This window comes from Rhinoraja longicauda, chromosome 44 (genome assembly GCF_053455715.1).
Source record: "Rhinoraja longicauda isolate Sanriku21f chromosome 44, sRhiLon1.1, whole genome shotgun sequence".
In the NCBI taxonomy this organism is placed as follows: domain Eukaryota; kingdom Metazoa; phylum Chordata; class Chondrichthyes; order Rajiformes; family Arhynchobatidae; genus Rhinoraja; species Rhinoraja longicauda.
This window is the reverse complement of record NC_135996.1, coordinates 5,740,899-5,870,310: the sequence shown is the minus strand read 5'-3', so window position 1 is coordinate 5,870,310 and position 129,412 is coordinate 5,740,899. Positions and strand designations below refer to the sequence as shown.

General features: G+C 49.8%; 2 protein-coding genes and 2 non-coding genes across 9 annotated transcripts; 3 read left to right on the top strand and 1 right to left on the bottom strand.

Annotated features, from left to right (window-relative positions):
• The first annotated feature begins 8,294 nt into the window (after positions 1–8,294).
• Positions 8,295–18,047, top strand: LOC144612269 (small ribosomal subunit protein eS27). 2 transcript variants are annotated; one of them, XM_078431828.1, is made up of 4 exons: positions 8,295–8,387; positions 14,239–14,347; positions 15,173–15,283; positions 17,750–18,047. In XM_078431828.1, exons 1-4 carry the CDS (start codon positions 8,310–8,312, stop codon positions 17,776–17,778), a joined length of 327 nt encoding a protein of 108 aa, XP_078287954.1. In that variant the 5' UTR covers positions 8,295–8,309; the 3' UTR covers positions 17,779–18,047. The 2 variants fall into 2 exon arrangements, with proteins under 2 accessions (XP_078287954.1, XP_078287955.1); XM_078431829.1 differs by lacking the exon at positions 8,295–8,387 and adding an exon at positions 8,628–8,762.
• Positions 18,048–26,372: 8,325 nt separating this feature from the next.
• On the bottom strand, positions 26,373–87,408 carry LOC144612389 (uncharacterized). Of its 5 annotated transcripts, none has more exons than XM_078431986.1 (9): positions 87,110–87,408; positions 68,031–68,164; positions 61,598–61,715; positions 60,105–60,175; positions 54,838–54,913; positions 46,083–46,145; positions 45,449–45,518; positions 42,861–42,939; positions 39,437–39,574 (listed from the first exon to the last, which is right to left on the bottom strand). In XM_078431986.1, exons 1-9 carry the CDS (start codon positions 87,242–87,244, stop codon positions 39,571–39,573), a joined length of 750 nt encoding a protein of 249 aa, XP_078288112.1. In that variant the 5' UTR covers positions 87,245–87,408; the 3' UTR covers positions 39,437–39,570. The 5 variants fall into 5 exon arrangements, with proteins under 5 accessions (XP_078288114.1, XP_078288109.1, XP_078288110.1 ...); XM_078431987.1 differs by lacking the exon at positions 54,838–54,913 and adding an exon at positions 48,954–49,029; XM_078431988.1 differs by lacking the exons at positions 39,437–39,574; positions 42,861–42,939; positions 54,838–54,913 and adding exons at positions 26,373–29,057; positions 48,954–49,029.
• On the top strand, positions 67,332–67,403 carry trnac-aca (transfer RNA cysteine (anticodon ACA)). Its single transcript has one exon. It is a non-coding gene; the product is annotated as a tRNA-Cys (tRNA).
• Positions 68,808–68,879, top strand: trnac-aca (transfer RNA cysteine (anticodon ACA)). Its single transcript has one exon. It is a non-coding gene; the product is annotated as a tRNA-Cys (tRNA).
• Positions 87,409–129,412: the final 42,004 nt, after the last annotated feature.

Genomic DNA, 129,412 nt, shown 5'->3' with positions numbered 1-129,412 from the left:
TCTTTCTATACTCCCCCTCCCTCTCTCTTCCCTCTTTCTCCTCTACCCCTTTCCCCTCCCTCTCCTCCCCCCTTCATTCCCCCCTCCCTCTCTCTCTCTTCTTCCCCCTCCCTCTCTCTTCCCTACCCTCCTATCCCCTCTTCCCTCTCCTCCCCCTGTTTCGCCTCTCCCATTCCCCCTTCTCTCCCTTCACCCCTCTTCTTTCCCCCTCCCCTCCTTTCTCCTCTCATCTCTTCTTCCCCCTCCCTCTCTCTCTTCCCCCTCCCCTCTCTCTCCCCCCCTCCCTCTCTCTTCCCCCTCCCACTCTCTCCCCCCTCCCTCTCTCTCCCCCTCCCTCTCTCCCCCCTCCCTCTCTCTCCCCCCTCCCTCTCTCTTCCCCCTCCCACTCTCTCCCCCTCCCTCTCTCTCCCCCTCCCTCTCTCTCCCCCCTCCCTCTCTCCCCCCTCCCTCTCTCCCCCCTCCCTCTCTCTCCCCCCTCCCTCTCCCCCCCCCTCCCTCTCTCTCCCCCCCTCTCTCTTCCCCCTCCCTCTCTCTTCCCCCTCCCTCTCTCTTTCCCCCTCCCTCTTTCCCCCCTCCCTCTCTCTCTCCCCTTCTCTCCCCTTCTTTCTCCTCTCACCCCTTCTTTCTCCTCTCCCCCTCTCTCCCCCTCTCCTCTCCCCCTCCCCCCTTCTCCTCTCTCTTCCCCCCTCCCTTCCCCTCTCAGTAGCAAGCAGCCCACAAACAAAATCATTTTCGAATTCATTTAATTTTCCATTTCCATTCTGGACAAGGATAATTCGGGGCAGGACCTTCCTGTTTGTGGAAAGAATTTTCTTTGTATGTATAAAAAGTTTCTGCCTAAGTTTTGGACCGTGCCCAACTTTCTTAAAGGGAAAGTGTGCAGGGAATTGTCCCCTTGTTGGGAAACTGGTCATTCAAAGATTCAAGATCAAGATTCAAGATAGCTTTATTTGTCATCCAATATTGGACGAAATTCAGTCACCCACAGTCCAACAATAAAAGCATTAAATAGGCATTAAAATTACACAACCCCAAAAAACCCCCAAAACACAGTCCAACAATAAAAGCATTAAATAGGCATTCAAATTACACAACCCCAAAACCCCAAAAAAACACAGTCCAACAATAAAAGCATTAAATAGGCATTCAAATTACCCAACCCCAAAAACACCCAAATTACCCAACCCAAAGGTTCCCAATCCAACTGCTTCAAGAGCGTGGTTGTGTTATTTGATGAAGAAACTCTGGGTAAAAGTTTATTTTTGAAAAATTGATAAAGCACCTTATCACAATTTGAGCAGAAAGCATTTTATCGGGACAAAGCTCCATCCTAGACCGCAAGGAATTGCAGAGAGAGTTGTGGGCGCAGCCCAAACCGATCACACAAACCATCCTAGATAGACACAAAAAGCTGGCGTGTTTGTCTTCCTTTTAAACCAGCATCTGCAGTTCCTTCTAGGGTTGCCAACTGTCCCGTAGTTTGAGCTAAATTGGCTTGTCCCGTATGGGACCGCTCTCTAAAGTAAAGTCTAAAATACAAGGAAGGGTGGAGGGATAGAAACATAGAAAGTAGGTGCAGGAGTAGGCCATTCGGCCCTTCGAGCCTGTACGCACCGCCATTCAATATGATCATGGCTGATCATCCAACTCAGTATCCCGTACCTGCCTTCTCTCCATACCCCCTGATCCCTTTAGCCACATGGGCCACATCTAACTCCCTCTTAAATATAGCCAATGAACTGGCCTCAACTACCTTCTGTGGCAGAGAATTCCACAGATTCACCACTCTCTGTGTGAAAAAAAACGTTCTCATCTCGGTCCTAAAAGACTTCCCCCTTATCCTTAAACTGTGACCCCTTGTTCTGGACTTCCCAAACATCGGGAACAATCTTCCTGCATCTAGCCTGTCCAACCCCTTAAGAATTTTGTAAGTTTCTATAAGATCCCCCCTCAGTCTTCTAAATTCTAGCAAGTACAAGCCGAGTCTATCCAGTTGCATCTCCCCTTTTCCTAATCGGCCACCATTCAGATAATAGTCTGCTTTCCTGTTCTTGCCACCAAAGTGGATAACCTCACATTTATCCACATTATACTGCATCTGCCATGCATTTGTCCACTCACCTAACCTATCCAAGTCATCTTGCAGCCTCCTAGCATCCTCCTCACAGCTAACACTGCCCCCCAGCTTCGTGTCATCCGCAAACTTGGAGATGTTGCATTCAATTCCCTCGTCCAAATCATTAATATATATTGTAAATAGCTGGGGTCCCAGCACTGAGTCTTGCGGTACCCCACTAGTCACTGCCTGCCATTCTGAAAAGGATCCGTTTATTCCTACTCTTTGGAGCATAGAAACATAAAAAACAGGTGCAGGAGAGGGCCATTCGAGCCAGCACCGCCATTCAATATGATCATGGCTGATCATCCACAATCAGCACCCCATTCCTGCTTTCTTCCTATATTCCTTGATTCTGTTCGCCCGAAGAGCTACATCCAACTCTCTCTTGAATAAGCGGGCAGTGCGGGGCTGGGGAACGATGAGTTTGGAGACTGTGGAGGGGAGATGGCCGGTGGTGGTGAGATCAGAAACAGTCTGGGAGATGGTGGCCTGGTCTTCGACTGTGGGGTCAATAGACAATAGACAATAGGTGCAGGAGGAGGCCATTCGGCCCTTCGAGCCAGCACCGCCATTCAATGTGATCATGGCTGATCATTCTCAATCAGTACCCCGTTCCTGCCTTCTCCCCATACCCCCTGACTCCGCTATCCTTAAGAGCTCTATCTAGCTCTCTCTTGAATGCATTCAGAGAATTGGCCTCCACTGCCTTCTGAGGCAGAGAATTCCACAGATTCACAACTCTCTGACTGAAAAAGTTTTTCCTCATCTCAGTTCTAAATGGCCGACCCCTGATTCTTAAACTGTGGCCTAGTCAAAGGGTAGGCATGAGGAGGTGTCCGAGAGCTGGCGCCTGGCCTAAGCACCTGGTCCCTTGCCTCAGTTCCTCGTTTCTACAAAATCATATCATCATATCATATATATACAGCCGGAAACAGGCCTTTTCGGCCCACCAAGTCCGTGCCGCCCAGCGATCCCTGTACATTAACACTATCCTACACCCACTAGGGACAATTTTTACATTTACCCAGCCAATTAACCTACATACCTGTACATCTTTGGAGTGTGGGAGGAAACCGAAGACCACAACCTCTCTGCTCTTGTTTGAAAATCCCAACATAAAACAAACACAAGCCACAGATTTGATTCTTAAAATATATTGTATTGTTTTATTAATATCACATGCACCAGGATACAGTGAAAAGCTTCTGTTTGTACGCAATCTAGTCAAATCAAGCCATACACATGTATAACAGGTAGAGCAAAAGAAAAATAGCACAGCACAGAGTATAATGTTACAGCGTTATAGTGTTACATTTATAGATAAAAGAAAATAAAACACAATAAAACTAATATATAATATTTAAAATAATTAATTATGATTAAAATGTTTATAATAAAAATAAAACATTTATAATTAAACAAAAATATAAAAATGAAATAATAATTATAACTGAAATTAAACAATTAAAACATTTATAATTAAAAGAAAATCAAACCACAATACAACTAATGTATATTTAAAATAATTAATTATGATGAAAACGTTTATAATAAAAATAAGACAATGAAAACATATAATTAACAGAACATAAAAACATGAAATATAATTAAAATAAAACAATTAAAACATTTATAATTAACAGAAAATAAAACACAATAAAACTAATATATATTTAAAATAATTAATTATGATTAAATGTTTATACTTAAAATAAGACAATTAAAACATTTATAATTAACAGAAAATAAAAAAATGAAATATAATAATTATAATTGAAATAAACAATTAAAACATTTATAATTAACAGAAAATAAAACACAATAAAACGAATATATATTTAAAATAATTAATTATGATTAAATGTTTATACTTAAAATAAGACAATTAAAACATTTATAATTAACAGAAAATTAAAAAATTAAATATAATAATTATAATTGAAATAAACAATTAAAACATTTATCATTAAAAGAAAATAAAACAATAAAACTAATAAATAATATTTAAAATAATTGATTATGATTAAAATGCTTATCATAAAAATAAAACAATTAGAACATTTTTATTAAAATAAAATAAAACACAATAAAACTAATATATATTTAAAATAATGAATTATAATTTAAATGTTTATAATAAAAATATGACAATTAAAACATTTATAATTAACAGAAAATAAAAAATGAAATATAATAATAATTGAAATAAACAATTAAAACATTTATCATTAAAAGAAAATAAAACAATAAAACTAATATATAATTTAAAAATAATTAATTATGATTAAAATGTTTATCATAAAAAACAATTAGAACATTTTTTATTAAAAGAAAGTAAAACACAATAAAACTAATATATATTTAAAATAATTATGATTAAAATGTTTATAATTAAAATAAGACAATTAAAACATTTATAATTAACAGAAAATAAAACACAATAAAACTAATATATAATATTTAAAATAATGAATTATGATTAAAATGTTTATAATTACATTTAAAAAGTTAAAACATTTATAAGAAAATAAGGACAGCAGGAGAAGGGAAAGACATTGTGGCCTTCCATCACAGTGAGGAGAGAGAGGACTGGAGGAGACTCACTGCGATGGATGTTTCTTTGATGGATGTTTCTTTTTTTGTGTGTTTTTGGGGTTGGGTAATTTGAATGCCTATTTAATGCTTTTATTGTTGGACTGTGTTTTTGGGGGTTTTGGGGTTGTGTAATTTGAATGCATATTTAATGCTTTTATTGTTGGGCTGTGTTTTGGGGGTTTTTGGGGTTGTGTAATTTGAATGCCTATTTAATGCTTTTATTGTTGGACTGTGTTTTGGGGTTTTTTTGGGGTTGTGTAATTTTAATGCTTATTTAATGCTTTTATTGTTGGACTGTGGGTGACTGAATTTCGTCCAATATTGGATGACAAATAAAGCTATCTTGAATCTTGAATCTTGAATCTTAAAAGAAAATATTTTTAATGATATTTCTGAAATAAAATAATTGAAATGTTTCTAATTGAAATGTCTCTAATTGGAAATTAAATAATTAAAGCTTTTAATAATCATTGTTAATGATAAAGTATTTGATGGTAATTATCAAAGATACTAGAGGAGCAAGATGGACCACTCGACCCCAAAAACCGTAGTGCTTCACGGCACCATTTTAGTAGGCAGAAACTCGCAGAAACATTTAAAAAGAAAAATAACAAAAATCTGTGAGTTGATAGATGAGATATATTCTGCATTTTAATGGTATCATCACACATACTGTTCCCCCACAACACTGATTACACTACGAGAGGCAGAGAAACGGTGGGTTTTGCCTACTAAAATGGCAGACCTTGCCTACTAAAATGGCAGGTATTGCCTACTAAAAAGGGTCCTTTGCTTACTACACCAGTACAGGCGATTTCAAAGGGGAGGTACAGCAGGCAGTGAAGAAAGCCAATGGAATGTTGGCCTTCATAACAAGAGGAGTTGAGTATAGGAGCAAAGAGGTCATGGTTTAAGGTAGACTGATGGGACTGAAGGCTGATAAATCCCCAGGGCCTGATGGTCTGCATCCCAGGGTACTTAAGGAGGTGGCTCTAGAAATAGTGGAAGCATTGGAGATCATTTTTCAATGTTCTATAGATTCAGGATCAGTTCCTGTGGATTGGAGGATAGCAAATGTTATCCCACTTTTTAAGGAAGGAGGGAGAGAGAAAACAGGTAATTATAGACCAGTTAGTCTGACATCAGTGGTGGGGAAGATGCTGGAGTCAATTATAAAAGACGAAATTGCTGAGCATTTGGATAGCAGTAACAGGATCATTCGAGTCAGCATGGATTTACGAAGGGGAAATCATGCTTGACAAATCTACTGGAATTTTTTGAGGATGTAACTAGGAAAATTGACAGGGGAGAGTCAGTGGATGTGGTGTACCTCGACTTTCAGAAAGCCTTCGACAAGGTCCCACATAGGAGATTAGTGGGCAAAATTAGAGCACATGGTATTGGGGGTAGGGTACTGACTTGGATAGAAAATTGGTTGACAGACAGAAAGCAAAGAGTGGGGATAAATGGGTCCCTTTCGGAATGGCAGGCAGTGACCAGTGGGGTACCGCAAGGTTCGGTGCTGGGACCCCAGCTATTTACGATATACATTAATGACTTAGATGAAGGGATTAAAAGTACCATTAGCAAATTTGCAGATGATACTAAGCTGGGGGGTAGTGTGAATTGTGAGGAAGATGCAATAAGGCTGCAGGGTGACTTGGACAGGTTGTGTGAGTGGGCGGATACATGGCAGATGCAGTTTAATGTAGATAAGTGTGAGGTTATTCACTTTGGAAGTAAGAATAGAAAGGCAGATTATTATCTGAATGGTGTCAAGTTAGGAAGAGGGGATGTTCAACGAGATCTGGGTGTCCTAGTGCATCAGTCACTGAAAGGAAGCATGCAGGTACAGCAGGCAGTGAAGCCAATGGAATGTTGGCCTTCATGACAAGAGGAGTTGAGTATAGGAGCAAAGAGGTCCTTCTACAGTTGTACCGGGCCCTGGTGAGACCGCACCTGGAGTACTGTGTGCAGTTTTGGTCTCCAAATTTGAGGAAGGATATTCTTGCTATTGAGGGCGTGCAGCGTAGGTTCACTAGGTTAATTCTCGGAATGGCGGGAGTGTCGTATGTTGAAAGGCTGGAGCAATTAGGCTTGTATACACTGGAATTTAGAAGAATGAGGGGGGATCTTATTGAAACATATAAGATAATTAGGGGATTGGACACATTAGAGGAAGGAAACATGTTCCCAATGTTGGGGGAGTCCAGAACAAGGGGCCACAGTTTAAGAATAAGGGGTAGGCCATTTAGAACGGAGATGAGGAAGAACTTTTTCAGTCAGAGAGTGGTGAAGGTGTGGAATTCTCTGCCACAGAAGGCAGTGGAGGCCAGTTCGTTGGATGCTTTCAAGAGAGAGCTGGATAGAGCTCTTAAGGATAGCGGAGTGAGGGGGTATGGGGAGAAGGCAGGAACGGGGTACTGATTGAGAGTGATCAGCCATGATCGCATTGAATGGCGGTGCTGGCTCGAAGGGCTGAATGGCCTACTCCTGCACCTATTGTCTATTGTCCTTCTGCAGTTGTACAGGGCCCTAGTGAGACCGCACCTGGAGTACTGTGTGCAGTTTTGGTCTCCAAATCTGAGGAAGGATATTCTTGCTATTGAGGGCGTGCAGCGTAGGTTCACTAGGTTAATTCCCGGAATGGCGGGACTGTCGTATGTTGAAAGACTGGAGCGGCTAGGCTTGTATACACTGGAATTTAGTAGGATGAGAGGGGATCTTATCGAAACATATAAGATTATTAAGGGGTTGGACACGTTAGAGGCAGGAAACATGTTCCCAATGTTGGGGGAGTCCAGAACCAAGGGCTACAGTTTAAGAATAAGGGGTCGGACATTTAGAACGGAGATGTCTAAATGTCCGACATCTAGACATTTTAAATGAGGAAAACCTTTTTCAGTCAGAGAGTTGCGAATCTGTGGAATTCACTGTCTCAGAAGGCAGTGGAGGCCAATTCTCTGAATGCTTTCAAGAGAGAGCTAGATAGAGCTCTTAAGGATGGCGGAGTCAGGGGGTATGGGGAGAGGGCAGAACGGGGTGCTGATTGAGAATGATCAGCCAGGATCACATTATGTATAAGAAAATAACTGCAGATGCTGGTACAAATCGAAGGTATTTATTCACAAAATGCTGGAGTAACTCAGCAGGTCAAGCAGCATCTCAGGAGAGAAGGAATGGATGACGTTTCGGGTCGAGACCCTTCTGATCACATTGAATGGCGGTGCTGGCTCGAAGGGCCGAATGGCCTCCTCCTGCACCTATGGCCAAACGTCCATCTTGTATGTTTGTTCTTAGTGTCTGAACTGATGTACAGCACTTTGGTCAACGTGGTGGGTTGTTTTTAAATGTGCTGTACAAATAAAATTGACTTGACTTGTTCCCCTGGTGTCTTTGGTAATTACTGATGGGAGGGGCAAGACTGACCTTTCCAAGATGGCGGCGCTGGCAGACGCCACGCAGTAACGTATTCTTCCTCTGGTGTCTTTGCTCATTATTGATTGGAGGGGCAAGACTGACCTTCACAAGATGGCGGCGCTGGCAGACGCCAAGCAGTGACGTATTGTTCCTCAGGCGTCTTTGGTAATTATTGATGGGAGGGGCAAGACTGACCTTCCCAAGATGGCGGCGCTGGCAGACGCCACGCAGTGACGTATTGTTCCTCTCGAAGGTATTTATTCACAAAATGCTGGGGTAACTCAGCGGGTCAGGCAGCATCTCCGGGAGAGAAGGAATGGGTGACGTTTCGGGTCGAGACCCTTCTACAGACTGGTGTCTTTGGTAATTATTGATGGGAGGGGCAAAACTGACCTTCCCAAGATGGCGGAGCTGGCAGACGCCACGCAGTGTCGTATTCCTCTGGCGTCTTTGGTAATTATTGATGGGAGGGGCAAGACTGACCTTCCCAAGATGGCGGAGCTGGCAGACGCCACGCAGTGACGTAGGCGCGCTTCCGGTCCCTGCGCCCCGGGAAACCCCGTTATAGTCAGATCCCTGGCTGGGCTTCTTCCTTTTACCACGGCGGCGAGTCGAAGCCAACATGCCTGTGAGTGGCGCCGGCAGAGGGGAAGCGGGAGGGGGCCGGGAGACGGCCTGAAAGCGGCCGGAGAGGGTCGCGGTGACGGGGGAGTCGGTCGGTCGATCGAGAGAGGGAAGGAGGGAGGGGGACGAGGTGGAAAAACCGTCGACGAAATCCGCGGCGAGGCGAGGCGAGGGCAAGATGGCGGCGCCTTCTTCTTGCTCCTCTCCGCCGCGACTGACGGCGCCCGTGTGGGGGGGGGAGGGGAGGGGAGGGGATGGGATACCCCCGGGGTTACCAGGGGCAACGGCGCGAGGGGGGACAAAGGGGAGCGCACCCCCTTGTCCCGGATCGCGCGCGTTCAGTCTGCAGGCGGCCCTGGCTGCACATGGCGGAGAGTGAAGAAGGGGGAGGTTCCCAGAGGCGGATGGCGGCGACATGGGGATATCGCATCGCACTTTTGCAAAGAGATGGGGAGGGGGGAAGGGGGGAAGGGGGCTACGAAAGCAGAATTTAAAAGACAAGGTTCCCAAAGAGACGGATGGGGATTTTGCATTGCATTTTTGCAAAGAGGAGAGGAGGGGGGGGGGGGGGGGCTACAAAAACAGAGTTTAAAAGGGACTGAGGACGGGGTGGTATTGCAAAGGTGAGAATGTGCATTGCACTTTTGCAAAGAGGGAAGGGGGCTGCAAAAGCAGAATTTAAAAGGGACTGAGGAGGGGGTGGTATTGCAAAGAATGGAGGGGGCTGCAAAAGTAGAATTTAAAAGGGACTGAGGGGGTGGTATTGCAAAGGTGGGAATGTGCGTTGTACTTTTGCAAAGAGGGGGAGGTGGCTGCAAAAGCAGTATTTAAAAGGGACTGAGGAGGGGGTGGTATTGCAAAAAGGAGGGGGGCTACAAAAGCAGAATTGAAAAGGGACTGAGGAGGGGGTGGTATTGCGAAGAGGGGAGGGGGCTGCAAAAGCAGAATTTAAAAGGCAAGGTTCCCAGAGAGACGGATGGGGATTTTGCATTGCACTTTTGCAAAGAAGGGAGGGGGCTGCAAAAGCAGAATTTAAAAGGAACTAAGGAGGGGGTGGTATTGCACTTTTGCAAATAGGGGAGGGGGCTGCAAAAGCAGATTTTAAAAGGCAAGGTTCCCAGGGAGACAAATGGCGGCGAGATGGGGGATATTGCATTACACTTTTGCAAATAGTTGGGGAGGGGGAAGGGGGCTACAAAAGCAGAATTTAAAAGGCAAGGTTCCCAGAGAGACAGATGGGGATTTTGCATTGCACTTTTGCAAAGATGAAGAGGGAGGTGAGGGGGGGGGGGGGGGGCTTCAAAAGCAGAATTTAAAAGGGACTGTGGAGGGGGTGGTATTGCACTTTTGCGGGGAGGGGCTGTGAAAGCAGAATTTAAAAGGGACTGAGGAGGGGATGGTATAGCAAAGGTGGGAATGTGCATTGCACTTTTGCGGGGAGGGGCTGTGAAAGCAGAATTTAAAAGGGACTGAGGAGGGGGTGGTATTGCAAAGGTGGGAATGTGCATTGCACTTTTGCGGGGAGGGTTGGTATTGCAAAGGAGGGGGTGGTATTGCAAAGGTGGGAATGTGCATTGCACTGCTGATGCTGGTTTAAACCGAAGATAGACACAAAATGCTGGAGTAACTCAGAGGGGACAGGCAGCAACTCTGGAGAGAAGGGAATGGGTGATGTTTTGGGTCGAGACCCGAAGATGTGTCTTGACCCAAAATGTCACCCATTCTTTCTTTCCAGAGATGCCGCCTGTCCCCCTCTGAGTTACTCCAGAATTTTGTGTCTTATCTTCAGGAAAAGGTGGGAATGTGCATTGTACTTTGCAAAGGGGCTGCAAAAGCAGATTTAAAGGGGAGCAACCTGGGATGGTGGGGGTGGGAATGTTGCAAAGAGATTTGAAACGGAGCTTCACAGAGAGACAGATGGGATAGGAATGGTGAGAATGTGCATGTGAGAAGGGGGCTGCAAAGCATGTTACTAATTCGGCATTAAAAGTGAGAGCCGTAATTCCCAAATTAAATCCGAATAAAGGTGACAAGGGGGTTATCTTGGACTGGAAATTTGCACCTATAAAATTGCCAAAATTTGCAAATATAATTGAAAGGGGAGGTTACCCGGGGAAGGGGTTGTTTACAGTTTAGTTTATTGCCATGCGAACCGAGGTAGAGTGAAAAGCTTTTGTTGCGTGCTATCGAGTCAGCAGAAAGACGATAAATACACGATGACAATTGAGCCGTTTACAGTGAAACAGATTCATGATAAGGGAATGACGTTTAGTGCAAGGTAAAGCCGGCAAAGTCCGATCAAGGATAGTCCGGGGGTTACCAAAGAGGTGGATAGTTCAGCACTGCTGAATTGTGAAATGTGCATTGTTTTTTTGCAAAGCAGATTTAAAGGGGAGGTATACACAGTGAGGGGGGGGTGGCCTATATCAGTAAAATGCTTTATCATTCCCTGATAGTTACGTTTCCAGCACCTGTTTGGATTATTTGCCTCGTGACAACTTGGCCTGTAGCCATAATAAACACAGTGAGAAGTTGAACTTTGTGTGGCTTGCTGCAGCTGTTCAGACTTGATTTCCCCTCTACTTGCTGTTAAAGATTTATTTCAGAATTCCCCAGGATGATTTCTACTTGGACCCTGAAGTTGCAGTTTTAATTTTAGCAATTCGCTGTCGACTTTAAACAGTGGAGCTTTTAACACTTTGGCTGCCGCCCTGGATCGAGTGGACGTGGAAAGGATGTTTCTACCAGTGGGAGAATCTTAATACCAGAGGTCATAGCCTTAGAATAAAAGGACATTCCTTTAGGAAGGAGATGAGGAGGGGGATTTCTTTAGTCCGAGGGTGGTGAATCTGGAATTCTTTGCCACTGGAGGCTGTCAATGGATGTTTTTAAGGCAGATAGAGATAGATTCATGATTAGTACGGACATCAGGGGTTATGGGGAGAAGGCAGGAGAATGGGGTTGAGAAGGATTGAATGGCGGAGTAGACTTGATGGGCCGAATGGCCTAATTCTACTCCTAGAATTTAACGGACCGCTTATTTTAATCTTATCAGCCTGATGCGAGTTTCACAAACATCTAGCTGCAACAATGCTAAAGAAGGCCTGTTGGCTGTTGCCATCTTTAAAATGAGGTCCGAAACCATGGCATAAAAAGGAACTGCAGATGCTGGTTTATACCAAAGATGGACACAAATTGCTGGAGTATGTCAGCGGGTCAGGCGGCATTTTGTGTCTGTCCTAGACCATTGTTCTGTCTGTTCTATGCCGTGGGATCTTCAAGGCCAGATGATTAGAGGTACTTCAAGAGGAAGGGATGACAGAGTGGCGCAGTGGTAGTGTTGCTGCCCTGCAGCGCCAGAGACCCGGGTTCGTTCCTGACTACGGATGATGTCCATACGGAGTTTGCACCTTCTCCCCGTGACCGTGTGCGTTTTCTCCGGGCGCTCTGATTTCCTCCCACAATCCAAAGACGTACAGGTTCTTCGGACTGAGAAGGGTCTCGACCCGATACGTCACCCATTTCTTCTCTCCAGAGATGCTGCCTTCATTCCAGGTTTTTGTGTCTGTCTTTGGTTTAAACCAACATCTGCAGTTCCTTCTTACAGGTTTGTAGGTTAAATGTCCAGTAAATATTGTAAAATGTCCCTCGTGTGTAGAATAGTGCTAGTGCATGGGGTGATCGGTGGTCAGCACTGGCTCAGTGGGCTGAAGGGCCTGTTTCTGCGCTGTATCTCTAAAGTAAATGGAAGTAATTAAAGATCGGGGATTTGATGACCATGGAGACAAACAGGAAAAGGATAGAGACAAAATGCTGGAGTCGCTCAGCTGCTGCAAATAATAGATGACTACTTCAGACCCGAAACGTCACCTATCCGTGTCCTCCAGAGATGCTGCCTGACCCGCTGAGTTACTCCAGCACTTTGTGTATAAACCAGCACCTGCAGTTCCTTCTGACACATTTTAACAGAAGAGATGAGACCTTGGGACAGATCAGCCGTGACCATATTGATGGGCCGAGTGGCCTCCTATTTTAATAGGCTTAATTTCCACAATTTCAAAGAGCAGGGTGCCCCAGCCAACATTTTAATGACAAACACAGCGGGAATGGAAAGCTGATGTTTCAGGCCAGTGCCCTTCTTCATTCACCCAAGAAATGTCTCGGCCCAAAGAGTCCGTCCGTGCCCTCCAGACGCTGCCTGACCCGGTCAGTTCCTCCAGCACTTTGTGTCTTGCGGAGGATTGCAGCGTCTGCAGTTCCCCGTGTCTCCAGCATTTTATTGCTCTTGTTGATATCAGCTTTAGTGATAAGCCGACCTTGCTTTCCGTGAGCAGGGTGTGATATGCCGAGGTGTGACCTGTGGAAGGAGGCTTTCAGAATGCAAGGTCGTTGACGCAGTGCTCGGCTTAGCTGGAACAAGAACCTTATAGAAACGTATAAAATTATGCTTGAGGCCTGTTTATGCTTGAGGCCTGCTTGCAAAGGAGGCAAAACATAATCTAGCATAATAAAATATTATTGGAAAGACTGGGCTTGTGTTCACTGGAATTTAGACGGATGAGAGGGGATCGTATGGAAACGTACAAAATTATTAAAGGACGGGACAAGCTAGATGCAGGAAAATTGTTCCCAATGTTGGGGGAAGTCCGGAACCAGGGGCCACACACAGTCTAAGAATAAAGGGGAGGCCATTTAAAACTGAGGTGAGAAAAAAACGTTTTCACCCAGAGAGTTGTGAATCTGTGGAATTTTCTGCCACAGAGGGCAGTGGAGGCCGATTCACTGGATGGATTTAAAAGAGAGTTAGTTAGAGCTCTCGGGGCTAGTGGAATCAAGGGGTATGGGGAGAAGGCAGGCACAGGTTACTGATTGAGAATGATCAGCCATGATCACAATGGATGGCGGTGCTGGCTCGAAGGGCCGAATGGCCTCCTGCACTTATTTTCTATGTTTTTAAGAAATCAGGAGGAGGGTTTCAATTTTGTTTAGAGACGCAGCATGGAAACAGACCCTTTGGCCCACCGAGTCCACACTGGCCATCGATCGCCCGTTCATGTTAGTTTAGTTGAGAGATACAGCGCGGAAATGGCCCCTTCGGCCCACCGAGTCCGCAATCGAGCGATCCCCGCACACCAGCACTATCCTACACACGAGCGACAATTTTGCATTGACACCAAGCCAATTAGCCTGCAAATCTGCACGTCTTTGCAGTGTGGGAAGAACGTGAAGATCTTGGAGAAAACCCACGCAGGTCACGGGGAGAACGTGCAATCTGTCCAGACAGCACCCGTGGTCGGGATTGAACCCGGGTGTCGCGCTGTAATGCAGTAGCTCTCTACCACTGCGCCACCGTGCCGCACTTGTTCATTGCCAAGTCCCTCTCTGCTGCCTCGCGAGCCTCTGGCCTTGCATGGGTACCGAAGCCCTTCAACTGGTGTGCAGAGGGCGCCTGAGGCTCACGCTGTTCTTTGTGTCCGCAGCTGGCAAAAGATTTGTTGCACCCGTCCCCCGAGGAGGAGAAGCGGAAACACAAGAAGAAGCGTTTGGTGCAGAGCCCAAACTCCTACTTCATGGATGTTAAGTGTCCTGGTGCGTATCTTACCTGAGTCTGGGCACTGGGCACAGAGTGCCGGGAAAATCATGTCTCCACGTTGAATTGTGATTGCCGGCCTCTATGTTTCTGTGCCTGTGCTTGTCTGTGCCTGTGCGTGTGTTTGTCTCTGTGCACGTGTGTGTCTCTCGGGTCTGAGACATGTTGGTCAGCATGAGCAAGCTGTGCTGAAGGGCCTGTTTCCACGCTGTGACTGAGAGGAGGCTTCCATGTGTTTCCCTCGCTCTGCCCCTGACCCCCTGTGTTGCTCTCCCTCACTCTGCCCCTGACCCCCTGTGTTGCTCTCCCTCGCTCTGCCCCTGACCCCCTGTGTTGCTCTCTCACTCTGCCCCTCACCCCTTGTGTTGCTCTCCCTCCCTGCCCCCCTGTGTTGCTCTCCCTCACTCTGCCCCTGACCCCCTGTGTTGCTCTCCCTCTCTCTGCCCCTGACCCCGTGTTGCTCTCTCACTCTGCCCCTGACCCCTTGTGTTGCTCTCCCTCCCTCCCTCTGCCCCTGACCCCCTGTGTTGCTCTCCCTCCCTCTCTCACTCTGCCCCTGACCCCCTGTGTTGCTCTCCCTCGCCCTGCCCCTGACCCCCTGTGTTGCTCTCCCTCCCTCCCTCTCTCACTCTGCCCCTGACCCCCTGTGTTGCTCTCCCTCCCTCGCTCTGCCCCTGACCCCCTGTGTTGCTCTCCCTCCCTCCCTCTCTCACTCTGCCCCTGACCCCTTGTGTTGCTCTCCCTCCCTCCCTCTGCCCCTGACCCCCTGTGTTGCCCTCCCTCTCTCACTCTGCCCCTGACCCCCTGTGTTGCTGTCCCTCCAGGCTGCTACAAGATCACCACTGTTTTCAGCCATGCACAGACGGTCGTACTGTGTGTCGGATGCTCCACTGTTCTCTGTCAGCCCACAGGAGGAAAGGCGAGGCTAACAGAAGGTGAGTGGACACCTCACCGCCCCACACTGTAGGAGGGAACAGCAGGTGCCGCCTTACACCGGAGATAGACACAAAATACCGGAGTAACTCGGCGGGAGAGGCGGCATCTCTGGAGAGAAGGGACGGGTGACGTTTCGGGTTTCGACTCGTTCCTTCTCCCCAGAGACGCTGCCTGTCCCGCTGAGTTACTCCAGCATTTTGTGTCTATCCCCCACCTCACCCTGGTCACTGGCTTGCTGAGAATTGTCTTGTGCTCTGCTACGCAGCACAGTTCTGCACAAGCAAGGAAGTTCAGGTGCGGGCTTGCAAAAAACCCCAAAGCTGGAGTAACTCAGCGGGTCAGGCAGCATCTCTGGAGAACATGGATGGGTGACAATGGGACTGGGTCGGGTTCAGGCCAGCTTCCTCCCACACCCCAAAGACGTACAGGTTTTATCGGCTAATTGGTTTTGGTAAAATTGTAAATTGTCCCCAGTGTGTGTAGGATAGCTTTAACGCAGAGATGCTGCCTGACCCAGTTTCGTCACACTTCCAGAAGACGTGCGGGTTTGTAGGTTAATTGGCTTCTGCAAATTGTCCCTAGTGTGCAACATAGAACTGGTGTCCTGGTGATGCAGAACCAGGGGCCACACACACACACACACACACACACACACACACACACACACACACACACACAGTCTAAGAATAAAGGGGAGGCCATTTACAACTGAGGTGAGAAGAAACTTTTTCGCCCAGAGAGTTGTGAATTTGTGGAATTCTCTGCCACAGAGGGCAGTGGAGGCCAATTCACGGGATGGATTTAAAAGAGAGGTAGGTAGAGCTCTATGGGCTAGTGGAATCAAGGCGTATGGGGAGAAGGCAGGCACGGGTTACTGATTGTGGACGATCACAATGAATGGTGGTGCTAGCTCAAAGGGCCAAATGGCCTCCACCTATTTTCTGTTTCTATGATCCTTGGTTGAGGGCAGACTCACAGGTAAATGGCCTGTTTCAACATTATCTTTGAACTATAAACGGGACCGTACCGTTTGACGATGGCACTGTTGAGATGGGGAGGGTGGAAAAGTTCACATTGATTATCTTGTTACAATGGCACCTGCCAAGGGGTGGGATATATTAGGCAGCAAGTGAAGAGTCAGTTCTTGAAGTTGACGTGTTGGATGCAGGAGAAATGGGCAGGAGTAACGACCTGAGCGACTTTGACAAATCGTTATGGCCAGACGACTGGGTCAGAGCATCTCTGAAACGGCAAGGCTTGTGGGGTGCTCCCGGTCAGCAGTGGCGAGTACCGACCGACCGACCGACAGTGGTCCGAGGAGGGACAAACCCACAAACCGGCGACAGGCAGGGTGTTGGACGCCCAAGGCTCATCGATGCGCGACGGCAACGTAGGCGATCCCTTCTGGTCCGAACCGACAAGGTCTGTGGCACAAGTCACGGAAAATGTTAATGGTGGTCATGGGAGGAATGTGTCACAATACACAGTGCATCGCACCCTGCTGCGTATGGGGCTGCACACGGAGGACCAACAGCATATTAGGCAGGTGGTCGTAATGTTTTGGCTTATCGGTGTATGTGATGGCTGGTTGATGTTGTTCAGCACATCTGCATTACTAATGGACAGGCTAGTGGACTGACTGACTGCCCCAGTTCTCTCTCAATCTCACTTTAGACTTTTGGGTGAAGTTTTCTTTCTCCCTCAATTCTCCTCGCCCCAATATTCTCTTCCCCCATTTTGTGATTTGTTGCTTTTGTTCAATGTGACGCATCCTTCAAACGGAAACCTTCCTTGATTCCTGGCCATCTCCACCTCCTCTTCCACCAGGAAAATGACACACTTAAGTGCTGGAGTCACTCAATGGAGGTTTGGGTCAGCGCCCTTCTATTAAGTTCATATGTTATAGGAGCAGAATTAGGCCATTCGGCCCGTCGCGTCTACTCCGCCATTAGATGGCGGTTGATCTATCTTTCCCTCTCAACCCCATTCTCCTGCCTTCTCCCCCCTGACACCCATCCCCTTCAAGAACCTATCAACCTCCACTGTAAAAATGTCAAATGACTGCCTCCACAGCCGTCTGTGGCAATGAATTCCACAGATTCACCACCCTCTGGCTAAAGAAATTCCTCCCTGCCTCCTTCCTAAAGGAACGTCCTTTAAATCCGAGGCTATGGCCTCTGGTCCGAGACTTTCCCATTAGTGGAAATATCTGCTCTATCCAAGTTGAAACTATTTGGTATGTTTCAATGAAGCCCCCCCCCCCCCCATCCTTCTAAACTCCAACGAGCACAGGCCCAGTGCCGTCAAACGCTCATATCGTATGTGTGTAGGATAGTGTGGGGGTGATCGCTGTTCGGCACAGACTCGGTGGACCGAAGGGCTTGCTAATGATGTCTCCCCCTTTCCTCTCCCTCTCCACCCCCCTTCCCTCTCCCTCTCCACCCCCCCCCCCCCCCCCTCTACAGGATGTTCCTTCCGGAGAAAGCAACACTGAGCAGGCAGTGGTTGTGTGAGGACGAGCTGGCTGGCGTGTCTCTGAGACTGGCAGCTGTGTTTCCCGGGCAGTGCTGATTCACTGTTTCCCGTGGCACCCGGACGCCAGTCTGGGAATGTCCGTGCTGGAGGGGAGCGGGGCGGGGCGGGGCGGTGCCACTTCCCTGTGGCCTCCACCCATCGGCTTCACTGTAGACTGCTGATCCTTTTGCTGGTGTTGAGTTCTTTGTTTGGATTGTCAAATAAAATGCGGTGATGTATTGACTTTTACCTGTGGCTATTTACTCTTTTTGATTTCGTCGATATCTGAAGCCAGAGGTTTAGAAGTGGTAGACACAAAATGCTGGAGTAACTCAGCGGGTCAGGCAGCATCTGGGGGGAGAAGGAATAGGTGACGTTTTGGGACGAGACCCTTCTTCAGACTGATGATGGGGACAAAGATCGAATGTAGTTGGAGATGGTATGATAAGTGGGAGAACTGGGAAGGGGAGGGGATAGAGAGGGAAAGCAAGGGCTTTCCGAAGTTAGAGGAGTCAATGTTCATACCGCTGGGGTGTAAGCTGTCCAAGCAAAATATGAGGTGCTGTTCCTCCAATTTGCGCTGGGCCTCACTCTTGACAATGGAGGAGGCCCAGGACAGAAAGGTCAGATTGGGAATGGGAGGGGGAGTTGAAGTGCTGAGCCACCGGGAGATCAGGTTGGTTAAGGCGGACTGAGCGGAGGTGTTCATTGAAACGATCGCCGAGCCTGCGCTTGGTCCCACCGATGTAGAGAAGTTGACACCTGGAACAGCGGATACAGTAGATGAGGTTGGAGGAGGTGCAGGTGAACCTCTGCCTCGCCTGGAAAGACTGTTTGGGTCCTTGGATGGAGTTGAGGGGGGAGGTAAAGGGACAGGTGTTGCATCTCGTGCGGTTGCAGGGGAAAGTGCCCGGGGATGGGGTGGGAAGGGACGAGTGGACCAGGGAGTTACGGAGGGAATGGTCTCTGCGGAACGCAGAGAGGGGAGGGGATGGGAAGATATGGCCAGTGGTGGGGTCCCGTTGTAGGTGACGGAAATGTTGGTGGATGATATGTTGGATCCGCTGGCTGGTGGGGTGGAAGGTGAGAACGAGGGGGATTCTGTCCTTGTTGCGAGTGGGGGGAGGGGGAGCAAGAGCGGAGCTGCGGGATGTAGAAGAGACCCTAGTGAGAGCCTCATCTATAATGGAGGAGGGGAAGCCCCGTTTTCTGAAGAACGAGGACATCTCGGAAACCTACAAGCCTGTACATCCGTGTGGGAGGAAACTGAAGATCTCGGAGAAAACCCACGCTGTCATTGGGAGAACGTACAGACAGCACCCGTGGTCGGGATCGAACCCAGTTCCCTGGCGCTGTGAGGCAGTATCTGCCGTTGGGCTGCCGTCCCGACAAAAAGCTAAACAAACTGGCTAGTATTTGACTTTTTCTATGGTGGAAGGTAGAGAAAAGGTTTGGAATATCCATCCGATCCAGTGACGTTTTTTGGGATCCTGTGGTATCTCTTAAGCACTGTGCACCATCCCTTTAATGCAATTTAAAACCAGTGCTTCCTGGCACAGACACTGTGTACTGTAGACCAATTTACTGCCTTTGGGCCTGATTGAGTCACACTGGATGGAAACAGGCCCTTCGGCCCAACTTGCCCTCGCCTTAAAAATATCACTGTCTTGGCCTCTGTGGCAAAGAGTACCACAGATTCGCCTCCCTCAGACTAAAGAAATTCCTCCTCGTCTCCTTCCTAAAGGAACGTCCTTTAATTCTGAGGCTGTGCCCTCTAGTCCCAGACTCTCCCACTAGTGGAACAGGCCTGTGGGGGTTTTCCGCGTTTTAAAAAAAACATTTCCCGCGTTTTTTGCATGATTTCCGCGTCTTTCACTTTGCCAAAATAGACAATAGACAATAGGTGCAGGAGTAGGCCATTCGGCCCTTCGAGCCAGCACCGCCATTCAATGTGATCATGGCTGATCATTCTCAATCAGTACCCCGTTCCTGCCTTCTCCCCATACCCCCTGACTCCGCTATCCTTAAGAGCTCTATCTAGCTCTCTCTTGAATGTATTCAGAGAATTGGCCCCCACTGCCCTCTGAGGCAGAGAATTCCACAGATTCACAACTCTCTGACTAAAAAAGTCTTTCCTCATCTCTGTTCTAAATGGCCGACCCCTTATTCTTAAACTGTGGCCTCTTGTTCTGGACTCCCCCAACATTGGGAACATGTTTCCTGCCTCTAACGTGTCCAACCCCTTAATAATCTTATAAGTTTCGATAAGATCCCCTCTCATCCTTCTAAATTCCAGTGTATACAAGCCTAGTCGCTCCAGTCTTTCAACATATGACAGTCCCGCCATTCTGGGAATTAACCTAGTAAACCTACGCTGCACGCCCTCGATAGCAAATTGTGTTTGCCGACGGAGAAATTGGATCGGCAAAAAAGAAGGAACTGCAGATGCTGGAAAAAAAAGTTTCCGCGAGAAATAGCCGGATATCTGGACAAAATTACTAGCCCATTTGAAATCCCCCTCCCCAGGCCCTGGAAGACTCCCCGAAAATGTGGCACCCAGGCTGGGCAAGGCAGCCAATCTCGACCTCATCGGGACTTCCACGGCCGATCGGCGGGTTGAATTTGCAACCTGCGGCTGGGGCTCTGGAACCCCAGCCCAGCTGGAGCCGGCACATCTATCCCCATCGCCGAGCGACTTTCTTGGCTGGTTGGATAAACCAGCAAAGCTCTGGAACCAAGAGTGCCAGAAAATCAGTGGTGGAACTGTAATGAGTCAATATTAAGTTCAAGTGCAAGATTGGCTTAATGACTTAGACGAAGGGAGTACTGTGTGCCGTTTTGGTCTCCAAATTTGAGGAAGGATATTCTTGCTATGGAGGGCGTGCAGCGTAGGTTCACTAGGTTAATTCCTGGAATGGCGGGACTGTCGTATGTTGAAAGGCTGGAGCGATTGGGCTTGTATACACCAGAATTTAGAAGGATGAGGGGGGATCTTATTGAAACATATAAGATAATTAGGGGATTGGACACATTAGAGGCAGGAAACATGTTCCCAATGTTGGGGGAGTCCAGAACAAGGGGCCACAGTTTAAGAATAAGGGGTAGGCCATTTAGAACGGAGATGAGGAAGAACTTTTTCAGTCAGAGAGTGGTGAAGGTGTGGAATTCTCTGCCTCAGAAGGCAGTGGAGGCCAGTTCGTTGGATGCTTTCAAGAGAGAGCTGGATGGAGCTCTTAAGGATAGCGGAGTGAGGGGGTATGGGGAGAAGGCAGGAACGGGGTACTGATTGAGAGTGATCAGCCATGATCGCATTGAATGGCGGTGCTGGCTCGAAGGGCTGAATGGCCTACTCCTGCACCTATTGTCTATTGTCTAAATTAATTAAAATAATAATGTTATTAGTATACAGTGACATACATTATTTTGTCATGTCTGTTTTTTTACTTTGAAATGCACTAAAATGGGCTTGAAAAACGGGTAATTTTGTGTGTAAATTTTCAAAAATGTTCCTATTTTTTCAAGTCAAGTCAAGTTTACTTGTCACATACATATGGCAGGTACAGGTTACTGAGCTGGATGATCAGCCATGATCATATTGAATGGCGGTGCGTACAGGCTCGAAGGGCCGAATGGCCTACTCCTGCACCTATTTTCTATGTTTCTATTTTCTATATACAAGATGTGCAGTGAAATGAAAGTGGCAAGGCCTGCGGATTGTGCTAAACTACAAAACACAATAGGAAACAACAACTTTTAACACCAAAAAATAAATGAATACAGTAAATTAAATGAGTCCCTGGTGCTATGAGAGTTAACAGTCCCGATGGCCTGTGGGAAGATACTCCGTCTCATCCTCTCAGTTTTCACAGCGGAGGCGTTTGCTTGACCGTAGCAGCTGGAACCTCCTGATGTATAGGTCCTGCTGGGGGGCGAGTGTAGTTCCCATAGTGCGTTCAGCCACAGCTACTCTCCACAGGGCCTTCCTTGTTTTTTTGACCTCACTCACAAACATCCTCTCCACATAGAAACATAGAAAATAGGTGCAGGAGTAGGCCATTCGGCCCTTCGAGCCTGTACGCACCGCCATTCAATATGATCACGGCTGATCATCCAACTCAGTATCCCTTACCTGCCTTCTCTCCATACCCCCTGATCCCTTTAGCCACAAGGGCCACATCTAACTCCCTCTTAAATATAGCCAATGAACTGGCCTCAACTACCTTCTGTGGCAGAGAATTCCACAGATTCACCACTCTCTGTGTGAAGAAAAACGTTCTCATCTCGGTCCTAAAAGACTTCCCCCTTATCCTTAAACTGTGTGGCCCCTTGTTCTGGACTTCCCCAACATCGGGAACAATCTTCCTGCATCTAGCCTGTCCAACCCCTTAAGAATTTTGTAAGTTTCTATAAGATCCCCCCTCAATCTTCTAAATTCCAGCGAGTACAAGCCGAGTCTATCCAGTCTTACTTCATCCACTCCACTCTATCCAGGCCTTTCACTGGAATCTGCAGCTCGCAAAACAACTGAAGCTTAAAATCTGACGTGACTTTTGGTAAAGTGGCATTTGCAATTCCGTTTCTAGCCCGGTGGTCGAATCAGCTCCCTTCAGGCTTGTGGCTGCGCCAATTTATGATTCATGTTCACAGTCAATAAGTCTCTCTCCTTCCCGCTGGTAATTGTTCGTGATTGTCACGCGCATCGTGACTCATGGAAAATTACTTTGTTGTCCAGCCATTTATTTCACAAAATGCCGGAGTAACTCAGCAGATCGGGCAGCATCTCAGGAGAGAAGGAATGGGTGACGTTTCGGGTCGAGACCCTTCAGACAGAGAGAGAACTGGGAAGGGGGAGGGGGGGGGGGGGAGGAAGAGAGGGACAGAGGAACTATCTAAAGTTGGAGAAGTCAATGTTCATACCGCTGGGCTGCAAGCTGCCCAAGCGAAATATGAGGTGCTGTTCCTCCAATTTCCAGTGGGCCTCACCATGGCACTGGAGGAGGCCCATGACAGAAAGGTCAGACTGGGAGTGGGAGGGGGAGTTGAAGTGCTCAGCCACCGGGAGATCAGGTTGGTTAAGGCGGACTGAGCGAAGGTGTTGAGCAAAACGATCGCCGAGCCTGCGCTTGGTTTCGCCGATGTAGAGAAGTTGACATCTAGAGTAGTGGATACAATAAATATTGTCCAGGCAGATCGAATAGGCAACAGATAGACAAGGTGGTAGAGTTTCTGCCTCACCGCGGGGGCCAGAGACCTGGGTTTAATCCCGACCACGGGTGCTGTCTGCACGGAGTTTGTACGTTCTCCCCGTGACCTGCGTGGGCTTTCTCCAGGAGCTCCAGTTTCCCCGCTGCACTCCAAAGACGTGCAAGTTGTAGGTTAATTGGCTTTGGTAAAATTGTTCCTAGTGTGTGTAGGATAGTGCTGTTGTGCGGGGATCGCTGGTCGGTGCGGACTATCGGTGGGCCTGTTTCCACACAGTACCCCTTTAACTAATAAACTAAACTGAAGAAGGGTCTCGACCCGAAACTCCACCTAACGCCAGAACCAGGGGCCACACACAGTTTAAGAATAAGGCGTTGGCCATTTAGAACGGAGATGAGGAAAAACTTTTTCAGTCAGAGACTTGTAAATCTGTGGAATTCTCGTCCTCAGAGAAGGCAGTGGAGGCCAATTCTCTGAATGCATTCAAGAGAGAGAGCTAGATAGAGCTCTTAAGGATAGCGGAGTCAGGGGGTATGGGGAGAGGGCAGGAACGGGGTACTGATTGAGAATGTTCAGCCGTGATCACATTGAATGGCGGTGCGTACAGGCTCGAAGGGCCGAATGGCCTCCTCCTGCACCTATTGTCTATTCCTTTTTCTCCACAGATGCTGGCAGACCCGCTGAGTTACTCCAGCATTTTGTATTTACCTTCAATCTGCAGTTCCTTCCTGCACAATAAAACTACATGCATTTGCTCTGTGCATCAAAATATCAGGCAGTGGGTCGCAATACTGCAATGTGCCACTTGGGGGCAGGTTATCTTCAATGGAGCGCAAGGTTAGATTAAGAGCCATTGGGAATGTAAAACCAGGAATACATTCTCCCACTTATCCGAAAACTTCTCGCCCGCCTGCCGCTGCTTATCAGATATCTATCCAAGTATCGGTCTTAAAAATACAGGTCCGCTGTGTTAATGTACGGGGATCACTGGGCGGCACGGACTTGGAGGGCCGAAAAGGCCTGTTTCCGGCTGTATAACATATAACATATAACATATAACAACTACAGCATGGAAACAGGCCTGTCCGGCCCTACCAGTCCACGCCGACCATTCTCCCTGACCTAGTCTCATCTACCTGCACTCAGACCATAACCCTCCAATCCCCTCCCATCCATATACCTATCCAATTTACTCTTAAATAATAAAATCGAGCCTGCCTCCACCACTTCCACCGGAAGCCCATTCCACGCAGCCACCACCCTCTGAGTAAAGAAGTTCCCCCTCATGTTACCCCTAAACTTTTGTCCCTCAATTCTTGAAGCTATGTCCCCTTGTTGGAATCTTCCCCACTCTCAAAGGGAAAAGCCTACCCACGTCAACTCTGTCCGTCCCTCTTAAAATGTTTAAAACCTCTATCAAGTCCCCCCTCAACCTTCTACGCTCCAAAGAATAAAGACCCAACCTGTTCAACCTCTCTCTGTAGCTTAAGTGCTGAAACCCAGGCAACATTCTAGTAAATCTCCTCTGTACCCTCTCCATTTTGTCGACATCCTTCCTATAATTTGGCGACCAGAACTGCACACCATACTCCAGATTCGGCCTCACCAATGCCCTGTACAATTTTAACATTACATCCCAACTTCTATATTCGATGCTCTGATTTATAAAGGCAAGCATACCAAACGCCTTCTTCACCACCCTATCCACATGAGATTCCACCTTCAGGGAACAATGCACAGTTATTCCCAGATCCCTCTGTTCCACTGCATTCCTCAATTCCCTACCATTTACCCTGTACGTCCTATTTTGATTTGTCCTACCAAAATGCAGCACCTCACACTTATCAGCATTAAACTCCATCTGCCATCTTTCAGCCCACCCTTCCAAAAGGCCCAAGTCTCTCTGTAGACTTTGACACTCTACTTCATTATTAACTACACCACCTATCTTAGTATCATCTGCATATTTACTAATCCAATTTGCCACACCATCATCCAGATCATTAATGTAAATGACAAACAACAGTGGACCCAACACAGATCCTTGGGGTACTCCACTAGACACTGGCCTCCAACCTGACATACAATTGTCAACCATTACCCTCTGGTATCTCCCATTCAGCCATTGTTGAATCCATCCTGCAACCTCACTATTAATACCCAACGATTTAACCTGACTATAAAATAAACGAAGTCACAGAACGATAGTGTGGAAACAGGCCCTTTGGCCCAACTCGCCCACATGTCCCAGCTACACTAGTCCCACCTGCCCGCGTTTGGTCCATATCCCTCCAAACCTGTCCTATCCATGTACCTGTCTATCTGTTTCTTTAACGTTGGTATTTATTCACAAAGTGCTGGAGTAACTCAGCAGGTCGGGCAGCATCTCGGGAGAGAAGGAATGGGTGACGTTTCGGGTCGAGACCCTTCTTCAGACGTTGGGATAGTCCCAGCCTCAACTACCTCCTCCGGCAGCTCGTTCCATTCACCCACCACTCTCTGTGTGGAAAAAGTTACCCCTCGGATTCCTATTAAATCTTTTCCCCTTCACCTTAAACTCATGTCCTCTGGCCCTCGATTCCCCTACTCTGGGCAAGAGACTCTGTGCATCTACCTGATCTATTCCTCTCCTGATTTTATAGAAACATAGAAAATAGGTGCAGGAGTAGGCCATTCGGCCCTTCGAGCCTGCATCGCCATTCAATATGATCATGGCTGATCATCCAACTCAGTCAGTATCCCGTACCTGCCTTCTCTCCATACCCCCTGATCCCTTTAGCCACAAGGGCCACATCTAACTCCCTCTTAAATATAGCCAATGAACTGGCCTCAACTACCTTCTGTGGCAGTGAATTCCACAGATTCCCCACTCTCTGTGTTAAAAAAAACGTTCTCATCTCGGTCCTAAAAAACTTCCCCCTTATCCTTAAACTGTGACCCCTTGTTCTGGACTTCCCCAACATCGGGAACAATCTTCCTGCATCTAGTCTGTCCAACCCCTTAAGAATTTTGTAAGTTTCTATAAGATCCCCCCTCAATCTTCTAAATTCCAGCGAGTACAAGCTGATTTTATATTGAGAAAGATAACTCGTGATTTTACACACCTCTGTAAGATCATCCCTCATCCTCCTGCGCTCCAGGGAATAGAGACCCAGCCTGCTCAACCTCTCCCTGTAGCTCACTCTAGTCCTTGTAAATCTCTGAACCCTTTCAAGCTTGACAATATCTCTCCCACAGTACGGTGCCCAGATCTGAACACAGTATTCTAAAGGCGGCCTCACCAACGTCTTGTACAACGTCAACATGACCTCCCAACTTCTGTACTCAATACTCTTGACGATAAAAGCCCCATTGAAGGTCAGAGTGAAGAGATGAGAGGTATCAAATGATTTGCTTTATTAAATGCATATTAGTACAGGTTCCATAGATGGATCTTTTATTGCAAAATGAGGAAAAAAACCCGGATACAAAATCTTTCTCTCAAAAAGCCACTTAACCCAGTTGATGCATGTTCCATGGCCCGATCTCACACACACACACACACACATTTTAAATCTTAATTCCTCTTGTTGCAGTCTAATTAACAGTTCAAATAAATATCCCGTCGTATATCTAAGACTATTATAAAAAGATTACAATAGCTTCTGCAGAAACACCCTGACCAGATTGGATTTTATCTTTCATTTGCATAGTTACTCTAGAGAGTGTGTCGGAGGGAACTGCAGGTGCAGGTTAACACCGGAGACACAAAAGTGCTGGAGTAACTCGGTGGAACGGGCGACGTTTTGAGTCGAGACTCAAAGACCCGCGGGTTATTAAGGATAGCGGAGTCAGGGGGTATGGGGAGAAGGCAGGAACGGGGTACTGATTGAGAATGATCGGCCATGATCACATTGAATGGCAGTGCTGGCTCGAAGGGCCGAATGGCCTCCTCCTGCACCTATTGTCTATTGACTGTGTCTTCCCTGGTTCTCGCCCGTCCCTTCTCTCCAGAGATGCTGACCGTCCCACTCCAGCATTTTGAGTCTGTCTTCCATTATGTTCCACTGGGGCTCCTAGACCACGTGCTGCAGAAATATGCGTCTTTCTTTTGAACTTGACTTTATTAATCAAGGACCAGTCTCACCCCGGCCACTCCCTCTTCTCCCCTCTCCCATCGGGGCAAGAGGTACAGAAGTGTGAAAACGCACACCTCCAGATTCAGCGGCAGTTTCTTCCCGGCTGTTATCAGGCAACTGAACCGTCCTACCAGTCCTGAACGACTACCAACCTCATTGGAGACCCTCGGACAATCTATGATCGGGCTTTATCTTGCACTAAAGGTTACTCACTTCATCACTGAGTTACTCCAGCATTTTGGCTTCCCAGAGGAATCGAGGACTAGAGAGCAGGTTTAAGGTGAGGGGGGAAAGATTTAATGGATATCTGATGGGTAACCTTTTCACACAAAGGGTGGCGGGTGTATGGAACGAGCTGCCGGAGGAGGTAGTTGAGGCCCGGACTATTGCAACGTTTAAGAAACAACCAGGCAGGTACATGGATGGGACAGGTTTAGAGAGGCAGGGGCTAAACACAGGCAGGTGGGACTCGTGTAGCTGGGACATGTCGGCCGGCGTGGGCACGTTGGGCTGAAGGGCCTGTTGGATCACTCCATGACTGCAGTACAGGATGAATTTAAGAGAGAGTTAGATAGAGCTCTAGGGGCTGGTGGAATTAAGGGATATGGGGAGAAGGCAGGCACGGGTTACAGATTGTGGATGATCAGCCATGATTACAATGAATGCCGGTGCTGGCTCGAAGGGCCGAATGGCTTCCTCCTGCACCTATTTTCTAGGTCCACCACCGATTTTCTGGCAAATGGCAGGGTACAAAATTCCAAGGAGGGTGGACAGGGGGACACTTTTCACTGTAACACCAGTGGCTAAAATAAGAAATTGAGGGGTTTCTTGACAATCCAAGGAAGAAATGCTTCATCCAATTTTACTGCGGGCGACTTTTTTTTAGTAGAGTTTATCCATCACATCCGCTGAGATACAGAGAAAAGCAGGCAGTCGGGAACCGGGGAAAACCCACGCGGTCGCGGGGAGAACGTGCAAACTCCACACAGACAGCGCCCGTAGTCGGGATCGAACCCGGGTCTCCGGCAGGCAGCCCCGTGAGGCAGCAGCAGCTCTACCCGCTGCGCATCTTTGGAGAGCGGGAGGAAACCGGAGTAAATGGGGTTTGCACGTTCTCTCTCTCTGTGGTGACTGCCTGGGTTCAGAGGAAAGAGATACAGCGAGGAAACAGGCCCTTCGGCCCACCGAGTCCGTGCCGACCAGCGATCCCCCCGTACGCTCGCTCTACGCCCTATTCACTCGGGGGCAGTTTATAGAAGCCAATTAACTGCGCGTCTTTGGAGTGTGTGGGGGGAAACAGGAGCACCCGGAGAAAACCCACGCAGGTCACGGGGAGAGCGTACAAACTCCGCACAGACAGCGCCCAGGGTCGGGATGTTAACCCGGGTTGAGCGATACAGCACGGAAACAGGCCCTTCGGCCCGCCGGGTCCGTGCCGGTTAGCGTTCCCCGCACGCTAGCATTATCCTACACGCACATGGGGACAATTTGCAGTTACACCAAGCCAATTAACCTACAAACCTGCACGTCTTTGGAGTGTGTGGGAGGAAACCGGAGCGCCCGGAGAAAACCCGTGTAGGTCACGGGGAGAACTTGCAAACTCCGTACAGACGGCGCTCGTGGTCGGGATCGAAGCCCGGGGGAATCTCAGGCGCGGTGAACGAGGGCGGGGGAAGCGAGACAATGGGTCCTGCTGCGATGTCCCGCCTGCCTTTCATCGTAAGCGGAGGGGAGGGGGGGGTCCTTTGGCACTGGGAGGGTCTTGCAGAGCACAGGGAGGGGAGGGAGGTTGTGGGGGGGAGGCAAGCTGAAGCGGGGGGAATCTCACGTGGTATAACCAACCCACCCCCCCACCATCACAGGTTGTGTAGTTCCTCCAGTGTCTGGTCCAGCATGCGATGCATGTCCACGTTCTCCTCCTTGTTGCGGGACAGTTTATCTGTGGGGAGGAGAGACCAGCGTTAGGGGGGGATGGAGGGAGAGAGGGAGAGGTTTCGTTGTGAGATACCGGGCGGAAACAGGCCCTTCGGCCCACCGGGTCCGCGCCGACCAGCGATCCCCGCGCACTGACACCATCCCACACACACACACACAAGGGACAATTTTTACATTTACCGAGCCAATTCACCCACAAACCCGCTCGTCTTTGGAGTGTGGGAGGAAGCCCACGCAGGTCACGGGGAGAACGTACAAACTCCGTGCAGACGGCGCCCGCGGTCGGGATGGAACCCGGGTCTCCGGCGGTGCATTCGCTGTAAGGCGGCAACTCTACCGCCGCGCGAACCCTGTCGTGAGTTCCATCGCATCGTGTAACCCCCCGACACCCGTACGAACCAAAGCAACAGCATTGCGAGCCTGGCCCGTGAATGGTCTGTTGCTGACAACTAGTTAATAGCGCTTTTCTTGCATACAAGGGAGAGCATAAACGGCAGAGAGAGACACAAAAGGCTGGAGTAACTCAGCGGGTCAGGCAGCATCTCTGGAGAGAAGGAATGGGTGACGTTTCGGGTCGAGACCCTTCTTCAGACTGATGTCAGGGGAGGGGGCAGGACAAAGATAGGATGTAGTCGGAGACAGGAAGACTGGTGGGAGAACTGGGAAGGGGGAGGGGAAGAGAGGGACAGAGGAACTATCTGAAGTTAGAGAAGTCAATGTTCATACCGCTGGGGTGTAAGCTGCCCAAGCGAAATATGAGGTGCTGTTCCTCCAATTTGCGCTGGGCCTCACTCTGACAATGGAGGAGGCCCATGACAGAAAGGTCAGTGTGGGAGTGGGAGTTGAAATGCTGAGCCACCGGGAGATCAGGTAGGTTAAGGCGGACTGAGCGGAGGTGTTGAGCGAAACGATCGCCGAGCCTGCGCTTGGTTTCGCCGATGTAGAGAAGTTGGCACCTGGAACAGCGGAGACAGTAGATGAGGTTGGAGGAGGTGCAGGTGAACCTCTGCCTCACCTGGAAAGACTGTTTGGGTCCTTGGATGGAGTTGAGGGGGGAGGTAAAGGGACAGGTGTTGCATCTCGTGCGGTTGCAGGGGAAAGTGCCCGGGGATGGGGTGGTTTGAGTAGGAAGGGACGAGTGGACCAGGGAGTTACGGAGGGAACGGTCTCTGCGGAACGCAGAAAGGGGAGGGGATGGGAAGATGTGGGGTCGACTTAGACTGACTCCCCCTCCCCAATCTTTGCCCATCCCCAATCCTATCCACTCTTCAGAATTTAGAAGGATGAGAGGAGATCTTATTGGAACGTATAAGATTATTAAGGGGTTGGACACGTTAGAGGCAGGAAACATGTTCCCAATGTTGGGGGGAGTCCAGAACAAGGGGCCACACAGTTTAACAATAAGGGGTCGGCCATTTAGAACGGAGATGAGGAAAAACCTTTTCCAGTCAGAGAGTTGTGAGTCTGTGGAATTCTCTGCCTCAGAAGGCAGTGGAGGCCAATTCTCTGAATGCATTCAAGAGAGAGCTGGATAGAGCTCTTAAGGATAGTGGAGTCAGGGGGTATGGGGAGAAGGCAGGAACGGGGTACTGATTGAGAATGATCAGCCATGATCACATTGAATGGCGGTGCGTACAGGCTCGAAGGGCCGAATGGCCTCCTCCTGCACATATTGTCTATATAATTCAGAATTTTACATCAAAATTCATAATATGACTCCCCCAACATTGGGAACATGTTTCCTGCCTCTAACGTGTCCAACCCCTTAATAACCTTATACGTTTCGATAAGATCCCCTCTCATCCTTCTAAATTCCAGTGTATACAAGCCTAGTCGCTCCAGTCTTTCAGCCGCCTTACAGCGAATGCAGCGCCGGAGACCCAGGTTCGATCCCGACTACGGGCGCCGTCTGTACGGAGTTTGTACGTTCTCCCCGTGACCTGCGTGGGTTTTCTCCGAGATCTTCGGTTTCCTCCCACACTCCAAAGACGTGCGGGTCTGTAGGTTAATTGGCTTGGTAAATGTAAATATTGTCCCTAGAGCGCGTGTAGGATGGTGTTAGTGTGCGGGGATCGCTGGTCGGCGCGGACCAGAAGGGCCTGTTTCCGGGCTGCAAACCTCCCGACATTTGATTTTTGACAAATTCATAATTTTGATGCCCGAAATTCAGAATTTTACATCAAAATTCATAATATGGCGACTTTCCAGCCAAAAGAAAAGTATGCACGCCAAATGCGCGTACACGTTGCGCTACATTTATGGGTGAAAAACAAGTATTATTTCCAACAGTCTGTAGTTCGTGGACTACATGTACAATGTCAGGCCTATCGTGAGTATATTCTGCTATTTATAGAAAGGTTATTGAACACAGATACTTCTTGCAACACAAGGAAAAAATTGTTTAGTTTTGTTTTCTATTTTGCTTTTCCCTTACACATCCCAATTTTAGTTTTAGTTTTAGTTTAGTTTAGAGATACAGCGCGGAAACAGGCCCTTCGGCCCACCGGGTCCGCGCCGACCAGCGATCCCCGCACACTAACACTATCCTACACACACACACACACACACACACACACTAGGGACAATTTTTTACATTTACCAAGCCAATTAACCTACATACCCGCACGTCTTTGGACCGTGGGAGGAAACCGAAGATCTCAGAGGAAACTTGTATTCACTGGAGTTTAGAAGGATGAGAGGGGATCTTATAGAAACGTATAGAATTATAAAAGGACTGGACAAGCTAGATGCAGGAAAAATGCTCCCAATGTTGGGCGAGTCCAGAAACAGGGGCCACACACACACAGTCTTAGAATAAAGGGGAGACCATTCAAAACTGAGGTGATTGGTTTCCCAATACTCTTGAATAAAAGAATGATGGTCATAAAATGTATGACTAAGTTATGAAGAGTTGATATATGCGACTCGACTAAACATACGGACGTACTTGTTGAATTAAACTCACACATTAATTGATAATCAGCCCAAAAAGGTGGTCGATCGGCTCTTCTGCTCTTTTACATTTTAACCCCGTCTTAATTAATTAATTTAGTTATACAATCTTGCACTTGAATTTAAAATGGACTCGTTACAGTCTCATTGACTCGTTTCAGTCGGAGAGTTGTGAATCTGTGGAATTCAGTCAGAGAGTTGTGAATGAGGGCGTGCAGCGTAGGTTCACCAGGTTAATTCCCGGAATGGCGGGACTGTCGTATGTTGAAAGGCTGGAGCGATTGGGCTTGTATACACTGGAATATAGAATGAGGGGGGATCTTATTGAAACATATAAGATAATTAGGGGATTGGACACATTAGAGGCAGGAAACATGTTCCCAATGTTGGGGGAGTCCAGAACAAGGGGCCACAGTTTAAGAATAAGGGGTAGGCCATTTAGAACGGAGATGAGGAAGAACTTTTTCAGTCAGAGAGTGGTGAAGGTGTGGAATTCTCTGCCTCAGAAGGCAGTGGAGGCCAGTTCGTTGGATGCTTTCAAGAGAGAGCTGGATAGAGCTCTTAAGGATAGCGGAGTGAGGGGGTATGGGGAGAAGACGCTGGCAGCACGGTAGCGCAGCGGTAGAGTTGCTGCTTTACAGCGAATGCAGCGCCGGAGACTCAGGTTCGATCCTGACTACGGGTGCTGCACTGTAAGGAGTTTGTACGTTCTCCCTGTGACCTGCGTGGGTTTTCTCCGAGATCTTCGGTTTCCTCCCACACTCCAAAGACGCACAGGTATGTAGGTTAATTGACAGGGTAAATGTAAAAAATTGTCCCTAGTGGGTGTAGGATAGTGTTAATGTACGGGGATCGCTGGGCGGCGCGGACTTGGTGGGCCGAAAAGGCCTGTTTCCGCGCTGTATATATATGATATATGATCACATTGAATGGCGGTGCTGGCTCGAAGGGCCGAATGGCCTCCTCCAGCACTTATTGTCTATTACAGTTGCATCACTGATTTTCTGGCACTCTTGGTTCCAGAGCGTTGCTGGTTTATCCAGCCGGCCAAGGAACTCGCTCGCCGATTGGGGTAGACGTGCTGGCTCCAGCTGGGCTGGAGTTCCAGAGCCCCGGCAAATTCAACCCACCCCTCGGCTGTGGAAGTCCCGATGAGGTCGAGATTGGCTGCCTTGCCCAGCATGGGTGCCACATTTTCGGGGAGACTTCCAGGGCGTGCGGAGGGGGGATTTCACACGGAACCCCCTTAGCGACCTCTAGCAGCCAAATTGACATCACCGACTGTTTTGCGGAAAAACGTGAGGCAAAATCGGAATGGCGGAAATGAAATAAGTGGAAACTTTCCGCCAAATTCGGAAGGGTTGCGCGCTGTATCTCGAAACTATAGAGATAGTTTGCAGTGGTGTGCTCTGATGTTCTCTGAAGGGCTTCACAGACGGGCTAGCATCGAGACCGGCATCTCGGACCGAGCAGGGAGAGAGGGAGGCATGGCTGCTGTGGTTTAGTGTCTTTTTTTTCTTCTAAACCAGCGTCTGCAGTTCCTTGTATTTTTGGTTTAGAGATCAGGCCCTTCGGCCCACCGAGTCCGTGCCGACCAGCGATTCCCACACAGTGGGTGTTTATGTCAAATTTTAATGTAGTTGTGTGTCTTGTTGCTTTTTTGGTATATAACTGTATATCATATCATATCATATATATACAGCCGGAAACAGGCCTTTTTTCGGCCCTCCAAGTCCGTGCCGCCCAGCGATCCCCGCACATTAACACTATCCTACACCCACTAGGGACAATTTTTACATTTACCCAGCCAATTAACCTACATACCATGGCAAACCAAATTCCTCGTATGTTGCAAAACATACTTGGCTAATAAATTACAACACACACACGCACAATGGGGACAATTTTACACACACACACACCAAGCCAATTAACCTACAAGCCTGTACTTCTTGTGCTTGCATTCACTGGAGTTTAGAAGGATGAGAGGGGATCTTATAGAGACGTACAAAATTATAAAAGGACTGGACACGCTAGATGCAGGAAAAATGTTCCCAATGTTGGGGGAGTCCAGAACCAGGGGCCACACAGTCCAAGAATAAAGGGGAGGCCATTTTAAACTGAGGTGAGAAAAAAGTTTTTCACCCAGAGAGTTGTGAATTTGCGGAATTCTCTGCCACAGAGGGCAGTGGAGGCCGATTCACTGGATGAATTTAAAAGAGAGTTAGTCAGAGCTCTAGGGGCTAGCGGAATCAAGGGATGTGGGGAGAAGGCAGGCACGGGTTACTGATTGTGGATGATCAGCCATGATCACAATGAATGGCGGTGCGTACAGGCTCGAAGGGCCGAATGGCCTCCTCCTGCACCTATTTTCTATGTTTCTATGTCTTTGGAGCGTGGGAGGAAACCGAAGAACTCGGGAGGAAAACCCACGCAGGTCACGGGGAGAACGTGCAAACTTCGTACAGACGGCGCCCGTAGTCGGGATGGAACCCGGGTCTCTGGCGGGTCTGTGAGGCGGGAACTCTACCCATTGTCTGGTTTTCACACCTGACACTTCCTTGTCTCTGTGTGTGCCTGTCCCGACTCTCAGTCTGAGGGAAGGATCTCGACCCGAAACGTCGCCCATTCCTTCCCTCCAGAGATGCTGCCTGACCCGCTGAGTTACTCCATCATTTTTATGTCTTATCTCTTGCATCTGCAGTTCCTTCCTACACCCATCCTGGAACCTATTCCCTTGCAAAAGGGAAGATTCGGTGGTCACGGTGGCGCGGCGGTAGAGTTGCTGCCTTACAGCGAACGCAGCGCCGGAGACCCGGGTTCCATCCCGACTACGGGCGCCGTCTGTACGGAGTTTGTACGTTCTCCCCGTGACCTGCGTGGGTTTTCTCCGAGATCTTCGGTTTCCTCCCACACTCCAAAGACGTGCGGGTTTGTAGGTTTATTGGCTGGGTAAATGTAAACATTGTCCCTAGTGGGTGTGGGATGGTGTTAGTGTGCGGGGATCGCTGGTCGGCGCGGACCCGGTGGGCCGAAGGGGCCTGTTTCCGCGCTGTATCTCTAAACTACAAAACTAAACCAAGGAGATTTACTTCAGACTTTAGAGATACAGTTTGGAAACAGGCCCTTCGAGTCCGCGTCGACCAGCAATCACCCCGGACACTAGCACTATCCTACACACCAGTTTACGGGGTATTGCGGTCGGCCTGGGCCAAAGAGCCTGCTTCTGCGCAGTTTGACTCTATGAGAGGGGGAAACTGGGCCTGTACTCGCTGGAGTTGAGAAGAATGTTGGCCTTCATAACAAGAGGAGTTGAGTATAGGAGCAAAGAGGTCCTTCTGCAGTTGTACAGGGCCCTAGTGAGACCGCACCTGGAGTACTGTGTGCAGTTTTGGTCTCCAAATTTGAGGAAGGATATTCTTGCTATTGAGGGCGTGCAGCGTAGGTTCACCAGGTTAATTCCCGGAATGGCTGGACTGTCATATGTTGAAAGACTGGAGCGACTAGGCTTGTATACACTGGAATTTAGAAGGACGAGAGGGGATCTTATCGAAACGTATAGGATTATTAAGGGGTTGGACACGTTAGAGGCAGGAAACATGTTCCCAATGTTGGGGGAGTCCAGAACCAGGGGCCACAGTTTAAGAATAAGGGGTCGGCCATTTAGAACTGAGATGAGGAAAAACTTTTTCAGTCAGAGAGTTGTGAATCTGTGGAATTCTCTGCCTCAGAGGGCAGTGGAGGCCAATTCTCTGAATGCATTCAAGAGAGAGCTGGATAGAGCTCTTAAGGATAGCGGAGTCAGGGGGTATGGGGAGAAGGCAGGAACGGGGTACTGATTGAGAATGATCAGCCATGATCACATTGAATGGTGGTGCTGGCTCGAAGGGCCGAATGGCCTCCTCCTGCACCTATTGTCTATTGACTCTATGAGAGGGGGAAACTGGGCCTGTACTCGCTGGAGTTGAGAAGAATGAGGGGGGACCTCATCGAAACGTACGGAACAGTGAGCGGCCTGGATAGAGTGGATGTGGAGAGGATGTTTCCACTAGTGGGAGAGTCCAGGACCAGAGGGCACAGCCTCAGAATTAAAGGACGTTCTTTTAGGAAGGAGATGAGGTGGAATTTCTTTAGTCAGAGGGTGGGATTCTTTGGCACAGACGGCTGTGGAGGCCACAAGTCAGTGGATATGTTTAAGGCAGAGATAGATAGATTAGTGATTAGTGCGGGGTGTCAGGGGTTATGGGGAGAATGCGGGAGAATGAGGTTGGGAGGGAGAGATAGATTAGCCATGATTGAATGGCGGAGTGGACTTGATGGGCCGAATGGCCTAATTCTGCTCTTTATCACACATGACCTTTAGCCGGGACCAGACTTGATCTCAGTGCGTTGAAAGTTGCTGGAAGATGGTGCTGGAACTTAATGCCACTGCGTCATGCCCCTAGACGAGGATCAACTTATGATCACTCCCCTCTTATACTTGTCTGAGATATAGAGGTTGCCAACTATCTCGCTCCCAAATAAGGGACAAAGGGTGACGTCACCGCCCCGCGCCCCACGTGACCTCACCCAGCCAGCGGCCACGTGCTCCCGCTCCACCAATGGCGGCCGCCCGGGCCGCGAAAGAGCGGGTTGCTAGGCAACCTCCGGTCCTACACTGTCCGGGCCTACACTGTCCGGGCCTGCACCGTCTGGGCCTACCATGTCCGGGCCTACAGTATCCGGGCCTACACTGTCCGGGCCTACAGTGTCCGGGCCTACAATGCGCCCCGGGCCTACAATGCGCCCTGGGCCTAATTCGGGACAAGGGAGGTCCCGTACAGGACAAACCAATTTAGCCCAAAATACGGGATGTCCCGGCTAATATGGGACAGTTGGCAACCCTTGTGAGATCGTACTCTTGTGTACCATAAGTAGGCCAGATAGCACGCAAAACATGACACTGTATCTCAGGACATGCGACGATATTAAAATTGAACTGATGATATAAGGAGCTGGGTTAACTCAGCGGGTCAGGCAGCATCTCGGGAGAGAAGTAATGGGTGACGTTTCGGGTCGAAACCCTTCTTCAGGGTCTCGACCCGAAACGCCGCCCATTCCTTCTCTCCAGAGACACTGCCTGTCTCGCTGAGTTACTCCAGCGGTTTGTGTCCACCTTCGATTTAAGCCAGCACCTGCAGTTCTTTCCTGCACCCAGTGTTGGAGGTTGATCGATGGTTAGTTAGCACAGACTCTGTGAGCCGAGGGGCCTATTTCCGTGCTGTACCGGGAGACAAAGTGATATTTCTCCTGATACCAGGGGCGGTCACGGTGGCGCAGCGGTAGAGTTGCCGCCTCACAGCGAATGCAGCGCCGGAGACCCGGGTTCCATCCCGACTACGGGCGCCGCCTGCACGGAGTTTGTACGTTCTCCCCGTGACCTGCGTGGGTTTTCTACGAGATCTTCGCTCTCCTCCCACACTCCAAAGACGTGCGGGTTTGTCGGTTAATTAACTCGGTAAATGTAAAAATTGTCCCTGGCGTGTGTAGGATTGTGTTAGTGTGCGGGGATCGCTGGGCGGCGCGGACCCGGTGGGCCGAAGGGCCTGTTTCCGCGCTGTATCTCTAAACTAAACTAACATCATTGCAAACTAAGGACACCGTGTACACTGGATCTGGTGATCAGAGCAGTGGTAAGGGTGTGTTTCTGGTAGTGAACAAGGAACTCAAGCTCAGTTTAGGTTTCAAGATGCAGCATGGAAACAGGCCCTTCGGCCCACCGAGCATGTGCTGATCAATGATGGCCACCCTGGGGACAATTTACAGAAGCCAATTAACCTACAAACGGCACTTGTCGGGAGGCACGGTGGCGCAGCGGTAGAGTTGCTGCCTTGCAGCGCCGGAGACCCGGGTTCCATCCCGACTACGGGTGCTGCCTGTACGGAGTTTGTACGTTCTCCCCGCGACCTGCGTGGGTATTCCCCCTCGAGATCTTCGGTTTCCTCCCACACTCCAAAGACGTGCAGGTTTGTAGGTTAATTGGCTTGGTGTAAATGTAAAAATTGCCCCTAGTGTGTGTAGGATGTGGGGGGATCGCTGGTCGGCGCGGACCCGGTGGGCCGAAGGGCCTGTTTCCGCGCTGTGTCTCTAAACTAAACTACAAACCTGCACGTCTTTGGAGTGTGGGAGGAAACCTGAGCGCCCGGAGAAAACCCACGCAGGTCACAGGGAGAACATGCAAACACCCGTAGTCAGGATTGAACCTGGGTCTCTGCCGCTGTGCTTACAGTTGAGAGATACAGCGCGGAAACATGCCCTTCGGCCCACTGAGTCCACACCGACCAGCGATCCCCGCACACTAACGCTATCCTACACAATTATACCAAGTGTACAAACCCAAGCCAATTACCCTACAAACCTTCATGCCTTTGGAGTGTGGGAGGAAACTGCAGCACCCGGAAGAACCACAAGGTGGCAGAATAGCACAGCGGTAGAGTTGCTGCCACACAGCGCCGGAGACCTGGGTTCGATCCTGACTCCGGGCGCTGTCTGTACGGAGTTTGTACGTTCTCCCCGTGACCTGCGTGAGTTTGCTCCGGGTGCCCCGGTTTCTGAAGAAGGGTCTCGACCCGAAACGTCACCCATTCCTTCCCTCCCGAGATGCTGTCTGACCCGCTGAGTTACTCCGGCATTTTTGCGTCTATCTTCGCTAAACTAAACTAATTGGCTTCTGTGAATTGCTCGTAAAGCGAATTCTCTGCCTCAGAAGGCAGTGGAGGCCTATTCTCTGGATGCTTTCAAGAGAGAGCTAGATAGAGCTCTTAAGGATGGCGGAGTCAGGGGGTACGGGGAGAGGGCAGGAACGGAGCACTGATTGTGAATGATCAGCCGTGATCACGTTGAATGGCGGTGCTGGCTCGAAGGGCCGAATGGCCTACTCCTGCACCTATTGTCTATCGTGAATCGGACATAGAACTAGAGTAGGGGCGATCGATGGTCGGCGTGGACCATGCTGTATTTGAGCTCTAAACCCAGGCGATCACAGAGAGAACGTCGCAACCTCTCACACACACACACAGACAGGCAGACAGTGCCCGAGGTCGGGGTCGAACCTGGGAACCTGGGTGAGGCAGCGGCTCTACCCGCTGCGCTGACGGCAGTTCCCGCACGCTGCTAGTTAACCCTTTGCATGAGAGATTCGAACACAGGAGTCTTGCAGAGGCAGCCAGGGCAGAAATGCTTTATTTTGAGCAAAGGAGAGAGAGGGAGGGGGGGGCGTCAAGACAGCGGGTTTCAAGATGCAGAAATAAAAACGCTCACGACAGGCTGGGAAATAAAGAGCGAACAAATAGTTCGGACAACGAGGGCCGGGGCGAGGTTGTCAAGCGGTGGAGGTGGGGGTGAGTGGGGCCGTGAGACGGGGGGGGGGGGGGGGGGGGGGGTGGGAGGGGAGGGCGAGCACGAAGGCGGGGCCGGGCGTGAGCAAGTGCGTCAGTCCCAGTGTGGAATCCAGAGATACGCAAGTCAACCGGCCGCAGACGACAGCCGACGGAGCGGAGGGCTCTCGCTGACGTGTGGCGTCGCAGTTATCTGTGCAAGGAACAGGCAGGGAGGGAGGGAAGAAAGAAAGAGGGGTGGAAAGAGAGAGAGAGAGAGAGAGAGAGAGAGAGAGAGCAGCGTGAGAGAGGATGTAAGAGCACGCGGGCTGGCCGGTGGCGCCAGGTTCGATCCCGCCCCCCGGCTCTGCTGTAGAATTGTGAGTCTTTTTTTATTTTTAAGAGATACAGCGCGGAAACAGGCCCTTCGGCCCTTGCCAACCAGCGACCCCCGCACACTAACACTACCCTGCAGGCGCACTCATTGGGACAATTTTATTACATTTGCACCAAGCCCATTAACCTATAAACCGTCTTTCTGGAGCGCGGGAGGAAACTGAAGATCTCAGGGAAAACCCACGGGGAGAACGTGCAAACTCCGTACAGACAGCGCCCGTGGTCGGGATGGAACCCGGGTCTCCGGCGCCGTGAGGCAGCAGCTCTACCGCTGCGCCACCGTGCCGCCCGAGTCTTTAAAAGATATTTGGGTTTGGAAGGCATTCGGGCCAAGTGCAGGTAAACGGGACTAGCACGGGCCCAGGGCACCAACGTGGAGATGGCGGGCCAAACGGCCTGTTTCCCTGCTCGAATAGTGGGATGTGGAGAGGATGTTACGGGTGCTGTCTGTGCGGAGTTTGCACGTTCACACCCGTGACCTGCGTGGGTTTCACCCCCCAACTTTCCTCCCACGCTCCAAAGACGTGCAGGTTTGTGGGTTAATTGGCTTGGTATAAATGTAAATTGTCACTAGTGTGTGTGGGATAGTGTTAGTGTGTGGGGATCGCTGGTCGTCACGGACCCGGTGGGCCGAAGGGCCTGTTTCCGCGCTGTATCTCTAAACTAAACTAGACACGTCCCCACCAGTACTGTACCCCAGTGTTACACACACACCCGTCCCCACCGGTACTGTACCCCAGTGTTACACACACACCGGTCCCCACCTGTACTGTACCCCAGTGTTACACACACACCCGTCCCCACCGGTGCTGTACCCCAGTGTTACACACACACCCGTCCCCACCGGTACTGTACCCCAGTGTTACACACACACCAGTCCCCACCGGTACTGTACCCCAGTGTTACACACACACCCGTCCCCACCGGTACTGTACCCCAGTGTTACACACACACCCTTCCCCACCGGTACTGTACCCCAGTGTTACGCAGGACTCATCAGAAACAGCACAGCACATGCTTGAACAAGGGAGGGGCAGTGTGTTAGAGGGGGGAGAGTTCGGGTCAAGCACTGAGCTCACGGGACCGGGCCCTCACCATCACAAGATGGACGGTGCAGAGGAAGGACACGGAGGTCATAAGTGATAGCAGCAGAATGAGGCCACTCGGCCCATCGAGTCCACTCCGCCATTCAATCACAGCTGATCTATGTCTCCCTCCAAACCCCATTCTCCTGCCTTCTCCCCATAACCCGTACTGATCAAGAATCTATCTACCTCTGCCTTAAATATATCCACTGACTTGTTCACAAAATGCTGGAGTAACTCAGCGGGTCAGGCAACATCTCAGGAGAGAAGGAATGGGTGACGTTTCGGGTCGAGACCCTTCTTCAGACTGGGTCTCGACCCGAAACGTCGCCCATTTCTTCTCTCCTGAGATGCTGCCTGACCTGCTGAGTTACTCCAACATTTTGTGAATAAATACCTTCGATTTGTACCAGCATCTGCAGTTATTTTCTTATATACCCACTGACTTGTGGCCTCCACAGCCGTCTGTGGCAAAGAATCCCACAGATTCACCACCCTCTGACCAAAGAAATTCCTCCTCATCTCCTTCCTAAAGGAACGTCCTTTAATTCTGAGGCTGTGCCCTCTGGTCCTAGACTCTCCCACTAGTGGAAACATCCTCTCCACATTCACTCTATCCAAGCCGCTCGCTATTCTGTACGTTTCAATGAGGTGTGTTTCCCCCCAACCCATCGTTCCTCCAAACTCCAGCGAGTACAGGCCCAGTGCCATCAAACCCTCATCGTAGGTTAACCCACTCGTTCCTGCAATCGTTTCTCGTAAACCTCCTCTGGGGCCTCTCGTCCTTCCTCGGAAATGATTATTAAAGACCCCCCCCCCCCCATCTCCATCATGGTGTGCTCACCCTTCTACCATCTGGTCAAAGGTACTGCAGCAGACGGAGCAGAACAGCAAGGTTCTGCAATAGCTTCTTCCCCCGAGCCATCAGACTCTTGAATTCACAATAATCCGCCTCATTATTTTTACGTGCGAGTCGCTTATTTTTTTTTTTAGTCAGGGTCCACCCTAAGTTTGAGTTTACGCTCGGTTCAGGACTCATTCCTGGCTTTGTTAGTACCAAAGATAACAGAGCAGAGCAAGATAGACCACTCGCCCCTAAAAACCGTAGTGCGTCACGGCGCCATTTTAGTAGGCAGAAACTTGCAGAAACATTTCAAAAGAAAAATAACCCAAATCTGTGAATTGATAGATGAGATATATTCTGCATTTTCATGGTATCATCACGCGTACTGTTCCCCCAAAACACTGATTACACTGCGAGAGGCAGAGCGAACGGCGGGGTTTGCCTACTAAAATGGCGGGTCTGCCTACTAAGAGGGCGGGTTTTGCCTACCAAAATGGCGGAGTTTGCCTACTAAGAGAGCGGGTTTTGCCTACTAAGAGGGCAGGTCTTGCCAACTAGGAGGGCGGGTTTTGCCTACTAAAATGGCAGGGTTTGCCTACTTCGAGGACGGGTTTTGCCTACTAAAATGGTGGGGTTTGCCTATTAAAATGGCGGGTTTTGCCTACTAAAATGGCAGGGCTTGCCTACTAAAATGGTGGGTTTTGCCTACTAAGAGGGCGGGTTTTGCCTACTATATTGGCGGGATTTGCCTACTAAGAATGCAGGTTTTGCATACTAAAATGGCGGGTTTTGCCTACTAAGAGGGCGGGTTTTGCCCACTAAGAGGGCGGGTTTTGCCTACTAAAATGGCAGGGTTTGCCCACTAAAATGGTGGAGGTTACCCTCCTTTGCGTACCACACTTCAGTCTAGGCGATTTCGAAGGAGTGGTCCATCTTGCTCCTCTAGGATCTTTGGTTAGTACAATGCAATAGTAATGCAGTAAACTATAATGCAATTATAAACTATCAGCATCAATTATTTTTAGCACCAAGGAATTCAACACCAAGGAATTCACCAAGTCTTTGGTTTTTGGTAACAAGGTTAAGGTTAGGGTTAGGGTACCGGGGACTTTGCAAGGTTAGGGTGAGGGGCTCTGGGCCGAGCGTGCGGGATGCAGGGCGCCACGGATATTTACATGGACGTCATGTCGTTCAGGGCATGGTCCAACTCCTCGCTAATGGCCTTGTACTTCAGTTTCTGAGCGTACAGTTCGTCTGGCCACAGGAACCCGCGGCAACCAGAGAACAGTGGCGAGGAGGCAGAGAGAGAGAGAGAGAGAGAGAGAGGCAGGGAGAAGATGCAGGTGACACAGGTACAGGGGAGAGAGAGGAGGGGAGGGAGGGAGGGGAGGGAGAGAGAAGGTGTGAGGGAGGGAGGGAGGGGAAAGAGGGGGGAGGGAGGGAGGGGAGGGAAGGAGGGAGAGAGGCAGGGGAAAGATGCAGGTGACAGGTTCGGGGGAGATAGAGAGAAGGAAGGAGGGAGGGTGGAGGGAGAGGGAGGGGAGGGAGGGGGGGAGAGAGGGGAAGGAGAGAGGGGAGGGATGGAGGGGAGGGATGGAGGGGAGGGAAGGAGGGAGAGAGGGAAGGAGGGAGAGAGGCAGGGGAAGATGCAGTTGACACAGGTATGGGGGAGAGAGAGGAGGGAGGGAGGGAAGGAGAGAGGGAGGGAAGGAGGGAGGGAGGGAGGGAAGGAGGGAGAGAGGGAGGGAAGGAGGGAGAGAGGGGAAGGATGGAGGGGAGGGAAGGAGGTAAGGAGGGAGAGAGGCAGGGGAAGATGCAGTTGACACAGGTATTGGGGAGAGAGAGGAGGGAGGGAGGGAAGGAGAGAGGGAGGGAAGGAGGGAGGGAAGGAGGGAGAGAGGGAGGGAAGGAGGGAGAGAGGGAGGGAAGGAGGGAGAGAGGGGAAGGATGGAGGGGAGGGAAGGAGGTAAGGAGGGAGAGAGGCAGGGGAAGATGCAGTTGACACAGGTATGGGGGAGAGAGAGAGGAGGGAGGGGCGGAGGGAGGGAGGGAAGGAGGGAGGGAGGGAGGGAAGGAGGGAGAGAGGGAGGGAAGGAGAGAGGGAGGGAAGGAGGGAGGGAGGGGAAGGATGGAGGGGAGGGAAGGAGGTAAGGAGGGAGAGAGGCAGGGGAAGATGCAGTTGACACAGGTATGGGGGAGAGAGAGAGGAGGGAGGGAGGGAAGGAGAGAGGGAGGGAAGGAGGGAGGGAGGGAGGGAAGGAGGGAGAGAGGGAGGGAAGGAGGGAGAGAGGGAGGGAAGGAGGGAGAGAGGCAGGGGAAGATGCAGTTGACACAGGTATGGGGGAGAGAGAGAGGAGGGAGGGAGGGAAGGAGAGAGGGAAACAGGGAGAGAGGGAAGGAAGGGGAGAGACGGAGGGAGGGTGGAGGGAGGGGGGAAGGGGGAGGGAGGGAGGGAGAGAGGGAGGGGAGGGAGGGGATGAATGGAGGAGAGAAAAAAGGGAGGACAGTAAACCAGGAAAAAGAAAATGTGAAATGTTACAACAGGGAAGTAAAATGGAGATTTAAACACGGTAACAATTGAGCGGAGGGAGAGAGCAGAGAAGAACAGTTCAGTTCAGTTGCAAACAGAGTAAGTTATGTCTGTGTAGCAAAGATGGAAACACTGTGAATAAGACGTGCACCCTGTAACTCAGCACAGAACGCCACTGGAGATCCTTCTTCCCTGTGGCTATCAAACAGTACAACTCCTCCCCCTTCTGTCGTGGGATAGACTGAAACTGACTCCCCCCCATCCACCCCTCCCTCCCCAATCTTTGCACCCCCCCGATTCCTTTCCACTCGTCATTTTAATTCCACGTTTCACGTGTATTTTGCGTTTTTATGACCGTCGGCAGTCCACCTTCCCTCCTGGGATTAATAACGTTCGATCATATCGTATCGTATGATTGTAAACAGTCGAATGAAATTATTTTTCTGGTTATAGAAACATATATAAAAATAATAGGAGGACTGGACAAGCTAGATGCAGGAAAAAGATGCTAGATAGAGCTCTTAAGGATAGCGGAGTCAGCGGGTACGGGGAGAAGGCAGGAACGGGGTACTGATTGAGAATGATCAGCCATGATCACATTGAATGGCGGTGCTGGCACGAAGGGCCGAATGGCCTCCTCCTGCACCTATTGTCTATAAAAATGTTCCAGGTGTTGGGGGAGTCCAGAACCAGGGGCCACACAGTCTTAGAATAAAGGGGAGGCCGTTTAAAACTGAGGTGAGAAATAGACTTTTTCGCCCAGAGAGTTGTGAATTTGTGGAATTCTCTGCCACAGAGGGCAGTGGAGGCCGATTCACTGGATGAATTTAAAAGAGAGTTAGGTAGAGCTCTAGGGGTTGGTGGAATCAAGGGGTATGTGGAGAAGGAAGGCACGGGTTACTGATTGTGGATGGTCAGCCATGATCGCAATGAATGGCGGTGTTGGCTGGAAGGGCCAAATGGCCTCCTCCTGCACCTATGTTTCTATATTAGGCTTCCAAGATGGCCCCCGACCCCAGGTGACTATTTGCTTGCCAGCCACAGAAGTGAGTGCAAGGCGTGGCAGGGCTGCTTGCCGCGCCACCATCTTGTGGTGGGCACAAATATCGCGTGGCGGGCGCCACCTAAATGCAGGCGCCTTCGTCCCCGCCTCACTTTCATCCCCAGACCCGCCGCTTGAGGTCGAACCGCGGGGCGCCGAGGACGGGAACACGGCCCAACGGACGCACGTACCTTCCAGATCGTCGATGGTCTTCTCCAGCTTGGCGACGGTGCGCTCCGCAAACTCCGCGCGGGTCTCCGCCTGGGGTGGGGAGGAAAAAGGGCGGCAACGTCAAGCGTTTGGGCGCCAGTAGGGTTGCCAACCGTCCCGTATTAGCCGGGACATCCCGTATTTTGGACTAAATTGGTTTGTCCTGTACGGGACCGCCCTTGTCCCCTATTATGGCCGGGAGGGCCTTGTAGGCCCAGACAGTGTAGGCCAGGACGCTGTAGGCCCGGGGGCTGCTGTAGGCCCGGATTCTGTAGGCCTGGGGGCCGCAGCAGGCCCGGACAGTGAAGGCCTGGACACTGTTGGCCCAGACAGTATAGGCCCGGAGGCCGCCTGACGGAGTTGCATAGCAACCCGCCTCCCGGTTCGGGCGGCCACCATTGGTGGAGCGGAACCACTTGGCCGTTGGCTGGGTGAGGTCACATGGGGCGCGGGGAGGTGAAGTCACCTTTTGTCCCTTATTTGGGAGTGAGAAAGTTGGCAACCCTAGCTGAAGGGCCTGTTTCCACGCTGCATCTCTAAATGACTCGGGGCTCGGGCAACACGATGAGACGAGTCCCGAGGAAACGTAATGGCCGCACTCCAAAGTATACTCACCTCCTTCAGTTTATCAGTCAGCAGTTTGATTTCTTCTTCATACTTGTCTTCCTTTTGAGAGTACTACAGAATCAGAAGAGGGGAGAGGGAAGAGAGAGAGGGAGAGAGAGATGATCAATTTGCCCGAGACACTGATTTATATCAAGATACCCATCAATACCCACGAGTCAAAATCATAGCAAGAGGATTTGAGTTTAGGAGCAAGGAGGTCCTACTGCAGTTGTACAGGGCCCCGGTGAGACCGCACCTGGAGTACTGTGTGCAGTTTTGGTCTCCTAGTTTGAGGAAGGATGTCCTTGCTATTGAGGGAGTGCAGCCTAGGTTCACCAGGTTAATTCCCGGGATGGCGGGACTGACGAATGATGAAACAATGGGACGGCAGGGCTTGTATTCCCTGGAGATTAGAAGGATGAGAGGGGATCTTAGAGAAACATATCAAATTCTTAAGGGAATGGACAGGGCGGATGCAGGAAAAATGTTCCCCAATGTTGGGGGGAGCCCAGAACCAAGGGGTCACACAGTTTAAGAATAAGGGGGGTGGGCCATTTAGCACTGAGATGAGGAAAAACTTTTTCCACCCAGAGAGTTGCGAATCTGTGGAATTCTCTGCCACAGAGGGCAGTGGAGGCCAATTCACTGGATGTGTTCAAGAGAGAGTCAGATTTAGCTCTTGGGGCTAACGGAATCAAGGGGTGTGGGGAGAAAGCAGGAACGGGGTTCTGATTTTGAGACGATCAGCCGTGATCGCATTGAATGGCGGGTGCTGGCTCGAAGGGCCGAGTGGCCTACTCCTGCACCGATTCTCGGATCGAGGAGGTGGGTTACCACAGAGCCCACTTGCATTGATAACCCAGGCCCCAGACCTGTTTCTCTCTGCCACAGGCACCCTCCCTACCCCCTTACAAGCAAGTATGGAACAAATTGTTTATAACATGTGCGAGCACCACGGACATGGGGCGATGCTCGATGCAGAGTTTTGAGTTTAGTTTATCGTCACGTGTACCGAGGTACAGTGAAAAGCTTTTTTGTTGCGTGCTAACCAGTCAGCGGAAAGACAGCACACGATTACAATCGAGCCGTCCACAGCGTACAGACACATGATGAGGGAATAACGTTTAGTGCAAGATAAAGCTAGTAAAATCTAATTATAGTCCACGGGCAAGGTCCAATGAGGTAGGTTGTCATTCAGGACTGCTCTCTGGTTGTGTTGGGACGGTTCAGTTGCCTGCTATTGAGTGTAGGTTTACAAGGTTAATTCCCGGAATGGCGGGACTATCATATGTCGAAAGACTGGAGCGACCAGGCTTGTATACACTGGAATTTAGAAGGATGAGAGGAGATCTTATCGAAACGTATAAGATTATTAAGGGGTTGGACACGTTAGAGGCAGGAAACATGTTCCCAATGTTGGGGGAGTCCAGAACAAGGGGCCACACACAGTTTAAGAATATAGGGGTAGGCCATTTAGAACGGAGATGAGGAAAAACTTTTTCAGTCAGAGAGTTGTGGATCTGTGGAATTCTCTGCCTCAGAAGGCAGCGGAGGCCAATTCTCTGAATGCATTCAAGAGAGAGCTAGATAGAGCTCTTAAGGATAGCGGAGTCAGGGGGTATGGGGGAAGGCAGGAACGGGGTACTGATTGAGAATGATCAGCCGTGATCACATTGAATGGCGGTGCGTACAGGCTCGAAGGGCCGAATGGCCTCCTCCTGCACCTATTGTCTATAACAGCTGGGAAGAAACTGTCCCTGAATCTGGAATCTGAATGTTTAATTTAGTTTATTGTCACGTGTACCGAGGTACATTGGAAAGCTTTTGCTGCTTGCTGTCTAGCCAGTGTTCACTTGCACCTCCCCCAACCTCATCTACAGTCCCAGCTGTTCCAGGTGTGGACTTCGATGTGCCGCCTGGACCTACCTGATCTCCCGGTTGCCAAACACTTTAACTCCCCCCCCCCCTCCCCACCCCATTCCCACACTGACCTTTCTGTCCTGGGCTTCCTCCCCTTGTCAGAGTGGGGCCCAGCGCAAATTTGAGGAACAGCTTACAATAGACAATCGGTGCAGGAGGAGGCCATTCGGTCCTTCGAGCCTGTACGCACCGCCATTCAATGTGATCACGGCTGATCATTCTCAATCAGTACCCCGTTCCTGCCTTCTCCCCATACCCCCTGACTCCGCTATCCTTAAGAGCTCAGAAATGTTGCTGGGATCAGCGATTGCAGCTGGAGATGGTACAGAGGAGAGGGTACAGAGGAGATTTACTAGAATGTCGCCTGGGTTTCAGCACTTAAGCTACAGAGAGAGGTTGAACAGGTTGGGTCTTTATTCTTTGGAGCGTAGAAGGTTGAGGGGGGACTTGATAGAGGTTTTTAAAATTTTGAGAGGGACGGACAGAGTTGACGTGGGTAGGCTTTTCCCTTTGAGAGTGGGGAATATTCCAACAAGGGGACATAACTTCAGAATTAAGGGACAAAAGTTTAGGGGTAACATGAGGGGTAACTTCTTTACTCAGAGGGTGGTGGCTGTATGGAATGAGCTTCCAGTGGAAGTGGTGGAGGCAGGCTCGATTTTATTATTTAAGAGTAATTTGGTTAGGTATATGGATGGGAGGGGATTGGAGGGTTATGGTCTGAGAGCAGGTAGATGAGACTAGGTCAGAGAAAGTGGTCGGCGTGGACTGGTAGGGCCGAACGGGCCTGTTTCCGTGCTGTAATTGTTATATGGTTATATGGTTATATTATATGCAGCGTGCGGAGCGATTGTGATTTGTGGTCGTACATCTGCTTCGAAGGTAGACAAAACACGGCAGCCACTGAGAGAAGGAGCGGGGAGGGAGGGAAAAAAAAACAGGGCCAAAGGGCAAGCCTACCTTCTCGGCCTGGGCCTCCAGTGACTTGAGATTATTGGTCACGTTTTTAAGCTCCTCTTCCAGCTCAGCACACTTGCTGTTGGTGCATTGGGGAAGGTGGGGCAGGGCGGGCGGGGAAGGGGTGGGCATGGTGAAGGAGGCCATTAGAGAAACCGGATCATGGGGGCGAGGAGGCAGGGAGAGAGGGAGAGAGAGAGAGACGGAGAGAGAGGGAGACGGAGAGAGAGGGAGAGAGAGACGGAGAGAGAGAGAGACAGAGACAGACGGAAAGAGAGGGAGACAGAGAGAGGGAGACAGAGACAGAGAGAGAGGGAGACGGAGAGGGAGGGAGAGAGAGACGGAGAGAGAGATGGAGAGAGAGACGGGGAGAGAGACAGCGAGAGAGACGGACAGGGAGACAGAGAGAGAGAGAGAGGGAGACGGAGAGGGAGGGAGACAGAGAGGGAGAGAGAGAGAGAGAGACAGAGACGGAGAGAGAGGGAGACGGAGAGAGAGGGAGACGGAGAGAGAGGGAGACAGAGAGAGAGGGAGAGACAGAGGGAGACAGAGAGAGAAAGTTAGAGAGGGAGAGAGAGAGAGAGAGAGAGAGAGACAGAGGGAGACAGAGAGAGGGACAGAGAGAGAGAGGGACAGAGAGAGAGGGAAAGCAGAGAGAAGCAATCAATAAAGAATTTGCGATACTCAAAAACTAAAGCTTTACACACAGGGGAAACAGAAAGCAAATAGCAAAATTAAAACGTGATCTCAAGCAAACCATTCTCAAAATTTTGGTTTGGTTTTTAAGTTGAATGTTATTGACTTAGAATTATTAAATCACATTTAAGGTAGACCGGTTGCTAAACCCTTTAATTCTCCTTCCCACTCCCACACTGACCTTTCTGTCCTGGGCCTCCTCCATTGTCAGAGTGAGGCCCAGCGCAAATTGGAGGAACAGCACCTCATATTTCGCTTGGGCAGCTTACACCCCAGCGGTACGAACATTGACTTCTCTTAACTTCAAGTAACCCTTGCTTTCCCTCTCTCTCCATCCCTCCCCCACCCAAGTCACACCAGCTTCTCGTTCTCACCCAACAAACAACTAACAATGTCCGGTTTCCTTTATCATCGTTACTTTTTTGCTATCTTTATCTCTCTACATCACCGACTTTATCTCTCGTTTCCCTTTCCCGCGACTCTCAGTCTGAAGAAGGGTCTCGACCCGAAACGTCACCCGTTCCTTCTCTCCAGAGATGCTGCCTGTCCCCGCTGAGTTACTCCGGCATTTTGTGTCTATCTTCCCTTCCCCACCCCCCTCCCTCCCTGAGGGTGGAAATCTCAAAGCACTTCAAGGTGAGAGGGGCAAAGTTTAAAGGAGATATGTGATGCAAGTTCCTACTAATGTAGCGACACAAGGAACTGCAGATGCTGGAATCGTGGGAGATAAAGACAAAGTGCTGGAGGAGACCCGGGTTCGATCCTGACTATGGGAGCTTGTCTGTACGGAGTTTGTACGTTCTCCTTGTGACTGCGTGGGCTTTCTCCTGATGCTCCGGCTTCCTCCACACTCCAAAGACGTTCAGGTTTGTAGGTTAATTGGCTTCTGTAAATTGTCTCTAGCGTGTAGGATAGAACTAGGGTTGCCAACCGTCCCGTTTTAGCCGGGACATCCCGTATTTTGGGCTTAATTGGTTTATACCGTATTAGGCCCGGGGGAGGCGCTGTAGGCCCGGACAGTGTAGGCCCGGACAGTGTAGGCCCGGACAGTGTAGGCCCGGACAGTGTAGGCCCGGACAGTGTAGGCCCGGACAGTGTAGGTCCAAACAGTGTAGGTCCAAACAGTGTAGGCCCGGACAGTGTAGGCCCGGAGGCCCGGGCGTCGCCTAATGGAGGCTGCCTAGCAACCCGTCTCCCGGCCGCCATTGGTGGAGCGGGAGCACGTGGCCGCTGGCTGGGTGAGGTCAGGTGGGGAGCGGGGCGGTGATGTCACCTTGTCCCTTATCTGGGAGTGAGATAGATGGCACCCCCTAGATAGAACTGGTGTACGGGGTGATCCCTGGTCGGCGCGGACTCAGTGAGACCGAAGGGCCTGTTTCCACGCCGTATCTTGAAACTAAACTAAAAACTAAACTCAGCGGTCAGGCGGCATCTGCGGAGGGAATGAACAGGCGACGTTTTGGGTCGGGACCCATCTTCGGAGTGATCGGGGTCAATCGGTCTGAAGAAGGGTCCCGACCAGAAACGTCGCCTTGATGCAGCTTGACCCGCTGAGTTCCTCCAGCACTACGTTTTTTACCACAGCAGTTTATTTCCCTCTCATATATAGAGTCATAGATTGATACAGTGTGGAAACAGGCCCTTCGGCCAAACTCGCCCACACCGGCCAACAATGTCCCAGCTACCCTAGTCCCACTTGCCTGCGCTTGGTCCATAACCCTCCAAACCTGTCCTATCCATGTACCTGTCCAACTGTTTCTTAAACGATGGGATAGTCCCAGCCTCAACTACCTCCTCTGGCAGCTCGTTCCGTACACCCACCACCCTCTGTGTGAAAAAGTTACTCCTCGGATTCCTATTAAATCTTTTCCCCTTCACCTTAAACCTATGTCCTCTGGTCCTCGATTCCCCTACTTTGGGTAAAAGACTCTGTGCATCTACCCGATCTATTCCTCTTATCAATGTTCCTTAGATTCTTTTTTTGCCACTAGAGGGAGGAGAATCATAGAGTGAGTGATACTTTGGCCCAACTTGCCCACACCGACCGACATGTCCCAGCTACACTAGTCCCACCTGCCTGCGCTTGGTCCATATCCCTCCAAACCTGTCCTATCCATGTACCTGTCTTAACTGTTTCTTAAACATTGGGACAGTTCCTGCCTCAACTACCTCCTCTGGCAGCTTGATCTTTCTCCCCCTCCACCGTAAACCTATGTCCTCTGATCCTCGATTCACCTATTCTGGGCAAGAGACTCTGTGCATCGGCCCGATCCATTCCTCCCATGATTTTATACGCAGGCAGACAGACAGGACAGGCGGAATGGGGGGGGACTGGAACGAGTGCAGACAGACAGGCAGACAGACCAGGATGCAGACCACAGTGAGAGGACATGGCATTGACTGGAAATAATGTTTTCGGCCAAAGACATGTTGATATGGAAGTAGGTTGCCAACTGTCCCGTATTAGCCGGGACATCCCGTATTTTGGGCTAAATTGGTTTGTCCTGTACGGGACCACCCTTGTCCCGTATTAGGCCCGGGCGCCGCCTAACGGAGGTTGCATAGCAACCCGCCTCCCGGCCCGGGCGGCCACCATTGGTGGAGCGGGGGCACGTGATCGCTGGCTGGGTGAGATCACGTGGGGCAGTGACGTCACCTTTTGTCCCTTATTTGAGGGTGAGAAAGTTGGCAACCCTATATGGAAGATTAGATTGGATAAGTGGGTGGTTGAAAGGAACTTTAGGCATTGGGGTAGATACATGCAATTAGAAATGGTAACGGATGAAGTGTGAAATCTGACGTGGATGAATGAATAAATGGCTCATTGCTGCGTTGAAACCTTTACAGCATAAACCAAGATACCAAAACACCGCCACTCCCACAGAACTCTAGGTTAATAGAAACTGCAAATGAAACAATATTAAATTAACCAGGAACGTGCAATCCGATGTCGGGAGGTTATGAAAATAATTATTTGATACCCAAAGCATTGCATGCAACAACATTTGTAGGAAGGAATTGCAGACGCTGGCTTATACCGAAGATTGACGTAAAATGCTGGAGTAACTCGACAGGCCAGGCAGCATCTCCGGTGAGAAGGAATGGGGGTCGTTTCGGGTTGGGACCCTTCTTCAGACTGAGAGGCGCCTCAGTCTGAGGAAGGGTCTCGACCCGAAACGATCGCCTATTTTTTTTCTCACTTCATAAGCGATGGGAGCAGAATCAGTCCATTCGGCCCATCAGGCCTACCCCACCATTGGATCATGACTGGTCTATCTCCAGCTCTGAACCCCATTCTCCTGCCTTCTCCCCACAACCCCTGACACCCGTCCAGTTCAAGAATCTATATATGGGTATTTCCGTAAATACAGCGTTCAGTAGTGAAACTGCCAGGTTATTTTCCTGTCTTTTATGTAATATTCCCATTGTTTCATATCCTGTATTTTATGTAGTGTAGATCATGGTGTACAATGAAAGTAATGAGATGAAGCAAAAAGAAATAAATCTGTTTTTTACAAAGAAAAATATCAGATTGGGTAGAGTTGCTGCCTCACAGCGCCAGAGACCCGGGTTCCATCCCGACTACGGGCGCTGTCTGTACGGAGTTTGTACGTTCTCCCCGTGACCTGCGTGGGTTTTCTCCGAAATCTTGGGTTTCCTCCCACACTCCAAAGACGTGCAGGTATGTAGGTTAATTGGCTTGGTAAATGTAAAAATTGTCCCTAGTGGGTGTAGGATAGTGTTAGTGTGCGGGGATCGCTGGTCGGCGCGAACCCGGTGGGCCGAAAGGGCCAGTTGCCCCCTCCCCGTTTAGTAACGGCGTGAATGCTATTTGTAGCGCCGGAGTTTAGAAGGATGAGAGGGGATCTTACAGAGACGTATAAAATTATAAAAGGGCTGGACAAGCTAGATGCAGGAAAAACGTTCCCAATGTTGGGCGAGTCCAGAACCAGGGGCCACACACACAGTCTTAAGAATAAAGGGGAGGCCATTTAAAACTGAGGTGAGAAAAAAACATTTTCGCCCAGAGTTGTGAATTTGTGGAATTCTCTGCCACAGAGGGCAGTGGAGGCCGATTCACTGGATGAATTTAAAAGAGAGTTAGATAGAGCTCTAGGGGCTAGAGGAATCAGGGGATATGGGGAGAAGGCAGGCACGGGTTACTGATTGTGGATGATCAGGCGTGATCCCAATGAATGGCGGTGGGTACAGGTTCGAAGGGCCAAATGGCCTCCTCCTGCACCTATTTTCTATGTTTCTATAACGGGGTTTTTTTGCACTCGCGATTAAAAAAAAATCCAAACAACACGATTATTATGAGCCTGCTGTGAACTATGTGCCTCTTGGTGGGTTAGATGTGGACATTTTGTAAGGGGACTCAGAAATCAGTAGGTGTCCCACACGTCTTATAAATAAATTTTTTCCCCTCAAATTTTGAAAGTATTAAGTTTTGGTCAAATCTTGGTCGATTTTCAACACAAATTAGCTCAAAAGAATCATAGGCAGGCCCATTTTCTATCCTGTGGTGTTTCATTATGATTTCATAACTTTCAAATTTGGCGTAAACACCCATATCTATCTCTGCCGTAAAAATATCCACTGACTTGGCCTCCACGGCCGTCTGTGGCAATGAATTCCACAGATTCACCACCCTCTGAAATTCCTCCTCATTTTCCGAAAGGGAAAGGCCTTTAATTCCGAGGCAAAAACGCACACCTCCAGATTCGGGGGCAGTTTCTTCCCGGCTGTTATCAGGCAACTGAACCATCCTACCACAACCAGAGAGCGGTGCTGAACTGCTATCTACCTCATTGGTGACCCTCCGACTATTCTTGATCGGACTTGGCTGGCTTTACCTTGCACTGAACGTTATTCCCTTATCGTGTGCCTATGCGTTGTAAATGGATCGATTGCAATCATGTGTTGTCGTTCCGCTGACTGGTTAGCACGCGACAAGAGCTTTTCGCCTTACCTCGCTCGGCACACGTGCCAATGAAGCTAAACCGAAATGAAGCCGTGACCTCTGGAGATGCTGCCTGACCCGCTGAGTTCTGTGTCCGCCATTTTGTGTCTATGTACATGCACACAAAATGGCGGCTCTCCCATTATCTTTGCTCTGCCACGCCCCCCCCCCCCCACCCCCACCCGTAACAAGCAAATGAGGACACAAGAGCAGAAGAGAGACCAGTACCTTTTCCTCTAACGCCAGCATGGCTTTCAAAGACTGATCCCTGCTTCTAAGTTCCTCCTCCATTTTCCGCAAAGTGCTGTTAGTGTCCACCGGGTACGTGCAAGAGTGGGGGGGGGAAGTCATGCGTCAAACGGGATGATTTGATAATGAACGGCATGCAGAGAAACCAGAGAAAAAAGGGCACAGAAACAAAAGGGGAGAACACAAGTCGTGGTGAGGTTTTGCTGCTCCTGAATTCCCCCCTGCAACAATGAGAATGAGCGAGAGCAGTTAAAATGGTCACGGTTTATGGCAAGGTGTCTCTTTCCCTCGGTGGCACGGCGGTAGTCGTGGCCTCACAGCGAATGCAGCGCCAGAGACCCGGGTTCCATCCCGACTACGGGCGCCGTCTGCACGGAGTTTGCACGCTCTCCCCGTGACCTGCGCGGATTTCCTCCGAGATCTTCGGTTTCCTCCCACACTCCAAAGACGCGCAGGTTTGTAGGTTAATTGGCTTGGTAAATGTAAAAAATTGTCCCTTGTGGGTGTAGGATAGTGTTAGTGTGCGGGGATCTTATCGAAACGTATAAGATTATTAAGGGGTTGGACACGTTGGAGGCAGGAAACATGTTCCCAATGTTGGGGGAGTCCAGAACAAGGGGCCACAGTTTAAGAATAAGGGGTCGGCCATTTAGAACCGAGATGAGGAAAAACATTTTCGGTCAGAGAGTTGTGAATCTGTGGAATGTTGGGGGAGTCCAGAACAAGGAGCCACAGTTTAAGAATAAGGGGTCGGCCACTTAGAACTGAGATGAGGAAAAACATTTTCAGTCAGAGAGTTGTGAATCTGTGGAATTCTCTGCCTCAGAAGGCAGTGGAGGGCAATTCTCTGAATGCATTCAAGAGACAGCTGATAGAGCTCTTAAGGATAGCGGAGTCAGGGGTATGGGGAGAAGGCAGGAACGGGGTACTGATTGGGAATGATCAGCCGTGATCACATTGAATGGCGGTGCTGGCTCGAAGGGCCAAATGGCCTCCTCCTGCACCTATTGTCTTTCGCTGGTCGGCGCGGACCCGGTGGGCCGAAAGGGCCTGTTTCCGCGCTGTATCTCTAAACTAAAGTAAAACTGAAACTAAACGTGGCCATTGGTCGGGAGAGACAGCATGCTGGCGCAGCAGGTAGAGCAGCTGTCTGGCAGTGCAGGAGGCCCGGGATTTGATCCCGACCTCAGGTGGTGTGTGTGTGTGCGTGTGCCGGTGTCTATGTGTGTATGTCTGTGCGTGTGTGTGCCTCAGCGTGTGTGTTAGTATCTGTGTCCCTGTGTGTCTGAAGGTAGACACATAAGGCTGGAGTAACTCAGCGGTAACTCAAGAGTAACTCAGAGTAAGGCAGCATCTCTGGGGAGAAGGAATGGGTGACATTTCGGGTCGAGACCCTTCTTCAGACAAGAGATGTAGACGGTGATGTGGAGAGATAAAGAACAATGAATGAAAGATATGCAAATAAGTAACGATGATAAAGGAAACAGGCCATTGTTAGCTGTTTGTAGGGTGAAAACGAGAAGCTGGTGCGACTTGGGTGGGGGAGGGATACAGAGAGAGGGAATGCCAGGGCTACCTGAAGTGAGAGAAATCAATATTCATACCGCTGGGCTGTAAACGGCCCAAGCGAAATATGAGCTGGTGTTCCTCCAATCTGTGTTTAGCCTCACTCTGACAACGGAGGGGACCGAGGACGGAAAGGTCTGTGTGGGAATGGGAAGGAGAATTAACAGTGTCCAGCAACCGGGAGATCAGGTTGGTTCACGCGGGCTGAGGGAAGGTGTTCCGCGAAACGATCGCCCAGTCTGCGTTTGGTCTCGCCGATGTATAAGAGTCCACATTTTGAACAACGGATAGAGTAGATGAGGTTGGAGGCGGTGCAAGTGAACCTCTGCCGAACCATCTGTGTCTGTCTGTATGTGTGTGTGTGTCTGTCTGTGTGTGTGTGCGTGTGTCTGTGTGTGTGTGTGCGTGTCTGTGTGCGTGTGTCTGTGTGTGTGTGTGCGTATGCGTGTGTGCGCGTGTCTGTGTGCGCGTGTCTGTGTGCGTGTCTGTGTGTGCGTCTGTCTGCGTGCGTCTGTGTGCGTGTGTCTGTCTGTGTGCGTGTCTGTCTGTGTGTGTGCATGCGTCTGTGTGCGTATGCGTGTCTGTATGCGTGTGTGTGCGTGTCTGTGTGTGTGCGTGTTTGCCTGTGTGCGCGTGTGCCTATGTGTGTGCGTGTGTGTGTGTGCGTGTCTGTGTGCGTGTGCATGTGCGGAGTTTGCACGTTCTCCCCGTGACCCTGCGGGTTTCCTCCGGTTTCCTCTCAAATGCATACAAGTTTGTTGGTTAATCGTCCCAAAGACGTGCCCGTGTGGGTTTTGCAGGTTAATCGGCCCCTCTGCAGATTGCTCCCTCGTGTGTAAGGGAGTGGATGGGAAAGTGGGATAACATTAGAATTGGCGCGAAAGGGTGAACGATCCACACCGTGTCATCTGGGCTACAGCACCAACAACAAAAAATACAAAAAAAATGCTGGAGTAACTCAGCGGGTCAGGGAGCATCTCTCGAGGATGATTCGAGCTGGAACCCTTCTTCAGACACGTCAAAACAAAATCATGATCACCTCAGGAAAGAGACACCTTCACCACCTCAAGCTTCGAAAATGCAGTTGGTTTCCAAAACTAATAGACAATAGACAACCCCTGGAAGCAAGGACTTTCCCTCAGAGTGAACAGCAGAGGTTAGATTAGTTTAGTTTAGAGATACATGGCGGCAACAGGCCCTTCGGCCCACCGTGTCCGTGTCGACCAGCGGTCCCCGCACGCTATCCTGCACACACTAGGGGCAGTTCACAATGATACCAAGCCAATTTACCCAACCAACCTGTGCGCCTTTGGAGGGCGGGAGGAAACTGGAGATCTCTGCGACCGCGTGGGCTTTCTCCGGGAGCCACGGTTTCCTCCCGCACTCCAAAGATGTACAGGTTTGTAGGTTTCACAAAATGCTGGAGTAACTCAGCGGGTCAGGCGGCATCTCAGGAGAGAAGGAATGGGTGACGTTTCTTCAGACTGACCCGAAACGTCACCCATCCCTTCTCTCCAGAGATGCCGCCTGACCCGCTGAGTTACTCCAGCATTTTGTGATACCTTCATTCTGTATCAGCATCTGCAGTTATTTTCCTACACAGGTTTGTAGGTTAATTGGCTGGGACTGATAATAATTTAAATTATTACAGTGCTTTGTGTACATTTTCTGACTAAATTATCTTAATTTTATTGAAGCAACACAACAGGGGCAGCAGAGTGGCGCAGCGGTAGAGTTGCTGCCTCACAGCGCCAGAGACCCTGGTTCAGTATTGGCTACAGATGCCGTCTGTACGGAGTTTGTACGTTCTCCCCGTGACCTGCGTGGGTTTTCTCCGAGATCTTCGGTTTCCTCCCACTCTCCAAAGACGTGCAGGTTTGTGGGTTAATTGGCTTGGTATCAATGTAAAATTGTCCCTATGTAGGGTCTTGTTAATGTGCGGGGATTGCTGGTCGGCGCGGACTCAAAAGACCCACGCGGGTTTTCTCCGGGAGCTCCGGTTTCCTTGCAAAGACATACAGGTTTGTTGGTGAAGAATTGGGTAAGAGTTGCAAATTGTCCCTAGTGTGTAGGATAGTGCTTCCAAATGCTGTCCCAACTTTAGTTTAGTTTAGAGACAGGATCGGTCGCTGGTCGGCCTGGACTCGGTGGATCGAAGGGCCTGTTTCCGCATTCTCCCTCTAAACTACCTCTAATCTAGAGGAGCATTTGGAAGCTGCTGTGTCTTTGCAACATGCTCATAGTAAAGACCGGGCAAGCCAGACTGCACGTGCAGAAAAAATAAAACTAATTGAACCAAAACAACGCCAGACTGCGAGAAGCAATCCAGGAGTTGGCGCAGGAAGCATGTGGGTGGCAGCGAGTTCGTGCCAGACTAACCCCTGGCACCGTTTCAGGCTCAGTCACGTACACAAGGCACCGTGGGCACCGATAAACCACATGCCAGCAACTGAACGAGAGGAAATCCAAATTTGGGCGGTCACGGTGGCGCAGCGGTAGAGTTGCCGCCTTACAGTGAATGCAGCGCCGGAGACCCGGGTTCCATCCCGACTACAGCTGCTTGTCCGTACGGAGTTTGTACGTTCCCCCCGTGACCTGGTGGGTTTTCTCCGAGATCTTCCGTTTCCTCCCACACTTCAAAGACGTACAGGTTTGTAGGCTTATTGGCTTGGTAAATGTAAAATTGTCCCTAGTGTGTGTCGGGCAGTGTTAATATGCGGGGATCGCTGGTCGGAGCGGACTCGGTGGGCCGATGGGCCTGTTTCCGTGCTGTGTATCTAGACTAAACTGAACTAAAATGCTGGAGTAACTCCGTGGGACAGGCAGCATCTCTGGAGAGACGGGATGGGTGACATTTCGGGTCGAGCCCCAAGTTCAGACTTTCCTTGATTTTGGTACATCTTTCTTGATCTCCTTTGTCCTATTTTCACAGCTTACACTTCCTTATCTATGTATCTCCCTCTCCCCTGACAGATGATGGTACAAATCGAAGGTATTTATTCACAAAATGCTGGAGTAACTCAGCAGGTCAGGCAGAGAAGGAATAGGCGACGTTTTGGGTCGAGACCCTTCTTCAGACTGATGTCAGGGGGGCGGGACAAAGGAAGGACATAGGTGGAGACAGGAAGACAGTGGGAGATCTGGGAAGAGAGGGACAGAGGAACTATCTAAAGTTGTCTAAAGAAGAAGGGTCTCGACCCGAAGCGTCACCCGATCCTTCTCTCCAGAGACGCTGCCTGTCCCGTTAAGTTGCTCCAGCATTTTGTTCCGTTTACTTTAGAGATACAGCACGGAAACAGGCCCATCGGCACATTGAGTCCGCGCCCACCAGCGATCCCCGCACATTAACACCGCGAGACACACCAGGGACAATTTTACATTTACCAAGCCAATTAGCCTACAAACCTGTACGTCTTTGGAGTGTGGAAGGAAACCGAAGATCTCGGTGAAAACCCACGCAGGTAACGGGGAGAACGTACAAACACCGTACAGACAGCGCCCGTGGTTGGGATCGAAACTGGCTTCTAGCGCTAAGTTGAATGCATGGCCGTGGGAACGTAAATGATACTGCAGGAAACCAACTGGATTGTCGGGAGCTTGCCCCCCCGAGACCCATTTCCCAAGCGACATGCCCATGCTCACCAGCAGGCAGAACTGGGCGGCTGGAAGCAAATACTTACGCCTCCGTCACCTCCGCCCGCTCCTCGGTCCGCTCGAGGTCGCCCTCGATGATCACCAGCTTGCGTGCCACCTGCAAGAGAGGACAGTAGACAGGTCAAGGCCTACTCGCCGCCATCTTGTCCCGAGCTCTGCCCGGTACTTTGCACGAATGTTGGCTTTTCCCCTGCGCCGCATGGAATGAAACACGGTGGAGACTTCGGGCGCGTGAGTGCGGTCAAAAAAAGAAGAGGAAAAGAGCCGGGCGCTGCGAAGGACGCGAAACTGGGATAATTGGAGCGAACAGGTGATCGCGGGTCGTCATAGGCTCGGCGGGCCGAAGGGCCTGTTTCCGCGCTGTACCTCCAAGCGAAACTATCTCTGAACTAGTAGGAAGGAACTGCAGATGCTGGATGACACCGAAGATAGGCCGAAGGGCCCATACAGGCTTCGGCTTGTAGAGCAGAGGTAAATAAAACTGGAATTTGTTTGAAAAATTACCAGTTTCAAGCCTCTTTTAGTGCATTTCAAAGTAAAAACGGACATTACAAAATAATGTGAATATGTCACTATACTAATAACATTTTTATTATTTTTATTAATTTAGTTATATAATCTTGCACTTGAATGTAATATTACTAATAACATTTTAATTATTTTTATTAATTTAGTTATATAATCTTGCACTTGAATGTAATATTTACTCATTACAGTCCCACCACTGATTTTCTGGCACTCTTGGTTCCAGAGCTTTGCTGGTTTATCCAGCCGGCCAAGGAAGTCGCTCGGCGATGGGGATAGATGTGCTGGCTCCAGCTGGGCTGGAGTTCCAGAGCCCCGGCCACAGGTCGCAAATTCAACCCGCGGATCGGCCGTGGAAGTCCCGATGAGGTCGAGATTGGCTGCCTTGCCCAGCCTAGGTGCCACATTTTCGGGGGGACTTCCGGGATGGGGGGGGGGATTTCTAGCGGAAACCCCTAGCGACCTCTAGCGGAACCCTAGTGTTCATTACAAGTCTACATAGTTTATTTTCCGATCCGATTTCTCCGTTGGTAAACGCGATTTTGGCAAAGTGAAAAACGCGGAAATCATGGAAAAAGCGCGGAAAATGGGTTTTTAAAAAAAAAACGCGGAGATCTGAGGAAACTTTCCCAGAGTATGGGAACCAAGAACCAGAGGACAGAGGCCTGGAGGAGAGAGGGGAAAGATTGGTTGCCCGGAAGGGAGACATCTTTGCTCAACAGCCACATCGTGCCATTGTTACCCCAACCTATGCGACCCTCTCACCGCCCTCCACGGAGTTTCCCTGCGTAGGGAAAAAAAATTGCAGATACTGGTTTAAATCGAAGATAGACACAAAATGCTGGAGTAACTCAGCGGGCCAGGCAGCATCTCGGGAGAGAAGGAATGGGTGATGAAACGTTACCCATCCCTTCTCTCCCGAGATGCTGCCTGGCCCGGTGAGTTACTCCAGCATCTTGTGTCTACCTACGGAGTTCCCCGCCCCCCCACTCACCTCCTCATACTTGCGATCTGCCTCCTCCGCGATGTGTTTGGCTTCCTTGAGTTGGATCTCCTGCAGTTCCATCTTCTCCTCATCCTTCAGCGCCCGGTTCTCAATCACCTTCATCCCTCTGGGAAGAAGAAAAGCACAAAACTCCCAGTCAGGTGGATTCACATTATGGGGCCAATAACACGGTCAAGGTGCTGTTGCTTCGTGGGGGGCGCGGCGGTAGAGTTGCCGCCTTACAGCGAATGCAGCGCCCGGAGACCGGGGTTCCATCCAGACTACGAATGCAGTCTGCCGGAGTTTGTACGTTCTCCCCGTGACCTGCGTGGGTTTTGCTCCGAGATCTTCGGTTTCCTCCCACACTCCAAAGAAGTACGGGTATGTAGGTTAATTGGCTTGGTAAATGTAAAAATTGTCCCTAGTGGGTATAGGATAGCGTGCAGGTGCAGCAGGCAGTGAAGAAAGCGAATGGTATGTCAGCATTCATAGCAAGAGGATTTGAGTATAGGAGCAGGGAGGTTCTGCTGCAGTTGTACAGGGCATTGGTGAGACCGCACCTGGAGCATTGTGTACAGTTTTGGTCTCCTAATCTGAGGAAAGACATTCTAGCCTTAGAGGGAGTACAGAGAAAGTTCACCAGATTGATCCCTGGGATGGCAGGACTTTCATATGAAGAAAGACTAGATAGACTAGGCTTATACTCGCTGGAATTTAGAAGACTGAGGGGGGATCTTATAGAAACATATAAAATTCTTAAGGGGTTGGAGAAGCTAGATGCGGGAAGATTGTTCCCGATGTTGGGGAAGTCCAGAACTTGGGGTCACAGCTTAAGAATAAGGGGAAGTCTTTTAGGACCGAGATGAGAAAACATTTCTTCACACAGAGAGTGGTGAGTCTGTGGAATTCTCTGCCACAGAAGGTAGTTGAGGCCAGTTCATTGGGGTATGGAGAGAAGGCAGGTACAGGTTACTGAGCTGGATGATCAGCCATGATCATATTGAATGGCGGTGCAGGCTCGAAGGGCCGAATGGCCTACTCCTGCACCTATTTTCTATGTTTCTATGTCTAACTCTAAGCTGTGGGCTACTCCTCCGGTTTTAACTGCCAGGACACATACACATCCGATCCACCTCTAGAGGTCAGAATGACGTGTGAGGGAAAGGAACTGCAGATGCTGCTTTACACCGAAGATAAGACACAAAATACTGGAGTAACTCAGCGGGACAGGCAGCATCTCTGGAGAGAAGGAATGGATGACGTTTCGGGTCGAGACCATTCCTTCTCTCCTGAGATGCTGCTGCCTGTCCCGCTGAGTTACTCCAGCATTTTGCGTCTATCTGCGAAGTCAAAATGATAGTCCATATCAGGAACGAGCTGCCAGAGGAAGCGATAGAAGCAGATATAATTACGACTTTCAAAAGACATTTAGACAGATTTCATTTAGAAACATAGAAACATAGAAAATAGGTGCAGGAGTAGGCCATTCGGCCCTTCGAGCCTGTACGCACCGCCATTCAATATGATCATGGCTGATCATCCAGCTCAGTAGCCTGTACCTGCCTTCTCTCCAAACCCCCTGATCCCTTTAGCAAAAAGGGCCACATCTAACTCCCTCTTAAATATAGCCAATGAACTGGCCTCAACTACCTTCTGTGGCAGAGAATTCCACAGACCCACCACTCTCTGTGTGAAGAAATGTTTTCTCATCTCGGTCCTAAAAGACTTTCCCCTTATCCTTAAGCAGTGACCCCTGGTTCTGGACTCCCCCAACATCGGGAACAATCTTCCCGCATCTAGCCTCTCCAACCCCTTAAGAATTTTATATGTTTCTATAGGATCCCCCCTCAGTCTTCTAAATTCCAGATTTAGTTTAGTTTAGAGATACAGCACGGAAACTGGCCCTTTCGGCCCACCGGGTCCGTGCCGACCAGCGATCCCCGCAAACTAACACTATCCTGCACCCACTAGGGACAATTTTTACATTTACCAAGCCAATTAACCTACATACCTGCATGTCTTTGGAGTGTGGGAGGAAACCGAAAATCTCGGAGAAAACCCACGCAGGTCACGGGGAGAACGTACAAACTCCGTACAGACGGCTCCCGTAGTCAGGATGGAACCCGGGTCTCCGGCGCTGCATTCGCTGTAAGGCAGCAACTCTACCGCTGCGCCACCGTGTCGCCCATAAATACGAATGGGAGGGGTTCAGAGGGCATTGGGCCAAACTACAACAACATTTAATAGACATTTGGACAGGTACATGGATAGGAGGGTTCAGGGGGATATGGGCCAAACGTGGGACTAGTGTGGATGGGACATCTTGGTCGGCATGGGCAAGCTGGGCTGAAGGGCCTGTTTCCTTGCTGTATGCCTACGAGTATGAGTGCTGATGGGAAATTGTAACGGCAATACGGTGGCGCAGCGGTAGAGTTGCTGCCTTACAGCGAATGCAGCGCCGGAGACCCAGGCTCCATCCCGACTACGGGCGCCGTCTGTACGGAGTTTGTACATTCTCCCAGTGACCTGCTTGGGTTTTCTCCGAGATCTTCGGTTTCCTCCCGCACTCCAAAGACGTGCAGGTTTGTAGGTTTGTAAGTTAATTGGCTTCTGTAAATTGTCCCTAGTGTGTGTGTGTGTGTGTGTAGGACAATGTTAGTACGCGGGGATCGCTGGTCGGCGCGGACACGGTGGGCCTGTTTCCACGCTGTGATGGGCGGGGTGATTTCCTCACTTCTGGTGCCGGTCCATCGTGGACCTAGTGGGTTTAGGATAGTGTTAGTGTGCGGGGATCGCTGGTCGGCGCGGACCCGGTGGGTCAAAAGGGCCTGTTTCTGCGCTGTATCTCTAAACTAAACATGAGAATGGAAAGATTTACACGAGAAAAGATACAAAATGCTGGAGTAACTGGGCAGAATCCCTGGAGAACATGGATAGGTGACTGTTTTGGTCAGGACTCCAGACACATCACAGAGGATCTGACATGGACAACACACATTGCCGCACTGGTGAGTAAGGCAAGGCAATGCCTTTACCACCTCAGACAGCTGAGGAAATTTAAGAGTCTCTCTGAGGATCCTTCAGTGCTTCTACTCTGGGGCTGTAGAGAGCATCTTGTCCGGGAACATCACAATCTGGTTTGGGAACAGCTCTGCCCAGGACAGGAAGGCTCTGCAGAGAGTAGTGGGTTTGGCAGAACGCACCATGGGAACGACACTCGTCCCCCTGCAGGACCTATACATCAGGAGGTGCAGATCCAGAGCCAGCAACATTATGGGGGACTCCTACCACCCCAGCAACGGACTGTTCCAGCTGCTACGGTCAGGCAAACGCCTCCGCTGTCACGCTGTGAAAACGGAGAGGGTGAGACGGAGTTTCTTCCCACAGACCATCAGGACTGTTAACTCTCATATCACCAGGGACTCATTTAATTTACTGTATTAATTTATTTTTTGTGTTAATTTTTTTTCTTCTATTGTGTTTTGTAGTTTAGCACAATCCGCAGGCGTTGCCACTTCCATTTCACTGCACATCTTGTATATGTACGTGACAAATAAACTTGACTTGACTGTTCTTTACACCAGACGAGGGTCACTCTCCCCTTTCTCTCTGAAGGAGATTAACATTGAGAACAGTGTACAACTACTTTGTTCAACTATGATTCGGATTAGCCCAACCTCCCCTCGATATTCGATGTACCAATGAAGTGTGGGTTTGAAAGGTAGAATAGCGGAACACAAGAAAATAGGAGCAGGAGTAGGCCAACCGGCCCCTCGAGCCCGCTCTGCCATTCAATACGATCATGGCTGATCCTACCCCAACCCCCTTCCCACTATCGCCCTTCTTCCCACCCAAAAGAACCGTGTGATCTCCTGGGAGAGGCGAAAAACCGGATAAAAACCCAGGCCAATTTGGGGAAAAAATCCGGGAAATTCCTCTCCGACCCCAAGCTAGGCGATCGAAACTTGTCCAGCAGATTACCCAGGTCTTACTATACTAACAATAGCTCATGTCCACTTCCCTGCCCGCTCCCCGTAACCCCTAATTCCCTTGTTTATTAAAAAACAATCTATTTCCGTTTTTAATTTATTTAACGTTCCTGCTTCCACAGCTCCCTGAGGCAGCGAATTCCACAGACTAACCACCCTCTGAGTGAAGAAGTTTCTCCTCATCTCAGTTTTAAAAGAGCCCCCTCTTATTCTAAGACTATGCCCCCTAGTTCTGGTCTCCCCGATCATCGGAAACATCTTTAGCGCATCCACCCGATCAAGGCCCCTCACGATCTTATACGTTTCAATAAGATCGCCTCTCATTCTTCTAAACTCCAATGAGAAAAGTCCCAACCTACTTAACCTTTCCTCATATGTCAACCCCCTCATCCCTGGAATTAACCGTATAAACCTTCTCTGCACTGCCTCCAGAGCAAGTACATCCTTTCTTAAATATGGACACCAAAACTGCACACAGTATTGTGGCAGATGCTGGTTTAACAAGACAAAGTGTTGGAGTAACTCAGGTAGCAGCCCTAGGGAACATGGATCGGTGACGATTCGGGTCAGGCAGATATAATATAATATATATATGGAAGATTATTTGGCGCATAGGACTAGAATAGATAAGCAGTGCATCTAGAGATGAGGCAAGTGGGTTGGCGCATTGGCCTCAGTGTGATCTCTCATCTGGTCGAGTGTCAACACGATGAATAGGCTGGCGAGAACACGGAAGACAATGCTGCCTCTGTTCGGTCCTCGTTACGAGTGGTACGGACTGATAACAATGGACTGTAGATGGCCTTAACCCAAAAGGGCTCAAGACACGTGAAACAGTCTGTAAAAAACATTTTAGCAAAGCTAGAACAATCGTGGAACAGCACAGCACGGAGTCAGGCCCTTCAGCCCACAATGTCTTTGCTCAACCATACAAACCACCCCACAGATGCTGGTTAGCACGCAAAAAGACACAAGGTGCTGGATTAACCACTGGAGTCTGAAGAAAGGTCTCGACACGAAAGACATTCTTGCCATACAGGGAGTACAGAGAAGGTTCACCAGATTGATTCCTGGGATGGCAGGACTTTCATATGAAGAAAGACTGGATAGACTCGGCTTGTACTCGCTGGGATTTAGAAGACTGAGGGGGGATCTTATAGAAACTTACAAAATTCTTAAGGGGTTGGACAGGCTAGATGCAGGAAGATTGTTCCCGATGTTGGGGAAGTCCAGAACAAGCGGTCACAGTTTAAGGATTTTTCACACAGAGTGGTGAATCTGTGGAATTCTCTGCCACAGAAGGTAGTTGAGGCCAGTTCATTGGCTATATTTAAGAGGGAGTTAGATGTGGCCCTTGTGGCTAAAGGGATCAGGGGGTATGGAGAGAAGGCAGGTACGGGATACTGAGTTGGATGATCAGCCATGATCATATTGAATGGCGGTGCAGGTTTGAAGGGCCGAATGGCCTACTCCTGCACCTATTTTCTATGTTTCTATGTTTCTATGAAACGTCACCCATTCCTTCTATCCAGAGAAGCTGCCTGTCCCGTTGAGTTACTCCAGCATTTTGTGTCGATCTATGTTTTAAACCAGTTCTTTACGAACAGAATCTCCCTTTGAAGCGTTGTTTATTGTAGCAGACACATGCGCAGTTTTCCAACTTCAGTATGGTCATTGTCATAGAGTGATACAGTGTGGAAACAGGCCCTTCGGCCTAACTTGCCCACACCTGCCAACATGTCCCAGCTACAGTAGGGGATATAGCTCAGTGGTAGAGCATTTGACTACAGATCAAGAGGTCCCTGGTTCAAATCCAGGTGCCCCCCTTGCCAGCTCTCTTAAGGTGAGAGGGAAAGATTTAATAGGAGCCCGAGGGACAGCTTTGGGCGGCACGGTAGAGTTGCTGCCTTACAGCGAATGCAGCGCCGGAGACCCGGGTTCGATCCTGACTGCGGGTGCTGTCCGTACGGAGCTTGCACGTTCTTCCCGTGGCCTGCGTGGGTTTTCTCCGAGATCATCGGTTTCCTCCCACACTCCAAAGACGTGCAGGTTTGTAGGTTAATTGGCTTCTGTAAATTGTCCCTAGTGTGTGTGTGTGTGTGTGTGTGTAGGACAATGTTAGTGCGCGGGGATCGCTGGTCGGCACGGACACGGTGGGCCTGTTTCCGCGCTGTGTCTCTGACTTCGCCGCTCCGGTGTGATGGGCGGGGTGATTTCCTCACTTCTGGTGCCGGTCCATCATGGACCTAGTGGGTGTAGGATAGTGTTAGTGTGTGGGGACCGCTGGTCGGCGCGGACCCGGTGGGCCAAAGTGCCCGTTTCCTCGCTGTATCACTACACTAGTCCCCACCTGCCCGTGCTTGGTCCATATCCCTCCAAACCTGTCCTATCTATGGAATAATACATGGTCTGACAACAATGTTTTCTTCAATGGACTCCTCTGTCAGCCTCACCTCTCGCTTTCATCCGCTGCCTTCTCGGCCTCCTCCAGTTTCTGCAGTGCCGTGGCGAGACGCTCCTGGGCCCGGTCCAACTCCTCTTCAACGAGCTGGATGCGGCGGTTCAAGGAGGCCACCTCCGCCTCAGCCTGGGCAAGGGGAGAAGAAAGAACAACAGCCTTAACTACTGGACTCTGAAGAAGGGTCTCGACCCGAAACGTCACCCATTCCTTCTATCCAGAGATGCTGCCTGTCCCGCTGAGTTACCCCAGCATTTTGCGTCAATCTATGTTTTAAACCAGTTTGCTTATGTACAGAATCTCTCTTTGAAGTGATATTTATTTTTTAGATTTAGATTTTTTTAGATTTAGAGATACAGCGCGGAAACAGGCCCTTCGGCCCACCGAGTCCGCGCCGCCCAGCGATCCCTGCACACTAACACTATCCTACACACACTAGGGACAATTTTTACATTTACCCAGTCAATTAACCTACATACCTGCACGTCTTTGGAGTGCGGGAGGAAACCGAAGATCTCGGAGAAAACCCACTCACGGAGAACGTACAAACTCCGTACAGATGGCGCCTGTAGTCGGGATCGAACCCGGGTCTCCGGCGCTGCATTCGCTGTAAGGCAGCAACTCTACCGCTGCGCCACCGTGCCGCCCATTGTAGCAGACACATGCGCGGTTTTCCTTCTTCAGTATGGTCGTAGTCATAGAGTGATACAGTGTGGAAACAGGCCCTTCGGCCTAACTTTCCCACACCGGCCAACATGTCCCAGCTAAGGTAGGGGATATAGCTCAGCGGTCGAGCATTTGACTACAGATCAAGAGGTCACTGGTTCAAATCCAGTTGCCCCCCCTGCCAGCTCTCTTAAGATGAGAGGTGAGCGACAGGGTCGGCGATGGGCCGGCACCAGACGTGAGGACATCACCCCGCCCATCACACCGGGGCGGCGAAGTCAGAGACACAGCGCGGAAACAGGCCCACCGTGTCCTCGCCGACCAGCGATCCCCGCGCACCAACATTGTCCTACACACACACACACTAGGGACAATTTACAGAAGCCAATTAACCTACAAACCTGCACGTCTTTGGGAGTGTGGGAGGAAACCAGAGTGCCCGGAGAAAACCCACACAGTCATGGGGAGAACGTACAAACCCCCCACACACACACATAGGCGGCATCCGTGGTCAGGATTGGACGCAGGTCTCTGGCGCTGTGAGGCAGCAACTGTCCCGCTGCACCACCGCGCTGGTAGAGCTGCTGCCTCACAGTGCCTCGGGCTTTGGGCCCAACTTGCCCACACTGACCAACATGCCCCATCTACACTAGTCACACTTGCCTGCCTTGGGCCCCATATCCATCTATAAACCATTCCTATCCATGTACCTGCCTGAATGTTTCTTTAACATTGAGATAGGACCTGCCTCAATGACTTCCTCTGGCAGCTTGTTCCATCGACCTACCACTGTCTGTATAAAACGTTGCCCCTCAGGGTCCTACTAAGTCTCTCACCTGAAACCTTTGGCCTCTGGTTCTCGATTTACTCTTGAATAAAAAACTGCATTTAAGGGTATTCAAGCTTTAAAGGAGTATGGGCAAAACGCGGGCAGGTGGGAGCTGTGTAGATGGGGCATTCTGGTTGGCACGGGCAAGTCGGGCCAAAGGGGAAGAAAACTGCAGATGCTGGTTAAAATCGAAGGCTGGAGTAACTCAGCGGGTCAGGCAGCATCTCGGGAGAGAAGGAATGGGTGACGTTTTCGGGTCGAGACCCTTCTTCAGACTGATGTCAGGGAAGGGGGCGGGACAAAGATAGGATGTAGACGGAGACAGGAAGACTAGTGGGAGAACCACTCCCGCTAGTCTTCCAGTGGGACTGTCATATGTTGAAAGACTGGAGCGACTAGGCTTGTATACACTGGAATTTAGAAGGATGAGAGGGGAACTTATCGAAACGTCTAAGATTATTAAGGGGTTGGACACGTTAAAGGCAGGAAACATGTTCCTAATGTTGGGGGAGTCCAGAACCAGGGGCCACAGTTTAAGAATAAGGGGTCGGCCATTTAGAACGGAGATGAGGAAAACCTTTTTCAGTCAGAGAGTTGTGAATCTGTGGAATTCTCTGCCTCAGAAGGCAGTGGAGGCCAATTCTCTGAATGCATTCAAGAGAGAGCTAGATAGAGCTCTTAAGGATAGCGGAGTCAGGGGGTATGGGGAGTAGGTAGGAACGGGGTACTGATTGAGAATGATCAGCCATGATCACATTGAATGGCGGTGCGTACAGGCTCGAAGGGCCGAATGGCCTCCTCCTGCACCTATTGTCTATTGTCTAACTGGGAAGGGGAAGGGATAGAGAGGGAAAGCAGGGACTATCTGAAGTGAGAGGTTAATGTTCGTACCGCTGGGGTGGGGTGTGAGCTACCCAAGCGAAATATGAGGTGCTGTTCCTCCAATTTGCGCTGGGCCTCACTCTGACAATGGAGGAGGCTCAGAAAGGGGCCGCTGTATGACTCTGTCAGTCAGATCGGCATTGGAACTGCAGTGGAATTATCAGGAGCAAGCGGGTCCCAAATTTGGTGATCGACACCCCGAGATCAAAAATGTAAAAATACAAGTCTCCTTGCCCTCCACCGCAATCTAACACGTACACATGGTTCGTACTGACCACGCCCTGCCACTGAAGTCACCAAGTCGACATCGTAGCGTATCACTCCACTGCCGGGTGGGGGAGGGGGGGGGGAAAGAAACACAGCAACTTTCACACTTAGTGGCGCTTCTAACCTCCGTTTCCTCATTCTGCAGCAGATCCAGTCTCACTTCCTCCCTGCATCTGCCCCCTCTTGAACAATGGCCACTGCTAGTCATAGACTGAGTCAGCGTGGAAACCGAGGATACTAGAGGAACAAGATAGACCACTCGACCCTAAAAACCGTGGTACACCACGGCATCATTTTAGTGGGCAGAAACTTGCAGAAACATTTAAAAAGAAAAATAACAAAAACCTGTGAATTGATAGATGAGATATATTAGACAATAGGTGCAGGAGGAGGCCATTTGGCCCTTCGAGCCAGCACCGCCATTCAATGTGATCGTGGCTGATCATTCTCAATCAGTACCCCGTTCCTGCCTTCTCCCCATACCCCCTGACTCCGCTATCCTTAAGAGCTCTATCTAGCTCTCTCTTGAATGCATTCAGAGAATTGGCCTCCACTGCCTTCTGAGGCAGAGAATTCCACAGATTCACAACTCTCTGACTGAAAAAGTTTTTCCTCATCTGAGTTCTAAATGGCCGACCCCTTATTCTTAAACTGTGTGTGGCCCCTGGTTCTGGACTTCCCCAACATTGGGAACATGTTTCCTGCCTCTAACGAGTCCAACCCCTTAATAATCTTATACGTTTCGATAAGATCTCTTCTCATCCTTCTGCATTCTGCATTTTAATGGTATCATCAAACATACTGTTCCCCCAAAACACTGATTACACTACGAGAGGCAGAGCGAACGGCGGATTTTGTCTACTAAAATGGCGGACGTTACGCTCCTACACTTCAGTACAGACGATTTCAACGGAGTGGTCCATCTTGCTCCTCTAGTATCTTTGGTGGAAACAGGCCCAACTTGCCCGCACCGGCCAACATGTCCTGGCTGCACTAGTCCCCACCTGCCTGCGCTTGGTCCATATCCCTCCAAACCTGTCCTTTCCGTATAATAATACATGGTCTTAGATAACAAAGTTTTCTTCTCATTGCAAGTACCAATGGCCTGTTTGGGCAATATGTTGAACTGGGTCTTTCTTTTGTTGTGAAGACACAAAGGGGGAAAGGGAAACAAGAGACATACACCGATCAGCCAAAACATTATGACCACTGACAGGCTCGCCCCGAAAGGTCACCCATTCCTTCTCTCCGGAGATGCTGCCTGACCCGCTGAGTTACTCCGGCACTTTGTGTCTATCTCTGACTTCGTTTTGCAGCTATTTATATTGCAGGCCAAGTTGTGTTTCTGTTCAAAATAGAAAATGCTGCTTCCCACAAAACCGAGATCCTCAATGTACATCCTTCAACTGACGTCACACACAAACAGAATGGATTATGCAAGTGTTCTTCCAGCGTTGGCTGCAGGCACATTCACCACCACAATCTTACAATCTCACAAGCTACCCGTAATCCCTGGGATGGCGGGGACTGTCACAGGAGGAAAGATTGGAAAGACTGGGCTTGTATTCACTGGAGTTTAGAAAGATGAGAGGGGATCTTATAGAGACGTATAAAATTATGAAAGGACTGGACAAGCTAGATGCAGAAAAAATGTTCCCAATTTTGGGCGAGTCCAGAACCAGGGGCCACACACAGTCTTAGAATAAAAGGGAGGCCATTTAAAACTGAGGTGAGAAGAAACTTTTTCACCCAGAGAGTTGTGAATCTGTGGAATTCTCTGCCACAGAAGGCAGTGGAAGCCAATTCGCTGGATGAATTTAAAAGCGAATTAGATAGAGCTCTTGGGGCTGGTGGAATCAAGGGATATGGGGAGAAGGCAGGCACGGGTTACTGATTGTGGATGATCAGCCATGATCACAATGAATGGCGGTGCTGCCTCGAAGGGCCAAATGCCTCCTCCTGCACCTATTTTCTATGTTTCTCTGTTTAATCTTGCATTTCCTTTACAGCAAAGACAAGCCATTCACTTAACTTTATCAGGTGACCTTTCAGGTAGGGGCCTTTCTTCAGACTGATTACAGGGTTTGGAGCAAAGGAAGCTAGTTGAGTTGAGGATATAGATCACAAAATGCTGGAGTAACTCAGCGGGACAGGCAGCATCTCTGGAGAGAAGGAATGGGTGACGTTTCGGGTCGAGACTCTTCTGCAGACTGATGTCTGGCCAGTGGGCTGTACAGAGATAAAACGTAGCCAGAGACAGTAAGACTGGTAGGAGGTAGACACAAAATTCTGGAGTAACTCAGCACGTCAGGCAGCATCTCGGGAGAGAAGGAATGGGTGGCGTTTAGGTCGAGACCCTTCTTCAGTCTGAAGAAGGGTCTCGCCCCGAAATGTCACCCATTCCTTTTCTCCAGAGATGCTGCCTGACCCGCTGAGTTACTCCAGCATTTTGTGTCTACCTTCGATTTAAACCAGCATTTGCAGTTTTTTTTCCTCTTCTCTTGCTGGAAGGACCTCCCTTGTACTAATTGCCCTCCAAGCTTCTTTCTAACACAACAGGCTGTAACGAGCTTCAGAAAATCCTGCGTGCGATGGACGTCATGTGCAGGACAAGAATAGTAGGCCAAATCAGTCTGAAGAAGGGTCCCAACCGAAAAAGCCTTCTAGGAGAAAAACTGCAGGTTAAAATCTCAGGTAGACACAAAACGCTGGAGTAACTCAGCGGGTCAGTCAGCATCTCGGGAGAGAAGGGGCTGAAGAAGGGTCTCGACCCGAAACGTCACCCATTCCTTCTCTCCCGAGATGCTGCCTGACCCGCTGAGTTACTCCAGCATTTTGTGTTGACCTAAAAGGCCATGTTCTCTAGAGATGCTGCATCCACTGAGTTACTCAGGCACTTTGTGTCTTTTTTTGAACAGTGGGCCAAGTGTCCCCAGTGTCAAAGTGAAAGTTCAATCCTATCTTTGTTTTTCGTACACTATTACCACAACCCACTCCACCCTTGAAACTAAATGTGGAAACAAGGGAGCTGGTTTACAATAGAAGACAAAATGTACTGGAGTAACTCCTGTATCTGTACACTGTGGACAGCTTGATTGTAATCACATATAGTCTTTCCACTGAATGGATAACACGCAACAAAAAAAGTGTTTCACTGTTTCTCGGTACACGTGACAAGACCTAAACTAAAACTAACTCAGTGGGTCAGGCAGCACCTCTGTAGAACATGGATAGACAATGGTTCGGGCAGGGAGGACTCTTCTTTGGGCTGAACAAGGGTCCCAACTCAAAGGTCTCAGTCTGAAGAAGGGTCTCGACCCGAAACATCACCCATTCCTTCCACCGTTGAGTTACTCCTGCAATTTTGTGCCTATCCTAACTTGTGTCTATCCTAACTGTTCTACCTAGGTGTGATTATAAGACTGAAGAAGGGTCTCGACCCCTCAGTCTGAAGAAGGGGCTCGACCCGAAACGTCACCCATTCCTTCTCTCCCGAGATGCTGCCTGACCTGCTGAGTTACTCCAGCATTGTGTGATATATATATATTCATATATTACTTTAAGCATTTAAATGACGCATTGGATGTGCTTTTAAGTTGTTTTAACTTGTTTTGGTTGCACTGATCAGGAGTAAGTAGCTCTCCTAATTTTGTTGTATCTCTAAGTACAATGACAATAAAGGCTTATTATAGACAATAGGTGCTGTAGGAGGCCATTCGGCCCTTCGAGCCAGCACCGCCATTCAATGTGATCATGGCTGATCATTCTCAATCAGTACCCCGTTCCTGCCTTCTCCCCATACCCCCTGACTCCGTTATCCTTAAGAGCTCTATCCAGCTCTCTCTTGAATGCTTTCAGAGAATTGGCCTCCACTGCCTTCTGAGGCAGAGAATTCCACAGATTCACAACTCTCTGACTGAAAAAGTTTTTCCTCATCTAAGTTCTAAATGGCCTACCCCTTATTCTTAAACTGTGGCCCCTTGTTCTGGACTCCCCCAACATTGTTATTATTATTATTAAACTTCATCTATTCATGTTCTCCAGATTTGCCGAATTACTCCAGCACTTTGTGTCCACCCTTGAAACGAGTTTGCTTCAAATTCAGCCACTCTATTGTGTTATTAAACAAGTTCAAGATGATTGTGAGCCCCCTTGAACATAATCAAACTGTCAAAAGGCAGCCGGGGTGATGTCTCTTCACTTTCAGCAAGTCATTCTGCTGCTGCCACTGCCACCGTTACCACTTCCTCTTTGCACAAAGTCCGTTTGCTCTTGCTCAGCCTCTATTGAGGAACCACAAAATGAAGTCACCGAACCCGGCAGATATTCGCGCTCTTTCTCGCACAAAATGTCTCTCTCTCTCTCTCACGTGCGCCTGACTGCGTCTCCTTCTTTGCATGAAGTGTACAGAAATATTTATTTTTGCACATTGGAAAGAGGAAGGAAACGCTCTATTAAAAGAACGCCTCCTCCCCAGAAAGTAAATCAACTTAAAAGTTGAGCACAATTTGTATCGTCCTCCTTTTCAACAATTTTTTTGATCGAAAGATGCTGCATGAAACAGGCCCTTCGGCCCACTAAGACCATGATACTGTGCTTTCCTCCCACATCAAAAAAAAGTACGGGTTTGCAGGTTAATTCTTTTCTTCTTCTTAAGCCCTTTGCTCCTCTAGGGAGCACAGGCCATTGGACAAATGCCCTCCACCTCACTCGGTTGTTGGCGGTTCTTTCGAGATCTCCCCTCCCAGACATTTCTGCCTCGACACCTCTTCTCCAGCTGTTCCTGGGGCCTGTAAACTGTTCCTGTAAATTGCCCCCAGTCAGGAGTGGATGGGAAAGTGGGATAACATGGAACTGGTGTCAATGGGTGATGAAGAAGTGTACGAAGGAACTGCAGATGCTGGTTTAAACCAAAGATAGACACAAAATGCTGGAGTAACTCAGCGGGACAGGCAGCATCTCTGGAGAGAAGGACCCATTCATATATTGCCTTTCCATTGACTGGTTAGCTCTTGGCAAAAGCTTTTCACTGTACCTCAGTACACGTGACAATAAACTAAACTAACTTGCGGGGGAATCGCAAATATACACCGATGAGCCAAAACATTACGACCACTGAGAGGTGAAGTGAATGACATTGATTATCTTGTTACAATGGCACCTGTCAAGGGGGTGGGATATATTAGGCAGCAAGTGAACAGTCAGTTCTTGAAGGTAGACACAAAATGCTGGAGTAACTCAGCGGGTCAGGCAGCATCTCTGGAGAGAAGGAATGGGTGACGTTTCGGGTCGAGACCCTTCTTCAGACTGCAGGAGAAATGGGCAGGAGTAAAGACCTGAGCATCTTTGCCAAGGGCCAAATTGTTATGGCCAGACGACTGGGTCAGAGCATCTCTGAAACGCCAAGGCTTGTGGGGTGCTGCTAAAGGATCTGCTGCTAATATTTTGGTGCCAGATACCACAGGACACCTTCAGGGGTCTTGTAGAGTCCATGCCTTATCATATCATATCATATCATATCATATATATACAGCCGGAAACAGGCCTTTTCGGCCCTCCAAGTCCGTGCCGCACAGCGATCCCCGCACATTAACACTAATGTTAATTAGTGTTGGCAGGTCGACGCTGTTTTGGCGGCACACGGAGGACCAACAGCATATGAGGCAGGTTGTCATAATGTTTTGGCTCATCGGTGTATGTAGGCTTATGTAATGGTTAAGTTCCGTGAAGCCTTGCGCAAGTGAGATTTTTACATGGAAGACACAAAATGGTGGAGTAACTCAGCGGGTCGGGCGGCATCTAGGGAGGGAAGGAACGGGCGACGTTTGTCATGAATGGGTCGACAAAATGCTGGAGTAACTCAGCGGGTCAGTCAGCATCTCGGGAGGGAAGGAACGGGCGACGTTTGTCATGAATGGGTAGACACAATAGACAATAGGTGCAGGAGGAGGCCATTCGGCCCTTCGAGCCAGCACCACCATTCAATGTGATCATGGCTGATCATTCTCAATCAGTACCCCGTTCCTGCATTCTCCCCATACCCCCATGACTCCGCTATCCTTAAGAGCTCTATCCAGCTCTCTCTTGAATGCATTCAGAGAATTGGCCTCCACCGCCTTCTGAGGCAGAGAATTCCACTCTGAGGCAGAGAACTAAGGGTCTCGTCCCGAAACGTCGCCCATTCCTTCTCTCCCGAGATGCTGCCTGACCCGCTGAGTTACTCCAGCATTTTGTGTCTACCTTCGATTTAAACCAGCGTCTGCAGTTTTTTTTCCTTTACGTGAATGGGAATCACCATCCCAGTAACGCTCTGAGAGCATTAACTGTCTCAGTGGAATCCCGTGCCCGTTCTGTGACACAAGTCCTTCCTGGTACGCTCCGCGGGGCGGTTGCAGCTTTTACTCGATGTAAACATGGGTAACCGTACGGTGTTGTGGAAATTACAAACTGCCTTGATGGCACTAGGGACTAAGCTCAGAGTTGTTTACGCAAGTGCGAGTTTACACAAGTCGCCTCCTGAGTTAGTCGGGGAATGTCCGTATTTGCGTATCTCTGGAAACATTCAACTCAATATTGCTCGGATAAAGGAATAGAGGATAAGGGGGAAGCTTAAGGATAAGGGGGAAGTCTTTTAGGACCGAGATGAGAAAACATTTCTTCACACAGAGAGTGGTGAATCTGTGGAATTCTCTGCCACAGAAGGTAGTTGAGGCCAGTTCATTGGCTATATTTAAGAGGGAGTTAGATGTGGCCCTTGTGGCTAAAGGGATCAGGGGGTATGGAGAGAAGGCAGGTACGGGATACTGAGCTGGATGATCAGCCATGATCATATTGAATGGCAGTGCAGGCTCGAAGAGCCGAATGGCCTACTCCTGCACCTATTTTCTATGTTTCTATGAGTCATAGGAATTTGTGGGACTAGGGTAGCTGGGACATTGTTGGCCAGTGTGGGAGAGTTGGGACCTTGGTTCAAACCCAACCAAGGGTTGTACTAAACTAAAGGTCTGTACGGAGTTTGTACGTTCTCTCCGCGACTGTGTGGGGTTCTCCGAGATCTTCGGTTTCCTCCCAAACTCCAAAGGCGTACAGGTTTGTCGGTTGATTGGCTTGGTATAAGTGTAAATTGTCCCTAGTGTGTGTGTGTGGGGGGGGGGTAGTGTTAATGTGCGGGGATCGCGAGTCAGCGCAGACTTGGTGGGCCGAAGGGCCTGTTTCCTCACTGTATCGCTTTAAGACTCCATGGATAGAGAAAGAGAGCTCGGGCTCTATTCCCTGGAGCTCAGGAGGATGAGGGGTGATCTTATAGAGGCGTATCAAACCATGACACGAACAGATTACGGTAGGCTCACAGAGTCTCTTGTCCAGAGTGGGGGAGTCAAGAACCAGAGGAGAAGGGGAATAAATTTAATAGGAATCTGATGTGTAACTTTTTCACACAAAGGGTTGTAGGTGGATGTAAGGAGCTGCCAGAGGAGGTAGTTGAGGCATATAGCTCGGTACCTCGGTACACGTGACAAAAAACGAAACTTGGCACAAAAGACTGCGCCGGCTTGAGGTCTTTACTCCAGAAAACTGAAGGAAGTGGGGTGACCTAAATAGGTTTCAAGGAGAATCTATTCCTGTGTGGGACAGTGCATGTTTTTAAAATTTTTTGCTGATGTGTGGGCTCTCGGGGAATGTTAAAATGCATAATTACTCTGGCCTGCTCTTTGTAAGATAGGGTGGTGCAGCGGTACAGTTGCTGCCTCTGCAACGCCGGAGACTTGGGCGTTGTCTGTACGGAGTTTGCACGTTCTCCCCATGACCTGCGCGGGTTTTCTCCGAGATCTTCGGTTTCCTCCCACACTCCAAAGACGTGCAGGATTGTAGGTGTAATTGGCTTGGTCTAAGTGTAAATTGGCCCTAGTGTGTGTAGGGTAGTGTCAATGTGTGGGGATCACTGGTTGGCGCAAACCTGGTGGGCCGAAGGGCCTGTTTCCGCGCTCTAAACAAAACTAAGACCTCTGACTTGCCACGTATGATGTCAGAGAATGGTGCGCGTGTTTTTAAAAAAGAAAGTCTATATATGGGAAGGAAAGACGAGTAGAACCACAAGCGGGTTGCTTATCGCCTCCAGTGAGTTCACATCCTACCAGCAGCAGTACCAGAAGCTTTTGGCTGAGGTTGGAGGGGAGGAGTGAGGTGGGGTAAGAGGTCAAGTTGCCTTATTGCGTATTGGAGTATTGCGTACAGTTTTGGTCTCCTAATCTGAGGAAAGACATTCTTGCCATAGAGGGAGTACAGAGAAGGTTCACCAGATTGATTCCTGGGATGGCAGGACTTTCGTATGAAGAAAGACTGGATAGACTCGGCTTGTACTCGCCTGAATTTAGAAGATTGAGTGGGGATCTTATAGAAACGTACAAAATTCTTAAGGGGTTGGACGGGCTAGATGCAGGAAGATTGTTCCCGATGTTGGGGAAGTCCAGAACAAGGGGTCACAGTTCAAGGATAAGGGGGAAGTCTTTTAGGACCGAGATGAGAAAGTATTTTTTCACACAGAGAGTGGTGAATCTGTGGAATTTTCTGCCACAGAAGGTAGTTGAGGCCAGTTATTTGGCTATATTTAAGAGGGAGTTAGATGTGGCCCTTATGGCTAAAAGGATCAGGGGGTATGGAGAGAAGGCAGGTACGGGATACTGAGTTGGATGATCAGCCATGATCATGTTGAATGGCGGTGCAGGGTCGAAGGGCCGAATGGCCTACTCCTGCACCTATTTTCTATGTTCTGTGTTCTGGATTCACAAACAGCTTTGGCACCGATTGTCATCATTTAAAAAAAAATAAACAGAGTGCAGAGTATAAAGGATCGTCACCCAAGGTGCAAGGTTCTCCCTTGTGTACTGGACAAAGATAATCCTGCAACTACTATTTCTGGGTATTCTACACACTGGGTATTTTTAATCGGAAGGGTTTTTACCCGAAACGTCACCTATTCCTTTTTTCCCAGAGATGCTGCCTGACATTGATGTTATAGGGGTGTATAAAATCATGAGAGGAATAGATCGGGTAGATGCACAGAGTCTCTTGCCCAGAGTAGGTGAATCGAGGACCAGAGGACATAGGTTTAAGGCGAAGGGGAAAAGATTTAATAGGAATCTCAGGGGGATATTTTTCACACAAAGGGTGGTGGGTGTATGGAATAAGCTGCCAGAGGAGGTCGTTGAGGCAGGGACTATCCCAACATTTAAGAAACACTACACCAAGTGGACCCGTTGGGCCCAAACCTCTCCTGCATTGGTGCAGCACCCTCTCCTCCTCTCCCCCCTCCATCCCCCTCCTCCTCTCCTCCCCCTCACTCCATCCCCCTCAACCCCCTTATCCTCCTTCCTACCCCCCTCCCTACCTAGGAGATAGGTTTAAACTTTTAAATGTGAATAACTTTAAAAATATAACACCGATTTCAATGAAACTTCTTCCATTAGCACCAAAGGGACGACGGTGAACAAGGTCGGCCTAAAATTGTCGCGCTATCATGTACCGTTTTAGCTGTAGTTCAGGAACAAACAAACAAACGAGAGTTTTAGTATATAGAAGATAGATTTAGACAGGTATATGGATAGGACAGGTTATGGGGGGATTATGGGCCAAACGCGGGCAGGTGGGACTAGTGTAGTTGGCCAGTGTGGGCAAGTTGGGTCAAAGGGCCTGTACCCACACTGGATCACTCTGTCATTCTTTGTCTCGCTGAGTTACTTCAGCATTTCAGCATCCATCTTTGGAATCCTCAATGTTCACTCCAGAGTCCATGAAGTCTCACGGCACCAGGTCAAATATGGGCTGGTCTGTAAGACCAGAAGAAATCGAAACAAGAGACAGCCATCTGGGACCATGAGTCCATTCCACCATTCAATGAGATCATGGCTCATCCAACTTTCCTCATCTACTTTCCTAGTTTTTCTTTGTAATAATACGGAGCTGAAGAGGCTAGTTCACACCAAAGATAGACACAAAATGCTGGAGTAACTCAGCGGGATGGGCAGCATCTTTGGAGAAAATGGATAGGTGACATTTCTGGTTGGGACCTTTGATTTCTCTCTCATCCTTTTGTGTCGACTTTGAATATATTCAAAGAAAATGTTCTACCTCCTGGGCCAAAGGTTCTCAAAAGCTTATAACTCTCTTAGAGAAGGAATTCTTCATCTTTTCAGAGTAAAACAGCCACCTCCTAATTCTGAGACCAAAAGACATATCTTGTGGTTCTAGGTTCCCACATGAGGTGAAACATCTTCCCTGCATTTGTTTAGTTTAGAGATACAGCGTGGAAACAGGCCCTTTCGGCCCACTGGGTCCGCGCCGACCAGGGATCCCCGCACATTAACACTATCCTAAACACACTAGGGACAATTTTTATATTTACCAAGCCAATTAACCTACATACCTGTACGTCTTTGGAGTGTGGGAGGAAACCGAAGATCTTGGGAGAAAACCCACGTACGTCACGGGGAGAACGTACAAACTCCGTACAGACAGCACCCGTAGACAGGATGGAACCCGGGTCTCCGGCGCTGCATTTGCTGTAAGGCAGCAACTCTACCGCTGCGCCACCGTGCCACCCTATCTCCTTATCTGGGAGGTTTCATCCAAGATTCTTTGACATTTCAATAAAAATTGCCTCTCATTCGCCTAAAGTCCATTGAGTACTAATCCAACCTGTTCATCTTTTCCTCACAAGACACACCCTCCATACAAAGGACAACCCTGGTGAACCTTCTCCAAATTGCCTCGTAAAATAACGTGATAGCACCTTAAATAAGGGAAGCAAAACTGGTTGCAGTACCCTAGATGTGGCACATTGAAATGTTATACACTAGTAACACAGAAAGACAGTAATATGTTGTACGTAAGACATCCCTACTTTGATACTCCAACCATCTTGAAATAAATCCAATATTCCATTGGCCTTTCAAGTTTACCAACTTTCTATACTTTATACATGAAATCCTCCAAATCCTTTTAGCAATGCACCTTCATGTAGATAATAATCTGTTTTATCATTCTTCAATCTAAGTGAACAGCTCCATTTTCCCACATCATCTCCTGATTAGCAAGTACCATCTTCCCTCAGCTGATCAATCACCGCTCCTCCAACTTGAAAGAAAGTTGCACGGGCCCAAAGATGGAGGGCTTCAACATCTTTCACCGAGAGTGGTCAGTAAATGACACTGAGTGAGCTGGCAGATAGTCCCAGAACTGGGAAGGAAATGAGGGGAGAGGGTGACGGAAGGAGGGGAGGGCGAGGGTGAACAAGAGTGAGATGAAGAAGTGATTGAGGTGAGGAAGTGGACAAATTTGGGTGGGAGGAAGGGATGGTGGGACGAGGAAGGGCGGAGGGAGGGGGTGGAATGGAGAGGGGAGGATGGAGAGAAGGGAAGATGGAGAGCGGGGTGGGAGGAAGGGAGGGGAGGGGGAATGGAGAGGGGGAATGGAGAGAGGGGGAATGGAGAGGGGGGGAATGGAGAGAGGGGGGGAATGGAGAGAGGGGGGGAATGGAGAGAGGGGGGGAATGGAGAGAGGAGGGAATGGAGAGAGGGAGGAATGGAGGGGGGGGGTGGAGGGAAAAGGGGATGGAGAGAGGGAAAGGGGGAAACGGAGAGAGAAAAGGGATGCTGGAGAGCAGGATGGGAGGGAGGGAAGGGGGAGAGGAATGGAGAGGGGGAGAGAAAAGGGAAGTTGGAGAGCGGGATGGGAGGGGGGGAAGGGTGGAGGGGAGATGGAATGGAGAGGGGAGAAGGAATGGAGAGGGGGAGGAATGGAGAGGGGGAGGGAGAGGGAAATGGGGACGGAGAGAGGGAAAGGGGGAAATGGAGAGAGAAAAGGGAAGCTGGAAAGTGGGATAGGAGGGAGGGAAGGGTGGAGGGGAGAAGGAATGGAGAGGGGAGAAGGAATGGAGAGGGGGAGGAATGGAGAGGGGGAGAAGGAATGGAAATGGGGACATAGGGAAAGGGGGAACGGAGAGAGAAAAGGGAAGCTGGAGAGCAGGATGGGAGGGGGAAGGAATGGAGAGGGAAGATGGAGAACGGGATGGGAGGGAGGGAAGGGTGGAGGGGGGAAGGAGAGGGAAATGGGGACGGAGAGAGGGAAAGGGGGAAACGAGGAGAGAAAAGGGAAGCTGGAGAGCGGGATGGGAGGGAGTGAAGGGGGAAGGAATGGAGAAGGGGTGAGGAATGGATGGAGACAAGGGAGGAAAGGAGGGGGCGTGATAACCTTCCTCCAACTCAGTGAGTGCAACTGCAACCAGGTGTGTGGTGGAGGGAGAGAGAGAGGGAGGGAGGGATGGAGAGAGGGAGGGATGGAGAGAGGGAGGGATTGAGAGAGGGATGGAGAGGGGGAATGGATGGGGGGAATGGAGGGGGGGAATGGAGCAGGGGAGAGGAGGGAGGAATGGAGAGGGGGAAGGAGGAAGAAATGGAAAGGGGAAGGAGGAAGAAATGGAGAGGGGGAAGGAGGAAGAAATGGAGAGGGGGAAGGAGGAGAGGAATGGAGAGGGAGAGAGGAGGAAGAAATGGAGAGGAGGAAGAAATGGAGAGGGGGAGAGGAATGGAGAGGGGAGAGAGGAATGGAGAGGGGGAGAGGGATGGAGACAAGGCAAGGGAGGAAAGGAGGGGGCGTGATAACCTTCCTCAAACTCAGTGAGTGCAATTGCAATCAGGTGTGTGATGGATGGAGAGAGGCAGGGAGGGAGGGAGGGAGGGAGGGAAATGGGGACGGAGAGATGGAAAGGGGAAACAGAGAGAGAAAAGGGAAGCAGGAGAGCGGGATGGGAGGGAAGGGAATGGAGAGAGATGGATGAAGGAAGGGAAGATGGAGAGGGGGAGGAATGGAGAGGGGACGGAGAGAGGGAAAGGGGGAAACAGAGAGAGAAAAGTGAAGCTGGAGAGCGGGATGGGAGGGAGGGGGAGGGAGGGAGGGAGGGATGGAGAGAGGGAGGGATGGAGAGAGGGATGGAGAGAGGGATGGAGAGAGGGAGGGATGGAGAGAGGGAGGGATGGAGAGGGAGGGATGGAGGGAGAGAGGTAGAGAGGGAAGGAGGAAGAGGAATGGAGAGGAGGAGAGGGATGGATGGAGGGATGGAGAGATGGAGACAAGGGAGGAAAGGAGGGGGCGTGATAACCTTCCTCCAACTCAGTGAGGAAGGAGGAAGAGAGGGAGGGATGGAGAGAGGAATGGATGGAGGAGAGGAGGAAGAAATGGAGAGGGGGAAGGAGGAAGAAATGGAGAGGGGAGGGAAGAATGGAGAGGGGGAGAGGGATGGATGGAGAGGGGGAAGGAGGAGAGGAATGGAGAGGAGGAGAGAGGGATGGAGACAAGGGAGGAAAGGAGGGGGCGTGATAACCTTCCTCCAACAGTGAGTGCAACTGCAACCAGGTGTGTGGTGGAGGGATGGAGAGAGGAATGGATGGAGGAGAGGAGAGGAATGGAGAGAGGGAGGAGAGGAGGAAGAAATGGAGAGGAGGAGAAATGGAGAGAGGGAGGGAGAGAGGGAGAGATGGAGAGAGGGAGGGAGGAAGAAATGGAGAGGGGGAAGGAGGAAAAACGGAGAGAGAAAAAGGAAGCTGGAGAGCGGGATGGGAGGGAGGGAGGGATGGAGAGAGGAAGAGGAATGGAGAGGGTGGGAGAAATGGAGAAGAGAGGAATGGAGAGGGGAAGAGGAATGAAGAGGAGGAATGGGAAGGGGAAGAGGAATGGAGAGGGAGAGAGGAGGAAATGGAGAGGAGGAGAGGGGGAAGGAGGAAGAAATGGAGAGGGGGAAGGAAGAAGAGGAATGGAGGGATGGTGGGATGGAGACAAGGGAAAGGAGGGGGCGTGATAACCTTCCTCCAACTGAGTGAGTGCAACCAGGTGTGTGGTGGATGGAAGGAGGGAGGCGGGGAATGGGGACGGAGAGAGGGAAAGGGGAAACAGAGAGAGAAAAGGGAAGCTGGAGAGCAGGATGGGAGGGACGGGGAATGGAGAGGGGAGGATGAAGGAAGGGAAGATGGAGAGGGGGAGGAATGGGGAGGGGACGGAGAGAGGGAAAGGGGGAAACAGAGAGAGAAAAGGGAAGCTGGAGAGCGGGATGGGAGGGAGGGATGGGGAGAGGGAGGGAAGGAGAGAGGGAGGGATGAAGAGGAGAAATGGAGAGAGAGAGGGAGAGAGGAATGGATGGAGAGGAGGAAGAAATGGAGAGGGGAAGAGGAATGGAGAAGGGGAGAGGAATGGAGAGGGAGAGAGGAGGAAATGGACAGGATCGAGGAATGGACAGGAGGGAGGGAGGAATGGAGAGGAATGGAGAGAGGGGGAGAGGAATGGAGAAGGGGAGAGGAATGGAGAGGGAGAGAGGAGGAAATGGAGAGGAGAGAGGGATGGATGGAGGGATGGAGACAAGGGAGGGAAAGGAGGGGGCGTGATAACATTCCTCCAACTCTGTAGACTTGCAATTGCAACCAGGTGTGTGGTGGAGGGATGGAGGGAGGAATGGAGTGAGGGAGGGATGGAGAGATGAAGGGATGGAGGGAGGGAGGGATGGAGAGAGGGAGGAATGGAGTGATGGATGGAGGAGATTAGGAAGAAATGGAGAGGGGGACGGAGGAAGAGGAATGGAGGGATGGAGAGAGGGAGGGAGGGATGGAGAGGGGTGAATGGATGGGGAAGAAGAATGGAGAGGGGGTGAGGAATGGAGAGGAGAGGAATGGAGAGGAGGAGAGGAATGGAGAGGAGGAGAGGAATGGAGAGGGGGAGAGGAATGGAGAGGGGAAGGAGGGATGGAGACAAGGCAAAGGAGGAAAGGAGGGGGCGTGATAACCCTCCAACTCAGTGAGTGCAATTGCAACCAGGTGTGTGGTGGAGGGAGGGAGGGGTGGAGGGAGGGAGGGGTGGAGGGAGGGAGGGATGGAGGGAGAGATGGAGAGAGGGAGGGATGGAGAGGGGTGAATGGATGGGGGAAGGGGAATGGGGAGGGGGAGAGGGATGGAGAGGGGGAGAGAGGAATGGATGGAGGAGAGGAGGAAGAAATGGAGAGGGGGAAGGAGGAAGAAATGGAGAAGGGGGAAGGAGGAGAGGAATGGAGAGGGAGGGTGAAGAGGGAGAGGGAGGGAGGTGGAGAGGGAGAGAGGAGGAGAGGAATGGATGGAGGAGAGGAGGAAGAAATGGAGAGGGGGAAGGAGGAAGAAATGGAGAAGGGGGAAGGAGGAGAGGAATGGAGAGGAAGGGAGGTGGAGAGGGAGAGAGGAGGAGAGGAATGGATGGAGGTGAGGAATGGAGAGAGGAGAGGAATGGAGAGAGGAAAGGAATGGATGGAGACAAGGGAAAGGAGGGGGCGTGACAACCTTCCTCCAACTCAGTGAGTGCGACTGCAACCAGGTGTGTGATGGATGGAGAGAGGGAGGGAGGGAGGGAGGGATGGAGAGATGAAGGGATGGAGGGAGGGAGGGATGGAGAGAGGGAGGAATGGAGTGATGGATGGAGGAGATGAGGAAGAAATGGAGAGGGGGACGGAGGAAGAGGAATGGAGGGATGGAGAGAGGGAGGGAGGGATGGAGAGGGGTGAATGGATGGGGAAGAGGAATTGAGAGGGGGTGAGGAATGGAGAGGGGGAAGGAGGAAGAAATGGAGAGGGTTAGAAGATGGAGAGGAGGAAGAAATGGAGAGGGGAGGAGAGGAATGGACAGGAGGGAGGGAGGAATGGAGAGGGGAGAGGAATGGATGGAGACAAGGGAAAGGAGGGGGCGTGACAACCTTCCTCCAACTCAGTGAGTGCGACTGCAACCAGGTGTGTGATGGATGGAGAGAGGGAGGGAGGGAGGGAGGGATGGAGAGATGAAGGGATGGAGGGAGGGAGGGATGGAGAGAGGGAGGAATGGAGTGATGGATGGAGGAGATGAGGAAGAAATGGAGAGGGGGACGGAGGAAGAGGAATGGAGGGATGGAGAGAGGGAGGGAGGGATGGAGAGGGGTGAATGGATGGGGAAGAGGAATTGAGAGGGGGTGAGGAATGGAGAGGGGGAAGGAGGGAGGAATGGAGAGGGGGAAGGAGGGAGGAATGGAGAGGGGGAGAAGATGGAGAGGAGGAAGAAATGGAGAGGGGAGGAGAGGAATGGACAGGAGGGAGGGAGGAATGGAGAGGGGGAAGGAGGAAGAAATGGAGAGGGGGAGAAGATGGAGAGGAGGAAGAAATGGAGAGGGGAGGAGAGGAATGGACAGGAGGGAGGGAGGAATGGAGAGGGGAGAGGAATGGATGGAGGGATGGAGACAAGGGAAAGGAGGGGGGCGTGACAACCTTCCTCCAACTCAGTGAGTGCAACTGCAACCAGGTGTGTGATGGATGGGGGGAGAGCCCTGCCCGCGGTAGCTGCGGCCACTCGGCCCCTCCGTCCCCTCCCCTCCCCTCCCCTCCCGTCCCCTCCACCCACCTGCTCGCGGGCCCCGCGCTGGGTCGCGCTGTCCCTTTGCAGTTGCTCGGCGCGCTCCTCGGCGCAGTCGGCCTGCTGCTGCAGCACCTTGATCTTGCGCTTGACCGCTTCCAGCGACGTGACGGCGGCGGCCATTTGGGGAGGGGGAAGATCGGCGCGGCGCCGGGGGGTGAGGGAAGGTGAGGTGAGTGAGGGTTGATGGTTTGATGGGGCGATGGCGAAGGGAGGGGAGGGTGAGGGCGAGAGCGCCTCCCCCTCTCTCCTCCCTCCTCCCTGCCTCCGCCTCCCATCCGACCCGCTTCCGGCCGCCCGCCCCGTATCCAGGAAGTGACGTCCGCGGGGCGGGCAGAAAGGAGCGGGAAGCGCGAGCGCGACGGTTGGCGGCCATCTTGGGAAGGTCGACGGTCGACGGACGACGGACGCCCCTGGTTGTGGTTCTGATTCTTGATCTAAAAATTCTCCAACATACTGGAGTAACTCAGCAGGTCAAGTGGAGAAAATGGATAGGTGATATGATGATCACGTCTCCACTTCTGGTGAGACAATGCGAGATGGGTCCCCATTTCCACCTCTAATAATAATAATAATAATGCATTACATTTGTATAGCGCTTTTCTAAAAACTCAAAGACGCTTTACAGGGTTTACTAAAACATAGAAGAAAAAAAAATAAGTAAGTAAACGAACAGAAAAGGAAAAATAAGGTGAGGTGGGACAATGTGAGATAGGTCCCTATCTCTACCTCTAATTCTAATTCTGGTTGTAATTCTGGTTCTGGTTGTAATTCTGGTTGTGGTTGTGGTTCTGGTTGTAATTCTGGTTGTGGTTCCAATTCTGGTGCTGGTTGTGGTTGTAATTCTGGATCTGGTTGTGGTTGTAGTTGTGGTTGTGGTTGTGGTTGTAATTCTGGTTGTGGTTGTGGTTCTAGTTCTGGTTGTGGTTGCGGTTGTGGTTGTGGTTCTGGTTGTGGTTCTAATTCTGGATCTGGTTGTGGTTGTAATTCTGGTTGTGGTTCTGGTTGTAATTCTGGTTGTGGTTCTGGTTGTAATTCTGGTTGTGGTTCTACTTCTGGTTCTGGTTGTGGTTCTAATTCTGGTTGTGGTTCTAATTCTGGTTGTGGTTGTGGTTGTGGTTCTAATTCTGGTTGTGGTTCTGGTTCTAATTCTGGTTCTGGTTGTGGTTGTGGTTCTAATTCTGGTTGTGGTTGTGGTTCTAATTCTGGTTGTGGTTCTGGTTCTAATTCTGGTCCTGGTTGTGGTTGTGGTTGTGGTTGTGGTTCTAATACTGGTTGTGGTTCTGGTTCTAATTCTGGTTCTGGTTGTGGTTCTGGTTGTGGTTCTGCTTCTAATTCTGGTTGTGGTTCTGATTCTGGTTGTGGTTCTGGTTGTGGTTCTGGTTCTAATTCTGGTTCTGGTTCTAATTCTGGTTCTGGTTGTGGTTCTGGTTCTGGTTCTAATTCTGGTTGTGGTTGTGGTTCTAATTCTGGTTCTGGTTGTGGTTCTGGTCCTGGTTGTGGTTCTGCTTCTAATTCTGGTTCTAGTTCTGGTTGTGGTCTGGTCGTGGTTCTGGTTGTGGTTCTGATTCTGGTTCTGGTTGTAATTCTGGTTCTGGTTCTAATCCTGGTTCTAGTTGTGGTTCTGGTTCTAATCCTGGTTCTGGTTGTGGATCTGGTTGTGGTTGTGGTTGTGGTTCTAATTCTGGTTGTGGTTCTGGTTCTAATTCTGGTTGTGGTTCTGGTTGTGGTTCTGGTTCTAATTCTGGTTCTGGTTGTGGTTTGGTTCTGGTTCTAATTCTGGTTGTGGTTCTGGTTCTGGTTGATTACTGCGCAAACACCTCATAAGTGGTTAACTCGCGCAACTCGGAGTGAGTAGAGCAGTGATTACATTTTGAAGTGGGCCTTTTTGATCAAGTTGAGGAGATCTAGTTGCTCAATCCCCTTTTTAAATGACTGAACATCGGTGTGTTGGGTGGTAAGCAATCATCTCCATCTCCATCTTGGGAAGGTTCACGGCCGCCCCTGGTTGGGCAATCATCTCCATCTCCCCACGTCCACCCCTGGTGGGGCAATCATCTCCACATTTCCATCTCCATCTCCATCCCTGGTGGGGCAATCATCTCCATCTCATCCCCTGGTGGGGCAATCATCTCCATCTCTGGGTGAGCGAGGTCCTTCTCCACCTCTCGTGGGACAATATCTTCACCCCTGGTGGGACAATATCTTCACCCCTGGTGGGACAATATCTCCACCCCTGGTGGGACAATATCTTCACCCCTGGTGGGACAATATCTTCACCCCTGGTGGGACAATATCTTCATCCCTGGTGGGACAATATCTTCACCCCTGGTGGAACAATATCTTCACCCCTGGCGGGACAATATCTTCACCCCTGGTGGGACAATATCTTCACCTCTGGTGGGTCAATCATCTACACCTCCACCACGTCCATCCCTGGTGGGGCAATTATCTCCATCTCCATCTTGGGAAGGTCCATGGCCACCCCTGGTGGGGCAATCATCTACATCGCCATGTCCAGCCCTGGTGGGGCAATCATCTCCATCGCCATATCCACCCCTGGTGGGACAATGTCTCCATCTCCACGTCCACCCCTGGTGAGACAATCATCTCCATCTACATCTCCACCTCTGGTAGGACAATGTCTACATCTCCATCTCTGGTAGGACAATGTCTCCATCTCCACCTCTGGGTGAGGGAGGTCCCCTTCTCCAACATTCTGGAGTAACTCAGCAGGTCAAGCAGCATCTCTGGAGAAAATGGATGGGTGATATGATGATCACATTTCCACGTTTGGTGGGACAATGTGAGATAGGTCCCCATCTCCACCTCTGGGCAAGGGAGGTCCATCTCCACCTCTGGTGGGACAACATGAGGGAGGTCCCCATATCCAACATGCTGGAGTAACTCAACGGGTCAAGCAACGTCTCTGGAGAACATGGATAGGTGCTGTGAGGATCACATCTCCACCTCTGGTGAGACTATGTTGAGGGAGGTTTCCATCTTCGCCTCTGGTGGAACGTCTGAGGGACGTACATATTCCCACCAAAGATAAACGCAAAATGCTTGAGTAACTCTCCAGATTAAGCAGCATCTCTGGAGAACATGGATAGGTGATGTGAGGATCACATCTCCACCTCTGATGGGACAATGTGAGGGACGTTCTCATCTCCACCTCTGGTGGGTCAATGTGAGGGATGTCCCCATCTCCAACATGCTGGAGTAACTCAGCAGGTCAAGCAGCATCTCTGGAGAACATGGATAGGTGATGTGACGATCACATCTCCACCTCTGGTGCGACGTGTGAGGGAGGTCCACATATCCATCTTTGGTGGGACAATGTGAGTGAGGTCCCCATCTCCACCAAAGATAGACACAATGTGCTGGAGTAACTCAGTAGGTCAAGCAGCATCCCTAGAGGACATGGATAGGTGATGTGAGGATCACATCTCCACCTCTGGGAGGTCCCCATCGCCACCCCTGGTGGGACGTGAAAGGAAAACCTGAGGGAAATCTCAAATCCTATGAGATTCTGTCTGACATCTCAACTCTTGTAGAATTTCTCTTTTGGGAAAAGGTTCACAAAGTGCTGGAGTAGCTCAGCAGGTTAGAAATCTTGATTTTTGGAGAACCTGCGTGGAATTGTCTTGATTCTTGGAGAATCAATGGGAAATCTTGATTCTTGAAACATTTGTGGGAAATCTCTGAGATTCGTGGAGAATCTGTGGAAATTTCAACTCTGAGATTCTGTGGAAAATCTCAATTGATGTTGGATCTTCAGCACATTTTGACTCTTGGAAAATCTGTGGAAAATATCAACTTTGGGAATCTGTGGGAAATCTCAATTCTTGGAGATTCTGTGGGAAATCTTGACTTTGAGAATTTGTGGGCAATCTCCTTGACTTGGAGAATCTGGCATTTCTTCTTGAGTCTTGGATAATCTCTGGTGTATCTCTCATCGATTCTTGAGAATCTGTAGCATGTCTCTACAATTCTTGGAGAACTGGTAGGAAATCTCAATGTTTGGAGAAGCTGAAAATGATCTTTGACTCCAGGTGTGAGAGGAATGTTGATCAATCTGAGACAAATCCCATCGACTTTCCAATAATCTGACAAACCTTGGATATAGACTGAGCAGAGAGAAATCGCATCCAAGTATTGATAATTTCTTGAGTCAACCTCATAAATCGCATTTGAGCAGAGAAATCGCATCCAAGTATTGATAATTTCTTGAGTCAACCTCATAAACAAACCTCATCCAGTTTGCAAAAAAATCTAGGCTTGCTTCATGAAGAGAAATAACCTCATGCTCAAACTGAGAGGAATCTCTTCAAATTCCAGCTAATTTGAAAAGAACAACTCGCCTAAGAAAAGGTGCTGAGATGAATGTCAGTTGGCTGATTGGCCAAATGATTAATAGTTCTGCAAATGTTTGTCAATCTAAGACAAATCTCCTTCAAACTAGCGAGAAATCTCCTCAAATGTTAGACAATAGACAATAGTAGGCTATTCGGCCTTTCGAGCCAGCACTGCCATTCAATGTGATCATGGCTGATCATTCACAATCAGTACCTCGTTCCTGCCTTCTCCACATACCCCTTGACTCCGCTATCATTAAGAGCTCTATCTAACTCGCTCTTGAAAGCATCCAGAGAATTGTCCTCTACTGCCTTCTGAGGCACAGAATTCCACAGATTTACAACTCTTTGAGTGAAAAAGTATTTCCTTATATCCTTTCTAAATGGCCTACCCCTTATTCTTTAACTGTGGCCCCTGGTTCTGGACTCCCCCAACATCGGGAACTTGTTTCCTGCCCCTAGCGTGTCCAATCCCTTAATAATCTTATATGTTTCAATAAGAACCCCTCTCATCCTTCTAAATTCCAGTGTATACATGCCCAGTCGCTCCAGTCTTTCAACATACGACAGTCCCGCCATTCCGGGAATTAACCTGGTGAACCTATGCTGCACTCCCTCAAAAGCAAGAATGTCCTTCTTGCTTGGCGGTTTTGATAGAAAATCAGTTCGAAGAAGGGGCCCAACCTGAAACGTCACATGTCCATTTTCTCCAGAGATGCTGCCTGGCCCACTAAGTTACTCCGGCATTTTGTGTCTATCTAAAGTAATGAATGGTTGTGTTTCAGATGAGTGGAAACTGTTGAGTGGTCAGTGCCAGGACTACCTGGTAATATTTATCAGTGATTCGGACTTTGGAGTACAGGGCATAATCTCAAAATGTCTTGGAACATAAATCTTAGGGGATCGTAATGAACAGGTTGATTGAGTGGGTTGATGAAATTGTTTTCACCACTTGATCAACAACCTTGAATCATAGAAAACTGATACTTTAATGAGCACTTGTGTGTTTTAGGAATGAATGAAACATGAGTAACTGCCTTCCACATTCCAGAGTTACCTTGTGACTTAATTAGGAAAATAACTGCAGATGCTGGTACAAATGGAAGGTATCACAAAATGCTGGAGTAACGCAGCGGGTCAGGCAGCATCTCTGGAGAGAAGGAATGGGTGACATTTCGTGGTCGACACGAAACGTCACCCATTCCTTCTCTCCAGAGATGCTGCCTGACCCGCTGAGTTACTCCAGCATTTTGTGACACCTCGTGACTTAATTAAATGCCCTAAACATTTTACAAAAGACACACTTCAGAAATGCTTCACTGTTTGTAAAAGGTTTTAGAACACACCGAATGGTATTGCCGTTATTTAAACGCGCATCCTTGTTTGACACCAACAGCTCACTGGCTTCTGATTTCGGATTTATCAATTAACAAGGCAGTGATTCACAGAGCAAACAGCCAAGCCCAGGAAATGTAATCAGTAAAGTAAGATAAATTAAAAACTGTTCCTTAGTTTTTAATCTATTAAGATTGTATTTGCCATGCCTGGAGCATAATTTTGTTTGCATATTATGAAAAGAAGATATAAAAATATTTGTATGTGTACATATAGAGAGATGCTGCCTCTAGCCTTAGAGGGAGTACAGAGAAGGTTCACCAGATTGATCCCTGGGATGGCAGGACTTTCATATGAAGAAAGACTGGATAGACTAGGCTTCTGATTTAGCTGGAATTTAGAAGACTGAGGGGGATCTTATTGAAACATATAAAATTCTTAAGGGGTTGGAGAGGCTAGATGCGGGAAGATTGTTCCCGATGTTGGGGAAGTCCAGAACCAGGGGTCACAGCTTAAGGATAAGGGGGAAGTCTTTTAGGACCGAGATGAGAAAACATTTCTTCACACAGAGAGTGGTGAGTCTGTGGAATTCTCTGCCATAGAAGGTAGTTGAGGCCAGTTCATTGGCTATATTTAAGAGGGAGTTAAATGTGGGCCTTGTGGCTAAAGGGATCAGGGGGTATGGAGAGAAGGCAGGTACAGGTTACTGAGCTGGATGATCAGCCATGATCATATTGAATGGCGGTGCAGGCTCGAAGGGCCGAATGGCCTACTCCTGCACCTATTTTCTATGTCTATGTCTGTCCCGCTGAGTTACTCCAGCATTTTGAGTCTGTCTTCGGTTTAAACCAGCATCTGCAGTTTCTTCCTACCAATATATACATACATAATCAGTCTGAAGAAGGGTCTCGACCTGAAACGTCACCCATTCCTTCTCTCCAGAGATACTGCCTGTCCCACTGAGATACACCAGATTTTTGTGTCTATCTTATATATATATATGTGTGTGTGTGTGTATGTGTGTGTGTATATCTAGGTGTATGTCTCTGAAGAATACATTATATACATCTGGACAATGCACAAGCAGTCCAGGGGATGGACAGAAGAGAGGAAACATGATTTCAAACGCTGAGGTAGCAAAGGGTGGTCATGTAGGGTAAGAAAATAACTGCAGATGCTGGTACAAATCGAAGGTATTTATTTCACAAAATGCTGGAGTAACTCAGCAGGTCAGGCAGCATCTCAGGAGAGAAGGAATGGGTGAGGTTTCGGGTCGAGACCCTTCTTCAGACTGATGTCAGGGGGGCGGGACAAAGGAAGGATATAGGTGGAGACAGGAAGATAGAGGGAGAACCAGGGAGGGGGAGGGGAAGAGAGGGACAGAGGAACTATCTAAAGTTGGAGAAGTCAATCATATCATCATATATCTACAGCCGGAAACAGGCCTTTTCGGCCCTCCAAGTCCGTGCCGCCCAGCGATCCCCGTACATTAACACTATCCTACACCCACTAGGGACAATTTTTTTTTTTTTACATTTACCCAGCCAATTAACCTACATACCTGTACGTCTTTGGAGTGTGGGAGGAAACCAAAGATCTCGGAGAAAACCCACGCAGGTCACGGGGAGAACGTACAAACTCCTTACAGTGCAGCACCCGTAGTCAGGATCGAACCTGTGTCTCCGGCGCTGCATTCGCTGTAAAGCAGCAACTCTACCGCTGCGCTACCGTGCCGCCCAATGTTCATACCGCTGGGCTGCAAGCTGCCCAAGCGAAATATGAGGTGCTGTTCCTCCAATTTCCGGTGGGCCTCACTATGGCACTGGAGGAGGCCCATGACAGAAAGGTCAGACTGGGAATGGGAGGGGGAGTTGAAATGCTCAGCCACCGGGAGATCAGGTTGGTTAAGGCGAAGGTGTTGAGCGAAACGATCATGCAGGGGGTGTCTTTCATCCTCTGATTGTCTGAGGCGTTGTTTTTGACTGGCTACAGCTCTTCTGATTCCAGGAGGTGCAATGCCAGAGAGTAGGTAGATGTTTTCAGTCTTGGTAGGTTTCATGCATGCACTGGATCATGCATGCACAGGATCAATCTTCCTTGCATGAGCTCCTAAATGGCCTGCCCCTTATTCTTAAACTGTGTGACCCTCTGGTTCTAGACTGCCCCCCAACATGGGGAACATTTTTCCTGCATCTAGACTGTCCATTCCCTTAAGAATCTCTTAGGAAGGGTGGGAGCCTTGTGTCGAGTACAAACAGTGGCATCAACCATTGGGGCCATCGAGAGCCTGCTGACGGGCTGCATGACAGTCCGGTACAGGAACTGTTCTGCCCACAGCCACGAATCACTACAGAGAGTGGTGAAGACGGCACAGCACATCGCTGGCAACTGTCTCCCGGCCGTTCAGGACATTTTCTACCGGCGGTGCCTGCAAAATCATCATCATCACACAGCATCATCAAGGACCACAGCCACCCAGCACGCAGGCTGTTCTCCTTGTTACCGTCAGGCAGACGATACAGGAGTATGGCTGCACATACCACCAGACTTAAGAACAGTTTCTACCATCAGGCCATCAGGCTTCTGAACTCATAAACACATTTCACATCATATATGTTGATTATTTTTAATATTGTCTTTTTACCTATTTTTAATATTGTCTTTTTACCTTACTAATGTCATTTTTTAAAATCTTATTTATCCTTGGAATATTACTGCTGAGGTGACCCGTTGTCTTGTCAAATACATTTCATTGTACCGTTCACCCTCACAAATGACGGGCGGCACGGTGGCGCAGCGGTAGAGTTGCTGCCTTACAGCGAATGCAGCGCCGGAGACTCAGGTTCGATCCCGACTACGGGCGCCGTCTGTACGGAGTTTGCACGCTCTCCCCGTGACCTGCGTGGATTTTCTCCGAGATCTTCGGTTTCCTCCCACACTCCAAAGATGTGCAGGTATGTAGGTTAATTGGCTGGGCAAATGTAAAAATTGTCCGTAGTGGGTGTAGGATAGTGTTAGTGTGCGGGGATCGCTGGGCGGCGCGGACCCGGTGGGCCGAAGGGCCTGTTTCTGCGCTGTATCTCTAAATCTAAAAAAAATCTAAATAAAGTTTATTATTATTATATTATTATAATTTTTTATTATTATAAATGGTTTGACAGTGTGTAGGAAGGAACTGCAGATGCTGGTTTGAACCGAAGATAGACACAAAAAGCTGGTGTAACTCAGCGGGACGCGCAGCATCTCTGGAGCGAAGGAATGGGCGACGTTTCGGGCTGAGACCCTTCTTGTGTCAGTGTGCTGTAAATTCCATGTACTCTTGGCACTCAAGTATCTGGCATTTGACAAACCCACTGATTTATGGCAAGAACACTTGCCAGTGGTCAGTGAAATAACCACTCTACTAACTAAGATATAATTTAGCAGCAAAGGTTAATGCCTATAGGCAGGAAAGGCTCTTTTACACCGATCAGCCAAAACATAATGACCATTGACAGGCGAAGTGAATAACATTGATTATCTTGTTGCAATGGCACCTGTCAAGGGGTGGGATATATTAGGCAGCAAGTCAACAGTCAGTTCTTGAAGTTGATGTGTTGGATGCAGGAGAAATGGGCAGGAGTAAAGACCTGAGCGACTTTGACAAGGGCCAAATTGTTATGGCCAGACGACTGGGTCAGAGCATCTCTGAAACGGCAAGGCTTGTGGGGTGCTCCCGGTCGGCAGTGGTGAGTACCGACCGACAGTGGTCCGAGGAGGGACAAACCACAAACCGGCGACAGACAGGGTGTTGGGCGCCCAAGGCTCATCGATGCACGAGGGCAACGAAGGCTGTACCCCGTCTGGTCCGAACTGACAGAAGGTCGATTGTGGCACAAGTCACAGAAAATTTTAATGGCGGTCACGGGAGGAATGCGCCACAATATGCAGTGCATCGCACCCTGCTGCGTATGGGGCTGCACACGGAGGACCAACAGCATATTAGACAGGCGGTCGTAATGTTTTGGCTCATCAGGTCATAATGTTTTGGCTGATCGGTGTACAATCATACTATCTGGCACCTATACACCTATCCCCCTTGGTTAATTTTAATCAGTGCATGGAATCATTGGACATTTATGGTGTCGTAGAGTCATCCAGTATGGAAATAGTTCCTTCGGCCCAACTCATCCCTGCCAAACAAGATGCTCCATCTAGGTGTTTGCCCCAAACTTATTCTATCCTTGTACCTGTCCAAGTGCCTTTAAATGTTTTTATTGTACTGGCTTCAACTACTTTCTCTGTAGCTCCGTCCATATAACCACCTTCTACATTCTACAGGGTCCGGGTCTTACAACGCCCCCCGGGCCCAATACAGGACAAAGGCAGTTCCGTACGTGACAAACCGATTTAGTCCAAAATACGGGATGTCCCGGCTAATACGGGACAACCCTATTCATCTGCCCAATTTCCCAGCTGATCAAAACCTCCCCTGAAATTCGTGATACGTAACCATCTTTGTAACTGTGTACAATATCGCCTATTTTAGTGTCCTCTTCGCGTCTGGGACTTAACCTTCCTGACTCTCCGTGCGTTTGATGATAACAATGCGTTTGGAACTCAAGTCATGCAGCAATAATCCCCCCCGGCAGCTGGGAAAGCATTCTACTGTCTGCGGGTGGTAATTCCTGAACGGCAGGAGCCGTAGAGCTCAAGGAAGAACTCCATGGAATTGCATTCCATCCCTTGGTCACTGTGACACCGGTACTCAGAATAGCAGAAGGCTACAATGCAGAGTGTCGACCTATCTTGAATGCCCAAGGAATGAACACGGATGACAATTGTGTATATTTTGGAGATTTAGTCTCAAATCTCTCTCTATCCACTCACTCACTTTATCTCCCTCTTTCCCTCTCTCTCTCGCTTTCTTTTCTTTCTTTCTCTCCCTCTTTCTCTTCTCTCCTCTTTCCCTCTCCTCTTTCCCTCTCCCTCTCTCACTCTCTCTCATCTCTCTCTCTCTCTCTCTCTCTCTCTCTCTCTCTCTCTCTCTCTCTCTCTCTCTCTCTCTCTCTCTCCTCTCTCTCTCTCTCTCTCTCTCTCTCTCTCTCTCTTCTCTCTCTCTCTCTCTCTTTCTTTTCTTTCTTTTCTCTCCCTCGTTCCCTCTTTCCCTCTCTCTCTCTTGCTTTCTTTTTCTTTCTTTCTCTCCTCCTTCCCTCTCCCTCCTTCCCTCTCCCTCCTTCCCTCTCCCTCCTTCCCTCTCCCTCCTTCCCTCTCCTCCTTCCCTCCTCCCTCCTTCCCTCTCCCTCCTTCCCTCTCCTCATCCCTCTCCCTCATCCCCTCTCCCTCCCTCTTTCTCTCTCTCTCTTTCTTTTTCTTTCTCTCCTCTTTCCCTTTCCCACTTTCTCTCTCTCTCTCTCTTTCTTGTTCATTCTTTCTCTCCCTCTTTCCCTCTTTCCCTCTCCCTCTCCCTCTCCCTCTTTCCCTCTCCCTCGTTCCCTCTTCCTCCCTCTTTCTCTCTCTTTCTTTCTTTTTCTTTCTTTCTTCTCTCCCTCTTACTCTCTCTCTCTCTTTCCCTCTCCCTCCGTCCCTCTCCCTCCTTCCCTCTCCATCTTTCTCTCTCTGTCCTTCCCTCTCCCTCATTCTCTCCCCCTCTCTCTCTCTCTCTCCCTCTCTCTATCGCCCTCTCTCTCTCACACACACACTTGCACAGACTCGACCAAGAAGTTAAAGAGATTTTCAAACAAAGTGGAATCATCTCATTATTTATCAACTTGCCCCATCAACCTCGAAGCACTTTCCACCCACGGAGATGACAACTCTCGGACACGTCCTCCTACTTATCCTTGACCATGACCCCACTGACAAGCACCAGACCTCAATCACTAACACCATCACCGATCTCACCAATTCCGGCACTCTGCCCTCTAATGCCTCCAACCTTATCGTTCCCCAGCCCCGCACGGCCCGATTTTACCTTCTCCCTAAATTTCAACAACCCCTCGACTCCATCCAAGGACCCAAACAGTCCTTTCCAGGTGAGGCAGAGGTTCACCTGCACCTTCTCCAACCTCATCTACTGTGTCCGCTGTTCCAGGTGTCAACTTCTCTACATCGGCGAGACCATGCGCAGGCTCGGCGACCGCTTCGCTCAACACCTCGCTCAGTCCTCCTTAACCAACCTGATCTCCCGGTGGCTCAGCACTTCAACTCCCCCTCCCATTCCCAGTCTGACCTTTCTGTCATGGGCCTCCTCCATTGTCAGAGTGAGACCCAGCGCAAATTGGAGGAACAGCACCTCATATTTCGCTTGGGCAGTTTACAGCCCAGCGGTACGAACATTGACTTCTCTAACTTCAGGTAGTCCCTGCTTTCTCTCTCTTTCCCCTCCCCCTTCCCAGTCTTCCTGTTCCTACTGCAGCCTATCAGTGCTACTGTACTGGGTGATCGCTGGTCGGAGCGGAGTTGGTAGGGCCGAAGGGCCTGTACACGAGGGGCTGTATCTCGAAACGGCTAAAGTCCAAATCAAAGGAACAAGATGGCGGATAAGGAATGGAGGATGATGGCATGTGCGCTTTTACTTACATCGGCGGCTTTCTTCTCAGTTAATTCCAATTTCTCCTGGGCATCTTTCAGGGCCTCTGAATACTTGTCCAGTTCATCCTCTGTACCTTTGAGTCTCTTTTGCATAGCCGCCAGCTCATCTTCCAGCTGTCAGAGAGGGACCGGAAGAAACGGGTAGAGAAGGGAAAGGGAGGAACAAAATATATCAGCAGATTATTAAGAGGGCAAAGGAAAAAATATTTTTAGAATTGTGCAGCACCTAGAATCACAGAAACATAGAAAATAGGTGCAGGAGGAGGAGGCGGCCATTCGGCCCTTCGAGCCATTGTGATCATGGCTGATCATCCACAATCAGTTTCCGCGCTGCATCTCTAAACTGAACTAAAACTGAAACTCAGCGGGTCAGGCAGCGTCTCTGGAGAACGTGGATGGGTCATGTTTTGGGTTGGGGATAGTAGGCCCGACTCTGCAGCCCTTTCCGTCCCACCAAGTCCCAAATATCTTGGCCCGAAGCCCCCCATATAGAAAACAGGTGCAAGAGGAGGCCATTCGGCCCTTCGAGCCAGCACCGCCATTCATTGTGATCACGGCTGGTCATCCACAATCAGTAACCCGTGCCTGCCTTCTCCCCATATCCCTTGATTCCGCTAGCCCCTAAGAGCTCTATCTAACTCTCTTTTAAATCCATCCAGTGAATTGGCCTCCACTGCCCTCTGTGGTAGAGAATTCCACAAATTCACAACTCTCTGGGTGAAAAAGATTCTTCTCACCTCCGTTTTAAATGGCCTCCCCTTTATTCTTCGACTGTGTGGCCCCTGGTTCTGGACTCCCCCAACACTGGGAACATTTTTCCTGCATCTAGCTTGTCTAGTCCTTCTATAAGATCCCCTCTCGTCCTTCTAAACTCCAGTGAATACAAGGCCAGTCTTTCCAATCTTTCCTCTTATGACAGTCCCTCCATCCCAGGGTTTAACCTGTTAAAAATAGTAATTTGGAGTAAATATGAAGATGGACTCAAAACGCTAGAGTAACTCAGCGGGTCAGAGAGCATCTCTGGGGAAAAGGAATAGGTGACGTTTCGGGTCGAGACCCTTCTTCAGACTAGAAGTCAGACACAGAATGATCCGCTGAGTTACTCCAGCTTTCTGCGACCATCTGTTTAAGCCAGCACCTGTAGTTCCTTCCTACCCATGTGGTTAATATGATTTGGGGCGGCACGGTGGCGCAGCGGTAGAGTTGCTGCCTAACAGCCCCAGAGACCAGGGTTCGATCCTGACAACGGACGGCGTCTGCACGGAGTTTGTACGTTCTCCCCGTGACCTGCGTGGGTTTTCTCCGGGATCTCTGGTTTCCCCCCACACTCCAAAGGCGTTCAGGTTTGTAGGTTATTTTTTTCTATTGAGGGCGTGCAGTGTAGGTTTACTAGGTTAATTCCCGGAATGGCTGGACTATCATATGTTGAAAGACTGGAGCGACTAGGCTTGTATACACTGGAATTTAGAAGGATGAGAGGAGATCTTATCGAAACGTATAAGATTATTAAGGGGTTGGACACGTTAGAGGTAGGAAACATGTTCCCAATGTTGGGGGAGTCCAGAACAAGGGGCCACAGTTTAAGAATAAGGGGTAGGCCATTTAGAACTGAGATGAGGAAAAACTTTTTCAGTCAGAGAGTTGTGAATCTGGAATTCTCTGCCTCAGAAGGCAGTGGAGGCCAATTTCTCTGAATGCATTCAAGAGAGAGCTAGATAGAGCTCTTAAGGATAGCGGAGCCAAGGGGTATGGGGAGAAGGCAGGAATGGGGTACTGATTGAGAATGATCAGCCATGATCACATTGAATGGTGGTGCTGGCTCAAAGGGCCGAATGGCCTCCTCCTGCACCTATTGTCTATTGTTAATTTGCTTGGTATTATTTAAAATTTTTCCTTAGCGTGTGTAGAATAGTGTTAGGGGATCGCTGGTCGGTGTGGACTTGGTGGGCCGAAGGGCCTGTTTCCGCGCTGTATCTCCAAACTAATCTAAACGATATTAGGCAATGGTGGAAGATCTAAACTATTGAGAGGTGTAGGCAGTGGCAGCATATCATTTTGATGCGTGTGGGCCATTTAAATGTAATATACTGGAAGTATGAAGTATATCAGTGACAAATGTCATGGGTTGTGTAGTAATCTGTGTTGAAACTCTGGAATAGTTTCTTCCTAGCTGGGACAGCCTGTTCATTAGCCAGGATGTGCTGTCCTGACCTCCCATCTACCTCAATGGAGCCCTTGGAACTATCTTTTATTGATGGTAGACACAGATAGCCGGAGTCACTCAGCGGGTCAGGCAGCATCTCTGGAGAAAAGGAATAGGTGACGTTTCGGCTCGAGACCCTTCTTCAGACTGAGAGTCAGGGGAAAGGGAAACGAGACATATAGTCGGTGATGTAGAGAGATATTGTACAAACTAGACCAAGTGGACCTGTTGGGTTCAAACCTCTCCTGCATTGGTGCAGCACCCTCTCCACCCACCTCCCCCCCTACCTCCCGACCCCCGACCCCCCTCCAGCACCCTCTCCACCCACCTCCCCCCCTACCTCCCGACCCCCGACCCCCCTCCCCTTCCTCCCTTCCCCCTCCCACCCTTCCACTTTCCCCCTCCCACCCTACCACCTTCCCTCTTCCCCTCTCCTCCCCCTTCCCGTCCCTCCCACTCCATCCCCCTCAACCCCCCTTATCCTCCCTCCCTCCCCTCCCCTTCTCCCCCTCCTCTTCCCCTCTCCCCACCCTTCCACCCTTCCACTTTCCCCCTCCCACCCTTCCCCCCTCCCACCCTTCCACCTTCCCCTCTCCCAGCTCCCCTCTCCCCCCCCCACCTACCCCCTCCCCTTTCCCCCTCCCACCCTCCCCCCTCCCACCCTTCCCCTCTCCCCTCCTTCCCCCTCCCCTCTTCTCCCCCTCCCTTTCTCCCCCTCTCCCCTTCCCTCCCTCCCACTCCATCCCCTTCAACCTCCCTTATCCTCCCTTCCCCTCCCCTCCCCCTTCCCCTCCTTCCCACTCCATCCCCCTCAACCCCCCCTTATCCTCCCCTCCCCACCCGTTCTTCCCTTCCCCTCTCCTCTCCCTCCCCCCTCCCCTCCCCCTTCCCATCCTCTCCCCCCCCCCACCCCCCTCCCTTCCCCCCTTCCCCTCTCCCCTCCTCCCCCTCCCCTTCTCCCCCCTCCCTTTCTCACCCTCCCCCCTTCCCCTCCCTCCCACTCCATCCCCCTCAACCCCCCCTTATCCTCCCTCCTCCCCCCCCTCCCTCCCTAGGAGAATAGATTTAAACTTTAAAACGTGAATAACTTAAAAAATTTAACACCGATTTCAATGAAACTTCTTCCATTAGCACCAGAGGGACGACGGTGAGTAAGGTGGGCCTAAAATTGTCGTGCTATGGTGTACCGTTTTGGCTGTAGTTCAGGAACAAACAAACAGGAGTTTTAGTATGTCGACTAGACCAAGTGGACCCGTTGGGCCCATTCCTCGTAGAGGGGGGGACAGGGAAGGGGAGAGGGTGTGACTGATCTCGGCCCGTGCCCTTTTACTAAATTGATCAATGAAAGATATGCAAAAAAGTAACATAAGAAAATAACTGCAGATGCTGGTACAAATCGAAGGTATTTATTCACAAAATTGCTGGAGTAACTCAGCAGGTCAGGCATCTCAAGAGGGAAGGAATGGGTGACGTTTCGGGTCGAGACCCTTATTACGTCACCCATTCCTTCTCTCCCGAGATGCTGCCTGACCCGCTGAGTACTCCAGCATTTTGTGAATAGATGTGTGCAAAAAAGTAACGATGATCAAGGACATTGTTAGCAGTTTATTGTAACCGTATCTTGCACCAAATGTTGTGTCCTTTATCTGTGCCCTGTGCACGGCTTAATTGTAACCATGTTTGGTCTTTCTTTGACTGGATTACACATGAACAAAAGCTTTTCATTGTACCTCTATACAGGTGACGATAGTGAACTAAAACCACGACGTATCATTTGGCAGGGAAGGCGGTGCATACCAAGAGTTGCACAAGCATGTTGACGTGGGGTAACTGAGAAATGCGAAACCAGGTTGTGGAGTATATTCAGGAGTTACAGTGAAGCTTTCGACAAGGTCCCACATAAGAGATTAGTATGCAAACGTAAAGCACACGGTATTGTGGGTTCAGTATTGATGTGGATAGAGAACTGGCTGGCAGACAGGAAGCAAAGAGTAGGAATAAACGGGGTCCTTTTCAGAATGGCAGGCAGTGACTAGTGGGGTACCGCAAGGCTCAGTGCTGGGACCCCAGCTATTTACAATATATATTAATGATTTGGACGAGGGGAATTGAATGCAACATCTCCAAGTTTGCGGATGACACGAAGCTGGGGGGCAGTGTTAGCTGTGAGGAGGATGCTAGGAGGCTGCAACGTGACTTGGATAGGTTAGGTGAGTGGGCAAATGCATGCAGATGCAGTATAATGTGGATAAATGTGAGGTTATCCACTTGGTGGCAAGAACAGGAAAGCAGACTATTACCTGAATGGTAGCCGATTAGAGAAGGGGAGATGCAACGAGACCTGGGTGTCGTGGTACACCAGTCATTGAAAGTAGGCATGCAGGTGCAGCAGGTAGTGAAGAAAGCGAATGGTATGTTGGCATTCATAGCGAGGGGATTTGAGTATAGGAGCAGGGAGGTTCTGCTGCAGTTGTACAGGGCATTGGTGAGACCACACCTGGAGAATTTCGTACAGTTTTAGTCTCCTGCCGAATGGCCTACTCCTGCACCTATTTTCTATGTTTCTATGTTTAAAAGCCACAGAATATTACGAACAATTTGCGTGCGTTATTACAGTATTATCATAGCGAGTGCCTAAAAAAAATTTACAAGTTGGAGACAAATTAGGTTAATTCCCGGGATGGCGGGACTGACGTGTCCTCACTAATCCGATATTTATTCAACCCAGAGCGTTGTGAATTTGTGGAATTCTCTGCCGCAGAAGGCAGTGGAGGCCAATTCACTGGATGCATTTAAAAGAGAGCCAGACAGAGCTCAAGGGGCTAGCGGAACCGAGGGATATGGGGATAAGGCAGGCACGGGTTACTGAATGTGGATGATCAAGCCGTGATCACAATGAATGGCGGTGCTGGCTCGAAGGGGCCAAATGGCCTCCTCCTGCACCTATTTTCTATGAATGGTTTCTATGTAAGTAGAAAACTGCCAGATTTTTCTGACCATGTAACCCGAAAAGCTTCTCAATCCTGAGAGCCCTCTGGTAAATATTTTCTGAACTCTCTTCCAAAAATTTAATGTGGATGATCAGCCATGATTACATTGAATGGCGGAGCTGGCTCAAAGGGCCAAATGGCCTACTCCTGCACCTATTGCCTATTGTCTATTGTTAGGTGGCTATGACGTTGGGTAGGTTAGGTGGCTATGATGTTGGGTAGGTTAGGCGGCTATGATGTTCAGTAGGTTAGGTGGCTATGATGTTCGGTAGGTTAGGTGGCTATGATGTTCTGAGGCAGAGAATTCCGCAGATTTACAACTCTCTGAGTGAAAAGGTTTTTCCTTATCTCCGTTCTAAATAGCCTACCCTTATTCTTAAACTGTGGCACCTGGTTCTGGACTCGCCCAACATTGGGAACATGTTTCCTGCCTCTAATGTGTCCAATCCCCTAATTATCTTATATGTTTCAATAAGATCCCCCCTCATCCTTCTAAATTCCAGTGTATACAAGCCCAGTCGCTCCAGTCTTTCCACATATGACAGTCCCGCCATTCCGGGAATTAAACTGGTGAACCTACGCTGCACTCCCTCAATAGCAAGAATATCCTTCCTCAAATTTGGAGACCAAAAACTGCACACAGTACTCCAGGTGTGGTCTCACTACGGCCCTGTACAACTGCAGAAGGACCTCTTTGCTCCTACACTCAACTCCTCTTGTCATGAAGGCCAACGTGCCATTAGCTTTCCTCACTGCCCGCTGTACACCTACCGAACATCATAGCCACCTAACCTACTGAACATCATAGCCACCTAACCTACCCAACATCATAGCCACCTAACCTACCCAACATCATAGCCACCTAACAATAGACAATAGACAATAGGTGCAGGAGTAGGCCATTTGGCCCTTCGAGCCAGCACCGCCATTCAATGTGAACATGGCTCATCATTCTCAATCAATACCCCGTTCCTGCCCTTCTCCCCATACCCCCTGACTCCGCTATCCTTAAGAGCTCTATCTAGCTCTCTCTTGAATGCATTCAGAGAATTGGCCTCCACTGCCTTCTGAGGCAGAGAATTCCACAGATTTACAACTCTCTGACTGAAAAAGTTTTTCCTCATCTCCGTTCTAAATGGCCGACCCCTTAAACTGTGGCCCCTGGTTCTGGACTCCCCCAACATTGGGAACATGTTTCCTGCCTCTAACGTGTCCAACCCCTTAATAATCTTACATGTTTCGATAAGATCCTACCCAACATCATAGCCACCTGGACCTACCCAACATCATAGCCACCTAACCTACCCAACATCATAGCCACCTAACCTACTGAACATCATAGCCATCTAACCTACCCAACATCATAACCACCTAACAATAGACAATAGACATTCGGCCCTTCGACAGTATGTGTATCTCTTTTGCACCGTGGTAAAGTTGAAATATCGTGTCGAGGGGCAATTCTTGCACGAAAGTGGGCACATGCCTGACACTCTATCGTGACGCTCGGCTGCTGAAGTTGGATCTAAAATGGCGCCCAAACCGAGACTCTCTTTGCGTCCTGGTTGCAGGAGTGGCTCTGCAGTCGTGCATGACAACTTCTTCTCCACTCTTTTAAACCTCTACTCCGACAGCGAGCATTTCGTACTTTATTCCCCTTTCTCTAAACTAAATGTTTAATTTAGACAGGAAACGTGTTCCCCATGTTGGGGGAGGTTCAGAACCAGGGGCCACACACAGTTTAAGAATAAGGGGTCGGCCATTTAGAACGGGAGGTAACGAAAAACTTTTTCACTCAGAGAGTTGTGAATCTGTGGAACTCTCTGCCTTGGAAGGCAGTGGAGGCCAATTCTCTGGATGCTTTCAAGAGAGAGTTAGATAGAGCTCTTAATGATAGCGGAGTCAGTGGGTATGGGGAGAGGGCAGGAACGGGGGTACCGATTGTGGATGATCAGCCGCGATCACATTGAATGGCGGTGCTGGCTCGAAGGGCCGAATTGCACCTATTGTCTATTAAAATCTCTTCAAAGGAATGCCTGAGGGTTTGATCGGCCGTTCCTCCTCCTCCTTACCTGTTTGCTTCTCTCCTCTGCTGCCTTTTTATCTGCCTCTGCCTGCTCCGCTCGGTCAAGGGCGTTTCTCCTTGTCCAGTTTGAGCATCTGCATCTTTTTCTTGATGGCCTCCATTTTACGTCGTTAGTTCACCTCCCGGCGGAGAAAGGAGTTGTCGGCGATGCTTCAGGACTCTCTGCTGGAGACCACGTTACCGGGGGGAGTGAATGGTTCGGGGAACTGCAGAGAGAAGGATGCCCTGCGACAAAGTGGCCTCTCTCACCCGAGATGATATCTGCTCTCGTCCTCAAATCCAACCTGAGGACTATTTTAGCCGGCTGCTTCGCATTGTTCCCACCCCAGGAGGCGGTCTTGACTGGATTATTATTGGCTGGCAAATTGCAAAGAGATCACGCAGCCTTCTGTATTTGGGGCTGAGGAGACAACTGCTTGCTATTAAAAACACGGACAGCTGCCCACCTCACCAATGTTTTTTTTGTTGAGCTCACCCCAGACTAGCCCTTTGTGTAAAGAGTTAAAACCAGAAATTTCAGTAATTCAGAGAGTCGTACAGCGTGGAAACAGGCCCTTCGGCCCAACTTGCCCACGCCGACCAACATGTCCCGGTCTACACCAACATGTACCCAATGTTGGGGGAGTCCAGAACCAGGGGCCACACACAGTTTAAGAATAAGGGGTAGGCCATTTAGAACGGAGATGAGGAAAAACTTTTTCAGTCAGAGAGTTGTGAATCTGTGGAACTCTCTGCCTCAGAAGGCAGTGGAGGCCAATTCTCTGGATGCTTTCAATAGACAATAGTCAATAGGTGCAGGAGGAGGCCATTCGGCCCTTTGAGCCAGCACCCGCCATTCAATGTGATCATGGCTGATCATTCTCAATCAGTACCCCGTTCCTGCTTTCCTCCCTGACTCCACTATCCTTAAGAGCTCTATCTAGCTCTCTCTTGAATGTATTCAGAGAATTGGCCTCCACTGCCCTCTGAGGCAGAGAATTCTAACAGATTCACAACTCTCTGACTAAAAAAAGTTTTTCCTCATCTCTGTTCTAAATGGCCGACCCCTTATTCTTAAACTGTGGCCCCTGGTTCTGGACTCCCGCAACAATTGGGAACATGTTTCCTGCCTCTAACGTGTCCAACCCCTTAATAATCTTATACGTTTCGATAAGATCCCCTCTCATCTTCTAAATTCCAGTGTATACAAACCTAGTCGCTCCAGTGACAGGTTTCAACATATGACAGTCCCTCCATTCCGGGAATTAACCTAGTAAACCTACGCTGGACTCCATTGGGCACATGTTGGTGTAGATGGGACATGCTTTCAAGAGAGAGCTAGATAGAGCTCTTAAAGATAGCGCAGTCAGGGTGTATGGGGAGGAGGGCAGGAACGGGGTACTGATTGTGAATGGTCAGCCATGATCACATTGAATGGTGGTGCTGGCTCGAAGGGCCGAATGGCCTCCTCCTGCACCTATTGTCTATTCCTTCTCTTCCGAGATGCTGCCTGACCCGCTGAGTTACTCCAGCATTTTGTGTCTACCGTCAATTTTTAGCCAGCATCTGCGTTTTTTTTTCCTCGACACCCAGCTACTTAGCATTTGGTTTTTGAGTTGGATTTCAATTGAAGTCCCTCCAACAACTGTGGAAAATGCCAGAGCTGTTAGCCGGTAACTCTATTACAGCTGAACTGCCAGGATTACTTTGAACAATGCTCTGGCCTTCACATGTTGTATCTCTATTTAAAATTGGCTAGGTGGCTTACACTGTTTTCAGATAGGTTCATTCCTGTTGGATGACTTCAGCTTCACAGGATTACAGTAGCGGGAGGTATTTGAACAATGGCTATCCTTTAACACCGAGGATTAGGTGTAAAATTAAACTGCAGTGGTGTCCTCAAGGTTACCGCAAGTCTCTGGAATAAACGTCTGTCCGAACTCTCTTGCAGGGAAAGTTACCAAAGGTATCGGCTGGGTTTGTGTGTAGGGAGGAACTGCCGATGCTGGTTCAAACCGAAGACAGACACAGAAAGGTGGAGTAACTCAGCCGGGGCAGGCAGCATCTCTGGAGAGAAGGAATGGGTGACGTTTCGGGTCGAGACCCTTCCACCTGGGTAGAGTACTACCTAGGGGGTTGCCAACTATCTCACCCAGCCAGCAGCCCACCGTGCTCCCGCTCCACCAATGGCGGCCGCCCGGCCCGGGTGGGGGGTTGCTACGCAACCTCCGTTAGGCGGCGCCCGGGGCCTCCGGACCTACACTGTCCGGGCCTACACTTTCCGGGCCTACAATGTCTGGGCCTACACTGTTCAGGCCTACAGCGTCCGTGGCCTACACTTTCCCGGACCTACAGTGTCTGGGCCTATACTGTCCGGGCCTAGGACAGCGCCCCCCCCTGGCCTATATTGTCCGGGGCCTACAGCGTCCAGGCATATAGCGTCCGGGCCTACAGTGTCCGTGCCTACAGCGTCCGGGCCTACTGCGTCCGGGCCTACTGCGTCCGGGCCTACTGCGTCCGGGCCTACTGCGTCCGGGCCTACAGTGTCCGGGCCTACACTGTCTGGACCTACACTTTTTGGATCTACAGCGTCCGGGCCTACAGTGTCCGGACCTACACTGTCTGGACCTACACTTTCCGGACCTACAGCGTCCGGGCCTAAACTTTCCGGACCTACAGTGTCCGGACCTACAGCGTCCAGGCTTACAGCGTCCGGGCCTACAGCGCCACCCGGGCCTAATACAGGACAAGGGCGGTCCCGTACGGGACAAACAAATTTAGCCCAAAATACGGGGTCTCCCGGCTAATACGGGACAGTTGGCGACCCTACGTCTGATTGCGGAGATAGCACGTTCTCCCTGTGACCTCGTGGGTTTCCTCCGGGTGCTCCGGTTTCCCCCCACTCTCCAAAGACGTACGGGTTTGTAGGTTAATCGACCTCCGTAAAATTGCCCCCTAGTGTTCAGAGAGTGGATGTGATAGTGGGATAACAGAGAACTAGTGTGAATGGGTGATCGCTGTTTGGCGTGGACTCGGTGGGCCGAAGGGCTTGTTTCCACGTTGTGTCTCAAAATGAAGTCTGCACGTAGGAACATAGAAACAGAGAAAATAGGTGCAGGAGGAGGCCAATTGGCCCTTCGAGCCTGCACCGCCATTCATTGTGATCACGGCTGATCATCCACGAGCACTAACCCGTGCCTGCCTTCTCCCCATATCCCTTGATTCCGCTAGCCCCTAGAGCTCTATCTAACTCTCTTTTCAATTTTAAATTCATCCAGTGAATCGGCCTCCGCTGCCCTCTGTGGCAGAGAATGCCACAGATTCACAACTCTCTGGGTGAAAAGGTTTTTTCTCACCTCAGTTTTAAATGGCTTCCCCTTTATTCTTAAGACTGTGTGTGGCACCTGGTTCTGGACTCCCCCAACAATGCGAACATAACAAAGGATTCACAAATAGTCGTGAGATCGTAAATCATCTTTTATTTGCATAGTTGCCACTGGACAAGAATTCATCTGATCTCTTTTGCAATGTTGGGCCAAGGGATATTTCCGTCTCCAATTGACAAGGCACTTCCCCAATGAGACATGAACATGAGACATGATTTCGAGGATTTGACTCAATGACGGAGGAAGAACAATGATGAATAGGAAAGTCATTTATTAAAATGAGTCTCGCACATTCTTATATCCAGCCCCTTGACAGGTGCCATTGTAACAAGATAATCAATGTCATTCACGTCGCCTGTCAGTGGTCATAATGTTTTGGCTGATCGGTGTAATGTTACTAAAGTTCAGCGAGTAAAATTGCCCATCCCACACGGTTTAATTATTGTAAGGGGTTGGACAGGCTAGATGCGGGAAGATTGATCTCGATGTTGGGGAAGTCCAGAACAAGGGGTCACAGTTTAAGGATAAGGGGGAAGTCTTTTAGGACCAAGATGAGAAAACATTTCTTCACACAGAGAGTGGTGAGTCTGTGGAATTCTCTGCCACAGAAGGTAGTTGAGGCCAGTTCATTGGCTATATTTAAGAGGGAGTTAGATGTGGCCCTTGTGGCTAAAGGGATCAGGGGGTATGGAGAGAAGGCAGGTACAGGATACTGAGTTGGATGATCAGCCATGATCATATTGAATGGCGGTGCTGGCTCGAAGGGCCGAATGGCCTACTCCTGCACCTATTTTCTATGTTACCAATGTTATTCACGTCGCCTGTCAGTGGTCATAATGTTCTGGCTGATCGGTGTATGTTATGTTACTAAAGTTCAGCGAGTAAAATTGCCTATCCCACACGGTTTAATTATTGTAAATGAGCACAATTAGCAGTAAACTGAAATATAGTTTGAAAAAAGTGAACGTGATGCAGGGTTTTACTCTGGTGAGTTACTCCGGCAATTTGTGCCACAGCGTGGAGACAAGGCCCTTCGGCCCAACTTGCCCACACCGACCAACATGCCCCATCTACGCTAGTCCCACCTGCCTGCGTTTGGCCCATATCCCTCCAAACCCGTCCTCCTGATTTTTATTGCATTTCATCAACGGCGCGGTGGCGCAGCGGTAGAGTTGCCGCCTTACAGCGAATGCAGCGCCGGAGACTCAGGTTCGATCCCGACCACGGGCATCGCCTGTACGGAGTTTGTACGTTCTCCCCGTGACCTGCGTGGGTTTTCTCCGAGATCTTCGGGGTCCTCCCACACTCCAAAGACGTGCAGGTATGTAGGTTAATTGGCTTGGCAAATGTAAAAATTGTCCCTAGTGTGTGTAGGATAGTGTTAGTGTGCGGGGATCGCTGGTCGGTGCAGACCCGGTGGGCCGAAGGGCCTGTTTCCGCGCTGTATCTCTAAATCTAAAATCTAAAGACGTGCAGGTTTGTAGGTTAATTGGCTTGGTGTGTGTGTGTGTAAATTGTCCCTGGTGTGTGTGGACCGCAGGCGGACTCCCACCAGCGTGAAGTAGATGTGTGCTTCTCGTTTTAGAAACAATAGACAATAGACAATAGACAATAGGTGCAGGAGGAGGCCATTTGAGCTAGATAGAGCGGATAGCGGAGTCAGGGGGTATGGGGAGAAGGCAGGAACGGGGTACTGATTGAGAATGATCAACCATGATCACATTGAATGGCGGTGCTGGCTCGAAGGGCCAAATGGCCTCCTCCTGCACCTATTGTCTATTGTTTCTAAAAAGAGAAGCACACATCTACTCCATGCTGGAGGGAGTCCACCTGAGGTCCATTGTAACGCAACATGTTCCCCAGTGATAAGGTCATGCATTTTCAGGATTGTCACAACAAACTGCAGGGAACAAAAGAGTGGGCGAGTCAGGGCTATTTGCAGAGTACGCAGTAGATGTCCATAAAAGGCTGCTTCATTGCTGCTGTCTCGGCACACAGACAGGTGACAATGAGGCTATTATATTGGCGCATTAGTTGCTGGCACGGACCGCAGGGTTTGGCATGCGTCTAGTGCCCTGGTATACATCCACAGTGGCGGTCACGGTGGCGCGGCAGTAGAGTTGCCGCCTTACAGCGAATGCAGCGCCGGAGACCCGGGTTCCATCCCGACTACGGGCGCCGCCTATACGGAGTTTGCACGTTCTCCCCGTGACCCGCGTGGGTTTCCTCCGAGATCTTCGGTCTCCTCCCGCACTCCAAAGACGTGCGGGTTTGTAGGTTAATTGGTTTGGTAAATGTAAACATTGGTCATAGAAACATAGAAAATAGGTGCAGGAGGAGGCCATTCGGCACATTCTAGCCAGCACCGCCATTCATTGTGATCATGGCTGATCATTCACAATCAATACCCGTTCCTGCCTTTTCCCCATACCCCCTGACTATCCAGCTCTCTCTTGAATGCATTCAGAGAATTGGCCTCCACTGCCTTCTGAGGCAGTGAATTCCACAGATTCACAACTCTCTGACTGCAAAAAGTTTTTCCTCATCTCCATTCTAAATGGCCTGCCCCTTATTCTTAAACTGTGTGACCCCTGGTTCTGGACTCCCCCAACATTGGGAACATGTTTCCTGCCTCTAACGTGTCCAATTCCTTAATAATCTTATATGTTTCAATAAGATCCCCTCTCATCCTTCTAAATTCCAGCGTATACAACCAAAGTCTGTGGTATAGGAAAATAACTGCAGATGCTGGTACAAATCGAAGGTATTTATTCACAAAGTGCTGGAGTAACTCAGCAGGTCAGGCAGCATCTCAGGAGAGAAGGAATGGGCGACGTTTCGGGTCGAGACCCTTCTTCAGACTGACCCTAGTGTAAATAGTCCCTGGTGTGTGTGTAGGATAGTGTTAGTGCGCAGGGATCGCTGGTCGGCGTGGGCTCGGTGGGCCTGTTTCCGCGCTGTATCTCTAAACGAAATGAAAAGGTTAACTTGTGTCTGCTTGTTTCAACGCATCGTCTCCGATAGATGAAGACTCTTACGCATGGAGGTCTGGCCACGATGTCCCCAAGTCCTGCAGATTAGGCTTAACACCAGTAGAATATGTCTGATATATAGTTGCTTTCTTGAAAAAACAACCCAATATCAAACATATCAAACAGAGTCAAGCAGTGTGAGCGGGTGGGTTCGACGGCCTTCAAGTGCCCGAGCATCCAGTGAATCCTGCGGACAGACACAAAATGCCAGAGTAACTCAGCGGGTCGGGCAGCATCCCTGGAGAGAAGGAATGGGTGACGTTTTGGGTCGAGACCCTTCTTCAGACTGAGAGTCGGGGGGAGAGGGAAACAAGAGATCAGCCAAAACATTATGACCACTGAACGGGCGAAAGTGAATAACATTGATTGTTTTGTTACATTGGCACCTGTCAAGGGGTGGGATATATTAGGCAGCAAGTGAACAGTCAGTTCTTTGAAGTTGACGTGTTGGATGCAGGAGAAATGGGCAGGAGTAAAGACCTGAGCGACTTTGACTTTGACAAGGGCCAAAATTGTTCTGGCCAGACGACTGGGTCAGAGCATCTCTGAAACGGCAAGGCTTGTGGGGTGCTCCCGGTCAGCAGTGGTGAGTACCGACCGACAGTGGTCCGAGGACGGACAAACCACAAACCGGCGACAGACAGGGTGTTGGGCGCCCAAGGCTCATCGATGCGCGAGGGCAACGAAGGCTATCCCGTCTGGTCCGAACCGACAGAAGGTCGACTGTGGCACAAAAGTCACGGAAAATGTTAATGGTGGTCACGGGAGGAATGTGTTACAATACACAGTGCATCGCACCCTGCTGCGTATGGGGCTGCACACGGAGGACCAACAGCTGATTAGGCAGGTGGGCATAATGTTTTGGCTGATCAGGTCATAATGTTTTTGGCTGATCAGGTCATAATGTTTTGGCTGATCGGTGTAGACGGGATTACAGAGAGATATAGAACAAACTAGACCAAGTCGGGCCCAAACCTCTCCTGCATTGGTGCAGCACCATCTCCTCCCCCTTCCCCCACCCCTCTCCCCCCCTACCCCCTCCCTCCCCTTCCCCCTCCCTCCCCTACCTCCTCCCCCTCCTCACTCCCTCCCCCCTTCCACCCCCACTCCATCCCCCTCAACTACCCTAATCCTCCCTCCCTCCCCCTCTACTCTCCCCTACCCCCCTCCCTCCCTTCCTTCCCCCCTCCCCTCTCCTCCCCTCTCCCCCCTCCCCTCCACGTCCTTCCCCTCACCCCCCACTCCATCCCCCTCAACCCCCTTTATCCCTCCACCCCCTCCCTCCCTCCCGAGGAGATAGATTTAAACTTTAAAATGTGAATCACTTAAAAAATATCACACTGATTTCAATGAAACTTCTTCCATTAGCACCAAAGGGACGACGGTGAGTAAGGTGGGCCTAAAAGTATCGTGGTATCGTGTACCGTTTTGGCTGTAGTTCAGGAACAAACAAACAAACAAACAAGAGTTTTAGTATATCGATGAATGAAAGATTGAATGCCAAAAGTAACGATGATAAAGGGAACAGGCTGTGGGCTAGGGGAGAACGAGTTACAGAAAATGAGATAGACAAGCTGGAGAAACTCAGCGGGACAGGCAGCATCTCTGGAGAGAAGGAATGGGTGACGTTTCGTGGTCGAGACCCACAGAGACTCAACAAGACGACTTTGAAGCTGGTAAGATTTGGGTGGGGGAGGGATGGAGAGAGAGGGAAAGCAGGGGTTACTTGAATTTGGAGACGTCAATGTTCGTACCGCTGGGGTGTAAGCTGCCCCAAGTGAAATACTAGGTGCTGTTCCTCCAATTTGCGCTGGGCCTCACTCTGACAACGGAGAAGGCCCAGGACAGAAAGGTTGGTGTGGAGAGTGGGAGGGGGAATGAATTTGTTTGGCAACCGGGAGGTCAGGTGGGTCCAAAGATAATAGAGCAGAGCAAGATAGACCACTCGACCCGTAGTGCGTCACGGCGCCATTTTAGTAAGCAGAAACTTGCAGAAACATCTAAAAAGGCATTTATTAAGGGGTTGGACACGTTAGAGGCAGGAAACATGTTCCCAATGTTGGGGAAGTCCAGAACAAGGGGCCACACAGTTTAAGAATAAGGGGTAGGCCATTTAGAACTGAGATGAGGAAAAACTTTTTCAGTCAGAGAGTTGTGAATCTGTGGAATTCTCTGCCTCAGAAGGCAGTGGAGGCCAATTCTCTGAATGCATTCAAGAGAGAGCTGGATAGAGCTCTTAAGGATGATCAGCCATGATCACATTGAATGGTGGTGCTGGCTCGAAGGGCCGAATGGGCTACTCCTGCACCTATTGTCTATTGACAAATAACAAAAATCTGTGAATTGATAGATGAGATATATTCTGCATTTTAAAGGTATCACCACACATACTGTTCCCCCAAAACACTGATTACACTGCGAGAGGCGGGTTTTGCTTACTAAAATGGCGGACGTTACGCTCCTTTGCGTACGACACTTCAGTATAGGCGATTTCTATGGAGTGGTTCATCGTGCTTCTCTAGTACCTTTGCTTGAAAACATCCAGTGAATTGGCCTCCACTGCCCTCTGTGGCAGAGAATTCCACAGATTCACAACTCTCTGGGTGGAAACATTTTTCCTCATCTCGGTCCTAAATGGCCGACCCCTTTATTCTTAAACTGTGTGACCCCCTTGGTGGCCGTTTAGGAAAAGGGGAGATGCAACGAGACCTGGGTGTCGTGATACACCAGTCATTGAAAGCAGGCATGCAGGTGCAGCAGGCTAGATGAAGAAAGCTCTCTTGCATTGGTGTAGCACCCTCCCCTGCCCTACTCCGCTCCCCTTCCTCTCCCCTCCACTCACCCACTCCAACCCCCTTTAAATGCGCCCCTCAACCCCCTTTAAATCCGCCCCTCAACCCGCTTTAAACCCCCTCTCTCCTCCCCTCACCCCCCCCCCGGCACTCCCCCCCCCACTCACGCACTCCATCCCCCCTCAATCACGCACTCCATCCCCCCTCAATCTCACCCACTCCATCCCCCACTCACCTACTCCATCCCCCCTCAACCCCCTATAAACCCCCCCCCCCCCCCCCCCCCCCCCTCATCCCCTCACCCCCCTTCCACTCTTAGGGGCTCTCCGGCCCTCCCCCCCACACTCGCACTCTATCCTCCCCTCAATCACCCCCTCCCCCCCTCCCACTTGCCCACTCCATCCCCGTCAACCCCCTATAAACCCCCCCTCATCCCCTCACCCCCCCTCCACTCTTAGGGGCTCTCCGGCCCTCCCCCCCTTACTCTCGCACTCTATCCTCCCCTCAATCACCCCCTCCTCCCCCCCCCCACTCACCCACTCCATCCCCCCTAACCCCCTATAACCCCCCCCTCATCCCCTCACCCCCCCCTCCACTCTTAGGGGCTCTCCGGCCCTCCCCCCCTTACTCTCGCACTCTATCCTCCCCTAAATCCCCCCTCCCAACTCCCCCACTCACCCACTCCATCCTCCCCCTTAAACTCCCCCCTCCCCTTCCCTCACCCCCCCTCCACTCAGGGGCTCTCCGGCACCCCCCCTCTCCCCACCCCCCACACACTCCATCCCCCTCAATTCCCCCTCCTCCCCTCACCCCCCTCTCCACCCCTTCCTTATCCCCCCTCCTCCCTCCCTCCCTCCCTCCCCTGAGTTTTAGTAATATACTAGACCAAGTGGACCCGTTGGGCCCAAACCTGCATTGGTGCAGCACCCTCTCCTCTCCTCCCCCCCTCCCCTCTCCTCCCCTCCCCTCCCCTCTCCCCCTCCCCTCCTCCCTCCATCCCTCTCCCCTCCTCCCTCCCCCTCCTTCCCTCCCCCCCTCCCCTCCTCCCTCCCCTCCCCCTCCCTCCTCTCTCCCTGCCCTCCCATTCACCCCCTCCCCTCTCCCCCCTCCCTCCATCCCTCTCAACCCCCCTTATCCTCCCCCTCCCTCCCCTCCCTCCCTCCCTAGGGGATAGATTTAAACTTTAAAAATATAACACCGATTTCAATGAAACTTCTTCCGTTAGCACCAAAGGGACGACGGTGAGTAAGGTGGGCCTAAAATTGTCGTGCTATCGTGTACCGTTTTGGCTGTAGTTCAGGAACAAACAAACAAACGAACAAACGAGAGTTTTAGTATATAGATATACAATATAACATTTTTATATTCTTACATTATTAAATTTTATTAATAGCTCAGTCCTTATCTTCCATGGCAACAAATATACCAAAACACCTGAATACTTTTACCAGGTGAAGACAAGGAACTGCAGATGCTGGTTTATAAAAACTAGACATAAAGTGCTGTAGTGCAAAGTACTACAGTGGGTTCAGTCTGAAGAAGGGTTCCGACCCAAAACATCACCTATTCCTTTCCTCCAGAGATGCTGCCTGACCCGCTGAGTTACTCCAGCACTTTGTGTCAACCTTTGGTTTAAACCAGCATCTGCACTTCCTAGAAACGGAAACATAGACAATCGGTGCAGGAGGAGGTCATTCGGCCCTTCGAGCCTGTACGCACCGCCATTCACTGTGATCGTGCCTGATCATCCACAATCAGTAACCCGTGCCTGCCTTCTCCCCATATCCCTTGATTCCGCTAGCCCCTAGAGCTCTATCTAACTCTCTCTTAAATTCATCCAGTGAATTGGCCTCCACTGCCCTCTGGCAGAGAATTCCACAGATTCACAACTCAATAAAAAAGTTTTTTCTCACCTCAGTTTTAAATGGCCTCCCCTTTTATTCTTAGTCCGTGGTTCTGGCCACCCCCAACATTGGGAACATTTCTCCTGCATCTAGCTTGTTTAAGAATAAGGGGTAGGCCATTTAGAACTGAGATGAGGAAAAACTTTTTCAGTCAGAGATTTGTGAATCTGTGGAATTCTCTGCCTCAGAAGGCAGTGGAGGCCAATTCTCTGAATGCATTCAAGAGAGAGCTAGATAGAGCTCTTAAGGATAGCGGAGTCAGGGGGTATGGGGAGAGGGCAGGAACGGGGTACTGATTGAGAATGATCAGCCATGATCACATTGAATGGCGGTGCTGGCTCGAAGGACCGAATGGCCTCCTCCTGCACCTATTGTCTATTGTTCCTGAAGGGTCTCGACCCGAAACATAGCCCATTCCTTCTCTCCAGAGATTCTGCCTGTCCTGCTGAGTTACTCCAGCATTTTTCTTCCTACACAATCGTCACCTGTCCATGTTCTCCAGCACTTTGTGTCTTTTTTCATTTCTCACCTCAAAACAAAACTGATTCGTAAAAGAAACCCCGTTTCTAAAAAAAAGGGGGAAAAAATATATAAGTGCTGGAAATCTGAACTGGGACCAGAAGGGTGAAAATACTTCATATCTCAGAGAACATTTATGGAGCAATCGAATTAGTTGGATTCAAAATGCTGGAGTAACTCAGCGGGTCAGGCAGCATGTGTAGGAAAAAAACTGCAGATGCTGGTTAAAATCGAAGGTAGACACAAAATGCTGGAGTAACTTAACAATAGACAATAGACAATAGGTGCTGGAGGAGGCCATTCGGCCCTTCAATGTGATCATGGCTGATCATTCTCAATCAATACCCCGTTCCTGCCTTCTCCCCATACCCCCTGACTCCGCTATCATTAGGAGCTCTATCTAGCTCTCTCTTGAATGCATTTAGAGAATTGGCCTCCACTGCCTTCTGTGGCAGAGAATTCCACAGATTCACAACTCTCTGACTGAAAAGGTTTTTCCTCATCTCAGTTTTAAATGGCCTATCCCTTATTCTTAAACTGTGGCCCCTTGTTCTGGACTCCCCCAACATTGGGAACATGTTTCCTGCCTCTAACGTGTCCAACCCCTTAATAATCTTATACTTTTCGATAAGATCTCCTCTCATCCTTCTAAATTCCAGTGTATACAAGCCTAGTCGCTCCAGTCTTTCAACATATGATAGTCCCGCCATTCCGGGAATTAACCTAGTAAACCTATGCTGCACGCCCTCAATAGCAAGAATATCCTTCCTCAAATTTGGAGACCAAAACTGCACACTGTACTCCAGATGCAGTCTCACTAGGGCCCTGTACAACTGCAGAAGGATCTCTTTGCTCCTATACTCAACTCCTCTTGTTATGAAGGCCAACATTCCATTGGCTTTCTTCACTGCCTGCTGTACCTGCATGCTTCCTTTCAGTGACTGATGCACTAGGACACCCAGATCTCGTTGTACGTCCCCTGTTCCTAACTTGACACCATTCAGATAATACTCTGCCTTCCTATTCTTACCACCAAAGTGGATAACCTCACACTTATCCACATTAAACTGCATCTGCCATGCATCTGCCCACTCACACAACCTGTCCAAGTCACCCTGCAACCTCATAGCATCTTCCTCACAGTTCACACTACCACCCAGCTTTGTATCATCTGCAAATTTGCTAATGGTACTTCTATGTTTCTACGGGTCAGGCAGCAACTCAAGCAGAGAAGGAATGGGTGATGAAGTCTGAAGAAGGGTCTCAACCCGAAACCGGACAAGTTAGATGCAGGAAAAATGTTCCCAATGTTGGGCGTGTCCAGAACCAGGGGCCACACAGTCTTAGAATAAAGGGGAGGCCATTTAAAACTGAGGTGAGAAGGAACTTTTTCACCCAGAGAGTTGTGAATTTGTGGAATTCTCTGCCACATAGGGCAGTGGAGGCCAAATCACTGGATGGATTTAAGAGAGAGTTAGATAGAGCTCTGGGGGCTGGTGGAATCAAGGGATATGGGGAGAAGGCAGGCACGGGTTACTGATTGTGGACAATCAGCCGTGATCACAATGAATGGCGGTGCTGGCTCGAAGGGCCGAATGGCCTCCTGCACCTATTTTCCATGTTTCTATGAAACGTCACCCATTCCTTCTCTCCCGAGCCAGGCAGCATCCCTGGAGAAAAGGAATATTTGACGTTTCAGCTCAAAAATCCTTCCTCAGACTCTGAAGAAGGGTCTCGAGCCGAAGCGTTTCCTATTCCTTTTCCTTGTTGCATCTACCTTAGGGCAGAAAGGTCAGTGTGGGAACGGGTCGGAGAATTAAAGTGTTTGGCAACCGGGAGATCGGGTAGGTCCAGGTGGACTGAGCAAAGGGGTTCGGCGAAGCGATCCTAATATCTGTAACCAGCCGCAATGGTCGGGATTTCCAGCTTTCCGGAGAGCGTGTACAGGGAGAAAAGCATTCTCAAACATGTCAGGTGAAAGTCATGGAAACATAGAAGCATAGAAAATAGGTGCAGGAGGAGGCCATTCGGCCCTTCGAGCCACCACCGCCATTCATTGCGATCGCGGCTGATCGTCCACAATCAGTAACCCGTGCCTGCCTTCTCCCCATATCCCCTGATTCCACTAGCCCCTGGAGCTCTGTCTAACTCTCTTTTAAATCCATCCAGTGAATCGGCCTCCACTGCCCTCCGTGGCAGAGAATTCCACAAATTCACAACTCAATAAAAAAGTTTTTTCTCATTTTTTTTCATTTTTAAACGGCCTCCCATTTTATTCTCAGACTGTGTGTGTGGCCCCTGGTTCTGGACTTCCCCCCAACATTGGGAACATTTTTTCCTGCATCTAGCTTTTATAATTTTACACGTTTCTATAAGATCCCCCTCTCGTCCTTCCAAATTCCAGTGAACACAAGCCCACAGTCTTTCCAATCTTTCCTCGTGTGACAGTCCCGCCATCCCGGGGATTAACCTGGTGATCCTACCTGTTGGGATGATGTTCCAAGCTTGGAGTGCATCTAGTCTTGTAGCCCGAGTTACTCCTGCCTTTTTATACACCCCGTTATGGCCGAGAGACAGATCGGAGATCCACACAATGTGACTTCAGTCTAATTAAATCTATTGATCTGTGGGTCGCAGAAAATCAATCAGATCAATGGACCCAATGTTGTCTCTGGATGGTTTGCCTGGAGCTAGCAATGTGAAATGGGGTGGTGAGGGATGGAAGTTAATCCTCTGCTCAAACCTTTAACTAAATTGTATTAAATCTGGAAAAGAGAGACACAAAAAGCTGGAGTAACTCAGCGGGACATAGAGGGAGTACAGAGAAGGTTCTTGCCATAGAGGGAGTACAGAGAAGGTTCACCAGATTGATCCCTGGGATGGCAGGACTTTCATATGAAGAAAGACTGGATAGACTCGGCTTGTACTCGCTGGAATTTAGAAGATTGAAGGGGGATCTTATAGAAACTTACAAAATTCTTAAGGGGTTGGACAGGCTAGATGCAGGAAGATTGTTCCCGATGTTGGGGAAGTCCAGAACAAGGGGTCACAGTTTAAGGATAAGGGGGAAGTCTTTTAGGACCGAGATGAGAAAGTTTTTTTTCACACAGAGAGTGGTGAATCTGTGGAATTCTCTGCCACAGAAGGTAGTTGAGGCCAGTTCATTGGCTATATTTAAGAGGGAGTTAGATGTGGCCCTTGTGGCTAAAAGGATCAGGGGGTATGGAGAGAAGGCAGGTACGGGATACTGAGCTGGATGATCAGCCATGATCATATTGAATGGCGGTGCAGGCTCGAAGGGCCGAATGGCCTACTCCTGCACCTATTTTCTATGTTTCTATGGGACAGGCAGCATCTCTGGAGAGAAGGAATGGGTGACGTTTCAGGTCGAGACCCTTATATACTTTATCTATAGTCTAAAACTTTCGTTTATTTGTTTGTTTGTGTGTTTGTTCCTGAACTACAGCCAAAACGGTACACGATAGAGTAACAATTTTAGGCCCACCTTAATCATCATCGTCCCTTTGGTGCTAATGGAAGAAGTTTCATTGAAATCGGTGTTATATTTTTTAAGTTATTCACATTTTAAAGTTTAAATCTATCTCCTAGGGAGGGAGGGAGGGAGATGGAGGGAGATGGAGGGAGGGAGGGAGGAGGGATAAAGGGGGTTGAGGGGGATGGAGTGGGGGGGGACGGGAAGGGGGGAGGGGGTTGGACGTGGAGGAGAGGGGGGAGGGATGGGGGGGAAGGGGAGAGTAGAGGGTGCTGCACCAATGCAGGAGAGGTTTGGGCCCAACGGCCTACCCCTTATTCTTAAACTGTGTGGCCCCTGGTTCTGGACTCCCCCAACATTGGGAACATGTTTCCTGCCTCTAACGTGTCCAACCCCTTAATAATCTTATACGTTTCGATAAGATCCCCTCTCATCCTTCTAAATTCCAGTGTATACAAGCCTAGCTGATCCACTCTTTCAACACACGACAATCCCGCCATTCCGGGAATTAACCTAGTAAATCTACGCTGCACACCCTCAATAGCAAGAATATCCTTCCTCAAATGTGGAGACCAAAACTGCACACAGTACTCCAGGTGCGGTCTCACTCGGGCCCTGTACAACTGCAGAAGGACCTCTTTGCTCCTATACTCAGCTCCTCTTGTCATAAAGGCCATCATGCCATTAGCTTTCTTCACTGCCTGCTGTGCCTGCATGGTAAGTTTAAGTGACTGGCTTCCTGTTTTTTCCACCAAAGTGGATAACCTCACACTTATCCACATTATACTGCAACTGCCATGCATCCGCCCACTCGCACAACCTGTCCAAGTCACCCTGCAACCTCATAGCATCCTCACAGTTCACACTGCCACTACAGTTGGGGAAGGAGAGGTTTGCGTCAAGGGTCCAGTTTTATTTGTGCAAGTGTTATTTATCAAGTTAATAAAGATATATAATAATTTTTATCTAGGGGTTCCCTGAGACATGAAAATTATTTCAAGGGTTCCGCAAGTGCAAAAAGATTGAGAAACAATGCTAAACAAACTAAACTGTTGGCCTTCATAATGAGAGGATTTCAGTACAGGAGTAAATAGGTTCTTCTGCAGTTGTATAGGGCCCTGGTGAGACCACATCTGGAGTATTGTGTACAGTTTTGGTCTCCTAATTTGAGGAAGGACATCCTTGTAATTGAGGCAGTGCAGCGTAGGTTCACGAGATCGATCCCTGGGATGGTGGGACTGTCATGTGAGGAAAGATTGAAAGGACTAGGCTTGTATTCACTGGAGTTTAGAAGGATGAGAGGGGGATCTTTATAGAGACGTATAAAATTATAAAAGGACTGGACAAGCTAGATGCAGGAAGAATGTACCCAATGTTGGGCGAGTCCAGAACCAGGGGCCACACACACACAGTCTAAGAATAAAGGGGAGGCCATTTAAAACTGAGGCGAGAAGGAACTTTTTCACCCAGAGAATTTGTTGTGAATTTGTGGAATTCTCTGCCACAGAGGGCATTGGAGGCCGATTCACTGGATGAATTTAAGAGAGAGTTGGATAGAGCTCTTAGGGGCTAGCGGGATCAAGGGATATGGGGAGAAGGCAGGCACGGGTCACTGATTGTGGATGATCAGCCGTGATCACAATGAATGGCGGTGCTGGCTCGAAGGGCCGAATGGCCTCCTCCAGAGCCTATTTTCTATGTAAACTAAACTAAACCACAGGACTTGATGGGCCAAACCACTTATCACTGCTCCTATCACTTGTGGTGGCTCGAAGGGCCGAATGGCCTCCTCCTGCACCTATTGTCTAAGGGCGTTGTAACCTTTAGAGAGAGGGAAAAAAAATTGTACGGTGCTGGCACTTTATGACCCTGGCCCTTGTCAGAGTGGGTCCAGTACCATTAACGGATCGATGCGCTGAAGGACTGGACAACCTTGGAATAATCCCATCCACCCCCTCCTCCGTCCCCTTTCGAGAAGAGAACGGCTCTCGTTTCTGTTCGGCAAATGCCAGAGGGGACAGGCGTCAAGTGACGGTGATGGAGGAGGACAGTGCCCATTCACCGTGGAAGGGGTCAAGGCCGTTTCTTCATTTCGCACCACCGGCCTTGTCAATACCTTCAGCCTGCGATCAGCCTGTGGGCCTGTTTGCTGTCCTCCACACCACCCCCCGCCCCCCCCCCACCCTTCCCCAAGGTCAGGCGGAGAATCCTTCGAAGGAATCACGAGCTGTGGCCCCTTCAGCGGCAAACTGCGCCCAGTCAGGATCGAACCCGGGGTATTAATGATTTGGACGATGGAATTGAATGCAAGTTTGCGGATGACACGAAGCTGGGGGGCAGTGTTCGCTTCGAGGAGGATGCTAGGAGGCTGCAAGGTGACTTGGATAGGTTAGGTGAGTGGGCAAATGCATGGCAGATGCAGTATAATGTGGATAAATGTGAGGTTATCCACTTTGGCGGCAAGAACAGGAAAACAGAGTATTACCTGAATGGTGGCCGATTAGGAGAAGGGGAGATGCAACGAGACCTGGGTGTCGTGGTACACCAGTCATTGAAAGTAGGCATGCAGGTGCAGCGGGCAGTGAAGAAAGCGAATGGTATGTTGGCATTCATAGCGAGGGGATTTGAGTATAGGAGCAGGGAGGTTCTGCTGCAGTTGTACAGGGCATTGGTGAGACCACACCTGGAGTATTGCATACAGTTTTGGTCTCCTAATCTGAGGAAAGACATTCTTGCCATAGAGGGAGTACAGAGAAGGTTCACCAGATTAATTCCTGGGATGGCAGGACTTTCATACGAAGAAAGACTGGATAGACTCGGCTTAAACTCGCTGGAATTTAGAAGACTGAGGGGGGATCTTATAGAAACATATAAAATTCTTAAGGGGTTGGACAGGCTAGATGCAGGAAGATTGTTACCGATGTTGGGGAAGTCCAAAACAAGGGGTCACAGTTTAAGGATAAGGGGGAAGTCTTTTAGGACCGAGATGAGAAAGTCTTTTTTCACACAGAGTGGTGAGTCTGTGGAATTCTCTGCCACAGAAGGTAGTTGAGGCCAGTTCATTGGCTATATTTAAGAGGGAGTTAGATGTGGCCCTTGTGGCTAAAGGGATCAGGGGGTATGGAGAGAAGGCAGGTACAGGATACTGAGTTGGATGATCAGCCATGATCATATTGAATGGCGGTGCAGGCTCGAAGGGCCGAATGGCCTACTCCTGCACCTATTTTCTATGTTTCTATGAACCCGGGCCTCTGGCGCTGTGGGGCACCGCCATTTTGAGTCCACCCTCAGCTTAAACCAGCGTTTGCATTTCCTTCCGACGTGTGTGTTTAATGGGAACGAAACAATGGGAATTCTTCACTTGCCGCAAGTTCAACAGGCCCCTTAATGCAAAACTCGCACAGATAAGACAATTAATAATTCAGTAAATTAGTGGCCATATTGGCAGTAACTCGATAACCTTAATGAGGCAAAAAGCAGAGTTCCAAGTGTAACTAAAGACTCACTGCACAGGCAACTGGAGTTTAGATTTTTTTTTAGATTTAGAGATAAAGCGCGGAAACAGGCCCTTCGGCCCACCGGATCCGCGCCTCCCAGCGATCCCCGCACACTAACACTATCCCACACACACTAGGGACAATTTTTACATTTACCCAGTCAATTAACCTACAAACCTGCACGTCTTTGGAGTGTGGGAGGAAACCGAAGATCTCGGAGAAAACCCACGCCGGTCACGGGGAGAGCGTACAAACTCCGTACAGGTGGCGCCCGCGGTCGGGATCGAACCCGGGTCTCCGGCGCTGCATTCGCTGTAAGGCGGCAACTCTACCGCTGCGCCACCGTGCCGCATGGAAGATAGGATAAGAAGTTCTTCCCCGTGACCCGCGTGGGTTTTCTCCTGGTGCTCCGGTTTCCTCCCGCACTCCAAAGACTTGCCCGTGCGGGTTTGTAGGTTAATAGGCTTCGGTAAAATTGTAAATTGTCGCTAGTGTGTGTATGTAGGATAGCACTAGTGTGCGGGAATCGCTGATCAATAGACAACAGGTGCAGGAGGAGGCCATTCGGCCCTTCGAGCCAGCACCGCCATTCACTGTGATCATGGCTGATCATCCACAATCAGTACCCCGTTCCTGCCCTCTCCCCATACCCCCTGACTCCGCTATCAGTCGGAAGAAGGGTCTCGACCCGAAACGTCACCCATTCCTTCTCTCCCGAGATGCTGCCTGACCTGCTGAGTTACTCCAGCATTTTGTGAATAAACCGCTATCATTAAGAGCTCTGTCTAACTCTCTCTTGAAAGCATCCAGGGAATCGGCCTCCACTGCCTTCTGAGGCAGAGAGTTCCACAGATTCACAACTCTCTGAGTGAAAAAGTTTTTCCTCATCTCCGTTCTAAATGGCCGACCCTTATTCTTAAACGGGATCGCTGGTCGGCGAGGACTCGTTGGGCCGAAGGGCCTGTTTCCGCGCAGTATCTCTAAACTGAACGAGACTAAACTGCAGAAGACAGCAGGTGGAGCTGTCAGGTCAGGTCAGGTTTTGATTCAAAATGCTGACAATTCCTTGCCTTCCCTCCAAGGATGCTGCTCGATCTGCTGAGTTCCCTCAGCATCTTGCTTTTACCTTCTCCAGAGTCCAGCAATCTTCATTTAATTTAGAGATACAGCGCAGAAACAGGCCCCTTCGGCCCACCGAGTCCACGCCGATCAGCGATCCCCGCACAGTGGGGTACCACAAGGCTCAGTGCTGGGACCCCAGTTATTTACAATATATATTAATGATTTGGACGAGGGAGTTGAATGCAACATCTCCAAGTTTGCGGATGACACGAAGCTGGGGGGCAGTGTTAGCTGTGAGGAGGATGCTAGGAGGCTGCAACGTGACTTGGATAGGTTAGGTGAGTGGGCAAATGCATGGCAGATGCAGTATAATGTGGATAAATGTGAGGTTATCTACTTTGGCGGCAAGAACAGGAAAGCAGAGTATTACCTGAATGGTGGCCGATTAGGAAAAGGGGAGATGCAACGAGACCTGGGTGTCGTGGTGCACCAGTCATTGAAAGCAGCAGGCTGTGAAGAAAGCGAATGGTATGTTGGCATTCATAGCAAGAGGATTGAGTATAGGAGCAGGGAGGTTCTGCTGCAGTTGTACAGGGCATTGGTGAGACCGCACCTGGAGTATTGTGTGCAGTTTTGGTCTCCTAATCTGAGGAAAGACATTCTTGCCATAGAGGGAGTACAGAGAAGGTTCAGCAGATTGATCCTTGGGATGGCAGGACTTTCATATGAAGAAAGACTGGATAGACTCGGCTTGTACTCGCTGGAATTTAGAAGATTGAGGGGGGATCTTATAGAAACATATAAAATTCTTAAGGAGTTGGAGAGGCTAGATGCAGGAAGATTGTTCCCGATGTTGGGGAAGCTTAAGGATAAGGGGGAAGTTTTTTAGGACCGAGATGAGAAAACATTTCTTCACACAGAGAGTGGTGAGTCTGTGGAATTCTCTGCCACAGAAGGTAGTTGAGGCCAGATCATTGGCTATATTTAAGAGGGAGTTAGATGTGGCCCTTGTGGCTAAAGGGATCAGGGGGTATGGAGAGAAGGCAGGTACAGGTTACTGAGCTGGATGATCAGCCATGATCATATTGAATGGCGGTGCAGGCTCGAAGGGCCTGTATAAGATTATTAAGGGGTTGGACACGTTAGAGGCAGGAAACATGTTCCCAATATTGGGGGAGTCCAGAACCAGGGGCCACACAGTTTAAGAATAAGGGGTCGGCCATTTAGAACTGAGATGAGGAAAAACTTTTTCAGTCAGAGAATCTGTGTGAATCTGTGGGGTTCACTGCCTCAGAAGGCAGTGGAGGCCAATTCTCTGAATGCATTCAAGAGAGAGCTGGATAGAGCTCTTAAGGATAGCGGAGTCATGGTGTATGGGGAGAAGGCAGGAACGGGGTACTGATTGAGAATGATCAGCCGTGATCACATTGAATGGCGGTGCTGGCTCGAAGGGCCGAATGGCCTCCTCCTGTACCTATTGTCTATTGTCTGTAGAACAAAATGGGGAAGAGATGGAACTTTTTCTTGCCTTCCATCACAGTGCAGAATGTGGAGGAGTCACTGGCGGATGTTCGTGTTAACGTGTGTTTTGTGCGCGTCCTGTTGCTTTTCATTGGTACGACTGTATGGCGTATGGCGTTCCTCGTACGCTGCGAAACAGACTTGGCCGATAAAGTACGATTGTGGTTCGGGCACGACGGTCATATTGGCATCAGAGCCAGGCACTAAAATATCTGCAGACCTTAACGAAAATGGAAAACGAAGCCATCATGACTAACAGAACAAAACTGTGGAACTGCGACTGACAGACTAAAGGCTGCCCCTGGTGTGTATGTGGGATAGTGATGGTGGTAAGGGGTGATCGCCGGTCGGCGCAGACTCGGTGGGATGGATCGACGGACCTGTTACCTCTCGTCTACACGGCACGGCGGTAGAGTTCCCGCCTTACAGCGCCGGAGACCCGGGTTCCATCCCGACTACGGGCGCTGTCTGTACGGAGTTTGTACGTTCTCCCCGTGACCTGCGTGGGTTTTCTCCGAGATCTTCGGTCCCCTCCCGCGCTCCAAAGACGTGCGGGTTTGGAGGACTCTGGTTTCCACCCGCACTCCAAAGACGCACACGTTTGTAAGTAAAACCTTCTGTAAAATTGTCCCTAGTGTGTGGGAACGGCACTAATCCAGGACATAGAAACATAGAAAATAGGTGCAGGAGTAGGCCATTCGGCCCTTCGAGCCTGCACCGCCATTCAATATGATCATGGCTGATCATCCAACTCAGTATTCCGTACCTGCCTTCTCTCCATACCCCCTGATCCCTTTAGCCACAAGGGCCACATCTAACTCCCTCTTAAATATAGCCAATGAACTGGCCTCAACTACCTTCTGTGGCAGAGAATTCCATGACTCTCTGTGTGAAAAAAGACTTTCTCATCTCGGTCCTAAAAGACTTCCCCCTTATCCTTAAGCTGTGACCCCTAGTTCTGGACTTCCCCAACATCGGGAACAATCTTCCCGCATCTAACCCCTTAAGAATATTATGTTTCTATAAGATCCCCCCTCAGTCTTCTAAATTCCAGCGAGTACAAGCCGAGTCTATCCAGTCTTTCTTCACATGAAAGTCCTGCCATCCCAGGGATCAATCTGGTGAACCTTCTCTGTACTCCCTCTAAGGCTAGAATGTCTTTCCTCAGATTAGGAGACCAAAACTGCACGCAATACTCCAGGTGCGATCTCACCAAGGCCCTGTACAACTGCAGCAGAACCTCCCTGCTCCTATACTCAAATCCCTTCGCTATGAATGCCAACATACCATTCGCTTTCTTCACTGCCTGCTGCACCTGCATGCCTACTTTCAATGACTGGTGCACCACGACACCCAGGTCTCGTTGCATCTCCCCTTTTCCTAATCGGCCACCATTCAGGTAATACTCTGGAGCCCTGGAGGACCTACTGCTTAAATGCAGGCCGTTTTATCTGCCTCTGGAGTTCACTGTGGTCAGCATCATGTCCACACACATTCCCCCACAGGCTAATGCTAACCTAGCGCTAGTACGGCTCGGCCACCAGCAAGCAGCAGGATACCC

What these genes read in the sequence shown, in the direction of transcription:
- LOC144612269 (XM_078431828.1), top strand. Translation starts at nt 8,310, where the DNA reads ATGGGAGGGGCAAGACTGACCTTCCCAAGATGGCGGCGCTGGCAGACG. An exon ending in CATGGATGTTAAGTGTCCTG is followed by an intron (nt 14,348 to 15,172) that starts GTGCGTATCTTA and finishes CTGTCCCTCCAG; the next exon opens with GCTGCTACAAGATCACCACT. An exon ending in AAAGGCGAGGCTAACAGAAG is followed by an intron (nt 15,284 to 17,749) that starts GTGAGTGGACAC and finishes CCCCCTCTACAG; the next exon opens with GATGTTCCTTCCGGAGAAAG.
- LOC144612389 (XM_078431983.1), bottom strand. Translation starts at nt 87,244, where the DNA reads ATGGCCGCCGCCGTCACGTCGCTGGAAGCGGTCAAGCGCAAGATCAAG. An exon ending in GCAGCGGATGAAAGCGAGAG is followed by an intron (nt 61,716 to 68,030) that starts GTGAGGCTGACA and finishes TCTTCTTCCCAG; the next exon opens with AGGGATGAAGGTGATTGAGA. An exon ending in TGACTGATAAACTGAAGGAG is followed by an intron (nt 45,519 to 46,082) that starts GTGAGTATACTT and finishes TCCCCACCCCAG; the next exon opens with GCGGAGACCCGCGCGGAGTT.